Source organism: Echeneis naucrates, chromosome 4 (genome assembly GCF_900963305.1).
Source record: "Echeneis naucrates chromosome 4, fEcheNa1.1, whole genome shotgun sequence".
In the NCBI taxonomy this organism is placed as follows: Eukaryota; Metazoa; Chordata; class Actinopteri; order Carangiformes; family Echeneidae; genus Echeneis; species Echeneis naucrates.
Window position 1 is genome coordinate 13,079,189 of NC_042514.1, and position 108,503 is coordinate 13,187,691.

General features: G+C 40.9%; 2 protein-coding genes across 3 annotated transcripts; one reads left to right on the plus strand and one right to left on the minus strand.

The window, feature by feature from the left end:
- The first annotated feature begins 2,843 nt into the window (after positions 1 to 2,843).
- Positions 2,844 to 5,079, plus strand: rasl11b (RAS-like, family 11, member B). The gene is made up of 4 exons (XM_029500894.1): positions 2,844 to 3,191; positions 3,288 to 3,344; positions 3,437 to 3,513; positions 3,981 to 5,079. The coding sequence occupies exons 1-4, from the start codon at positions 3,077 to 3,079 to the stop codon at positions 4,476 to 4,478; spliced, it is 747 nt and encodes a 248-aa protein (XP_029356754.1). The 5' UTR covers positions 2,844 to 3,076; the 3' UTR covers positions 4,479 to 5,079.
- Positions 5,080 to 5,696: 617 nt separating this feature from the next.
- On the minus strand, positions 5,697 to 96,353 carry scfd2 (sec1 family domain containing 2). 2 transcript variants are annotated; one of them, XM_029500893.1, is made up of 10 exons: positions 95,462 to 96,353; positions 94,186 to 94,354; positions 84,765 to 84,892; positions 73,210 to 73,385; positions 49,354 to 49,664; positions 48,271 to 48,274; positions 17,209 to 17,334; positions 11,156 to 11,290; positions 8,419 to 8,538; positions 5,697 to 6,432 (listed from the first exon to the last, which is right to left on the minus strand). In XM_029500893.1, the coding sequence occupies exons 1-10, from the start codon at positions 96,273 to 96,275 to the stop codon at positions 6,340 to 6,342; spliced, it is 2,076 nt and encodes a 691-aa protein (XP_029356753.1). In that variant the 5' UTR covers positions 96,276 to 96,353; the 3' UTR covers positions 5,697 to 6,339. The 2 variants fall into 2 exon arrangements, with proteins under 2 accessions (XP_029356753.1, XP_029356752.1); XM_029500892.1 differs by lacking the exon at positions 48,271 to 48,274 and having other exon boundaries at positions 17,209 to 17,354; positions 49,370 to 49,664.
- Positions 96,354 to 108,503: the final 12,150 nt, after the last annotated feature.

Below are 108,503 nucleotides of genomic sequence, written 5' to 3' on the forward strand. Positions count from 1 at the left end.
AAAAAAACTTCTTGGTCAGTGAAAACAAGATAATCCCCAAGTTTAAAGTCTTACCTTAAAAACATGTCTACAGTCACATGCATGGCAGACGAAAACAAGCTATCCTCTGTGATTACTGCAACACCTTTTTTCCTGTCTGTCTGCTACGTACACACAGTTATACATGTTAGTACACAGACACAGTTTGGGGATTGACATGCACATTCAATGAGAATGGAGACCCACAACCAAATGTTTTGTTGCTCTTTCTCTTACAGTGGAATGTAAACAGCAGAATGGGAAGCATGAAAGAGGGGATGGAGAGTGAAGATTTAAATGTTTTCCACTGTGTTTGTAACGAAGTGAGCTATGGCTCCCTTCAGTGTAAGCTTAGAGCTGGCATTCCTTCAGTTGGAGGAGGAGGAGGTTCAGTTTGGACTATTGTCATTCAGAGCCATTCAGAGGTATGCAAATGGTCAAACATGTTGGAAGGTTCACATTTCAATAAGAAAAAACAAAACAAAACTACAACCTCTCTCCCTCCCTGCTTGTGCCAGCAGGTCAATACAATTTCCATTGGTCACTGGAAATGCAAATGTGTGCGTTGATATAAACAAATAAGTGAAGAGATCTGCGAAAAGGAATGTGAATAGAACTGTTTTTTTCAGCTACTTTCACATATTTTCAGTAAAATTCTGCAACAAAACAAGAAACAAGAACAAACAAGGAAACAACAACAACGTGCTGTGTTCGAGATTTTCTTCAGTACTGAACAAAGACATGAAGCTTCCAGCATTTACAGTGTTATCCCAGAGAGTTCAAATTTGGACCATTAAGCAAGGTTTTTGTTAACTTGTGTTTACACAGCTTTGTAGTAACTACAAAAGCTTAGGAGCAGAAAATATTTGGCTCCTAATAAACACCTTTACAAATCATGATTAAAGCCAATGAGGATGATAAGCATCTATCATGATACAGATAAACATATGACCACTGTTCATGAGGTTGTGCCCTCAGGGAGGCTTCTTAACTGCCCCAGTTTCTCTGATATGACTGTCTTTTGTGGGCTCAGGCCTGAGGGCGCCTAGTGGCTGTCTGATTTATCCTCTGCTCTGCTTGTAAAAGGTGCAGCCACCTCGGGAAATCGACCTTAGTTCTGTGTCAACAAGGACATCCTTCTGGGAGCGCCCTCCTCCTCCCTCTCCTGCAGATTTCACCTGCCGCCTGTTCCCTCCACCGTCCCCCAATTAGCTCCACATTCCTCTGTTTGCAGCAAATACCCCAAATTCTCCCTGACAATTGTTCACGCCCCAATTTAGAGATTACCCCCCCATTTTACGCTTTTTAACCATCTATTGTCACATCTGTGTGACTGACACCCTCATACCAGGCGGGCCTTGTTCTGAACTGTTGTAGCTGCAGTCGTCAAAGGCACTTTAATTTACCTTGCCAGGGAGGCGCATTGACCCAAAGGCACTATCAACTGCTTACTGCCAATTAAAGCCAGTATTATGCAATCTACAAAAAACTTCTGCTATGACTCACCCTCCATTCTCTGGGCGAATCCTTGGCCCTTCATCAAGAGAAAAACACCCCACATGCATCTTTCCTTTGTCTGCCATCATTAGCCTTCTCGCCTAGTTGCTAGAGGAATGAATGATTGTGGTGGCTTTTATGTGTGTGTGTCACAAATATACTGCAGCGTGGGCTTGGATTACAAAACAGTGACACCTCACTCGCATACATTGTTTGAAAAAGGCAGGAACTTGGGGTTGATTTCTAACAGAAAATTTACCTAAGAAGAGAAACCGGTGGAATCAAATGCAAGTATGTACAGTATTCAAGAAAGCAGGCTGCACCAAATTCTGAATTTCACCACAGAGACTCTCTGATGTGGTTGGAGGGGCAGCTGTGTGAGTGTGTGTGTCAGACAGAGAGCGAGGAGACACCTAGCAACCATGTCTGCTCACCGATCTCTGAGCACTAATTTCATATTTCAGCACCACTGCCTGTCATCAGCACTCTTATCAAAAATACATACCAGACCATAATCACATAAGCACTGGTTGCCAAAATACCTCCGCGCACATGAACACAAATGAAAGGTGGGGAGAGGGAGGGGGGAGTGCGGGTGATGCGTGGAGGTAAAAGAAAGTGGGACAAAGAAATGATGCAGGTTAAATCACAGCAGAGCGCAGCTGCTGAACAGATTTGACACGTGAAAGAGAAATGAATGTTTTTCCCGTCCCACAGTTCAGTCTCTGAAAGCTTTTGGTATTTCTGAATGTTTGGGGGTTATTTCTCAGTTTTGGCTGTTTGAGGCTTATTTAGGATTTAAAGATTAGGCCTCAGATTTAAGTTTAGTTAGGGTTAGGATTAGGAATTGTGCTATGCAAATATTGGGTCCTTACAAAGATAAGTCTACAAATGTGTATGTGTGTGTGTGTGTGGGGGGGGGTTATTGTGCATCACCCCCTGTGTGGAAGATTCACAACTGAGGGAGCATGTCTGAACAAGCCACCAGTTGCAGCACATGGGCACAGAATCCAGCCACAGTCCACATCGTCTCACACGCAGCCAGGCATCCAACATTCAAAGAGCAAACTATACGATGGGAAAACAAAACAAAGCAATCCAGAAACCCCCTCCTCAAAAAAACCAACAAACAAACAAACAGGTTGAATTCTCTGTGTCAGCACCATTATTAAGAAGACACAGTCGGTTTATGATTTGAAAGCTGTTTCATCAGACAGTATCATCTTTTTTTTTATCATTTTCCTCCGTCAGTCTCCAGTTCTCACCTGCCGCCGAGCTCCGCCCCCTCCGGCTCCACGTGTAGGCGGCCGAGCAGCAGAAGGGAGGGGGCGGGGCATAGAGCTACAGCAGCCAATCAGATGAGAGCGCCTCTCCACAGCGATAAAAGAGCACGAGCTCCCCGGCAGCGCTCACTGTTCGGCTCGTGCATATGTGACGCCGCAGTGGACTCTCCACCGCCACACATTTCCACACATCCAGTCTTCAAACGTTGGAAGAAAACTCATTTCTATTTAGACTTCTGTTCCTCTGGACTGAACCCACAAAGCAAAAGGAAAAAAAAATGCGTCTGATCCAGAACATGACGACCATCGCGGAGTATCCGGCCGCGGAGCACTCGGTGCCCAGCCGGGCCATGAAGATAGCGGTGATCGGAGGCAGCGGAGTGGGCAAAACTGGTGAGTCCGTGTTATTCCAGCCTGGCAGCGTGAAGCGACGAACCCGGTCTGATGTTCTGGAAAGTGACGTTTTCTCGTCCGTTTGCTTTATTTCAGCGCTCGTTGTGAGATTCCTGACCAGGCGCTTCATCGGAGACTACGAGAGAAATGCTGGTGAGTCACAGGACGAGGTGGAGGAAATCGGCCTCTGTGCTACTGTAGTGCTGCAGACGTGATGGAAAACCGTCTTTTTCTTGTGTGCACAGGGAAACTGTACTCTAGAGAGGTCCAGGTGGACGGGGAGCAGGTCACCATCCAGGTCCAGGACACTCCTGGTGCAGAGGTGAGACCTGATTCCTCCTCTCTGACAGACTCAGCCCTGCTTACAATCTCTGTGAGGTATCAAACCTGTCAGGGTGAAAAACTGGCTAATCTAATTCAAAGATAGTATAATCTAATTCACCCTGACCGGCAAAATCATCTCACCCCCCTTTTGACTTGGCACCAGTCCAGCATTGAGTGTGTGTGTGTGTGTGTGTGTGTGTTGAGTCCGTTGGTCTGGCTGTCTAATCCTGCACTTAGACTAATGGCTGTCTGAGGCCAAGGTAAATGATACTGAGCCAGATTCCTCAGTCACCCACATTTCTCTGCTCTCGAGGGGTAATCCAATAGCTCTTGTCTGCCTCAGTCAGCATTCCTGTCAAAATATCAGTTACATATAGCGAGGGGACATTTAATCAGGTCTGAATTGAGGAAAAATGGTTCAAATGTTCACTGGAGTTAATAAGTGCCTCTTTCTTTGCTCTGCAGATGACAGATAATGGCATCAGTCTACCTGACCATGTGTCCTGCTCCATCCAGTGGGCTGATGCAGTGGTGCTGGTGTACTCTGTGACGGACCGCTGTAGCTTTGACCTGATCGAGCAGCTGCACCAACTTGTTGTGCGCAGCGGTGGTGCCAATATGCGCCCTGTGATCCTGCTGGCCAATAAGGCAGATTTGCTACACCTAAGGCGAGTAGACTCCGAGCAGGGTCCTCTGATAGCGGGAAACCTGGGCTGCTCTTTTTACGAAGTATCCGCCAGTGAGGACTACAGCCAGGTGCACGGGGCCTTCCACAGGCTGTGCTGCCAGCTAGCCAAGCAAACCCCTGCTGTCTCCAACTCTTCCAACAACTCAGCGGGTGTTGCCATGGAGAAGAGGCGCTCCCCGCTCATCCCCAGACCAAAATCTCCCAATATGCAGGATCTGAAGAGGCGCTTCAAACAAGCACTGTCTGCAAAAGTCAGGACTGTTACTTCAGTGTGAGCAGTGGAAGTGAAAGTGGTCCAGAGTGTCCACAGAAAGAAAAATAGCAATGCAGGGGGATGAAAAGAGGACTCTTAAAGGCCTGTGCCAGTACGGCTGGAGAAGGCAGGTTCGATACAGTGGGAGGCGGAGGTCATGACCTAAGTGAAAGGTCTCAACAGAAACTATGTGAGGGGGGGCATAGGGGTGGTTTATTGTCCGTTCAGGAGCAGTAAAAGAGGATTGAGGGCTCACAAGCAGCTGGGTGAAGGCGACTGAAGTCCAAACTCTATGTATGAAACCAGAAACGGCAGCTCTGAAGACTCCACTGCGTATTTGCGTAGTGCTACCCACTGTGGCAGTTCTGTGTTCAGACTGCCACCACTTAGCATTGCAAATAACTGTTTTCATGATATCAGCCAGCTTGTTTCAGGGCTCTGTGGAACTTTCACTTCAGCATCTAAAAATCGGGGATTGTGTGGTTAGTGGGGAGAAGCAGAGTATGTAGCATGTGGCAGTTTTTACCACTGATGCACTTTATTAAAAAAAAGCACCAGTCCAAAGGGCTTATTTATTTGTTTCAAATTTCACTTTTTTGTTCACAATAAAACGATACATTTGATTCTGTCTTTGTCCATTTATCACTTTGCATGTTATTTGGCTGCAGAAACAGATGTGCATGGCACATGGATATATATATATTTTACTGCAGACAAAACTTGCCGCCAAGTCTTCATGCCCTTGGTGATGCACAAATTCTTACAGGAACAATGAACATTACTAGGTCATTAGTTGTACAGCTGTTCCTACGATGTTAAAATGTTTTGGTTCTCTTATATTACAATATATTATGGAAAACCTGGAGTATGGTTTATATCGGTAAGATCTCAGCTTGTTTAATTGGGGAGTCTTAGGAAAACTGCAAATTCACAGCTAAGACCAAAATCTTATGAAGCATTTTTTTTCCGTCAACCCTGAACTTCTTCACTTAACACATTTAATTGTAACGAGTTCACACATGCGGCTTCATTTTAATACAACCTGGTTGAATAAGGCCACAACTGCACCTGACTTTTATCAAAAACAATATATTCATCCAGTCACCATCCAGACATGACCGTGCATGCAAATAGGGTACGTGCACAGGGCAGGTGTAAATCACATCCATGTGTGGACCGATTGAAACCGATTATCTGCTCTGCAGTTGAGCTGTGTACAAAATAGTATGAACTATAACAATCAAAGACAATTTAACTGCACATCACCTGCTAGCAAAGACAGCAAGGTCAGGAAAATGTTTTTTTATCCATGTTGGTAGGAGAGAATGATCAGGCTCAAGCAAGGAGTGGGCATGGGTGTCTGTGTCGTTGTTTCCAAAAGCCTCAGATTTTATCTCTGCAGACTAAAATGTAAACTCAAATAGGCCCAGTAACATTTTCAGGTGTTCCAGTCCCTTGATAGCTCTGGACAAGTGTGGATGGCAGGCTCAAATGGACCAAAACAGATGTGCTTTAAAACTAAATGTATTAGCGTGGAGGCAGAAGTTCATGTACATGCAAACAAATAAACAAACAAAAGATGAAAAAGCAACAGATTTTATTGTTAAAGGTTAATTAACCATTGACATAAGCTGTAACTGAAACATACTGTAATTTTGCACCTTGTGTGTCTGTTACACACACGCAATCCAAATAATAATAATAATAATAATAAAAAAAAAATCTAAATCAAACAGACCAAATCTACTTTTATGTCATAAGTTTATCATTTACTTTCAATTTAATCAGATAGCTTTCACACAGATTATTTTCCTTTTGTATGCGCTGCACGAGTTCATTAATGTGTGTGTGTGTGTGTGTGTGCATCTCCACGTGACAATCTTTCAGACACCAATGTCAGGCGTTAGTCTCCGGGTGGTGAAGAGCAGCTCGGGGATATCTGTCGGCCTCAGCAGTCTGGTAGACAGAACAAGCACCTGGAGCGGGGCACAACACACTCACTGAGGTTAAAGTGGGTCAAGGTGTGTAACCCGATGTTCGTAGATGAAGTGGATGGGTGTAAATTGCCCAACAACAAGAAGCAGGAGGGTCACTGTCCAAATGTTTGTTTGACTTCTACCAAGGATGTTACGCAGTTTGTTTCAGTGGCCCGTTGCTGACACTAAAATCAAAGACTAAATTTTCAGGGTAAAACTCTCCTTGATGACAGCGTCATGTGACAACAATCAGAAAGACTTGAAAGTTTGTGTTGAAAGTACTGAAAAAAGCAAAATAAAGGAATTTTGTGAATCTGTGTTTGTATACAGCTTCACAAAGTTTCTTTATTTTGATTTATTTCACCAGGAAAATGTGACTTAAAAGAGCATGATTTAAAAGTGCCAATCCAATTCTGTGAGGTGCATGTCTGAAAAGGCCTTTGGAATTCATTGAAACTAAAGCGAATTCAAGCTGTGTAAAGAATCAAACAATTGGTACCCACTTTTAACATTCACGTGTGAAGTTTGTTGGGGGGAGTGACGGGTGGATGAGCGTAGAGTCCGATACACAAAGGACATACATGGATGCACTTTAGCTGGTATTACCACATTCAGTTTTTAGGCAATAGGCCAAAAAGCCAGTGAATGACTTTCAGTGAATGCTCAAATGCAACGTTAGCTGAATTATGAACTCTTTTAATGCTTCCTAGTTTGAATGAGAGCTACATCTCTCTTAGGTTATTAACAGAGGTGCTCAGTTCTCCTGGAGTTGTGTTGCTTTAACTTGGGGTCTCCATCTAAATTTGGCAGCATGCCTGTTTGTGGTGGCAGAGCGAGTGTGTTTTAGAGGGATTTCATCCAAGTGCCAGACTGAAAGTTTGCAGTTTGCTTTTAGTGGGACTTTGTGAATATGCACTTCTCACACAGACTTTGGCCGCACCATATAGTGCGTATATGGGTTCAGCTTATTGTGTGTCTGTTGAGATCTGTGTGTGTGGGCCAGAGGGTTATTATATAAGCATGTGTTTATTCAGTTTTCCTGATTATAGATGGAAGGCTTTGATCTCTGCTGGCCTTTCATTGCCTCCTTGCCAGAGCCTTTTATTAAGACAAACCCAGATTACCCAGCCTGATCCCCTCGCACTCTGGCTTCCTTGCCCTCTCCCCTTTACTCAGTGAAAACGCATTCATCTGCATGTTTTAGAGGCCGTTGTGGACAGCATGTGAAATCAGCACTTCAACAACGCAGACAAAGGCAAAGACATCTCATTAATTCATGCAAAGATCAGATGACATCCTCACCTTTACACCTGATCTAAATGATCTGCTACGTCGGTCAGCGTTTGTTCGCTCACTCTTTGCCAGGGTCAGGCTGTGCCTCACACGTACGTGTGTCTCCTTACTATGTACGATTCAGCATCAGTAAAATTCTCTACTCACTACTGAATGTGTATTTCATTAATGCTCGGTGTATTTTAGTTAAGCCTTTCCAAAGTTTACAGCTGGGAGTGCTGCCAAGTTAACAAATTTTAAGTGAACGAAATGAAGACCACCTTTTGAGCTGTGCTTCACGTTCATTGGTTCCCTTATCTTGTGCATTGTAAAAACAAAGGTTTACAAAGGTTTAATGACAGCATCTACTCTGCACACAGAAAAGAGGAGTGATGCAGTTCAAGTGCTGAGCTGATGCTAGGCAGGATGTGAATAGCTTATACAGTCCAGCCATATACAAGCTTTTCTTGTGTTTATGACTGGATGGCAAACGCAACTGAAACAGAGCTGAAGTGAACCTGCATTTCGGCTCTTCATTACACACGTAACAATGAAATGCAGTTGCAATCGCCCTTCAGATTTCATTGACAAAAAAGAATTGTTTTGAGAAATTAGCAATTTGTATTTTTGAATGATATGACGAGCATTATTGTGCAGAAGCAGACATTTGTAATTGACACGTTGGTGAAAGAAACCAGACTCCTTCCAACTCACCTGCATCCCTGGTTTGTGCGTGCTGACGATCTCTTTTATGAGCCGAAGCTCTGCGGGTGTGACGCCTCCAACCAGAAAGAGAAGCAGCAGAGGGTTGTCAGCGGGATGTGGACGACTCACCTGGAGTTAAAAATGGAACAATGTGATTGGTCAGTGCCTTTTTTCAATGCCAAGTGTTGATATGTTTCTGTAATACAACAGTTCAGGGAACACTTAATCATTTTCTCTACATATCATTATCTTTGTTCCTCTCTCTGGCTTGCTGCTGAGTCACTGCTCAGCTGGACAGCAGTGATAATGTACTGATGAAAACGGACTCTGCCAAGACCTGGGCCACTGTGGTTTACGGGATGATGTCCTCTCATCCTGGTGTTATGGAGGCTGACACGTGGACATGTAAGCAGACACACGCCCTCATAGGACACGCAGACACAAACAAGTGGCACTCATAATCAGGTAAAAAGTTCAAATAGACATTTACTGGTGCATGTATGTGAACAGCAGGGTAAACTCTGTGTTTCTGCAGATGGTGACAGGCTAGAGCAGGATAATGGCTTTTTGCTATTGGTTGGCGGGCTGTGGCTGTAAATGCTAACTGAGTGATCAGAGCTGCAGGGGGCGGACCTGAAGTGAGAGTGGCTGTACACGTGAAGCACCCATGGGCTGGCATGACAGCTGTCAGGGATGGTACAACATGTGTGTCTTGCTAAAAATGTGTGAACAAATGGTTCCTATTGGGTGTGTTTATGCTGAATTTGAATGTACAGTGAGGCCTCCGATCACAGCGACAGGGTGCCTTTCATTGTGGCGTAGATCCATCACCTGTGTGCTTACTGGTCCAACGCTACGGTACAGCTGTATATGTACTGCAAAGGTCAAGTGAGGAGGAGGGTGAAATAAAAAGTTAAGTAACTAAGTAGCTTAAAGCTAAATTACGTAGGATGCACCGCAGGAAGAGAAAGCAGATAAACTCAAAAGGTCTCATAATTTACACGCTTCCTTTTCCTTTTTAAATATTTAAGTATTCATCTCCATCCAACTCCAGATAGTGGATATCACCCTTTAAATGGGAATAAATGTGTTTGTTGACACTTTTTTTTATTAACAAAAGATCTCTCTGATACAATATGGGATGTTTAAATCTATAGTTGCAGGCGTTAATCAGATGGAGAAACTGCTGTGGAATTAACTTTTGAAAGAGCAGAGCACACACACTCATGTACGCACGCAGACACACGCAGACACACACTGTTTTGTTACAGACAGTTAAATGTGATGGTTTAAACAACAGATCAAAAGGTAATGGGTCCTGATCCAGACTGGGGTCCACTCTACGTTAGCGATATAAACTTTGGAGCATGTATAGGTCCTGTGGTTAAAAATAGAAGTTTTATTGGGGTATTTTATTCGTCTGTCTGAGTTGGTGGTTTGTAGGTCAAGTTCCTCAATTTGTGTAACCCCAGGCCATGGTTACACAACCAGTATAATTCCTTCCCATGGGAAATCATCTGCTGTAGCAGAGCCAAATGTGGGATGATGACATCCTGTATTGTGATCTGCTTTGTGGTGGATATACAATCCACAAGCCAAAAACTACATTAATGTCTATCGCAGAACACAGCTTGGGCAAAATGTAAGTCCAAATATTCTGATCTAAAGAATTCCTCTGAACCATTCACAACTTCAGAAGACTGAATGAACCACCAGATGAACAAGTTAAGAAAAAAACCAACTGATGATTGAATAGAATCAGTGTGCTCAGTTACTTCAACAGATTTCCATTCACTGCAAATCTAGATGCATCAACTTAAAAAGGTAAAGTCTGGGTTAAAGTGGATTAATAAGAAATAAATGTGAAATGTAATAATACATATACTTATAACATAACATATAATAAATAATAACACATAATAACATTTAATAAACAATAACAATATGCGGTGTTATATTGATTGTTAGGTTTTTGCTCCAGACTACACAAAGAGCTGTTGTTATCTGCAGATGTTTTACTCTCAAAATAAAGTGAAGTTTGATCAAAGAGTGAGATGATTAATGATCAGTGCTAATGGTTTGTGAGTTTAGCACACTGTACTCCACACTTTAGTCCACTTCATTGTTAATGCGATGATTGGATGACCCAGGAGCCAGCACACACTTTTGTTTTATGATTGATTACCAAAGTCCTGGGGGTATTTTAAAGATGTTAGATGTCTATCAGTGCATGTGGAAAATGCACGTGGCCATTTCTACTGTTTGCTGGTAAATCATAAAACATGAGGCATCTTGACTCTGAGCCACGCTGCACCAGCTACCGTTTCAAAATCACACGCAGTGTTTAACTTTGCTGTGCTTAAGCTTTTGTTGAGGAATTGTTGTCGTTGCGGGTAAATTGGTGGTGCAGATGGAAAAAGCCCTTGACCATGACTGCAGGGTTCAATTTCCAGCTGCCATGACTCTGGGCTGAATGTTTACAGAGGTCAAAGGTGGAAAAGCAGTGAGAGAAAAAATTTTGACTGCTGTTTATGCTTCCATGTGGTGCGAGAGGCAAAGTGGGGTGGCGGTGGACATTGTGGGACTTAAATTGTGAAGCAGAAACAAGCAGCTGGTGATGCCATGTCGATAAATGTGGCTCCTAGATCAAGATAAGATCTTTGTAGAGGTTGTATTGTGTTGTTCATTCAACAGTGCTTTATTTCTCACATAAGTGTTCTGTGTGTGGGTCTTAAATAGGTCTGACCTTCATAAACATACTGAAGCCAGTCTTGAGCAGATCTGTGAGACCTCCGGACATGTGCTCAATGTCTGGACACTCAAGTCTCTCAGGATGAAAGACTTCTTCCAGGATCTGTCGCAGAAAAGGACGATAGGTTGCCTGGAAACCAAAAAAAACAAAACAAAACCATACAACACATAATGAACATAATGATTAATTAATGCCCAAAACAGCACAGTTATAGTTACAGGAATGCAATATATGTACACACATCTGCACAGAAAACAACTGTAAAAGAAAGAAAAAACAAAAACCTGTAACTGAATAATAGGCTATTTCAGCAGTGCTCTCTTTTTAGCCTCTGCATAGTTGGGTGAATGGCAGTGGGTGTGAGAGACAGTGGAGTTATAAACAGCTCTGTCTGACCACACAGGCCGCTGACTTATGAGTCAGTTCAGGATGAGGAGCTACAACACTGAAGCATGTGGTCAAACATAGTATCAGGTATTACGAGGGACATAACTCCATAATGAACAGCCTTCTTACTTGTAAAGTCCTGTGAACAAAACGTTCTATTAATAATCCCAACAACATTATCCAAACAACTAATTCAATTTACTTTTATTCAAAGTTTTCGAAGAAAAACACATTTGGATGTTGGCGTGTTATTTTTAATAATACTTATTGTGTATACCATACATGCTGATGAATGACACATCTGCCCAGAAGTACAGACATAGTGACGCCCCCACAGGTTCATATCCTGCTACCCAAAAACAGTCAGCACCTCCTGTTTAAATTCGTCAGACTGGTCAGCTGATATTTTTTCCTTCCTTTAAGTTTTAACATCATGAGATATGAAAGATACAGTATACATATGTTTTATGGGTGATTAAGCTGCTGGGATAGCATGAGTGGAATAGCTACCGCTACCAGAATTAAGATGTGGCTGAGAACACGGAAAGTCCTGACCTGCTTTATGATATAAATAAATAAATAAATAAATCTACTGCACAGGTTGTGTAAATCCCACATTATATAAACTAAACTGAGAGTAAACACATTAATGATTAATGACTGGCTAAATAACACACCCACACATGCACGCAAACAAGTGGCAGTATTACCAGGCATAAATGACAAATCCTACCCACAGTCATGTTCACTCCATTTTCACCTGCTTCCCAGAATGCTTAAGGCAAAGCCATTAAACCTCCACCACAAACACCCACATGATAAAAATAATATTAGATTTAGTCATTGGATTTTGATTTTGTCAGTACAAACGCAAGCAAACGGTGAGGCACACAAACATGCACACACACAATGTTTTTTTTTTTTTTTTTAGGATTGGAGCTGGATAATCTCTTTAATAAACAACAGTGTCAACATCAACTATAAATATGCCTGCATCCTTTCCAGCAACAAGTCACGCAGCAGCCCAGACTAATAACATATGTAGTGAGGAATTTTATAAAAGACAGGTGTTTTGGACGCCCAGAATCTGTATGAAATATGGTAACATCCCCCCTTTATGAGTTACAGCACTGAATTATAGTAAGAATATTTTTGCAGAACTTGACAGAAGTGTCTGAGTGTTAAGCTGCTCTTTGGCAAACTTCAGGGCTGCAGCAATGTCTTTTTAGAGAGAGGAGCCTAACTTTCTAACATGGACACCATGTTTCTGTGTCTGCTAGACTTGTAAAATAGACAGTCTAATGAAAAATACCTTTATAATAACATACTGAAGATCTGCAAAGAAAAACTCTAGAAGACACAGACTAAGGCAGTAATCATTTTTAGAGAATATGTGTCTGAGGCAATTTTATGTCATTTGGACAGATAAGGGTAATATATAAAATTCCAAAACATGACTTTTGGGAGTATCTCCTAATGAGAAGTTGTACAACCTCTGCACAACCAAAACCTGATACAAGAAATATACACTGATCATCTCTTGAGAACATTTTTTCCTCAAAGTTAATGTGTTAGAAGAAGAAAAAGACCTAATTGTCCAAAACTGTAACTCTTGTGGGGAGTTCCTGGACTCCAGGGATCAGTATCTATCAAAAGCGGGCCAAAGAAGGAACATTGGTGAACTGGGTGATGCACCTGGGCAACGAAGGCAGGCCTGTCCTCGTCCAGTCCTTTAGATGAGCTACTGTTGCTCAAATTGCTGAAAGTGGTGTTGACTTGGCCTCCAATTTCCCCAGATGTCAGTCCAATCGAGCATCTGTGTGATGTGCTGGACAAACAAGCCTGATCCATGATCCATCTGCTGCTAACTTCTTGGTACCAGATACCACAGTAAACCTCCAGGGGCCTCAACGGTTCAGTCAGGGAACCAACAAAATGTTAGGCAGGTGGTCATAATGTAATGCTTCATGAGTGTTACCAACCCTGCTGGTGGACAGCTGAGGTGAGAGATGCTGTGAAGCGGAAAACGGAGTCCTATAAAGCATGGATTGCTTGCGGGACTCCTGAGGCAGCTGACAGCTACTGGTAGGCCGAGCGTTGCACAGCTTTGGCGGTTGTTGAGGTGAAAATCTTGATTGGGCACATTGCCTTGAGTCTGTGTTGGTTGCCTGGTAACCTCACCGTGACAACAAGACTCCAGACAGTCTCAGGCTCAAACTCTTCTCACTCTTCATTTTAAATGATCATATACAGTCCAGTTTTATTATAAATTTGACTAGGTGGATAAGTAACTTGGTTGAATTGCTCTGTTAAATTAGCTAGAAGTCATGTCAATATGTTATATTATGAAAATATGTTCCATTTGTTATTATATAGTTATTATACAATAATAATAATAATAATACCGCTCACACTTATAAAAGTGCCACCATAAACTGTGGTTTACACAAGAAAGAGATCAATCCCCGATTATATGGCAGGGCCAGGAGACTCCAGCTGCTCCAGTCTTCATGACTCATAATTCATTGATGCATGTTTGTTTTTTTCCAGGAAATTTTGCTTCCTCCAGTTGCACACAGCATGGCATGTGAAAACAAAATGTAAGATGTTCATGCTGCTCCGCAACAAGAATACATGTGACCGTGAAGTGTTCTGCTGTCTTCTGGTTAGTTATGGCTCCATTAAAGGCAGCACACTGGAGCCAATAGAAACCCTTTGATGCTCTGATTAACATGCTTTCCTTTTGTGATGATAATGACATGTTAAATAAACATATGTCCAGTGTGAAGAAAATATATCCATTTACTGCTGTTAGTATGTATTAACTGTCCACTCAGTGGTAGTCATATCTGAAAACTAGGGGTGTAATGATTCACTTTAACAAATATTCGATTCATGGTTGCCGATTCGATTCAAGGATGATCTTGGTTCATTTAGAGCGATTTGATTTTCGATCCACACAGTGACTTGAAGTCGATTCAGTAACTTTTTAGCCAAAAATTCAACCAGTGTGATTCTGAAACAAAGACCTGGATTCTGGACAGTGGAGGTGAAGTTTCAGAGATCCCTGTTGTACAGGGCTAAAGGTACCGTGCATTGTGCCGGATCTCCAGCGAGTGTCGTTGGACTGTGATTAAAAAAAGATCCACATAAAAAAAAAACAAAAAACAAAAAACAAACAAACCTGTTGATGCGGGATATTGTCCGGTTCGAGCAGTCAACTGAGTTCATCTATCAACAGAATGAGAGTAACCAAACTAACATCAGCCAATCAGCAGGGGTGGACAGCAAGGAAGTCAATTTATTTGAATATTGTATTTAAGCACAGTTTTTGAGTATCTGTGCTTCACTTGAGTATTATTTTTGGGGGATATTTTTATTTTCACTTCACCACATTTGAAGGGCAAATGTCATACTTTTTACTCCACTACATTTCTATTGATGCTCTCGTTACTCGTTCCTTTCGCGCTAGTCTCACCTACATTACACACCTCTGTGTGTGTTCCAGGTAAGAATATGGCCATGATGTATAATACTCATCCTACTCCTGCTACTTCTGCTGTTGTTTTCAACATAAAAATAATCTCAAAAACGTTCAACTAACTATTCAACTATTTCTTCAGAGGTGCCTGGACTGTCGGCGTTTTGTTTGATCCCATGGCCCCTTAGCAGATTCAGAAAGATTTGATGTGTTTCCGTGGTTTATTATTTGGCTTCTACAAACAGCGACCGACTTATTTAGAACACCTCTGTCTTTGCAAAAGCCAAAATGTTTCCACACACAGGACTGAGAAGGTGGCTTGCAAATTTCTTTCTTGCCGTCTCCTCCGCCATGCTGCGTTTTGTTGTCGTTCTGAGTTTCCACTGCTGTTGGCGAGTGCAGATGACATCGCAGACAAGCAGACTTAATCGAGTAACATTTAACGCGTCTAAAATGCTAAAAACAAACAAACAAACACACATCCATGCAAATTTTCTTTGCTTAAATCTTTACCATTCTTTACCATTTTGAATGATTTTAATCTATCTATATATATATATATATAGATAATCGATGAATTGATTAATCGTTACACCCCTACTGGAAACATATGAACTCTCTCACACATCAGAGTTCTAAGTCTCATTTCACCATTTAGTGAGAACAAAATGACTAATTTGCAACACAGACAGTGGGGAGAAAAAAAAAAAAAACCCACACGCAAAAAGGTGTGACCCTTGTCAAAACCTCTTAAGTCTGTCTGAACACAGGGACAGCCCTGACATGGTTTGGAAGACAGGTGATGAATTTCTAATGTTTCTTAAGAGCAGCCAGTTGTAAACAGATGTCGTGCTACTCTGAATCTATTCTAAATAATTTCCGTGCTTTAGCAGGAACAGAAACAGGCTGTTCTGTCTTAAAAAAAAGTACAATAATGCTTATAGGAATGTGCAAGCACTCAGATAGTTACAAAGATTGTGTGACATTTGACAACATTTAAAGATGATTGGTAGGACAGATCATGACAATAATGATCCATATAAAAAGCAGGATTACGACTTTTAATGATTTGTTTGGAGGCTTAAGAAGTAAGAAAGGAAATGAAAGCTTGTACTGACAGCATTCATGATCTCATAGAGTTAAAGTAATAATATGATATTTTGGAAAAAATGCTTATTCTCCTTCCTGCCAAGAGTTAGGTGAGAAGATTGATACCACCTGCATGTCAGCATAAAGCTACAGCCAGCATGTGATTATTTTCGCATAAGAACGCAACTAAAAACAGCATCTTTAAACTGACTTTCTCTTAGTGTTACCTTCCACGAAACACACTTCAGATAACATTAATGACAGGCCCAGCAGTGAGTCTGTTCATTCTGACACTAGCACAAGCTCATTGGAGGACGCTGAGAAGTTAATCCCTTGTATTTGGTGAGACGTGCTCTCCTCCAACTTTTAGCAAGAAGGTGAACACGCTTATTTCCCAAAATTCTTTTGAAAATGACAGTGTATTACTAAATGTAAAATTAGAGGGTTGTGGCTAAAATTGAACAGATATGCTCCTGAAAATAATAAATACATAATTTAAAATGTTTTATTTCTCAATCCTCCTGAACACTAAAGCCCCAAGGCTTCTGGTAAGAGCAAGGCTCTCTGCTTTATGGCTTAATGAAATGATGAATTATTTAGAGAGAAGTTGTACAGGCTGTTGTAAGGGTTAAACCTAAGTAAAAGTAGCAAGCGTGCTATCCGTGGCCTACAGTTGAGTTCTCTGATAAGAGCCAGCCATTGAAAATGGACAAAAGCAGCAGTGAAGCTGTCATTGTGCCTTTCCTTAAGAAAAGGTAGAAGGCTAAGGCTAAAGCTTTCTGATGCACCCAGAGAGCAGAGTTACATAAGCAAAAGACAATTTATGAAGAGGCCTCCACAGTGAACTCGGTGCTGTATGCCTGTGTGACGCAAACTGGAAGGAATACATGAGCAGCAAAGGCCAGAGGTCCACGACTACATCTGTACCTGGTGAATGCCATATGTGGAGGAAAATGAATAGCCGATATGTCTCACAACTGAAGACATGGAAGAACAGACATATTGTGTTTATCCAATTAAAGGGAACTATTAAACAGCACAAAAAGAAACGTGTGCCTTAACTATGACAATGTTCGTTTGTGTCTCTGACCTGGTGAACTCCATCGCTGGCAATATAGATGGAGCGCAGCTGCTTAAGGTGTTCTCTGGTGTAGCTCAAACCTCGCAGGGTCTCAAACATTTCTTCCATTGAAGAATGGGCTTGCTCTGTGGTCAGCTCCTCAGGATTTGCACAACCTAGCAACACACATACAGATGTGACATAACAGAGGAAAATCTTTAAGCAAGTGCATCATTGTAATGGTGGACTAATAAACACTGCATCCACGTAATATCAAACGCGGCGTGCATCTGCAAGAGGGCTAACTATGCAAGTAAACATTTGTGTCTGCAAAATGGAGCTTTACGACATTGCATGTTGCTTTTTGCAGGTAATTTTCTCAGCTGGGTGTACACTGAAAGCAATTATCAAGGAAAACACATGGAAGCAAGAGGACAAGAGTGCCTTTATTTGAACATAAGCCCTGCTGTCTAATCAAAAGCTAATGTTGCCTGGTTTCTAAAGACATGAGCAAAACGACAAGACTTGCTGTGAAATAAAACCAGACCAAAGGAAAGAGGGTGAAGGAAAAAAATGCACATTAAAATGTGAAAACTGGGTAAACAGAAAGAAAGCAAGGTTATAGAGAGAGCATGAAGAACTTTATTGAGCTGTGGGCAAAGTAGGTTATCTGGAACGGGCCCTTCTCCTTTGCACGGCCCCAAATGTTGCTGTTTTCTGTTAACAAGACAGTTAGCTGAGTTACAGAAGATAAAGTAGAAAACCTTATAGATTACTCAATGCTACATAAACCGAGCCCAACTGTTGCTTGTGTGTTTTAAAAAAACAATATTCTCAATCTATGACAGACTTTCTTTGACTGGAACTTTAAGCTCCTACTTCCTCTCAGTCAGGAGCTATGAACTGGCTGCCAAGATAAGAAGATTAAGCTGCAGGAACGACTTCCCGTCTTCTCCTCGGGGCTTTCCTGCCCCACTCTAATTTGTGCATAGTAAAACTCTATATTGCTGAGAGGTTTATCTATTGTAGGTCTGTTGATTGTAAGGATAGTTTATCTATTGTCTGTAAGCATTGATTCAACACAGACCTGCTGCTTGTGGACTGGTCACAATATGCTATTAATTCAATGTATAGAATCTACTTCTGTTTGAAACACTACAGAGTATAAAAACATAAAATAACAATCCACAAACGTGCAAGTGTGTGTAGCTTCTAAAGGCATTGGGAGATGGCGCCTATATTTACTGAATGAATAATTAATAGTACTTAGTACAACCCTTCTGCTGCGTGGTCCTGCTGTTAATAGTTTTTGGATGATGCATTATCCACTGTGAGTTTTGTTAAAATTAAGTTGATCCAGCTCTATGATATGCTCATGGCATAATGTTGGAACAACAATCAGCGCCTTTCCGTGTTTGTACCCTTTATGGAGCACACTCACAATGATATTTCTTAATAAACCAATTTCCTGGAGCCAGACCACAGAGTGCTTTGAAAGAAATGAATACAACCTTAAATCCAATTGTAAAACCAACAGGAAATCAATGTAAATCGATTCAACTATCCAGAAAGGTGTAGACACAGCATGTGGAACTTTCTCCAAAGCAAATAACAGTGACTTTTATCTAGTTTGTAAACTATGCAAAGTTTATGAAAAACAAAGCTGAACAAAAATCCCGAATCTGCTGACGTGTCAAAGGATCAACATTCAGTTAGCTTTATTCTACAGAAGAAATCTGGAGGATAAATGTGTGCTGATTTGGATTACCTTCCAACACACTTTCAATTCTTCCACATTCACTTTCATATTCATTAACTTGAGACTGCAGAGAAAAGAAAATCAAAAAACAAACTAGGACTGATAAACTAGGATTTTCTGGAATTCCAACTCTGATTGAACTAATTAGGTTGAACTCAAAAGATTATATATTACTTCTGCTGCCATGGGGTCATCATCCAACTGTCAACTAAAGCTCTCACTTCCAGATTACATAACAACTTGTATGAGTTCATTTGTTCAACAGCACTACTTTGAAGTGAAGGTAAGAACAAACACATGCCATTAATAGGCAAGTTTTAACGATAAGATCAAACATTCAGGAGATGTGTGGTAGGAATATCACCTATGATACAATGACTCTGCCCGTAACACGGTGCAAACTGATGGATTGTAAGGGCGTCCATGCGTCTCCTAAATCTCCTCCTCAGCCCTGTAATGAGGAGAAGGTTATGTCTTCCACCGCGCTAAAAACTGTCCCAATACAGACAAAAAAATAAAATAATAATTTCTAAAAAAATCTATATACACTGAGGAATGCATCAATGTCAGCAAAGTTAGATAACATACACTGAAACAGCTTGACTTTGTCAAGCCTAATCTCTATTATTTGTTCTCTGTTAGTTCAAATTTAGCACAGCAACTCTGTTTTGAGTCACTCTCTGGAGGAATGTAAAATGTCTGGCTGGGCAGTTTGCTCCCCTGTTCAAGCCTGGCTGAGAGGAAAAACAGCAGGGCTATTTGATGGAGGTGAGCGTGAAGATGTGGGTCTTATCTCTCCAGACACCTGGAGAGGAGAAAGGCATCCTACAAAACAAACAACAACTGATGTTTGTCTCTTGGCATTTATGTTGCCTGGGTCTGAGCTGTCTGACTTCATGGTGGAAAAATATGGCTTAATACAAGATGATGGATACATGCCACGGATTTTGAAGCCTCTGTTTGAGGATGTCTACATGTTCTGTGTGTTCATGGCGATAGTTCACTGCATCAGGAGTGGGCTGGGTGTATTATGAAGGCTGGTAAGGAGGAATCTGTTCCGGTGCTTGCATGTCTGTCATGAGAAAGGTGGCTGACAAAGCACACAATGAACGCCCCCAGGGAAAAGGCTTTTGCTGCAGTGGGCTGCTGGATGCATCCACCACCCCCCTTTACCCCACCATCCCGTTACACAGTCTGTGGTTTAGATGTTGATCATGGAAATGCAGGATCCTGAGCATGAGCAAGATCAGCAGACATCCAACTTGGCCTGGAGGCTGAACACCTGTATCTGAATTCATTTCACGCAACATTTCCTCCTCCACCCACAATATCAACATTGCACGCTGTCTGATCTCTCTCACGCACATATGTTGGTTCCGATTAGTTCAAATCCAATGCATACTAAAAGCTAATGGAACATCTACCTAAATTACTTTAATTTTAGTGTCGATTTAATGATACAACCTTTTGTAAGACTGATGTTTTTAAGTTCATATATTATTTTGCTATATTTTGCAGTTCTGCACACTGACTGCAAATTTATAGTCTTATAGTGTCATGTAAAAACTAACACAGTAACCTAAGGCTGATTCAGATTCAGATCTAGATGACTATACTGGTCCCAAAGGGAGCAATTCACAGCCACTTGCAATTTGCAGCTCACCATTTTTACATCAACAAAAGAAGCAAATAAATAAACAGGCAAATCAACATTCAAAGACTGACTCAACAGTCGGTACTCTGCTTCGATGAGCGAGATTAGAGATGTGGAGAAAAAAAGAGAAGAGAGAATGCCGTTTAGACGGGAAATGGCTGTTTGGGGGTTTTCTTAATTAGATTTACTGAAGAACTTACTAAGAGATGAGTGAGCAAAACTGTGACAACAACCGAACCAGACGATTACAAAAGAATGCAGGGTGAAAGGATGAAAAAATAATAGAGAGGATTGCGGACAGTTGGCGACAGTGATTCAATCAAGAAGATGATTAAAATGATGATAACAACCTTTACGTAAAAATAATAATGTCAACTTGATGTGATGGATGTTGGCTCTTGCAAAGTCCAATTTCGTGAAAATGAATCGAACTGTGAGCTTGCCTGAGCTCTGGCTCCTGTCTGGTGTCTGCCTGGTTTATGCCTGATAACAGCAGACTTTGTTTGCTCTGTACCCTCTTTAAGCTTGTCTCAGCAGCACATGTATCAGCTCTCCAGCTGAGCAGAACAAGAGCTGCTATTGTGACAGGGTCAAAAGGCATGTGCATGTAGCGTGGTTGTACTGTGTCATATATTTATTTCCATTTTATGCTTATTGATCCACTTTGCACGTTTGCTGTGATTTTGATCATTTTAATTTGGATTATTTGTTTCCGGTTAGTTTTAACTGTGTTAAAAGAAGATGGACTGACCCCGGGAATACCACGTCCACAGACAACCTGACCTAATTAACAGGTGAGTGAGTTGGTTGCAACAGACGCTGGAAGGAGCTGTCCAAGAAAGAGGTCCAGGTAGCCACCACACACTCGATGCTGCGGCCGAGGAGTTGAAGTGAGGAGACGAGCAGCAGAGGTGGCGTATGGTTGTCCAGGCAACCAAGGGGGTGGCAACGGGGTGACGGAAGCATGGACATCAAAGTAGCTGCGGCACCAGATCTGAACTTAACTTGGTTTTATTCGGACAGTTTTCATTATTTAACATTATTTAACAGACTGGGACTTCAGGCCTTTTTACTTAATAGCGCCTCATAAGTAAATTATATTGCTGTAATGTGAATTTGGTAGAAAGTGTCCCTATTTCTGACAAGTCAAGATTGTAGGGGAAGAGGAGTGGCAAATAACATACAAAAAATGTGTCAAAGCAGGACGTCACAACTTCTGTTCTGGACCTGTAGAGCTAAGTGATTTGTGGCTTTGTATCCAGGCAACCGTATGCATAATGAATCACATGATTGCGAGTTAAACTAAAACCTTGCAAATACTCAGATCACGAACTAGGATTCTCTCCAAACGATGTATACAATGTTTTTGATGCCCAGTCCTAGTTTTTCTGTACTGAAGAAACAACAGTCAGTCCAACAGTGCTACAATTGAGATTTTTAACAGTTTTTGGCGACAACCATTGAGCTCTGCAGTTTATCTGGATTTGGATGCACAGGCAACTTGCGTTCAGTGCTTATGGTAGTATTGTTGTGGGACAAAGAGTTTTGCCAGCCGTACCCTTTGACTCTTTCATGAATCGTAGTCGCTACAGTGAACAGCTATTCAAAAGTTAATTTCTTCTATATGCAGGGGCCTTGATGTCAAAATTGCACATCAGTCTCTGCAACCCATTGATCAGCTGTTGCAAGTGCAAAAAAAAGTCCCCGAAACCAAAATGGCTGACGGTAGGCCAGAAGTGCAGCACAGGGAAAGAATGTCTGTCCATTCCTCCTATTCTTGGAGACCCTTGCAGGTAAAAAAACAAAAAAGTATTTCATAGTGTTCACATAAACATATTTAATTAATTAATTAATTAATTAGTTTAAAAACAAAAAATCATCAGTTAAAAGTTCAAAGCACATTGTCCAGCTTAGTGGACATGTCACCTACTAAGGTGAATTTTCTTTTTTTATGCCTGGAGAGCAATAAAAACACTTGGTAAAAAATCCTGATGCATGAAAGGTTTAAAAAAAAGGGTCAAAGTGTTGGATTAGCATGAAAAAGCAAAACCAAAACTTTGAGGAAAGAGAGACTGAATGCAGAAGTATGTAATCAATGGAAGAATGCAAAGAAATATGGAAGTAGGAAGGCATTTGTGCCGTTTATAGGATTACAGGACAGTATGGGCTCTGCTAAAGAACACAGGGGACATGAAAATGGAGCAACGCACTGTTTCCTCAACAACCAATACACACTGCTACAACTCACCATGACCCAACAATCAGAAGTAATCATTCTGTACTTATCAGGGGAATGTAGACATTGAAGCTACTTATAAACATCTCAGCTTATTTTGAAACCTGGTCAAAAATTCTATTCTGGTCTGAGAAAAGACAGAGTACGTGATTTTTGGAAGGAAGGCGAAATGCTGTCAAGTCAGACAGAGAGAGACAGAGAAGGGAAGGCCTGCAGCAGAGTGATTTTTGATCAAATGTAATCCTGTGAGGAATGCCTGGGATCAGGAAAATCTCTCTGCTAATGTACCGCAAGACGAAAGAAGAGAGACGGAAGTGTTTTCTCTTTGCATGGTGCTCGAAGTCACCCTGGTAACCATATAATCACCAGGTCAGGAGGAAGTTACTTCCACAAGATGAGACTGACATGAGCAAAGCAGAGCTGCTCAAAATAGGCACAGAGGTTTCTGAGAAGCTACAGTGAAGCCTCCGCTCTTACAGCCAAAGCAAACAAGTGAATGGAAAAACATTTTGTGCTGCAATGTTGAACTTTTGAATATAAAAAATTAACGAGAGCAGGCTCCATATAATTTTGCAATAGACCAATTTTCACACAGTCATAACTCTGTTTAAGTAGTTGATGGGTTTCCAAGATGAAGAATTTTGGATTAGAGAGGATTAAGGCATCCATGTATATAGTATACACATGCAGGTAAACTACAGAGATTACAGAGATCACTCATAATAATGCATCAAATCAAGATGATTCAACTAGAGGAGAATGATCCTTTCTTTCATTTATTTAGTTAGTTTTGCATTAGCCACTATATTGTATCAGAAGCTTCCCTTCCTGAGGTCATAATAAATATATGGCAATATTTAAATGAGAACCGATACATGAAAACACATCCTGATCATTCATTCATCGGCAACCCTCACAACGTACACGAAACAATAACTCAGTGTCATTCGCATTTCTGGGCATCCTTCTTGAATGTTAACTCCAAAGGCTAATTCATTGATCGGCTAATTAGCTAGTTAGAAGTGAAGTGCAGATTTAGACACCTGTACACCCTTGTACAGTTGCCATTAGACAACAGTGTCATTCGTATATAACTGTAAACTTGTTTATATATGCTTGAAAGTTGTCAGCCTCAAGTGGCAACTTGAGGAACTGCAGTTTTTGGTACTTCTGCATTGGCCTCATTTTACAGCCCTGAATAGTTGAAATAATTTCCCTCTTCATGCAGGATATAATTAGGAAATGTTCTGTTTATATCATCTCTTCCATATGCACAGAACACCAACTGAAACTTGGGGCAAGAGGCAATCCAAATCTAAATTTGAATTTCAAGAAAATCTGCAAAAGAGATGCTAATCAATTCAAATGTATCCCTGTCTACAATTAATGTGCAAGTATCAGAAGAGCGGCCTGTGGAAAGAAAGGCCTGATGCAAATTCACAAGTCACAGCCTTGAAACAGATGCAGAATGTCACTTGATAAAAAGATGAGATGAGAAGAGCAACTGTCAAACCTCAACTGGAGATGGTAATTCTCTTTGGTTCATAATGAGGATATCATACGTTCCAACTAGTACTACACACTGGAAAATTTAAGTGCAATGGTAGGCTGACAGGCACACGGCCCTCAGTGGCCGGCTTGCTGCATCAGCACACGAGAGATTTGTCTGAATTCCGGCGGTAAAGACTTAATCCTCTCCAAAGAGGTTGGGCTGAGAGAAAACACAAGACCTGCTAATCTGGGCTTCTTCATAGACTCTTTAGGATGTGCAGAACAATGGCCCTCATACTAGTTATACAAGGAAACACAACAAACACACACAAGCATGTGCACATCTCAAGCAATCTAAAATGTGTCCCCAAAACACAGCGAACATAATATGGAGCCATTTGTAAGTTTGTGTTCCTGCAGATAATGAAGCCAAGAAATCGTGAGTGATAGGAGCATACATCACAACCACACCATACACACACACCCTGTAACCACAATAAGAAGCACTCTACTGCCTAGTGTGATTAATTACAGGCTGAGAAGGTGTGGTCGCAGCTCTGCCTTGTAGGGGGAAAACTCGCTGTGGTTAAAGTAGTCCATGGGCAGCATAACTGTGGATAACAGGGATCGGCACGTAAAACACAGCGTTGAGTGCTTTCTCAGCCCGGTGGTTGTGTCGGTGGCATGTGGGCTGCACAGTGGCGAGGCAGTAAGACCCTCAGATGCTGTGTTGTCTGTTAAGACATGTGCAGATCAAACAGCAGGTATGTAGGAGTCACCCATCGAAGGGTGGAAACACCTCGCTGCCACAAAGGGAGTTTCTGTCTGCGCGTGTGGGGATGGCAAAAGACAAGAATGAGCATATTGCCACACGTAGATCAGAGAGCTCCACAGATGGAGATGAAAAAAAGAGATGAATGAGACAGTGGTTTGAATAACAGGATAACAACCTGCTCAGGTCATTATCACACACGTACACACACACTGTGAAATAAGCAGCGCAAAATTCAAATCACAGTCAAAGCAAATCCTCACCTTAAGATGTGTCCGAAGTGGCCTTAACTCACTTTATCTTGACGTCACACTTTCTCTTACGGTTCTCAATATTAAAGTTACTGCTCACTGAGGAGTTGCTAAAAACATATTCGGTTTTTAACTTCAAACAAACTTGATTATTCCAGACACTGTGAAATAAGCAGCGCAAAATTCAAATCACAGTCAAAGCAAATCCTCACCTTAAGATGTGTCCGAAGTGGCCTTAACTCACTTTATCTTGACGTCACACTTTCTCTTACGGTTCTCAATATTAAAGTTACTGCTCACTGAGGAGTTGCTAAAAACATATTCGGTTTTTAACTTCAAACAAACTTGATTATTCCAGACAATGGCTGTTTGATGGCTGCAAAATTGAAAACTTTCATCCCTGTAAAATAAACTCATGTGTCCCAATTGGAGGCCATGGTTGCCTCTTGGATATGGTCCCTCACTGTCGTCTGCTACTAGCTGTACTATTAGACTCACTGAATTTCACTTTGATCCTTTGTAATTACAGTGCTGTGTTTTTGTGAGTGTGTATCATTGTGTGTTTTAATCACGGCAGTTATAACGTTTCAAGCATGGTTTCGAGGTAGTTCAGTGAAATCAGGTAGGGTATTGAGAAGGCAACTGACAACAGACATGGCAAAATTAGGACTCTGCACGCAGTGCAACATGACTCCCTTCCTTCATATGGAATAAAAGGTGGGAGCAGGGCAGCAGAGTGTGTGTATGATACAGTGTGCGGTGGGATAGTCAACAAACCTCTTTTCCACATCACTTCTGCTGTGGCTGTCTGGCTTGCTGGATATACAGTATTTTAGCTCTCCTGTCTCATAAATCTCCCAGTTACATAACCACATCCCAGTGGAACGCAAGGTGATTTTCTCCATGTCTCCTGCTAAATATAAAATGGATACATGTACATAAATTAGAAATCACTCATATATATACACACACACACACAGGAGCTCAGTACCACAAAAGTCACCAGTCCAAAACATCTTGGTTCAAATAGTGTGCCACAAGGTGCTTATGTAGAGATTGCAGGATTTCTGTTTCTGTGAAAGCAGTGCAGTTTACATGATGACCCGATCCCCTCCGAAGGTTGAAAAGGCTGCTGGCACCGAGCAAGAAAAGTGTCGCTCATAAAATTTGATTGTCTCCCTTCTTTGTGAGTCTCTGTGTCGGTTATGTGTGCACAAACACACATTTGCATGTGCTTATCTTGCGTGTTTGGAATTAGCAGCAAATGTGAAATAAGATAGCTTTCATTAAGAGTGAACCTTTTGGGAGATTTAATTACACTCTACAAGCCCAAGCTATTTTATTGTATTATTGGCTGACTATGAAGATGTTATGTAACGGAGAAGGAGAAGAAAGAAAACTAAGATAAAACTAACACCTGTTTATACGCAGATCTTACATAAGAATGATGTTTGATTTAAGTTATTCAGTTGGACGTGATCTTGAAAGCTCAAGTCTGATGACCTCTGTTATCTGGGAGTGTATCTGTCTCCCACGCAGGTGACCTGAATACAGTCTGGTGCACCTGAGCTCAGGGCACTGAAGGTGTTAAAAGCTGTCCTCATTCACACTCTCTGCTTCTCCCTCTCCCGACAGGCACTTCTCCTGGTTCAATTTGGGTCACTTTGGTTCGTTTCTCCTGCCTCGCTTTTGTTGCTTTTATTCCTTCCTTTTATTTCTTTTATTCCAACCCTCACACTACAATTATTTCATTTTTTTTGAGGGGGGGTTGATTGTTATGATGTGTCTCTCTGGGTGAAAACATCAACATTTGAGAAAAATTTTAATTAGGGTGAGAAACATTTTTGTATGCCAAATGCAAAATCAGGAAAAGCTGAAGTCAAACATGCAAATGGTCTCAGGTCCAGATGCCTCTCCAGTGGGTCAGGCACTGAACCCGGAGAGAGTGGTTCCTGCATGTGTTTGAAGGAATGTCATTAGCACCGTGATGACTGAGTGTGTGCGTGTTTTCCATGCCAGGACAAAAAGACTGATCTTTAATTTGGTGAAAAATGCTGCTGCTGCATACACATGATTAAATTGTGTGTGTGCACAGTCCACCGCCAAAGTATGAGTGTGTGTGGCTGCGATTGCCTGTGCCGGCAAGGAAGTTTTCATCACTCCTCAATTCAAGATCATTCCTGAAGCCCGGCATCAATGGCTGCCATCAGGCCATTCCACAGAAGAAAAATGCTCACAGCGCTCCAAGCTGGAGCTGGCATGAGTACTCTACCCGCTGACAAAGACATTGACTGTAGGACCATGCGGTGAGATACAACATCTCATTTAAACAAGTCACTGTGCACATACATACCATAGGTAATCATGCTGAGCTGACCTGCTCACTCCTTACAAAGGGAGGTGCTGGTGATTACAATGATTTTGGTTAAACTACAGTCGACGTACATAAGTAAGGTTATTCTGCCCCCTGAAGGGCCACAGTGGCTGTGCAGACAGTTTTGCTTTCCACTCAGAATACAGCTGAATCATTTGTTAGCGTATTGCAGCTTCAACACTTTACTAGCATGTATCTCTACAAGGTAATTCTTAGAATGGACGCTGTTCCTCTGAGACTAGCAAACCTGTTTTCCACCAACAGAGAGCCTTCTGTTGGCCAAAGGAAAGCCATGTCTTATCTCCCTCTGTTTCACTTCATGTGTTCAAACTCAGGTGGAAGAACCACCCTCACAATGACAGGCGATCAATTTGGCTGGAGCTGGAACAATAATGCTGTTTCAAAATATTTATTTTCTAAATAAGAATGAGGTGGCAGAGCAAAACAGAGAAAACAAACAAACAAACAAACAAAAAACCTTTCTGCCTCTTAACTTACCAGGATGCATACATTTCATGTACTTTAAATCAGTGGTTCTTCAACTGCTTTAAATCTGGTATCCAACCCAAAGCTTACCCCACACTGAGAATTGCTGTTTTAAATAAATAGGCATACTTGTGTCATTGAAGTTTGCCTGGTATTCGTCACTGTTTCACAGAGCCACAGAGGTTGGCATATTGTATGTTAATTAAAAACCACTAGTGAACTGGAAATAAAATAAAATAATAATAATAAAAAAAGCATCAAAGGAAAATAGAAAGAAAGAAATTCGCCTAGCAAGCACAGGGACACACTTGAAACAATGCCACACGATGAATTTCCACACATCACACACAAGCGCTTAAACCAGTCTGAGCGTCTTTTTACTGCCGCTCTGTTCACTTTAGAATTGAATGTCAGACCTTGTTTCTTACATCACACGTCTGGTCCTCTGTGGATCTCCCTGTTCTGACAGTTAATCCCTCCTGCCCGTCCCATGACTTCGACTAAAGCTAAAGAGTGACGCTGCTCCAAATTTATAGAGCTGGTAGCCATTAAAACCATTAAAACTAGACTTGGTCCCTTCATTTTATTCACTGAACTTTTTAGCCCACTAAGCATCCACCCTGTTCCCATCCTCACAACTGTGTATTTGCGCCATTTGTCTTAGTCATCTTTTTCTGTTTTGTTAGCTGTGTTAAAGTGACCTCTAGAAATAAAATAACCATTTATGATGAGATCTGGTTTGAGAGAAAAAAAAAGAAGCATTTATGAGTTACATTTATAAAAGCAGAAGTCAGTTCTCACTCCTGCACAAGAGTTACTAAATGATTTTCATCTGAATACACATTCTCTTTATCCTATTCAACACATTATGAAATCACAGCATTAGATGCTGTCACACCTGCACTGATGTCATCATGTTTGCTAATCAGAGAACAGAGCAAAAATGTGATTTTTGGGTTTCTGACGTCATCCGGAGGTCTGAACTAATTACCAACATGCCAGTGACTGTTTTTTCAGGGTACAAATCGGTATCAGTGTGGCTTTTAAGACAACTTTGAATTGGTGGTAACCGGTAACAGTTTCTGAACTAGCCGCACATTGATAGCACAGTATCTGGTGGTCATAAAGCCTAAAGTGAAGGGAGGTCAGAAACAAGGTTAAATATGAGTAAACAAAGACTTCCTCCCGGAGGGTGAATTCTCCTGCACCTGGACTTCTCATTACTGCTGCGCTCTGAGTCTGCTCAGCAACAAGCAACATATGTGGCCCAAAGGAAACAAGCTCATGGCAGTGTTAGTCTCCAACAATGAATCAAACACAAAACACACACACACACACACACACACACACACACTGAGAGAGAAAGAGAGTTCTGGGAAAAAGTACCGGCCAATAAGGTTTCAATGAACCACCTCACCAGTTTTCATGACTTACCATAGCAGCACTACCTTGTGCTCACACGCTAATAAAAATCCACATAGAACTACGCACAAACTTGTATATTGACACAAAGTTAAACGGGAGGCAGCCCAACAGATACTGGCTGCACAGGGAGGGAGCAGAATTTATTTATGAGTCACTTTGATCCTTTTCAGGTTTGCTTCCCCTTTGCTTCTCCTCTGTTCCCCTCTGTCACATTCATCTCCCACTATCAGTGCTGATACAAGAGACCTGCCTTTTCTGTGTCAGTATGCGCTTTCATTTCTTGTCTCACGTTCATCTTTTGTGCGTGAACGATGTACATGTCAGGTTAAGACAACTCATGTTATCATCCTTATAAGCCAAAGCACAAACCAAGGCCTACAACCAGCAAGTAGACAGACGAGCACCACTCTTCATTTACTTCATTATTGTCTCCCTGAGGTCTACACCTGGGGCCCAGCAAAGCCTCTGTGTGGTTCTGCCATACACTGCGGGAAACAAGACATTTATTAAAGCTGGACCAGGAGGAGGAGAAGGTAGCAGGTGTGTCCTGCGTTTTCACTGACCTCCCTAAATTTTCCAGATTTCAAATGTCTCACAATCAGGGGAATTGATGCCACAAAGCCCACTTCTCCCTGTGCTCTGAGAGAGCAATGTATGACTCAAACATACAATAGTACATAAACATCTAGCTAACATTATTGAGGCGCAGCAGTAAAGAACTGTGTATGGATGAGAGAGTCACTGTTAGAAGTTGGGTCCAAAGAGAGAGGGAGGGAAAGTGAGAGGGGTGTCTTATTTTGACAGTCCCTCTGTCCTGGAGGAAAATGGCCTCAGCTCTGTTTGTTTTCCAAGGAGAAACATCTGAACATCTGTGGTATTCCTCAGAGCAACATGCTGGGCTGGAGTTACAAGCTGCACTGGTGCAAAAGAACATATAAACACCTGTGCATTGTTGGACACACACACACACACACACACACACACACACACACCCATATATAAATGAGGGGAACATACATAAATGTGACAATAACGCCAGTCTGAAGATGCTGTACTGTGTTTCTGCTGCCTCCCAGCTATTAACGTTTGCCTCGTCACTAATGAAGTAATTTAAAAGTCACGATTTATAATCAGAAGGAGTGGAAACACCAAAGATCTTCAAAGCGGCGTGCACAGCTTCACTGTCCTCTGGCTGTGGAAGGAGTTTATGTTGTATTACTATGTATTACAAGAAATCCGAGGCTCAACAACAACTCTTGAGCAAATATTTTGTAAGTCCTTACATATTTCACTTGGCAAGAATATCTGGTCCTTGTCCCTTTCAACGGCACAGTGTTAAATTTTGTGGCACATTTTGCTGGTGAAATGGTGCTGCCTTAAAGAGCCTTACCTACGCCGGGGAGGTGAGTGTTCGGCAAAATAAATACTTTGTTTACAGATAGGAGCTCATCTGTAGCCTGCTCACTGTCACACCATCTATGCTGCTGCAGTTATGAATATGGTCACTAGGGCGCACTGTTAGACTGCTCACTGAGCCCAGCTACACAACACACAAACACATCAGCCCCCACTCTGCAACCGGCTGCCGCCACGACTTCACTGTTTTTCTTTCGCTCTCTTGAGGTAGATCAGCATCTTTTATTTTTTTCTCTCTCTCTTTTTTTTTTTTTTTTAACTGCATCCAGCCTCTCCATCTCAGATAATATGGAGAGGTTGTGGCCCAGATGTGAGGCACCAACCCTAAACTTAAAAACACAGTCACTTTCTCTCTTTCTCTGCTGTACTTCTCTGTCCATTTTAACTTCTACCACTTATCACAACCTGGGCTGCAGGGCGATGGCACGAGAGCAAGAGATGCACACAAGCTAATTAACAAATTCGATTTTTTTTTTTTGTTGTTGGTGAAAACAACAAATCCAAGAGTGGAGCTTAAACATACAATGTTTTGCATAGTCTGCTAAAATCAACAGCATCAAGTTGTAGAGTTCAGCCTCAGCAGTTCTGAACGCTGGTTCTCAGTGTGTACAGTCACACACAACAGGTACACAGGAGTGGACACGGTCAACACTAACCCTAACCCTCACTTTTCAGTGGTCTTCTTTGGGGTCTATTGAAGCCTATCATATGTTGCAAGAACAACAAGTGAAATTAAACTTTCTGTTATGAATGAATGAGAATGCGATCTCATCCACAGTTGGAGCAGATGAAACATAAAAAAGCACATCTGAATCAAATATATTTGATTTAAAAGAAAGTCCAGCCATACCAATCAATCATAGCTGCTGTTTGACTTTGTCCTGTTCTACGGCGGCCAGAAGAGATTTTAGGTTAAATGTAGTGTGCAGGGAGACAGTCCAACAATGTGCACAGACACAGCCTCAACATCCTGCACCGTCTCTCGCTATTCTGGACTTTTCTTTCATGGCAGATGGGTAAAATACAGCATTTTTCAAACCACAACATGGGCGTGCTTTGCCTCATGAAGAAATCATTACCTGCAAACTGGTAATGACGGTTGAAAGTACAGGCTTGGCTCGCTTTTCGGTAGCCAGCACAGTGCTAATGGGATATCATAGAGAACACAGGTTGGCATTTAAGAAGAGACACTGAGGCGCAAGACCAGACCCAGCCCTTTGAAATAACAAATGGAAGCAATAATCCACAGAGGCTAGATGCCACACCGTTGGACAGATTTAACATGTGAATCTAAATGTTTCACCAGGTTGGATATTTTACAGTTTTCTCTACAGATTTGATCAAATTCCTACAACTTGTCAACACTTGTATTGAAAATTTCTTGGATTTTTTTGTCTTAGATTTATTTCTTAAATAATAGAATGGAGTACCATTTGCAATAACAGCTTGTCAAACATATTCAACCGTCAAGACGTATTGTTCAGTGGTGTAAGTGAAACCAGATCTATGATCACTTTTAACTAAGTCTGCAACAAAATGTACAGTATTTTTTTTTCCCATTTGTGCAATTTGTGTAGTTGTGTATCTATAATGTTTATTTTAGTTTTATGTAAGGGAGGGACAATGGATGTAAATATCAACAAATAGATAAAAACAATATAAATAAATTTTTCCAGTGCTGCATGTGTGTGACTGACAGAACTGCTGATGATAAACTAAACTATTAAATGTTTTAAGGTATAGAGGCCACCATCGCACACTTCACAGGTACCTGTAGAGTCTTTGGACAATGACTTTGAAGAAACATCGGAGAAAGATATTCTCTCTCGGCCAACAAAACGAGACATAATTCTGAGACAGGCAGCTGATACAAATCCACTGACTGACATTTGGAATGAATAAACACAGCAATGTGCCAGCTACATCCAGCAAACATGGGTGTAAACAGCTCACAATTTAAACGACTACAACATATGTATTGCAGATGTTTTTATGAGGACAAGTATGTATTTATCAGATTTGGTCTGTTCTTGAGAACAAGCATTATAACATACAACATGATATATGACATGATATGATATATAATATTCAGGTAAAACAAATCACAACTGCATTTTAAAATATTAGTTTAAAATGTTAGACACCGTACTTATTTGATTCATTGCAGTGAGTTTGATGGGAAAGTCAGTATTCTTTGTTGTGTGTATGGTAAATGGTGTGCAGCTTAAATTGGATATGGATTTTAATCTTAACACTTACATATTTCAGTACTAATGAGTTCATCTTCTCCTACACAAAGCTACATCCTCCTTCATTTAATCTCATGTTTGCTATTAAGAGACATCATTAAAACATTGCTGCAAAATGCACAAATCGAACATGTGGATGAACTGAGTGTTGAGTTGTTTTGCTACACAAAACACATTAACTCTAGTGGAGAAGATGAGCAGTCATTCTCACAGGATGGAAGGACTGGTAACATCACCCACAGGTAGTAGGTGATGTTAATGATTGTCTGTATAGTGCTGTATAATGCACACTTCTTCACATAAAAATATTCATGCACCAATGAAAGGACTTTGTGATTTGTCATGTGACAACAAAGCACTCACCACTGTCAGTCATGGCTGAAGCCCAGTCCACCTTCAGGCAACATCCAGACCTACAGGAACTTCATCTGACTTTACCTGCTATCTGAAATACTTTTATTCAATCACTGTCAATCAATCAGAGTTAAGAACTGACATACTGACTGACATGTTACAAGAGCTCCATAGAAAGCCGGAGAGAGGAAATGAAAAACTATATTAGACTTCAGCGCCAAGCCACAAATATATCTTTTTTATAGATATCAACACTTCAAATTTAAATAAATCTACACAACTCAGACCAGAATATATCCAACACACCAGATGGCAAGAGACAACACACTGTTTGATTTATGAAACACCATCATATAGTTTCCAAAGACATCAAATGTTCATGACAGATCAGGGGTTGATGTAGTCATCCTGATGGAAAAGGTTCAGACCCACACACTGAGCATGATAATGTGATAATGTGCATGGCAGCCTTGGCCGCCCAGGGCATAGCCTGGCTGCTCTGTGTCCAGGGCACCATGATGCCTCAGCAGAGGCATCATGCAGAGCCTCAGCCATCTTAGCTGGCTGCTACCAAGCAAAAGGAGCCACCATGTCATTGTGTATGAAGCTACAATCTGCAAAGATTGCTTCTCATCACTCATCAGTCAAAATAAATGTACCTTACCAATCTTATTGGTCACTCACATACTACTATGACAGCATGATTATCAACCGCACAAAAGTATGTAAATAACATAGGGTCAGAGATCCCAACACAGCTCTACAGCTGATTCAAGAAAAAGGGTTTGCGTCTTCAATCAGATAAAAGGTGATTGTATATTATTTTTCCAATTATTTTTGTGATCTATCAGGAAATTCAAGAAGATCTACTGGATCTACTGGTGACCTCTGCTATTGAGCAAGGATGCTGTAATTCATGGCTAAATATCACTTCCTATACTTGATTCTTCTCTGAGAGTTGGCCTGACACACTGAGAGACCAAAAAACAGAAAATGAAATGAAAAGGTGTAAGGTCTAGCAGACAATCTGCAACACAAAAAGCATCTGTCAAGTCCAATGTTGACAGTCTCCGCACATAAGACTAATGATAATTATAAAATACTCCTAATAATTTCATCCATAGCTAGAAGGAAACTGGTTTCATATTCTCAACTAATTTCCTGATAATGCATAATTAATTTGTTGTTTGTTTTTCAAGCATGCTGCCTCAATTACTAAGCTAGAAATTCACCATGAGGATTATTTCTAAATATCAACCTGTGAAATGAGATAATTACTATACTTGAAATGCATTATCCGGAGAGAACTGCAGAACACAAAACAAACAAATCAAGACATTCACACAGCTATTTCAGGGTCACTGCTCAGATGGCAGAATCTACAACTGAAAAAAAATCTCCGCCTCTTGTATCCAAAAAACTCAGAATAAAATACAGTAGCTTTCAACTCTGCAGTATTTCCATAGTCAACCCCTGGTCTATTTCAACAAACTCAATTTGGGGGTGCAAGAGAGAGTTTTCTGTAAATGTACACCTCCTGAATGAATAAGCACTTCCTGTTTCAGCCAGGGTTGGGGTACACGCAGGGGGTTGACCCTAAAAATTTTCCATTCTCCCCCTTTTTCTTTTCCCTCTAAAAAAAAAAAAAAAAACTGTCAGAACTGGAGTTTTCAGTTTGCTTTTCGGCACCTAAAATCACAGCAATTTTCTTACATACGTACAAAATGATAGAAAAGCTCTATAGAATTTATTGCGGCCTGCATCAAATTAATCACCAAATATTCAAGTGTAACAGAAACTCTTGGTTTCCATTAAATCACCTAATGTAAACAGAGAAGTTTCATTTCGCAGGGAAAAGAAAAAAATCTTTGAAGAGGCGGAGAGAGACTGAAGAAAATAACATGGAGAGCAGGAGAGGACTCCTTGTTTACTGTGTGCAAGAAAAAAAAAATCTTTCCAAAGCATCCACCAGTGAGGACAGAAACGCTCCCACAACCGCAGACAAACGTCTGCTTCTACATATGTACGCACAACCTCACACACACACACGCATAAACAGACCCATTAGGCACGAGGAGGACAGATAGAGGAGAGGGTGGTGCAACTGATGAAAAGACATGATTAACCTTTGATCTAAACTCTGTACTCGTGCGTGTGTGTCTGTGAGTGTGCACATCAGGCACGACTCAGGGGGTCTGTGTGAAGAGAAAGAGGGAGAGTGCGTGTCTATGTGTGTGTTTGCTGAATGATACCCTGTGCTCGGCTACTCCTACGGGAGATGGACGGATAATGCTGAATCTCTTAAGATCTCTTGATAATGGCTGCATGGATGGCGCACTGAGGCAGACAGCAGTTGTCCCGTTTTGACTACGATGAGCATGTGCGTGCATGCGTGTGTTTTATGTGCAGGTGGCACATTGGTTGAGGCGTCCGTGCAGCTTGTAGCACTGTTGCGGTGAGTTACACACTGCAGAGGAGGGGATTGAGTGGTGGATTGGGCAATGTGTGCTTGACCTTTGAAACCAAACTGATATAGGAATGTAGCTTTGCATACGTGGAGTGTGTGTTAGAATGAAATCAGAACAGAAGTGAGCAGCGATGGGAAAAAGAGAGGAAAGCGTGGGCGTCTGTGGGAAAACTGAAAAGAGAGATTAGCTTCTATACGTGCTGGACAATGAATTGTGTATTTGTGCAAACAAGTTCATGCATGACAGTTTATTGACTCTGCAAAGCCATTACTGCATGGTCAGAGCAGACCCGAGAATACACATGTGATTGTGAGAGAGAGTTGTGGGTTTCATTTGATACCTGAAAGCCAAATAAACAACTCAGACCTGCCAGATCTGAAGACGGAGAAATAAACTCAACAGATATCTGAGATGTTGGGTCTGTTTACATGCGCATCAATCAACACCCCACACACATATACACACATACACACACACACACACACACACACACACAGACAGATAATTTTTACAGTTTTTATACAGCTTTTCAGAGCTGTGATGGTAAATAAAAACAAGGACAATTTTGATGTGAGAGCTATGATGACATGACTTGTTTTCAGCTATGAAGACGCCTGGTCGATGGTCACAACTCTTTGTGAAGGGTAGAAGAGGGGTGGGCCACAACAGAAAGCAAGGATTGAAGACATATGTTGAGGCGGAGCACACATCATAGATCATGCACAAACTCAAATGTGCACACATACGCACGTACACATTGATTGATTTGTCCAGAATGTTTTTACTTTTTCCTCTAAAAGCAGGAAAGAGTTCAGAAGACCCAGAGAACAAAATAATGATACAAACAACATAAGTATTTATTTCATTCATTAGATGACTGATTTCTTGTTGTTGATGGTGTTTTTTAAATTTGTTTTTATGGTGTTACTCATGTAACAAAATCTCATTTTAGACTTCATCTCTGAAGTGGTGCTCTGAAAGACATTAAAGGGAATCTGAATCTGACTCACATGAAACTGCTCCTGTACAATGAAAAGCTTCAAAATGCAAAGAAAATACAAAAGGTATTTTTCTGTATACCAACAGGGGCAGGCTAAACACAAATTTAGTCGCAATCTTGTTAAAAACACACAAACACACAAACACACTCGTACACATGTGTGTGTGTGTGTGTATTGATACATAACTGGCAGAGTTTTGCATGTTGTGACCGCACCTCATTTTAAGATCATCATGATGGTGGACACGCAAATGATTGCAATGATTTGGTATTTGAACAACATGGCTGCTGACTGGGAGGATTTAAAGCTACATCAGAAATTAACACTCGAGTCATGCTTTGTGCCTTGTGCAAGAGATGACCCAAAATATCACACAGAAAAGAAAATCCTGCAAACTCAATGCTGTTACTCAGTGTGGGACACAGCAGCAGGGGTGTGTTTTATCCATGTGTAAGTCCACAGCGAGGAGGAGGACGAGGCTACAGGGGAGTGAGGAGCTTCAAATAAGTTCTGTGAGGTTATGAGGGGCATCATGGGAAGAAAAACACGACAATGTACAAGGTCACATGAGATTCTAAAAACAATTCATAGGAACGGATTCCTTAGTAGACAGTGAATCCAAATTATTTGTTCGTAAAAGTGTGTGTGAGTTTATTTTGAGCAAGTGGGATATTGATTTTCATAGAAATCATACAGCAGCTGTAAGATCATGAGAGCTGAAAACAGAGATGTAAACGCACTTCTTAAGTTTTGATTGGGTTTACTTCCTTGGTAGAAACAAGTTCCAGTAAAATCTGTTCTGTGGCTTTTTCAGTATAATGTGTACACTTAGTGTGTTTCCAGTCAGATTTCTGCAATGAGCTGGGTTCGTATCCTTAAAACATCCTGAGGCTAAAGTTGCTCCTAAAGACAGAGTTGGTCTAAGAGTAATTTAAAGTATTTTAGTGCTAAAAGCAGCTCCTGAAACTGAGAGTAATTATACCTGCTCGCAGTCACACAGCTGCTACAGGTAATGGGCCTTATCATTTCAGTAATTTAGAAAATTACAATGGTAATAACGATTTAAATAAAAATGTAGATAATTACAGGAAAGATAATTGATAGCTAATAAGCTCATCAACCAATTGAAACAATCCAGTGGCGCAGCAGATAATGGCTTATACAACTTCATTATTTTTGTATTATTTTCAAAAACTGTGACTTTCAGCTATCGTTATGTTTGGCAATTCTGAATAATCCCAGATTGCAATAAAAAAAATAAAAACTAAAAGCAGTTTTACATTGCTGGATTATCTACTAAAATGTTTTGCTATATATGCATTGATACTTTCTATTCTTAATTGTCACATATGCTTTTAGTATGCAAATATATGAAATGTAATATGATGATACAAAATTTTCTTTCAAATGCACTGACAAAGACCAGGCCACTGTCAACCAATCGCTCAGGACAGTTGCAGTAACTTTGTGAGAAGGTCTCTCACCCTTCTTTAACACAATGTTCTCCAACCCCAGGTGGTTTATGAAATTGAAAACAAACTGTTATTCACAGGGATCAGTGCCTTCCAGCTGAGGCTCGGGAGATGAGAAATCTGATTATTGCAAATAGAGGATATGCAATATTACAGCCTGTACTTGCCATCTGCTAAAAGTCAAATGTTTCTTGGCAGGAACTTTCTGTGCATTTCCAATGTTTGGACAACTATTAGATTCTTTCTATTATCTGTCTCCAAGGGTGGAACGTTAGTGTAGTGGTCAGCATGATTGCCTCAGCGAGAAGGTTCTGGGTTAGACTCCATGGCCTTGGGCCTTGGTGTGCCCCATGCTAGCTGGAGTGCCCTCCAAATTCCTCCCACAGTCCAAAGACATGCTTGTCTTGGTGAATTACTGTTTGCCTGTAGGTGTGAATAAGAGGGTGAATGGGGGACACTATCTAGGATGCTGGGATTGTCCCTCATCCCATCATGACCATGTAAGGATAAGTGGCACAGATGATAAATTGTACTTGTCCTCAGATCTACCCCTTCCAGAAGCAGCATCATTTTCTATTCTGCCGTAATGCACTTTTTTTTGGTTTACATTTCTGCTGATGTCTTTAGATTAGCATATAAATATATTATGTTTGGCTGGTTGTCAACTTCTTGCACCCCTGTAAAATGTAACTATTTTGACAAATGATTTATCTTTTTCAGTCCTGTGACTGTGGAGATTTTTCAGGTATACACATTTAACCTGTTATCTCTTTGGACTTGGTCAGATAAAACATCTCTGGTACCCAGATCCTGCTTGCTCTGATCATAGTGAGTCAAAGACAGTAACGTGTGAGAGAAAGTCATCACTGACAGATAGAGAAACGGGGCGGATAAAGTGGAGTCCCACAGACCCAGAGGAAGCTTCCTATCACAGGAAGCTCCTTTTGCAAATGTCAGATGCTCCTAATCGCAGCTCCACTTCCTGTTTCCTGGACAATGTCACACAAGAGCTCACTGTATGATACCCATGACCAGTCTGTATCATACATATACTTAAGCCGTCCGAGCGGGCATCCTACATAAACATTCCATCCAAGTAAGGTTAAGGTCCACATCAAAGTGGATTATAGGGTGGATAAAGCCAGTGCTCTGGAGACTGCGAGCAGACAAACCACTTATTTCTGACTGTATTAAGTTGACGCCACCCATGAATTAATGGAAAAGCTATTATAGTATAGCATTTTTCTGCTTTTCTCTTGCCCGTTTGAACACTTAAAAACATAATTGGTGGCCCACTCACAACAGTCCATCGCCTTAGTCACGTGTAACATCTCCAAACAGAAGAAAGTGTGTGTATCATATTTCATGCCTGAGGGCCAGCCATGTTACCACAGTGACCACTGCTGCGGAGATGTACCACTTGTAAAAATAGCTTAGCATAACAGAAGTAACACCCTGTACTCTCAGTACACAAACTCTTAATATGCAGCAGTGCTATGGAGAAACAAAAACTTTGAACTGTCATTTCAAAAATGTGCTAATCCGATCCCACACATCGCAACAGTGCGCTGTCACGGATGGATCAGGAGCAGCGTACCACAACTGATTACATTAGAGGTTTTTTACATCCTGAAAGTGTGAAGCATGTCACAATGTATGTATGTGTGCATTTGCGTATATGTGTGTGCTCAGCTACTTGACTGGTGCTGCGTTGCGAGGAGGCCTACCAGAGGGTGGCTGCTCCAACCTGAGGAACAGATGTTTGTGTTAATGCTATAAAAATGCACACTGATGTCTGGTACTTCAGGATGAAATAAAACTTTATAAAACTATTATATATTTCCAGATGTTCCAATTGTTTGAAAAAAAAAAAAAAAAAATCATAATTCAACACGTTTTCTCATATTCAAATAGTATGAACTGCTCCCAAGATGTGAATCAGACATCACTATTGTCATCTCTCTGTCAACACGTGAATGTTTCATTAAAGGTTGTGTCCAATTGGGAAACGCCAAAGTGACGCTGCTGAAGAGTTCATGTGTGAGAAGAGAGTCTAAAAGGGGAGAGAGGGATGGAGGCGAGACCAGGAAAGGAGAAAATTAAAACCATACATCCCTTCCTGAAAATAACAACCCCTACAGTGGATTTTCTTAGGATTTGCTATCGCTACAAAACGAGGAGGGAAATTAAAGCACGGCCAAAAATAGTGAGTGTTTTCAATGTGGAGAGTTGAATTCGTGTGTTCTGAGTCAGAGATGCTTAGAAAAGGAGCAAGCGTACAGATGGGGGGATGGAGGGGTCTGCTCTGGCGTTAAGGCAAAGGTCGACAGTTATAAGGGAGGTGTATATTTGTGTGTTCTAATGTGTTTATTTTCCTGGGGGCTGAGTTTGCACAGGCCTCACTGCAGTGGCATGTTGCTGCAAATAGTCAATATCACAGTATATATGTCCACCCTGTGTAGATGGCTGCGACAACGGTCTTCTGTGCCAAGATGTTGCTCACCTTGTGAAGGAGCAGAGGAAAGGTGAATGATTTTATATCCATTCATTCAATTCTGGCTCAAAAGAGAGAGTAAGATGTACTAATACTGAAGTTCAGACAGCAAGCAGCTGTCAGCATCAAAGAAACACAGAAGTATGTGTGTGTGTGTGTGTGTGTGTGTGTGTGACCGAGAGACAGAAAGTGTGTGAGAGTAAGGCTGAAAAGAAACAGACAGAATCAAGATAAAATGAAATGATGGTGAGGCAGACATAAAATGTGATGGAGAAATCCATCGTATTGATCGTGGGATTTAAATGATAACAGCCATCTTCCCCAAGAGTCTGTGTTTCCTCAGCATGGAAGGAGCAGTCATCTGCCACTGACAGACTAATAGCTGGAACACCTCACATTTCAGGCTGGGGATTGAACTTTCTGAGTATCCACCACAATGAGCCTGAAGTAATGAGTATTAAAAAGGAGGCTCTGGAAAGATTATGGTGAAGATGTTTAAAATACTAAAATACAGCCCTCAACAGCTGTCTTGGGACGAAGAATGTTAATTAACAGTGTGGCATATGGTGACGTAGTGGTTAGCGCTGTTGCCCCACAATAAGAAGGTTGCAGGTTCGGTTCCCTTTCGAGTTCCCTTTTCTGTGTGGAGTTTGCACGTTCTCCCCATGTTTGCATGGGTTTCCTCTGGGTACTTCGGTTTCCTCCCACCGTCCAAAGACACACAACCTAAATGCATGTTTAGGTTAACTGGTCACTCTGGGTGTGGGTGGTTGTTCGTCTATGTCTCTCTCTGTATGGCGGTGTGCGATGGACTGGCGGCCTGTCCAGGGTGTACCCCGTCCTCGCCCAGAGTGAGCTGGGATTGCCTCCAGCACCCCCGCATGAGAAAAGGACATTTGCAGATGAATTGGGCCGTGGTTTGCGTTCACATAATAACTTCTGGAACATCAGCTGATTAGTATTAAAAGCTGCTGAATGGCCAGAACAAATCCAGAACCATGTTTCTCTATGTTCTGATCAGCTATTTCCAGATTTAAACTGCAATTAGTTTTCTCTTTTGGCATTGTTTCAGCATCACTGATGGTTTTGCCAAGAGCTTGAGTAGAGCTCTGTAGAAATAGCAAAAACTTAGTAATGCTGTATTAGTAATACTTTATATTTCGCACCAAAGAATGAGTGTTGGAGTGTGTTTCATACAAGGTTTGACTTCATTTTCTGTAACTGAATTCTGATTTTATGAATCATACAAAAACCAGGATACATAAGTTAGACATACATGAGTAGTCAAGAAACTCCCTAAATGCAACATAAATGACTGATGAAGAACATATTTCACCATCGAACACTGGAAATGTGGCACGTAGACCATTAGGTGATTAAGACAGACGTAACTGGAACACTAGGCAGGAGAAGTTTGGTTCAAACATTCACTCTGGCAGCCCCCTCAGTTTTCTAGGCCTGTGCCTGGTCAATGTGGAGGTCAACTGAGTAGGAGGAGCAAGAAGATAAGCTTATCTATATCAACAGACACAACAGAAAGTGACTGGACACCAGATTACATGTAAAGAAAGACTCCTTTCTCCTCATTCCTTAGTATCTCCTTCTATCTATTGGCTGGACCTGCAGTCCTCCAAAGGGACACTTTGATAACACAGACCATTACCTTCTCAAGATTTACAACCGACTTAAGACACTCAGAGCAGTGTATGACATATACGAAACACAGGCGGGTTAGGGAAAAGAAGACAAAAGAACAAAAACTGATGGAGAAGGCTGGGGGGAAATGGGGGAGGAGAGAAAAATGTGAATTTCTTAACTCCTCCACTAGATGATAGGGTGTAAAAGGAGAGGGGCTATTAAAAAAAAAAGAAAAAAAGAAAAAAAGGAGGATAGGGAGTAGGGGGCGTTCCCAACTGGCTCAGGCCTTGATTAACACCAGGCCTCTTGACAGGAAATGACCCGGCCAACTCGTAGCGCCAGGAGAGCTTCCATCTGCTGCCGAGGCCGTGGAGAAATTCTCCACCCAGGAGAACTTGGAACCAAACAGGAGAAACTTTGAACCGAATGACCACGTTTAATAAATTTCAATAGATTAGTCCCACTGCTTGTACACCCAGAAGGTGTAGGAGCCTAAAGTAAGCTTCCACTCCAGGTCTTGAAGACCACAACCACATCCCAGGATTTTACTGACAGCTGCTATTCCAAAAGAGAGAAAGAAGACTATGAGGCGAAAGTAGTAGAGCTACTTAGATTTAAAAAGAAATGAAAGTTGCTTAAGGTGGGAGGGGGTGGAAAGAGTGAGGGGACAGTTTGGAGGGGGGGGGGGGAGCGGGTACATTAGGACAGGTCATCTTTCAGCTCCGACTGGAATCCTAAATGTAAACAAGTTCTTCCGCACCAACAGATAAAACACAGATATACTGTAAAAACCAAGTGAGTGTGGTAAAAAACAGACTCGCACACACTTATTTATGAAAACTGAGTCATTTGTTTCTCCAGCCATAGACTATTTAGAAAAAGCAGCCATCATACAACCATAAACAGAAATTCCTTTTTTTAATTCTTTGTGTTTCAAATCACCAAAAGGAGCCAGGCGGAGCACGAGAGGGGTCAGCGGGTAGAGAGTGTTGGCTGGACTCGTCTCTTGACCCTCAGTCGCAGGATGACCCCTGCCTGCTCTAACGCGTGTGTGGGGGCCAGGGGCCGCTGTCTCAGTCAGAGTCCCTCTGGAGCCTGCCTGTGCGTGTCTGCACAGTTATGTGTTTGCAAATCTGTGTGGGATTGTGATAGTGTCTTCTTTCATTCCACAAGCGCAATTCCCAGATGAGATATAATTGCTTACAAGCCTTTTATGATGTGCATTTATGTCATAAATAAGAAGCAGAGGAATTCTCTGCTGAGCACTGACACGCTCCATAAAGCAAACAGAGGTGTAAACTACACTCTGGGTATCATCTCTGAAATGTACCCACAAAAAGTATAAATACGAGTGACTGCACAGCTTTGACAACAATTTGCATGCGAGGGACAACGTAAGAGATTCCTCTGTTTGGGAAATGACTTCACGGTAACACCTAGAGTACAGCGTGAGAAGTCTCTCTTGGTTCCATGTTGTTTTATATATTATTTTTACTGGAAAGTTTTCTTATCCAAGATCCAATCTAAGTCTCATTAGTCTTGTATATCCTGTGTTCAGTTACATTGTATTCAGCATGAAAAAGATCTAGATCTATATTTATTGATTTGGAGCTGAGCCAATCAAGATTTGCGTATGTTTTAGATTGCGTCATAAACATAAACGTGATGGTCTGCTGTTTCTACATGTACATAAGTCTGCCGGGCTGCGATAAGGAATCGTGGGACGAAATTTTCTCCTTTTCTTCTAATGAAGGAAGGTCCACATCCAGACACTCCATTGGTGTATGAGATGAGGTGGGAATTGCTAAACTCCTTTCTTTAGAAGAATTTGACCAGCTCTTACCATGACCACATAGATACTTCTGATACAGTTCACTCGTTTAAGAGCCTTCCCAAACATGAAAGACTTTTGACAGCAGTTCACTGTAAAACCATATGGCCTTTGCTGTCATATGCAAACTAAGCAGCAAACATGACTGTATACAAGGTGTCTCTATTTTTCTGCCACCATTAAATGAAAAATAGATACAATTTGCCCATTTCCGATTGAAAAAGATTGAATGAAAGTTAAACATTTTTATACAGACAAATACAATGAAGGGATATCTGAATCAGTTATAAAGAAAATTGTGTTGAAGGGCCGGGACACTCACAAAGCAGTTTCATAAACATACCAATATGAGAGGAAAAATCTGAGAAAGTGGCTTGAAATAAGTGGGAACCAGAGAAGCTGGGCCATACTGACATGAAAATTTACTTTGTGTTCTCTGTTATTTGTGATGAACACTCACAGTTAGATGTCTCTTCATATCAACGGGAGACAGGTTCCCTGCACTGTCTCCTGCCAGTGGACAGTTTTCCACACATATGTTGCCAGGTGTCCTATACCACCACGATCCTGTTCTGCCCATTATCTTGCCTTCCTATTACATACTAATACAGTCTCCATAATACAAATAAGTTGTTGAACCCACATAAGAAAAAAGAAAGTGGAAGGACCAAAGAAACAACGCTGTGGTAAGTATGCTCAAGCATCAAATGCACAGTAACTGCTGCCCTGGGTGCAGACTTGGAGGGGTGCCAGTCTGGAGGGTCTGATCGTGACTGTGTGTGTGGCCCTGCCTGTTAACCGAGACCGTCTGGCAAAGCAGTAAGAAGCTGATGAGCCTCTCTTAATTAAAGCCTGAGCTCCATGTCATCAGCTTATCTGATGAAGTGAACAACGGAGAGCAATGCCACTGGCTGCTTTGGTCACCCTGGGGTCTATGGCTTTCACCTCATATCTGTATGCATGTGTATGTGTCTGTGTGTTTGTGCAAGAGGGGAGGAAGTAAAGAAGGACCACCAATTAAAAATAATTGGGGACTAATTTCATAAAGAGTGCAACAAGGGAAATATATTTAATCAGGCGCGATCATTAGACCAACTTATGCTCCACTTCCCCCAAGCAACCAGCTTGGTGCTTTGGGGCCTCAGTGAGAGGAGTGGAAGAAGAAATAAAGAGAAGTGAAAAGAAGAAAGGGGCGAGAAACAGAGAGGGAAATGGAGAAGGAAAGTAAAAAACACACACAAGAAAAAGTTTGTGAAGTAGACAGACAAAGATTGGCCAGTTATGTGGGATCCCTTTCATGTCCCTCGACTGCCCTGTGCTGCCAATCCAAACAGTGGTGTTGGGGAGGTCTGACTCTCCCACTGCTCCCCTCTTCCTTGCCCTGCGCACAGTCCATTGACAGAAGGAATAACAAATCTGTTGTGTGTCTGAAGCAGAGAAAGGACGACAAAACCACTGCAATTCCTTTTAAAATTCACATCTTCTACTGGAACTGATTTTGTGACCTTTTTCTCCTCCTAAGTCACTGTTACTGGTAAATAACCATCATCAACACCAAACACTGGGCATTGCAAAGTCTCAGTGCTGGTGCTGAACACCCACACACTAACATAAGTACAGACAAACATGAGCTATCATTTTGAGCTAGCTACATGTCCTGGGGTGAAAAATCTGTTGGTTGGACTGCTTTCTGTCTTGATTTACTGTAGCCCAATACTGGGAGAGGAGATGAAAAAAGGGGGAGGAGGCTTGATTCTGCACCAAAGAAAACCAAAAGCCGCAAGGGTCAACAGGAAACAAATAGTAGGGAAACATGAAGCAGTTTGAGGAACACTAATTTTTGCTCTCTTACCAGAATCAATGTAGTTTTTGCCACAACTGAAAAAGGGATTAACATTAACTCCTCAGAGCTATTTACAACCTGCACACATCACAGACGCAGCCCATGTACAACACAGGGTGCTTGGCAGCAGCCAATCAGGCTCCATGTTTCAACAGCTCAGTGGTCCCTTATCCAATCCTGTCGCTTCTTCTGTCTCTGCTGCATTGGTTTTGACCAATCCTACTCCTTCCACATGTGGAGTTGCTGCTGTGGAGCGTTTAGATTAAGGTCTCATTTCCCAGTCTGCAATAAGCAGAACCATTTTCTTGGAGAAATACCATCCGACCCTTTAATCAAAACCATACCCTAAGACAACAATACACAGACATGCTGTGTATTATGGGTGTTTGTTTCCAATGAATAGATACACAGAGTGAAAAGAAAATGAAATTGTGCACTAAAAAAGATACAAATAAAAATTTCCATAAAAACACCAGACACCAGATAAAACTTTATATAAGGAATCTGGTTTAGTTGTAATCTCTGTGTCATAAAGCTCCACTGTGGTCCACATAATAGACGGTGCAACACCTGAAAGGTGTCGCTAAAACTACAATGAATGAATTATCTAGTTGTCTTCAAAAAATAACAGCACATACAACAATGACTAGCTATGACTAAATATTGTTTAGGTCCCACTTTTGCCACCCAAACAGCCCTGAGCCACTGTGGCATGGACTCCATCAAAACTCTGAAGATGTACTGTTGTATCTGGCACCAAAACATTAGCAGCAGCAATACATTTGTGGCAGAAGCCTGTAAGTTGTGAGGTGACTCCATGGATCAGACTTGTCCAAAACATCCCACATGCGCTGGATAGGATTGATATCTGGGGAATTTAGAGGCCAAGACAATATGTTGTACTTGTTGCTGTGTTCTTTAGACTGTTCCTGAAGCAGGATCAAAGCTAATTGAGTGCAGCTATCACAACTGCTATATAAGGTTTCACAGACAACTGATTGCTGTTGGTTTATATGTGAATCTGCGGGTCAACATTCAACATAGTTATAATCTGAGATGAAAGATGCTCTTTGCCCTCATTGGCATATCCACACAAAATGGACTGGAATGAATAGCTTTTCCCTTAAAGTTTCACCAAGTTTTTGTAAATTCTGCTTTGAGTATCCTCTAAATATTTCCATAAATAAAAAAATTTACATCCACCTCATGGATCATGCGGCAAATGACTGCTTGATACATTCATGGAAGTTTGATATTGCACTAAAGGAAATGAAACAGTTGCATCTGGAAGGAACCATGGTATAGAAAATAAACCTGTGTAAAGTAGTCTGAAATAGCCCATTCCTGAAGATACTTCTTAGGTTTCCAAAAGGACGCTGTTACGAAGGCCAGAGTGTGTCGCATATGCCTCTCCTATGCACTGCTCTAAATTCACTGTCTTATTTATTCCTTGTTTCTCTTGTTATTTTATGTGTATATTGTCCTAGTGTGTTTGCACCTTTTTTACATACACTGTGTGCATCTGCATATCTGCAATGTTAGCCAAGCTCTGGCTGCTTGCTGTAGCCAAGGGGGACAAAACAGAAGAATTTGTAAAAACATTGTTCTCATGGTGACCAGGTTTCATTCAACATCTGGTTTCCATTTGGTGTCTTTAATTGGGGAAAATGTCACAATCAATGTTTTGCTCTGGATGCTGAGAGAAACGACCTCTCGTGTCATGTTACTCCAGGCAGGCAGTCCATTGGCTACCATAAACGCCATCATTTAGGCACTTGCAAATGCACATACTCAGATTTATCAGAAAAGGTGCACACGCTGCTAAATTCCACTGAATGGGCAGGACAAGCACTTTTTTGCACACCCACACACATCTACATTGCTTTTTCTGTCTGAAGCACACCCTAACACACACCTGGCACACCATGACTAGGGTAATATCCAGTGAGGTGTTTATAACTGAGAGTCGTGTTTTTTAACATGAGTTACATATTTGGGCCCCACTTGCTAAGAGGCCCCTCACGTCCAAGCTATTTTCGCCAAGTAGAACAGGAAGAGAGGGAGATGGAGTATGAGAAGGAAGAGGGAGAGAAGTGTAAAAAAAAAGAGCAAGAGGGATCATCAATCTTTATAAGTGCTTTATATAGATTTACCAGCCCTATGTATACACACAATGTAGAATAGAATGGTTGTATTGTCATTGCACGTTGCCATATGACAAGATAGCTTATCCTTTGTAAGCACAGTATACAAAACAAACACACATTGCAAGGTGACCAAGACCTGCATGGAATCATAAATAATAAAAGACAACAAGACAAAAGTGGCAGTAGAAAAATAGTAAGGAGCTTATGTTACAGTTATGGGTGGGAATTCAGTCCGTGTATGGCTGTGGGGTAAAGGCTGGGATGAAACCCCAACAGCAATGTATTATTTCAGGGTGTGTGTTGGCACGAAGCAGACAAAAACAAAGAATAGCTGTAATTATGAACTATGTGGCAGGGGAGGAGATCTTGTGTGAGAAAGCTCAAGGTTAAAGACAATATTACTCTGGGAGGTACGGCCGGCTGTGGTATGGAGGTAGATGATCAATTTGTCTTAAGTACTGGCCTCAATCTGCTCTACCACACACTTACCACCTCAGCTACACAAAGGAACCAAAGAAACGGTTGAACACACTGACACACACACATGCAAAAGTTCAACCATTCCTATGCTCAACTATTTGAACGTCTCCCTGCCAAATGACCGCGTGTAGGTATGTGTGTGCCTGAAAAAGTGCAATACAAGGAGAAGAGGGAAAAGATGGGGTGCAAAGACTTTGATAAAAATCTTCCCATTAACAAGAGAGAGAGGAAAGAAACATTCAGCTTTTCGCACTTTGATTTCTCTCCAATTTGACCATCAGCAAGTCTGCCAACTGAGGATTGCTGCTGGAAGCAATCAAGAAGCTCTGATTACATTGAACTTCTCTTACCGGTGAGTTTCTGAAGCAAGGGGCTGAGCTCCGTCTCTTGGGTGATGACGAGGGTTAGTGCCCCAATCAGCTCCCTCTCTAGTTTCTCCAGCTCCTCCTCCATCGTCTCTGTATTTTGGGCCACAGATTGTGCCTCGTTGGCCAGGGAGTACAGGTAAATGAGCAGGAGGATCAGCTCATCAGGCCCACACTCATCCTCCAAGGAGCCAGAGACCGGGCCTCTCTCTCCTTCACGGGGCTTCATCAGGGGCAGCAGCTGCCTCAGCACAGTGGGGAAATCAGAGTCTCCAAGAGCCTACAGACAAAGCATGTGTTGAAGATAAATGGATGGTTATTCAAAAAAGTGATTTTAGTTCCCTGTAGAGCAACAACAATGCCATTAATAACACCATTGAATGACGGACAGAACTGTCATTTAATGCCACCAAAAAGTTTTGAAATAGTTTATTGCTTGTGGGCCACCAAATCATTTTAAAGTATATTTTTTTTCCAACAGAGCTCCCCAAATGATCTCTACCTTTCATTTCAATCATCCAGACTCTGTATTTAAAAGTTTGAGAAAAAATTAGTTAGCTTCTGTTTTTTTGAGGGTTCAGATGGAGACTGCCCACATTTTTGAGATGATTGAAAAAGGCTGGGAATCGCTGATTTATTGGTTATATCTGCATGATAAATCACAATGGATGTCATGCTTTTGGAGGGAAGTCTGAAGCTGTTTTTGTCACAACCGCAACTTTACAAATGTTTGTCAACTTAATAGAGAAAGAATAAAGAAACAGCAGATTGGTTAACAAATTCACTGCCACTAACAGTACAGGCATCCCAGTTAGCAAAACATCCAGCAGCCGCAGGTCCAGCACCTTACAGGCTGTAGCGCTCATCAACAGATTCCAGTTTTGTCCGTTCATCTTTTTTTTTTTTTTTTTTTTTGTGGGAGGCAGTTCACAACCATAAGCCAAAAGGGAAAAATTAGAAGATTGTGTTATGAACCAAGGAGTATTTACGTCACTTCCTGTTATTTAATCACACATATATATACTTATTGGTCTGCTTCTTCATCCACACTGCAAAAATACTTTGTTAAATTATTAAAACAGTGTGGATGAGGTCATTGTTCCATTTTCTAATTTTGTAGCTCTTCAAGTGGCTGAGGTAATTTAGTTTTAATCTTTTATTGGATTTTGCATTAGAACACATTTTGGGCAATGTTTAGGTGCATTGACCTGTTTTATTCAGCCTGTCTGAGCAGGTCTGAATCGTCTCATGATTGTTGCACTCTAGTCTAACATGTTTTAGATCACAGGGCTGTTCACAGAGCACTGGCCAGTCTTACAACAATGGTGAGATCATAGACCAATAAAACAAGGGTGTGGAGCTAATCTGTCCAAACAAATAGCATAAAAATCTTAAGAAAAATAGGGCTAAAATGGGGAAAATAAAAATAATGTGGAAGAGAATGTGTGAGACAGAGCGGGAAAAAAGAAGTAGAGATAGATGCAGAAATGTTACAAGAGGAACTGAAGTTGAGATGACAGTATAAATAGGGGATGATTGTTGACAGAGGACTGCATGTTTGTGTCAGATGGAGCTACAAATGCCCCTGTGGATATATTTCATTTTAACTAGGGATTCCTCTGGAAGGAGCTTTGTGTTTCTCTACCAAGACAAACAGACTCTGAGAATGAGGGACTTTGGAGCTTGTGGTGGGCCCACTGGAGGGATCTTGTGTCTGACCCAGAAGAACACTGAACTGAGCCAAGGATGCATTACAATCAGACGAAAAAGTCACCGAGCCAAAGCCACAGGGCTGTCTGACTGTCCCTCACAAAGAAGTGGCAGAGGAAGCGTTTTGGGAAAATCTTGTCCCTCACTGAACTGGTTCAAACTGCAAGCTCACCTTCAGTGATGTAAAGGTAAACTTTACGTTAATGGCTCACCTGGTAGAATACTTTACGCTTGTTCCTGGCCGTGGCTTTGCCCAGGTTTGTGTCGGACCAGCAGCTTTTTGCTGCATGTCAGCGCCTTTCTCTCCTTCCTCCAAATTCTCCAGTCTCTCTCACTACAACTATGATGACGTTTTAAAGCCTTTACATACAAGGTATCAGAAGAACAAGCTCTCCTGCTCATCTGTTCACTCTAACAAAGTCTCCTCCTTGCTTCAAAACCCCTCCACCCCCCAGGACTGTTCAAACACAATTTCAGCACACATTTTTCTTCGTAAAATTGTGAAATCAAATACCTCTCCAAGCTGCACTCATTCAAACTGCAAAACAATCTTAGGGCTCTTTCCCTTGCTCCTCACTGGGGGGATGGCAGTGAGTAGAGAGAGAACATTGAGTTTCTTGTTAAAGAACAAGTGGCTGAAAACTTTTTCTCTTGGATTTCTTTTCATCTACGAAAAATTCCACCTCTGACTGAGGAACAAAGAAACTCATTAGAAGGAGAAATTACGTTACAAGAAGTTAAACAGGCAATTCCCAGTCTCCAGTTAGGTAAAGCTCCTGGCAACAATGGTTTCCATCTGATTTTTATAAGAAATCTTTGGAAGATTTTGCCCCACGATTGTTAGCTGTCTACCAGGATGCATTACAGAAAGGTAAACTCCCAGCTAGCATGAGCTCAGCTGTTATCACTTTACTCCATAAAAAAGGGAAAGACCCACAATATTGTGGAAACTATCATCCGACCTTGTTAACTTGCGTTGATGAAAAAATTATTTCCAAGGTGCATGCTGCCAGGCTAGAAAAGGTGCTTCCCAATCTGGTACATGCTGATCAAGTTGGATTCATTAAAAAACGGGTGCTTCCTTTTTCAGACACTGGAAAAATTTGGGTTTGGTCCATCCTTTATGCAGCGGTTACAGCTAATATATACAGAGCCGATGGCTACACTTACTAAAGGAATGATGTCACCCTCACTCAAACTTAGTGGTGGCACTAGGCAGGGTTTGCCCTTGTTGCCGCACATATTTGCCTTGTTTCCGGAACCGCTGGCAATTGCATTGCATGAAAGTAAAGATATTAAAGGTGTTCAAATGGGCCATGAAAAAAATAAGCTTTTTTTTATATGCAGATGACATTCTCTTGATTACAAGTAACCAAAACACAGCAGTATCCAAGATATTTGACTTATTTTCAGAAATCTCTGGCTACATAATTAATTAAACTAAGTCATAGGCCATGCCCATCTCTAGGGAATGATGGCAGTACAAGTGGCCTGACCTCTCCAAGGATCAAACTGACACTAGGATTGGACAAAATAATGCAATGTATTTCTCGGGTTATTCAAGCTATTCAGCCTCTCTTACGAAAGTGGGCTAAATTGAATATATCTTTGTTAAATAGGATTAACTTGGTTAAGATGAATATCTTCCCAAAATTCCAATATATTCTGTACATGCTACCATTAAGTTTTCCTCCTAACCTGTTGAAACTATATAATATTGACCAGGATTGATGTGGATGTGGACAATGAAATGAGAAAGATGTGGACAAGCAGAGATTGTGAAGCACAATCTCAGTTTATTCAATATAAATTGTTTGATAGAAATCACTGGACACTCAGTAAAGTGGCTGAACTAAAACTTAAGGACAGTGACAAAAGCTGGAGGTGTGAGAAGGAAGTGGGTACTCTTATATTACACGTTATATTCTTCTGAAAGACAGACAGAGATTATGGATACATTTAGCTACTACGACAGGATGTAGAATAATTCTGAGACCCTGGAAGTCATCTACCACCTGCTGTTTTAAGGAAGGGATTGAACTAATGACAAGAATGGCTAGAGTAATGTGGAGAGAGGATATCTTCAGTCAAGTCTGGGACTCCAGCTTCACATCAATAGAGGGATTGTCTGTCTAAATATAAGGCACCTGATCTGATCTGACCTAATCCAGTATAGCGATTGAGTGGTAGAATAAGAATAATAAAGAATTATTATATAGAATAATAATTTTTTCTTTCGACTCTCACTTCAATACTATGACACTCCTACACTGTCTGTAAATGTCCAGGACGTTCATATGATCCTCTGAGCTGCCAAAACGTGTGACTGCTGTCAAGATATCACATTTTCATTTTAACCAAAGATGGCCTGAGGAGAATCTGCTGCCATGTAAGTTTGGCATCATCTACACTGCCCACCTGTTTGCTCATTTTTGGATTAGGTGGGAGTTCAACAGTCAGGCACTAGCAGGATAGATGAATGCAGACCTTCCCACCCTGAGCTTCAAAACTACAGGTGATTTCATGTTATTTACTGTATATGGCAAAGACTACGAGTAATTCTGTAAAACCTGCATGAAACAGTCACAGCTGAAACACTTTGTGATATAATGCAGCAAGCGTCCAAGATTTCTCAAGGAGGAAATTCAAACAGTAAAATGAAGAAGAGTCAGAAAAGCAAGTGATAAAGCAATAAATATTTTATATCCAGAATGGTATATATGTCCAGTGTTTAAATTCTTGTATATCTCTGTTGACATTTTTTAAATATTTTGTTTATACAGCTTAGTGCCCTACATATTTGTTAAAATTTCAATCTTTAGTTTGATAGCTCATTTTAAGTTTAGTTTTTATATTACTTTTATCCATGTTTATGCATGTACACTAAGAAAACAGCTCAACAGCGGCCAAATTTCTTGTATGTGCAGGCATACTTGGCCAGTAAAACTGATCCTGAATCTGATTCAGTCTGTTCACATATTTGTCAATAGAATCGTAGTTTTTTTTAACTTGTCTTCTTTATGCTTGATAGAATCAATTAATTAATTTCTTAAAATAAAGTATATATAATAAATATAAAGTAAATATACAGTAAAAAAGTATATATATATAAATATGTTTTAGAATAAAAATACTTTCCTGCTGTCACCCCTCCTTTTTTTATTAACATCTTTCTCCTTCTGTTTTCTTTAGTTAATGGTCCTTTATCTTGCATTGTTGAACAAATCCACCACAGTATAATGTGTGTATCATAAACTGTGTACTTTACTGTCTGTGTATACATTTTCACATTTGAGAGGGAGCATACACTATGACTAGGTCTCTTCAGGAGATCCATAAAAGCTGCTGTCAGCTGCATGCCATGGCGCCAGAGCCGGAAATGGAGGTCTTTGGTACAGAACTGAGGTTGAGCTGAGCGAAGCTGAGTGGGAAGACTGACTAAAACTCTTTCCAACTCTGCAGCTGAACTCAACAATGCTCGACTCATGGTGCTGGCACACAGGCTCACTGGAAAGGTGGTTGAATATGCACCTTTGGGAACAGTGTGGAGCAGGATACAGCATGCTTTCAATGTTTTTGTTAGTCGAAATAAGGTAAATAGAAAAAAACTGAAGGTTTAACTACCCAACAATAAATGTAGCAGTTACTGTAGACGCTATGCTAGCTGGAGCAACAACACCTTTTAAATACTTATTATAAGTTTACAGGATGACATAAGGATGACATAAATAGTTCACTGTTACTTGAATAGTTTACCTTTATTTTAGTAAACTTTATGAGTGTATGAGTTTTTCTTTTTTCTACATTCCAAAACCCATACTAGCACAAGTCCTATAAAAATACTCTCAATGACAGACTCTAAAAAATGCTGTTGAGGTCACATGGTGCTTCTGGGTCCACTCTAAAAACAGTGTGTTTTCAGAGGCAGTGCTTGCAGCCGTAACTACAGCATTACTGCTGTAATAACAGGAAGCTAACGTTACTATTACACCCCATTATTGGCTGCACCAGTCCTGCTGCCATGCAATCATGTCACTATTACACTCAATTATAGAAAAAACAATGGCATTACTAAAATAATGCTAAATTTAGAGCTTACAATTACTCCAATAATGCCATTACTTCAAATTACTTGAATTCTCATCATAACACAATGTTTTCTAAAATAAAACTGACTTTGGGTATAAATACAGAACATACAACTTCTGTGTTGCCCAAATAGGCTCATCTGATTGGCTGATGCTAAATTGTTTAAGACTGAGGGATTCTTGGCTTCTTGCTTAAGCATTTGCACCAATCATAAGCTCTCTCCTGTATTGCGTTCTGGTTTGAATCTGTTTGGGAGTGATTGACAGATTATTGTCTGGCAATCCCAACCATCCCTGAGTCCATAAGGGCTCAGTTTCACCCAATCAACGAGTCGGGCCAAACTCCACCCCTGCCCAACATAGCCTGAACAGGAAACCAGCTCCAGATGCAACCCCTGGAGGAAGGTGAGTGTTTCAGATGCAGCGCAGCTAACCAGAACCAGGCATTGCTTGCCTGACTCCCTGCCTGCACAATGAACCTTTTTTCAGAGCCAAGGATGGGGGTTGGGCAGGTTTTTGGGGTGAGGGTCCTTGTGGGAGCACGAACAAAGTTGGCTATAGGTCAGTTGTTCTACCTGACTCAAGACAGGCTGGCCAGCAGTCACCTTACATGGATGCACAACAATTCATCATTCCAATAAAAAACACAAAAAAAACTGTGCGCTACTCTTTGAAATGCACACATGAGCTTCATTTGTAAATTTGTAATCACTTCCAATTTGCATTTACACATCACAACACACAAAATTGGAAAGGATACAAGAATACTCCTCTGAACAAAATAAATAAATCTGTAAATCAGAAGGCAGCAACTAAACTCAGACTCTAAATTATGTACAGCAAACATTGTAGTAGAGCAGCTGGAAAACAAACAAGTATATCTTCACCCTCAAAAGAGCTGACAGGATGAGAACTATGGAGAAGTACTGTTATAAACTACTATTGTTCTGTCATGGAATGTAGTTCTAAGATTATTTAGGTGAGGATTAAAATGTTTAAACTAAAAATCTGCAGTTTATTTATCAAGATAGAGCCTAACAAAAAATTTGCCCTGACATTTTTGGAGCTGACTTGTAGTGGGACAGCTAGCATGTCTGCCAACTATTAAGATGACCAAGTGTTCAGTGGTCAATGTTCCCTGCTGAGAACTGCCTTACCTCTGCAGGTCCCTTTAAAATTTTTAAAATCCAATTTCATCTGATTTCACTCTGATTAATATGTTTACATACACTTTAAGTCTGATTAGGATCAGATTAACACAATAATTGGCGTTGCGCATGAAAACTTACTGACATGGACAGTTAGACGCCCTCCTAAGAGGCTGCCTGCAGCAACCTTGGAAAGTTACTAACTTGCAAAATGTGACTTGACCTCCATAGTTCGCATGTTCAAAATGTCTAGAGAATGACATCAGAGTTTACAGCTAGAGAAAAAAATGTCTTCCACAGGCATTGTGTAAATGACTTATCCAAGCCTGCCAGCGCACTTGTACATGTAGAGTATCTCAGAGCGGACATATGCTCATCGTAACCTGTGGTGATGACAATGATGAATCCTTTAGAGGACTCACCGGAAAATTTCTGTTTATCAAAAGACGGAAATTTGACTTAAGTTGAGCAGGAGTGGAAAAATAAAGTTTATCTTTGGCACTCTTTTTACTGCCATCATTCTGTATTGTGTGAAAGATGGCGACAGCGCATCAGTTCTTTAACAAGGAGAGCGGAAATGTGACTCTAAACACAAGACAAGAGTCTCCACACAAGGTCATAAAGAGGAAGATTAATCAAATCTACTCAACTTTGTGCAATACTACCTTGATTTCATGCCTATTTATCAATATTTTTCTGTGGTGTTTTCACCCACCCGTCCATATTTTTAAAGACAGGTAAAAGGGAGCTGGACAGTTGTGTATATGTGCGTCAGTGTGGCCATAAAGTCTGCAATCACTTCCCATTAATGGGTCTTTTTATAACCTGGGAACAAAGTGAGGCACTTTTAAATTCCTGCCTGATCGCAAGAGTAGTACCATCACTTAATGATCATAAAGCAAGTCAAGGTGCAATAAATACTGTGGAAGTATCAAAGGCTTTAGTCCACAGGAAATAAATCAATAAATCAATAAATTAAAAAAAATGAACTTTAAAAAGAGCCTTCTGGAGTTCAGTTGTTTGCCAATCGACTGCTTCAGCCAGGATCTAGGACAGCCCACCTCGACTTACCATCCATCTATGCTGGATTTGGTTTGTCTGCGTTGACCTGAAATCTCCTACATTTTTATTTGATCACTCAGAAAACTCAGAGACTTGGAGAGGAGTTCTTAAAATAGCATATATATGTTATTATGGATATCAATACTTCACATAAAACACTGGAAAAGCCATTTGGACACATAGCTGTCGATCTGAGGCTAAACTACAAGGTGAGAAATTTGGATTCACACAACAGAAAATAACTCATGACAGCAAAAGGTTTGTAACTGTCAGTTTATATTACTTGCTAAGTGTGCAGCTGCAATGTCTGTCACAGTCTTTTCCTCCAGACCCATCATCATCTGACACAGCAAACACAGCTTTCATGCATTTTCTTTACAATAAATCTATTAATATTTCATAAATATTTTTTGTATATATAAGCAGCTTAATACTGTATACTGTATATATGCTTGTGCACATAAGAAAATAATGTATATAACCCTCCCTCACCTTAATTGTTTAGATATTTATGAATATATATCTTTGCACATTCTGAGCCTTCGCTACTCATTTCACTGCCAACGTACTTCATTTACATGTGGCAAATAAATATCTTGGATCTAATGGAATATGCCGAAACTACTCTGTGGCCCCTCCATCAGATGGCTAACTTGTACAGTCTCAAAGAGCCAACTTAAAAAAAGAATGAAAAACACAGAAGAGAAAAATAAATTGCAATACACAATACTTCTTAATTTACTTACTGACTGAGTCATCAGATAGTAGGAGAGCAATAAATTAAATAACAGCCAGCACAGTGGATGGAAAAGCTCTTAAAAGTAAGATGACCCCTGGTCTGGCTCCACTAGCCTGACGCATGCTATGTTTATGGAAACACCACGAAACATCTTTCTTTTTAAATGAGGCCTGAATCACCACATAGTGTTAGGTGGGCCTGTTTTAGCTCTGCCCAGCGGAGTGGCCTGGCTGCAGATCTGCATGTCGGAGAGATAAATCAATGGACTCCTGCACCTTGGGATGCACAGCTGTAGGTTAGCTTTACTGGAGGAGAGATGGACAAGGAATTGCCTTTCTGTCAATACACGCAGCTTTCAAGGTTTCATTAGTATTTGCATCACTTCTTTTCATCTTTTCTCCTTTCCTCTGTCTCCACTTGAATCTCAGATTTTTTTCTTCTGTGCTCTGTGTCAAAGGTTGGCTTGGTGCTGAGCTTGAGGTCTATAATTTAGACGACACGTGGGACCCAATCACAGACATAAACACAGTCACCGAGCTCCACCCCATCACAACCAGTCAGCCGCTTGCTGGTCACTGTGGCTGGATTCTGTCTGGCCAGCACATGACACCCTGGTTCCTTATCACACTCGGGCCTACAGCTGCAGCTCATGTGGTTCTCCACTAGCAGGAGAACGGAGCCAGATCGGAACTGTAAAAGGTTTTAATATGAAAATTTGCACTAAGGCCTTTATTTGTGCCACATCGGCTGCAACAGATTATGGTGTTACTCACCAGATGAGAGTTGCTTTGCAGCCGCAAGCCCCTGGGCTGCCTAAAGTCTCCTGCTGTTTTCTTACATTGAGAGAAACTGAATCATATGCATTCATATGTAGACACAGACACATTAGAACGCACACATCCCTCTTATAATGCCAAGGACAGTGCATTGCATCCACTGCTAATTGACCCAGGAAGCCCTAACAGGAGGAAAATATCCTGAGGTAAACAGACTGTTGTTGTTGTTGAATGCAACAACTGCAACTTATCTAGTACGACTCAAAGCAAAACAATTTTCATCATTTGCAGTTGTTCTGCTTCTTTTTTTCATTTTTGTAGCCAATCCGAAACATGGTATAGACACAATACAAGTAATCACTTTTATACTCTTTTCACTTTTTTTGAAATAGTTGTTGTGTGAAAGATTAAAGGAGCCCATCTGATTCCAGTTTGTGGTGCACACAAGGAGGGGAGGGCCAAGAGGTGGGGTTTGGAGGTGAAGGATGGGGGTGAATAATTTTAACTAGCACAAAGGAGGATATTTCAAAATAAGAGTTTGCAAATTCAGGCTGTCCCGCAGTCAGTCAAATAAATGTGATATTAGCAATTTTGTTTGATACTTATGTGTCCAATTAATGTAAGGAGAAATTATTTTCAAGTTGAAATGAATATGTTTGTTTAAGAAGGAGAGAAAGTTTTGCATATTCAGGTCCAGGGCCGGTGGAGGACTTCCAACAATAGGAGGCACTGTTGCCCCACGCCAAACATAAGAATGCCTGATGTCTGCCTGCATTGACTGAACCGTGTCTTTTTCCCTCTAAAACTCCATCCCTCCATCCTGGAATGAGCTTCAATAGACAGGAAATGGGCTGAAACCAAAGTGTTGGATATTTTTAAACTATAAGCTGTATGTTAGGTGACTAACGGCTGTGTGATTGTTAAATTCTGCCTTGCTGACCTCAGCTGTATCCCGTGTCGTCATTTCCAAAGCCGCCATGACAGGTTGCTGTAGTGAATGCTGAGCTCTTTATATTGTGAGTTCTGAATAAAACATAGGATTAATCATGAATTGACTGTAAGCTGTGCCACTGACTTGCGTACTCTGATGCGAGTCATTACTCTGGGGTATAGCTGGTACACTTGGAGTCACTCAAAGGAGGACAGTTGTGTGTGCATGCTGAGGAGAGGCCACATACAGCATGGCGTCTTTTCTAAACCTCATATTAACACAGCTCAGACTTAACACTGTATGTGCAAATGAAAAAAGAGGTAAAATGAACACATTTGTTGAAAGGCAAATGGGTTTTCAGCCCCAGACAGGGAAGACTGCGTCATGCGTATAATTTTCTGTGTAAATAAGGACCACATCATAATGTGGACTGTCTCGACAACATGTATCTCTATCATAGACTCTGACAAACACGCCCACACACGGCTGCTCTTCCCCAAACATTTATAAAAACACTCATTACAGATGCAGGAAATGGAAAACAAATAATTTCCCCTAATTTCTCTGCACAGACACACACACACACCTGTGAGGATGTTGAGATGAGAAATGAAACTACTGGAACATGTAAAGTGGAAAAAAAAAAACAAAAAATGAAAAACATAAAGAGGACAGGGTGATGGAAAGAGAATGTAAGTCAGACCTCCACAAAGGGAGCTTATCAGTGCTGGGGCGGTGGTGTGATAGTGCCAGGTCAGACGACCCTCCCCGATGACCGATGATATGACTCAGATCAAATCTCTATTTACCAGTAATCATCACTTTATTTACGTGAAGGCTGAGGGGGGCTAAGATGACACACAACTACATCATTAACAAAACCCAAAAAGATCAAATAAAGATCTGTAATTCTCTCTCTCTCTCTCTCACTCCATCTCACACACACACACACACACACACACACACACACAATAAAATATAAAGACATTACTGGGTAAAAACCAATAAACATTTACAGGCATGTTCTCCTGTTCGTTTTTTACTGGAAACCCATGGTTCACACATAAAGGAGAAAGAAAATAGAGTTAGGAAATAAAAGCCACAGTAAGGGCTCTGGTGGCAAGGGGTGGAAACTTTCAAAATAAAAGTTTAGAGGAGATAAAAGTTTTTATCTGCAACTCTGTTTCTTCCATTATGTCAAAATTTGGATTACCCCAGATAAGACAAGAACCTCTTCAAGAGGTTTGCTCACAAATGCATTTTACCAAAGTGACTCAGCCCTCAGTGCTTTATGTCTTTAATCAGCCATCTGCAAAGAAGATGCTTTTTATTTGAATCTAATCTGAAACCTAGAGCAGGGTGGCATTCTGCACACACAGCACCACTCTGTCACACAGGTAAACTAACATGCCACCATGTCTGTTGTATTAGTCCCACCGAAACATTGCAAAACTGCTCAGAATGGAGCACATAGAGGCAACAGAAGGTATATGTGTTAATGCTTGTGTTTGTGTCATGGCTTCATGGCTGTCACAACATGCAGGCTACAATGAAAGAGTGCACAGACACGCGAATGATCCGTCTGCAGACTACATGCCTTCACACCCAGCACCCTGCTTGGATTCCATCTGTTATAACACTTTGGACATGACAGGGTTTTTACCAGGATCTGTTTTTCACAATTTATTCTAGTATTGACCCACATTTTACAAAAGGAGAAAAGACCAATAGATGCAGAAAGAGGAGACAAAATGTTGTATGTGTGTGCATGTGAAAAGAAAACAGTCCTGGTCTGCTGACACTCATTGGACACACAGGCTGAAACAGAACAATACAAACAACATCACCCAGGGTTTCTACTGCACAAACATTCCCAGAGCCTTAAGCCCGCAGCTCAGTTAAAAACACTACCAGGAGGCAGTGTGGAAAGTTCAGCCAATTAATACAGCATTTTTTTCCCTTTGCCTTTTACACAATACATGATTCTTTCTCTTATTGTCTTCCTTTGCTCAGATTTCTGAACACGTTCCCAAATACATTGCTCTCTTTTCTGCTCCTTGCTCACATAGTCGCCGTTAACTCGACAAAAATGTTCATAGCTTTGAGAAATAATAACCTATATATCTGACTATAATCAAAACTGCTACAACTCACAAGTGTGACAACCTAAATCAAATCACTTGATAGCGCTGCGGAGTTATTGGGAAAAGGGCTTGTTCAACTGTGGGCTGAGATAAAGAGAGAGCAAAGGTACGAGTGGATGGATTGCTGCACAAAAATCCTTTTCTCTACCTTATGCTGGTATATTTCCATACTGACTTGAGCTCTCATTGGGATCTAATGGATGACCCGCTGTTTCCAGAATCATTTGATCACAAACTGTCTCCTGCTTACACTTCAGTAACTGAGGACGGCAGCTTAATGATGTTTCTCACACTGTCTGACTGCAAGGATTGTTTCCCTATGAGGGCACCTAATGTGTGAAGCTAAGGAGTTGTTTAAAATGTCATAGTCTGAGTTACTGAGGGGTTTTCGAAGGTTGGCAGCTGTTTCCAACATAATTATCTCCCTGTCATCTTTGTTGTCCATAACCCAGGTGGGTTGTGTATTTAACAGAAGACAGCACTATTGGCAATTCCTGGTCTTTATTCTAAATTAAGGGTGACAATGTGGCATGCAAGCACAACAAGAGGCCTGGCTGATAAGTTATTCCCAGATTCCCCCTCTCTTTTCAGAAACTGTGAAAATGTCTCTCCTCCTCATCCTCTCCCATGTCTGTGCTTCCTGAACAGATGGCAAACACATCACTAATGCCTTGTCTGTCTGGCCTATGATGTTGCACAGAGCCTAAACACATCACACCAGCAGATCGATCCCACTCCGTCGAGCACTGTTTTCCCAGTGAGGTATACACCGTCACTGTGTGCCTGACGGTCTAAGTGCCAGCGTGTCCGAACACACCTCTTAGCTAATATTATTTATTTATTCCGATTGCTTTAAGATTTTCCCACGACCCATGATTTACTCTGGCCTCACAATGACTACAATGGCTGAAAAGTAACCATAACTTTGCACACACACTCAGGATGAGGGTTATTGTTTCTCCCTATTTTCAAACAAAGAAATAGATGGAATGATAAGTAAACAGGTTAATCAGTTAAAATCATCAATGTAAATATTGTGAAAGCTTCTTATAAATCTTTTAAATAGTTCTATTTAGTTTTATGATCTATTTTTATTTCTTGTGTGCATCAGCTTCAAATTATTAAACTGTTCACTGTCAGCTTGCCGGTCAACTGGCAGTTTTAACTTTCTTTATCTATTGGCTAACTAAAATTTAAAATCATGAAAAAACAAACAAATCACCTTGCTGCACCTCAACTGACAAGAAGACTTAAATGTTTAAATATGAATTCATACGTAATTTTTCTCATAGGATTCACCTCGTATATATAGCTTGTCATGGATTATTATTATTATTTATAGTGTTGTACCTAACACTATGCATGCATGTATTTAATGTCTCCTGAAGGTCAAAGCTCACATCAAAATATAGATTTTCTGCCTTTTCCCCTGTGCTGAGATTTCTCCAGATTCTCTAAACCTTATGATAAAAGTTATATACTGTAAATGATTATGTATTCCAAGTCTTCACAATTTTATATTAGGGAACATTACTCTGAATTTATTCTGCAATTAGTAGATGCAGCTTTCTTGCAGATTGTTGAACCTCAGCCCATCTTTACTTCTTAGAGACCGCCTCTCTGAGATGTTCATTTTATACCCATCCATGCTGGTGACTTGTTACCAATGCATCTAATTAATTGATAAATGTTTATCCAGCTTCTTCATTTTTACTCCCATTTACTTTTCCTGCCCCCTTCAGAATTTTTCTTGTTGCTAATATATTCCACGAAAAAGCAAAAAGTCTGTGTTCAAACAGTTGATAAATTGTCCATCTTCTATTGTGAAAAAATATGGTATCATGAGATTTGCAAATTAATGCATACTGTTTTTATTTACAGCATCCCAACTCTTTTGGAGTTGGAGCTATAGCAGTTAGTTGTTGTTACTTTCATGGTTTCCAGTGTTAAATTGTTAAAACGGAAAGGATTTACTGACATGCAGAAAAACATTTAAATCATTTTCCTAGAATATAGATAAAATGAGATACACCACATTAAACAAGAAACTTGTTGTAGTTTCTGCAGCCTTACTGGTATTTATGCAAATGGGCAAAATACTGCAAACAACTTTCACTATAATTTCATTCAGTGTAACATCACCACGCGCTACAGCCTCCAAAATGACCACAGAACTGACTCAGCACTTCTGACTGAGTCTTAACTCAAACTTAATATGATGAGCTTTGGAAGAATAAGATTTATTGCCGGGCAGTGGCTAAAATTAGATTTGGTTGGGTACACCTGACTGGACACTGGAGTCCAATTTTATTTTTTAAACATGTTCTGACATATTTGTGCAAAAAGTTGTGGCTATTCAAAGCCCCCCCCCAAAAAAACACAAAAAAAAAACAAAAAAACAAGTGGAGTCAATGTGCAGACTTGCAAAAATAAAAATTTGCTTCTGCAGTTTAGCTTCTATTGTTATGTTTTAGGCAGGATGTGGAGTAGTGGTTAGTGCCGTGTGAATGAGTACATCCGAACTTTTGATCCCCAATACCAGATGTGAACTGAGCTTCATGTGTCATTTGAGCCAATGCTTCAATTTATCTACAATCAGCTATTAATAACCACAATAAGCAACTGAAAATTAGTTGAAAGCTCATGACAATTTCAACACAAAGGTGACCATCCAAACTGAACAAACATTTATCAGATCATATCCAGTGGGATTTTTTAAGTTTTTAAACACATGATGCACCGCCTGGAAGAGTCCATAAGGCCTATCACCATTAATACTGTCTAGAGTTATGAGATGAGGTGACGTTACAACAGATACACAAAGAAGTGTGAAGATGAAAGAGACATCTCAAAAAAAAAAAAAAAAAACCAGAACAAAAAGCAAAGAGGGATGGGAATGACAGAGATATGAAAGGAAGGAGGGGGCACATATACAGTAGGACATATGAGTAAGTGCTCCTCCCCCCTTTTCCTTGAACCCCCCAACTCATAATTAGTGGTTCGCCGTTTGTGCTCATTTTGGGTTTCTTTCATTCCTTTTCACAATTTCTATAAAAACAGCAGTGGGAAAAACAGTCCCACATGTGTCTTCTCATGTAGTGGGTTTAGAACAATAGAAGAAGAGAAGCTGGACATGCAAGCTCACTCCAGATGAAAGCTGGAGCTGGAAAACACAGACATTTGTGAAGTTTCTTCAAACAAATGTGTGAATCAAGTTTTCCTATTGGCTAGAACATCTCAGCTCTGCCTTTAACTGGTGCACATTATGGCAGGCATTGGAAACCCTGCAGCATGATTAAAATATACTGATGTCCAATCATTTGCCGCTTCTTTGATGTATTTACCATACGTCATGTGTAGCTCAATGACAATGCATCTTTCTGTGTGCTGTATCTAGAAAACATGTGGGCAGCGGGTCTCTATTTGTCATAATTGCACTAAACATATCCAGTATTCTGGCAACTGTTCTGAGGCATTTCTAACGAATCCATTTGCAAATATTTTGCCAATGCGTACATGTTCACATCGGCTGCTCTGGTTTCATTTGGTTAGGGGATGTTTCAGCATGTGGCTACAGTCCTTCTTGTTGCTGCGCCACATCCAGCCCTTTGCCCCAAATACACATTTCACAGGCTCAGCACAGGGCCAATCATACTAATAATGAAAAATAAAAGAGTTGGGGAAGGATAAAATGTGAGATGTTTAGAAAAATAGAAGTACAAGTAAAAAGTCTTTTCAAAATAAAATATTATGGAAACAATTGAAAAATATTGCACTACACCAGACCCCAGCAGAGAGGGTCCCCTCTTTTGCTCCCTGATGCCAATCACTTTAGGTGGGACGGGGAGCAGAGTGGCCCCTTCTTTAAAAATCCCTCCACAGATGAGTTTCATTTCTAGCTCATACTAGACAATTCCAAGAACAACAAAAGGGAACGCAAAAGAGAAGAGAAGCTGCATGCAGTGTTTTGCTTTTTTTTTTTTTTTTTTAAATGCACATTACTTTCAACAAATGCAAATACCAGCTCAAGTTGAAAGCTGAGTGCAAAACCAGACACAGCTAATGTTGTCACAACCTATAAACATTGAAACATTTTAAGTCAGTGTGGACTGAAGTCTGCATGCTCTGGTCGCTCAAATCAAAAACAGCAATCGGCTGGACTGGACTGAGATGGAAGCCATCAGCTACAGTCAAGGGTCTCTGACGCCACACAGGTTGAAGGATTGATTTGGGTTATTATTGCAAACATTAAATATCCATTTGATATGCCAGTTTCCAAAGTGGCACACTCACTTAGTTGGTAATAAGCACAACACTAACCCTGTCGCAGGTACATATATATATATATATATATATATAACAAATGGTGTGCTTCACCTGATTAGACACTAGAACCTGTTTGATGCAGCCTGTTGAACTTTGTAGTTAGATATGGAGTAGTGCCACAGGGAAGCATGGGTAATTAATTACTGAACAATAGTGGCCGCAGTCTGTCTCTGATTGACCCAATGTGACCCTTGTGGCTTAGTTACCATGGTGATTGGCCATTCCTTTTCCTCGAATTCGAGTGGTCGAATCCCTGGGGCAACAAGGTGGTCTGCAGTTTGGGCATGAGTGAGCAGAGGGGCGGAACAGGAGGTGTAGACCAGAGTTTTAGATGAGTACAATTACATGCTACAGCAAAGAGGAGTCCTTGTCCCACCTTGGCTTCACGACCTAAGGGGCTTTCCTTCGCCGCCTTCCCACCATATCCCATTCATCTCTGTCAACACAATGAGTCTTCTACCTATCCTGGCAGTAGGGGGCACTACCAATCTACGATGCCCCTTAATGTGCAGGCCAGCGGGAAACTGGCCATGTAAGTTCTCAAGAGTTTACTGTCCACCGGCTCACAAGGCTGAGCATTCATCATCAGTCAACCACGTGCAGAGAAGCTGGACTGTCATGTGTCCATCTGCCGACAATCTGAATCAGTGAGAGCTTGCAGCGCGTTTTCACACCTGTTACTGCTTGTACACTCAAGCCTTAACTGATCTGAACAATCGTGATGATCGTGATGCATGATCTTCATTTGGCTTAAAAAAATCTTAAATATGGCTCTTAGAGGGGTCAATTTGTATCTAAAGAGCATGCTCAAAGGTCCTGGAATGCGTCTCTGTCTCCATTTCAGATCAGACATATAAACACAAAGACACATGTCCTGTGGGCTGTGACCTTTCCTGGCCTATGCTCAGCAGGTAGTGACAAATGACCTGATAGTTAATCTGTCCTGAGGTGGAGCTTTTCTGCAAGGAACAGAGTCTGTTTGTAACAGCTGGAAGTTGAGATATACATGCATGAATGCATGCACACATGCACACATGCACACATGGCTGCACACATATTTAGCTGCAAGCACATCTGGCTATAGTTTCAGATCAGGAGAAAAGGAACATGAACAGCGAGATCTGACATGTTGAAGGGGACATGTGCCAGTCAGAGGAATATAAAGGTTTGAGGTGATTCGTATGCCAGCTCTGTCTGGAACACTGGGCCATTGTTGGGTCTCATTACAAACCCCCACCATCTTCCCGAATGGTCACTTTTTCTACAGCTTTCCTTGTTAACAATCCAAGGGTGAATTCTGGGCATTGTGGGATTTTCCCGCAGTCTGTGGTGTCTTGTTTGAGCATGCTCAAATGAAGTCTGACGCCAGGAGACCAAGTCAGCAGACCACACTGACCTGATTCACAAGGGGTGGAGAGTATCAGTGGGAGCTCCAAGAGCCCCCTTCTGATCATGTTCCATAGGCCACCTCACCCAAACACTGCAAGATGAAAAAGCATCTAAGCACAACAGAGATCTGAAATACCACAAGTGTGCTTGACTGGAGAGAGCAGAAACGTATGGTCTCTGAGAATGATCAACCATTTCATTCTGTTTGGGCTAAGCAAGTGTGAGAAAAACCTTTGGCTGAGAGACTGTGAAAAACACTCAGTTAAAATCCTGCAGAAACCTCAGAAACACACAATTGTGAGGCAAAAAAAAAAAAAAAAAAAAAACACTCCAGGCCACATGAAAAATCTTCCCGATGTGAGCTGCACAGTTAAACTGCCGCAGTGAAATATAAAGGTCAGTACAAAAAAATATCTGTAAATACAACTTTGACAGAACAATGTCAAAAGAAAATGGCCCCTTTAAGGAACGGAGGAAATCTTTAGTATATTAAACCCTTTAAAAGCCCATGCTATTCCTTTGGCTTCAACGTAGCTGTATCTCAGTAATTGTACAGCCATTAACACCAAAGCAATTGCAATAAAGTTTCGGCTCAGTGGGCTGAGATATCGATGTAGTGTAAAGATGCTTAGTGGAACATTTAAAATGCAGCACATGCTAATTACTATTGAGCTTAGAAGTGGAGTCAGTGAGGTTTAATATGAGTTCAGTTGATTGAGCTGTTTCTTGTTTCCCTTCATTTTCTAGGGGAGACAGATCAAGCCTGTACGATGGCAGGCGATTAAGGATAAGTAATGCAGAAAGCAGAGCAAGCCAAGCACCTATCTGTCTGAGAGAAGAGAGGTAATGATAACAGGAAGAGAGTGGAGTTGGTGTTGCCCTCTGGCCTACCAACCCATCACCTCTGTTAAAAAGGTCCCTCTCTATAAACAGGCCTCTTTCTGCCTATTAAACAGATAGTACATTAGGAGCTGAGCTGTGCTGAGCAATGTAAACACAGCCGTCTCAGGGTACCAGCGATGAGAGGAGGGGGGCCAGAGGAAGAGAGAGATGAGATGGGGGCTATTCTTGGGTCTTCCTGGGAGTGACCTCCATCACTGCTCCTCACTCGCACTGTAATCCTCTCCAACTAAACACAGGAAGGAAGAGATAGGTAAATAACTCAGTTCTACTGATAAACCCCACTTTTTCCCCAACTCTGTGTTTTACTTTAGTTGGAGAGGGCTTGCTATGCTTCAAAGTACACAGGGGTGGGCTTAACAGAGCACAGCAATTCACAGGCTTATGTTTGAAGAACACAAACCAGGAATATAAGTTAAACATGCCATATTTAAAAGTGTCGTTCTGGAAAAATAATGAACAGATTATGATGAGAGAGAGGAGCTGATCCTGAACCTCTTGTGGCCGCCTCTGTGAGCAGCACTGCGTTGCTCCAGGGTTGAGGAGGCTACAGAAAGGAAATTCAGGGGCTTGATGAGGGAGAATGAGGTTCAGAGAGAGGAGGCACAGGGAGACAGTCAGTCCAGATGTGAGGCTGTTAAACAGTAGGGAAGTGCAGAAGGTCAGTGCTGGACTTCTTCGGGCAGAGCCCCCCCCGAGTCATTCACGCCTCTTTGTTACAATTTTCAGCAAAACAGTGAACAACAACCCCCCTCCTCCCTCTCTGGGCAATGGGGGTGGGGAAGGGGGGACAGTTGGAACCCAGGAGAGATGGAGAATCATTGGGAATGTCTGGGATGTGGGGACAGGCTCCATAGCCTGGGGAAAGGCCAATTACAGGCTTAAAGCTCCCTGTCTTTGGCATGCACCTCAGATAAGATGAAAGTTATTTCAGACCAATATCAACGTTTTCCCCCTCTGCTGCCATACGAACTGATATAATCCAGATGTCACACGTGCACACACATGTGTATATACATAACATGTGTGTGTATATGTTAAATTGCATGTCAGGTATCGTTGAAAGTGGCAAATTGTCATATTCTTAAGTAACAGAAGATGAAATTAATTAATTTTTTTTTTTTTGTCAGGCCCCTGAGATACTGCAGGACAGCAGGTCTGAACCCCTTCAGGTCAGTTTATGTCTGGGATGGGGGTGGGTCAAAGGACAGAAGTGAAAGGTCATGAGTTTTTTGGCCACAATATACTGACACTGTACTAGTGGTGAGATCTGGCATTGTTGGGGTCACCAGGCTCCAATCCTGATATGGAGGAATCATTTGGAAATATAAGGACAGCAAGATAAAGTGTTGAATTGCTGTGATATTAACAGAAATATTGCATTAGTGATGAAGTCCTCAAAATTTTATACAATCAATTTTCATTTTATATATTAAGACTGGGTGATTTGGAGAAAATATATATTTCAGATTTTTCTGACAGAGTGTAAAAATCCCTGTAATACTGGTTTACGCTAAAAGGCCAAATAATAAAGAATTTGCAGATATTATAACTAACAGCTTCAATGCTGGCCTTTTTCAATTACCAGAACAACCTGTGTTGTGTTGGGTGACATGAGTACATGGTACCTGTCTCACACCCCAACTGGCCATAAAAACAATTGGCCACCAGGAGGGCCACTTCTGATTGGGAAGCACAGAGTTGCACTCGACTGCTTAGTGTGACAGTTTTACAACAAGGAAAGCCATTCTTTTTGTCCTAGGTCCAACTCAATGCATTAAGTGTTTTCTACATTGCAGGCTTTTGTGATTTGCTAATTCCAAGGTCTGAGATTGAGATTTCAATTGTTCAGCCCTAAGATATATATATAATCTGTTATGAAATGCACTGCTGTAAATTAATGAAAATTTCTTATATACTGTACGTGACATCTAACACTAAAACACATTGAGCAGAGACAGGAGTAGTCAGGCAGTCTGTGTGACCCATGAGAGAAGGGAACATACAGACGAGTGCAGCTCTGTCTTTGGGCAGCACTGTGACCAGTAATAACTCTGAGCTTCAATGTTTGCAGAGGCATGCCCTGATAATCCCAGTGGAGTGAAGCATCAGGCTGGGGTGAGAGAGGTTAGTGCCTCTCTACTGCTGTGCTGTCATCACGATCATGCTCAGTGACGTGATGGACTAATCAGCAGTGGGCTGCATAGCATGCTCTCAGACAATAGTGGCCTTAAATAGTCTGTCATTCTCAAAAAGGCAGCTGAAACTTCTCCTAACTTGTCTCTTGGTGCAAGAGGTATACAGCCCAAGCGAACATGTTTTGTTTTGTGAGGTAGGGGCTCTGGCTGGGGTGCTGATGGGAGGGTAGTGTGGTGTGTCTATGATGTTCTGGGAAGTGGTGAAAGAGTGAGTCTGTTCAATTCCGCCTTGGCCACACCGGCAATAAGCATGTCTAGCATACACTTTCTGTAACTGCGGGCTGGAGTTGGACCAAATCTCCTCAATCTGTCCCATTCAGTCAAAAACCTAGTTACATGCCAGACAGCCTAGGAAAGTGGGGTTGCAGGCAGGGTGGCAGTGCCAGCCAAAAAGATATGTGGGTATATTAGATAAATATAAGTCGTATGCTGAGGAGGTAGTTAATGTAGCTACAGTATCAACAACATCTATCACACTGACCACATTTCTATCACATTCTAGCTACCATGTCAATCTCCATAACCACATCTGTGCCCCTATCTTATTAACCAGCTGAAGGCCCTCATAGGTATACTCCATCAATGGCAACAGCTGCCATACGCAATCCACAAAAGGACTATTTCCCACACACTATTATCTCATAAGTAAGAGGCTATAGTGCAGCTCATGAAATGTTTTTCAGGTCATAAAGCAGCTATAAGCAAGTATTTCATAGGCACAAAGTGTTGGAAAAAGGTATGAAAGAAGAAATAAAAAGGTCTCTGAACTCAATGGCCCTTTGCCTCAGTGCACCACAGGAGCTGGTCTGAATGAACTCACACTGTCCACCACTGATAGAGTGTCCAGCTCTGCCCAGACGTACCCACAGCAGCCCTCATACACTCAGGCAGAGCAAACATTTTCTTCACCGCCAGGCAGATCTTAAAGGCTTTTCACCCCCCACCATTTTCTAATGTAATTGACTTCTCTCTGTCCATGTTGAGCCAAAGCAGAAACCTCACATGGAAATTAAATAAACAGAAGGGCATAGAGGACACACAACTCATTTCCTTTAATTCGTCCATAAAATTCAGGCCCATTTTGATTGCAAACATCGAGTTTCACATCCAGCTCAAGGCCTGACTATGAGATTTGATTCCCTGAGAATAGCATTTTGAACCTAAGCCAGGTGCCACAAATGCTATCCTGATACAAAATACAACTGTTTTATTAATAGTCACCATTAATTTTACCAGTCCAACCAAAAAAAAAAAAAAAAAATCATCTTGTTATGAGACTGAAGCTTAAAAAAAATCCAACACAAAATAACATTGGTGAGAAAGTTGAAGTTTACATTATCCAGGTATAATAAATAACCATGGAGGAATGGATCAAAGTGGACTCATGAAGTAAATGGATACTGGGACTATAAGCCTTAAAGTCTTGTCTCTTTATTTAATAAAGCAGCAATGGCCCCAGCTGAGGACCAAAGTTTATGAGGTTGTTTTCAAATTCCAAATAGGGATGGGGCACTGCAGCAGGCTTGTTTTATTCTTCCATGATTTAGTTTAATAACTTCCTAAATACTCTGCTGTCTGACTGCTTGTTTTACTGCTTCATGAATATGAAGAGCCTAAATTAAGAGAGCAATGAAATGGACAGAGGAAATTGATTCTTTATAGAAAGTCGAACTGTCAGTATATTGCATTCATCTGATTTTTGAATACTTGCTGATCAAAGGTGAAGATGTGAAGCAAGAGACAAACACAACTGGCTTGTCTGGTTTTTTTAATCTATTTTCCACCTCCCCCTCATTCCCTTATGTCCCTGTCTCCCCATCAGACATGTCCTTTGACCTTTCCAAAGTTAAACACGCGTGCACATCTGCTTTTATACGCCCCCAAAAACTAGTAAACTAGACCCCTTCCTCCTCCAAATATCGTGATGGAAATCTCATGTTTTTTTTTTTCTTTTTTTTGTTTTGTTTACTCGATCCAAATGTTTTCACTACAAACACAACTGACCTTGTTTATGAAGCAGAGGAATCTGCATTTTTTCCTGTCTCTGTCAGTTTAACACAACATTCAGGCAACCGTTTAGTGAACCACAAGCACCCACTTACCTGCAGAGTACTGCCAATAAAATATTTACCTAAGGGCAAGTTGTGAGAGAATAATCACCAGGTTCATTACAAATCACAAGTGAATGTACCGTTTTCCTGCTTAATTCTACCGGTGTGACATTGTTCATTAAACCAGAGTGTGTATTTGTGCGTCTGAAACAGTGTTCTGGAGTCCCCCAAAAGGGCCCCAAAAAACAGTTTCTTTCAGTTGTCACATTAAAGTGGTCGTTATGCAGCTTCAGAATTAGTCCTATCAGTTGTCAGTACCTCAAGCATGTATGGCTCATAGGTTTGTGTAAGATGAGGACAGACCTGCAGCAGCAGCCGCTCAAAGGCCAGGCAGGAATCCCAGCGGGGCAGGCTGGGGTGGCGGAGCATCTGTGCTGTAGCCAGGCCCAGCTGGAGCACCCCACTGTAACTCTCGAGCGCCCCCCAACTGCTCTGGAACAGCTGCACGTAGGAGCACAGCTGTTCAGGGGTCACACGGCCTGAGAGGAGTGATGAAGATGCCGTTATAATCGTGCAAAAGATTTCTCGATAAGACGAGCACATCATACAGTGTAAGTGTAATCCTCACTGTAGGCTGATTCTTGGGCTAATGGTCTTTTGTGCGCCATCTGTTATAAACTAATAATGTCTAAACCTGCAAGACAAACACATACACACACGCTCATTGTTATTCCTCTTGCAGAAAAGAATGAGGCATAGATACAGGATAAATAGACAACCTCCTCCTAAAGCATAACAACCTTTTTAATAACTATCATACATTCAGCTCTGGGCAGAGGGGAATGACTGATATCAAAGTAGCACCATAACATTATCTTAATGAGAAAAGTCTCCAAAGGGTTTGGGTCGTGCTGTCAAGTGAGCATTTTTATCTATATGTGCAAAATCAGGTGGAGAATAACTATCACAGAATTGTTGATATGAAAGGAGTAGCAACACTGTTCAGAGCTCTTGAGTGCCGATTTTGAGTGTGAGTAAAAAGTGTAAATCACATATTTTCATCAATTATTTATAGAGGCAGCAGAGAGCGGCTGGACCTCTCTCACTGTTTGGGTTGCTTTAACTCCCCCCTCTCCTTCCACAAAGAGACACAGGAAGAGCAATGTGAAGGACATGAGGACTAAAGGGGGATGGGGGGGTTACGAGAGGCTATGTCAGGGGCTGGGATAGAGAGGGGGCACACATTAACTCCCCATAAAGCTTACTTCTTCATGTTGATGTTCTGAACCAGCACCAGATGTGGGAGTATTTCCTGTTGGACTACATGGCCAATGTTTTCTTTAACAAGGCCAAACACATGACTAGAGGAGAAACAGACAGGCCACATAAAAAAATGGAGCATAAAACTTCATCATACTAAATTCAATAAAAGGTAAAGTCAGTTAACTGACAAAGTCTACTGATGGGAGATATTTTCAGAGAGAAAATGAGAAGAAAGCATCCTGCAAATTCCATAACAAAAACAATCCTTTGTCACGGCATCTAATAAGTAAACTTGACAGGCAGAAAAGATTTCTGTCAGGCATTTTTTCAGTGAACTGAGTCAGTGTACTGCTGCAATTATGGATAAAAACTGAACGAAATGTCTGAAAAAGAGAATTAAGTTTTGTGTTGATATCACAGTATTTCAAAGAACGCATTTCAGTCTAGATATGTTCAAAATTCTGAAAAGCTCAATTGTGAGCATATCCAGCTCTAAAAATCCAAGTGGTATTACCAAGGTTCACTAGGCTTGATGTGCCAAACATAATTCAGCACAGAACCAGGAAATGTGTCCAAAGCAAGGGCCAAGCACAATGTCACTTGAGAATGGGCATTGAGAATGGTACAGTGAAAGCCAAATGTAATCAGACTGCAAAGTTCAGGAGGACCAGATGACACTGGATGAGAAAATCTAAGACACTAGAAAAGAAGCAGAAAAAAGAATTTAAGACAAGAAAGCTATACAAAAACCTGTTCAACATTACACAAACAAACAGCCTTGGTTGAGTTTTCACGTTTATCTGTCTCAACTTCCCTCTAAACAGTTCGGCGATTCCTCAGGCAGCTTGTTGCCAGATGCAAAATGAATCTGAGGCAGAAGATTTGTCTGAGCTGAGCTCTGGTTTCAAATGATAGAATTTCTAGACTGGAAGGGATCTAATAAGACATATAAGATGACTCTGAGCTTGTATGTGAAATTTACTTTTCCATGTCAACGTTTGCTTCCATTGGGCAAATAATACATTGTACAATATGCCTAAAACTATGAAAAAGTTGAATACATTTTTTTATACATACAAATTAGGGCAAAACAATGAATTAAATTTCAATCAAAATAATAAAGAATAATAATATAAAGAATGTCCAGATTCTTGATTTAATAACTGCAGGCATTTTATGTAGGTGCTTTCATTCATTACATGCACTCTGACCCTTGACATTGATCACTGACACACCCATCTCCAGAGCTTCACCATGTTAATATCAATGTCTATAGACTATCTCCATTTCTTGACATGAAATCTCTGTCTGTCTTGGTCTGCTTAATTTGCCTCAATGTCGTTCTTCTCTTTGCACCATTCTCTCATTCTTCATGGTCAGCTCATGTTTCAGGAAGTCCGATTGGGAGTTCATCTGAAGGATGAGGGGAGTTTTTCTCAGATGGCGCCTGTAGCGTCTACAGTGCTATCCAGAAGATGTCACTATGTCATAGCAGCGTGGTTCATCTCTGTGCAGTGATCACAGCTGAACGCCAACTCTGTGCTGTCTCCATGTGAACTGTGTTGCCAGGGCACAGTTCTGGAGGCTGCTTTGCTCCTCTGTCATAGTATTGCTGCTGCCTTTTTTTGTAACTTTAATGAGTTGAGTGAGAATTCTTGCTTGGTAGAGTACTTCTGAAGACTCTGCCTACGAGAACCTGTGCAGGGAAATATTCCATACCTGTCACAAGTGTTGTATCTCAGGGTGAAAAGTGCAAGATGACAGTCAGTGTTTGTTGTGCTTTCTTCAGCACAGTTTTCACTCAGTTGGACTGTGTATAGCTTGGACTGGAGCAAATGAGCTTTATTCCGCAGGATGTTGCAAAGCATCTCATTTCCTGACTTGCAAATGGAACGTGGTCACACGCTATTTCTTCCACGATATTCCTATTCTGGAGAATACTGATTTCATTTTGTGTTATTGACCTTAACGTTCGGTATTTTGAAAAGTAGTCAACTATCAACAGGAATGACTGAACCATTTCAAACATGTCTGCTTCTGTAACACTTCAACCAAGGGATCTCTAGGATGTCAAATGACATCAGCGGTTCTTTCTAGTTTCTGGGCTGAAACTGTTAGCAAATTTCGTAGATCTCAGCCTTTTGTTCCATGTTTTTTCTTGTCATTCCTGGTCAGTAAAAGTGCTTTTTGGCAAGCCCATAATGAGCTACGTGCAACTTTTGTAGCTTTTCTTTTCTTACAATTCTTGGTAGTATTATTTTGTCTCCTGCAAACACCACTGTGTGTCTGATAGACATAATCCTGACGTGATATTAGCCTATCTGTTTCCTGTGTTGTGGCCAGCCATGTCTGTGTCCTGCAACAGCTGTAGAGTTTCATCTTTCTGTGACTCACTCTTGAGCTGCTTTAAAGTTTGTGCTTAGGGCATCTGTCAGCTCCAAAACATATACAACTTTCTCATAAATGATGTCATCTACTGCTGTGTTTTATGTTACAGCTTGTGAGACTGTGTCTGCAATCTGCTCTTTACTTAATATGTAGGTGACATTTAAATCATATTGCTGAAGCTGAAGCAGCGTCCTCTGCAGTCTGGAGGGAGCTGTTTTGAGTGAGAAAACTATGGCCAGCAATTCCTTTTCTATTTGTGCATAGTCCGTCCAGTCTCCATTAGAGCTCTTGATGCTTATGCTATTGGGTGGCCGTCCTGTAAAACTCAAGCGCCAAAGGCATCTTTGGCTGTGTCACCCTGTATGATTAGCCCTTTCTTTGACTCACAGAACCTGAGCACAGGTTTGTTGTGCTTAACAGAATCATTATGTACATGCTGCAATTGTCACACATCGTCCTTTCATCGCAGCTGTCTTAGCAGTGCTGTCATGGGGGCCTTGCCAAGGATGTACTGTGTTAAGTATTTTGTGCTGCTCAGCATTCACTGTAGTCTAGCTGTGGTTTATTAAGTTTGTCTGTTTTGTTCACCAGCCGTTGAACCAAAGGTTTCAGGTGTGTACCATGAAGATGGAGAAACCTGAGCCCTATGGCCATTTTAAAGTTCTTTTGGGAGCATTTACGACAGGATTAGCAATAAAACAAGTCATATTTTCAGTGCCATGCTGTAAGCAGTTTGAAGCTGCAGCCCTGATGTGCAGGAGTGTCAATGCAAGCATGGTCATGATCAAAGTCCTGAACCACGGAAAAAGAGCAAGGGCCAACAATGATTTAGTCCTGTTACTGTTACTATAAAATGACTTGCATTCTAGGTGCACAGGGTCACCCTGAGGATAAGTGATGTCTGTTATCCGCTGAGCTGAGCTTGTCTCAGCAGCTGCACAGGCTCATAAGTAATTGTACATGGATGGGGGACACAGGAAGGCTGAGAGACTTTTATTTATGAACTTCAACCAGAGGAAAGCCCCAGAACTTTTATTTTTTTTGGTTAATGTTGGGGCCCCTTTCGAGATCATACTGCTGTACCAAAGACTGAAGAGCTGGGATCTGTGTGGTAGAAATGTTTATATCTGTGGTTCCCCTTCAGTTTAAAATGTATGTGGTTGACTTGAGGACTGAATATATGAGGCCTGTGGTGATGACACAATTAAAATTATACTTGAAAACAAAATCTTATTACTGACGTGTTCAAGCACAACTTTGATTTGCAGATATTTAGTAATTAAACCAGAGTGTTGGAGAAAATGAAACTTTAACCTGATGATGAAAATAGTTCTACTCAGTTCACTCAAAATGGGACATATTGCCATATTTCATGGAAATCTAACCAATGCTTGTGAGAAATTTCAAGCACAGCCAAAAATGTTGGAGGCAGCGTCAGGGGACACACCCAAAGCTACATTCTCTGAATGTTTCTAACAAATTTATTATAATCCATCAATAGCTGTGTTAGTTCACTCTGGACCAAAGTGGGAGAACAACCAGCCAACAGAACAGCAATGCCATAATGCTAGAGTGGCTAGCATCTTAATATTCGAAAAATAATGACATCTTCAGGGACTCCACACATCCCGGCCATCATCTTTTTGAACTGATGCCCTCAGGCAGATGATATAGAGCTGACAAGAGAGGACCACTGAAAGACAGAATTTTTTCCCTACAGCCATTAGCACTTTAAAAAAAAAAAAAAATCACACAATGGACACAGAAAAAAATTCTCTTATTTTTGTTGCATGTTTGATACAATAACAATAAAGGTATCTATCTGACGGACACTTATTTGGAGGGAAGAATTCACATGAGAGGAGATTCTTCCTCTAAAACTGAGTAAATCTGGCACATATCACTCCATTCCATCTGAGATAAAGAAGCCATTTCAAGGTTGTCGTGCAGATGCAAAAGTGAAGGCCATGGAATAGAAATACAAGCCATTCCTTCTATCAGTAATCTTGGGATATGTCAACTCATCACCAAACAAAAGGGATGAGTTTGAGATTTCAGTGAAGACCTGCAAAGCATATTGTGAGTCCAGCCTTACATGCTTTAAGGGAATCCAACTGAATGAAAACATCACAGACTCCTGTGTGGAACTACCTGGCTACACTGTGCTTGGTTCAGACAGAGATGCTAAAGATAGTGGCAAGAAATAAGGTGGAGGGTTGGTTTTATATGTGAACCTAAGATGGTGTCACCTTAGTCACATCTTAAAGTGACGATATGCTGTTCAGACATTTAGCTATTGGCACATCGTCTGAGACCAGACTACCTTCCATGGGAATTCAGTCATATCAATCCTGGTTTGCATCCCACCAAATGCAACTGCTGATGTTCCACGCGATGTCATCCATGAAGCTGTTGCCAGGATACAAACTAAACATCCTGCAGCACTCATGGTAATATCTGGAGACTTCCATCATGCTTCCCTCTCCTCCCACCTGACTGGATTTACAGTGTTTATGAACTGTCCTGCCAGAGAAAAGGAAACACTTGACCTCCTTTATGACAATGTCAAAGCAGACAACAGAGCTACTGCTTTACCTCCACTAGGCAGGTCAGATCACAACCTGGTTCTTCCAACCTGAGGTTCTAACGGGACAGTTTTGAACGCACAGATTAGAATGGCAACGGCAGTAATCTGTTATGGCAAGTATACTTGCTGCAGTCTGCTGGGAAGGAAGCATAAAACAAAAGGATGCAAGATGGCTGGACAGATTGGTGAAAGAACGGGCCATAATAGACTCACTGGAGGCTGTAGTGAAGCAATGCACACAGGGGGAGGGCAGAAAACATTTAAAAAAAACTCAGACCATCCACTTCACAACACCCTAGAGGACCAGAGAAACCACAGCAGTGGAGAGTTAAACCCTCTATGATGCAGGATGGAAAGATACAGAAAATCATTCATTTCCATCGCCATCAGACTTTACAACTCCTTAACTATTAGCAGATAAACTACCAAACAGCAGAACTGGGATTAATAAAGTATTTCTGATTTTGATCTCTTTATCCATCTATCCAAACATTTATAATTCACACGAGTACTGACAAAGCAATGGCCAATTTACATTCACGGACCAAGTTTAAACAATCACAAATTTGCATATCATGCTTAAGATTTCCAGCTAAGAAATACTTGATAATGATGTCATTATTGGTTTTCTGATTGCCATTACTATGAATATTTGCCTGATCATTTTATTCTAGACAAATAAATGCAAAAGTTGTATGCTCCAAAAGATGCTTTTGTGTTCCTGATTCCTTGACATTACATAAGGAAAAGGTCATGTATCGAAGTGCACTTTATACATTCGGAGAACTATTGAACGTTCACTTGCACGCTCAGTAACATCTGTGATATTACACTTCTTCACAGCTCCAAAATTCAGAAATTTAAATAATGACTGCAATCAATCATCTACTTTGAGTGTCATTCCTCTTTGAATCCCAGAACGCAGCACAAAAAGGAAGACCCAGCCAACACAAATGGCACTTATATGGTGGTGTCAGTGCACATCATACTGTATAATCTTGCAACGCAAATATGTGCACGCATGTATGCAGGCCCAGATGGACAGATAAACGCACATTTACGGATGAAGAAACCAAAGCTGTCTAACTAATTCCCTGCTAAGAGCAAAAACAACCAAGATAAACACTAGGCTCTGTGCAGCCACATCTACTCACATACACACACACACACACACACACGCAACACAAGGAGCAGGGGAATTTCATCATCTTATTGTGCTATGAGAAACCTTACAGGTCATACCCAGGTTCTGAGAAATGGATTATTTTCTCTGTCTCTCCCTGGATTATATTATCCTGTTGAGATGAAAAGGAGCCAAAATGGGCCAGTGTGTATGTAAGAAGGCAGGCCCTTTAGTACACTGACAGCATTTTCTCTCAACATGTGCACATTTTAATTTCTGACATTTTAATTCCTGGTTTATTTACTTCAGGGAGAGCAACAAAGTCAATAAGGTCTTTTCGATAAATCAGCCACAGAGTTTTAAGTGACTTTAACTTAAAATTGCCCAATGTGGTTCATCCAGTCTTCAGTCAGGCTTTTTCAGGGGGATGTCTCACTGAATATTTTAACAATGCACTTCAGGGTGTGTTGGATTCAGTGGAACCAGCAAGGATTCAGAAGTGTCACAAGAAAAACAGTATCCCCTGGATAAATGAGGACTTAATAACCTTGAGAAAGAGCTGCAGAAAACTTGAACACCAGTGGGATCATTCCCGGCTTATTGTGTTTTATGAAGCATGGAAAGATAAAGTCACTACCTATTAGTCCATGATGTCAGCTACAAAAGCTTCTTACTACTCTAACTTGATTGCAAACAATAGGCACAGCTCTAGACCGTTCTTTGACACAGTTTCTAGACTCAGACAGCAATATCAGGTGGTCAGCAGCATGATTTGTCTGCACATGATTTTTTTATTTTTTTTTTTTGTATATTTTAGCAATAGAGTAGAAGACATGAGGATTAAATAACTCAGTATTTCAGTGGTGAGACAGGGGGCCTGTTGCTATGCTCATCTGTAAAGGGCAAGGATTTATTGAATTTGAGCCTATAACTTTGCCCAATTGCTCTCTTGACCCTCTGCCCTCATGGGTGGTTAAAGAATTCTGACTTACGCCAGGACCTGTCTGATACATCCCAAACTCATTGTTTTCCACTGGAGTTTTTCCCAGATTGTTTCAAAACTGCTGTTGTTAAAACCTTGTTAAAGAAGCTTGGCTTGGACACTAACAAGTTTTGACTTCTTTCAAATCTTGCTTTTCTGTGAAAGGTTTTTCATCTAATGAATTGACAGCAAACAAGCTCTTTGAGCCATTTCAGTCTGTATTTCGGGCAAACCACTCCACTGAAACAGCATAACGCAAGGTGTTGAATGATTTGTTGCTGGCGGTTTACTCAGAATCCGCGTCTGTCTTATGGTTGAGTTCTCACCTGACAGGAATCTCAATCTGTTTTATTGTGCTAAAACCTTAAACACTGTTCAGGTACTTAGACTCAATTTGCGAAACTTATCTGCTCCTTTTTGCTAAACCTTAAACACACTCTGAGTCACTAAACACATTTCACACCGTGATAAACGTGTGTTGCAAAATTGTAAACACAACTCCAACACAGCTGTCACCTTTTACACACAACAACTCAAAATTCAACAGACATGTTTCTAATGCTGTGATCAAACGAATGGGGCAGGATAAAAGTCTGACTGTGAGGCCTCATAAAGAGTGTGCAGGTGGCACATGTGCATCCATCTACAATGTACAGAAACACACAGAGAGGCAGAGGAGTTTGTGCGAGAGGTGGTGGATGACGGGAAGGGGACGAGGAAGAGGCCAAGGAAGACCAAGAACAATCATTACTGATGAAATCTGGGCAACTATTGTATACCATGTCCTTGGTCATGGGATGGCAATGAGAGAAGCAATAGGAACATAATTGGTCAACATACCATTGTGGAAGTCCCTGACTGGTGTGGTGGCAATGCCAACCTTTGTGTAGCCATAAGTAACTGGGGGGTTCTCCACCATCATGCAAACCTGGGGCCATATAACACTGATAATCTCCTTCCATTTCTGGGTGGTCTACAATGTATTATAGCTGTGTGTGAGCAGCTGGATCAGCAAGCAGTGCATCCTGTATATGTCATAGTTTGGGACAATGCAAGCTTTTTAACTGTGCTGTCCTAATATGTGACTGGTAGGTGAGAACTATACTAACTAACTATACTGTACTGGTTGTTGGTGAATCAAGGTTTTCCTTCCACCTTACAGCCTCTTCCTGAATCCAATAGAGAAGTTTTTCTCTGTTTGGCAGAGGAAGGTCTATGACCGACAGCCCTAACCAGGGAAACTTTACTGGAGACAACGAAACAGGCCTGTGATGATATAACTGGAGTCTTGTCAAGGCTGGGTTCAGCACACCAGAGGGTTTTTCCCCCGTTGTCTGGCAAGGGAAAATATTGCCTGTGAAAGGGATGAAGTACTCTGGCCAGGCCCCGCACAAAGACATAATGTTGGATAATGAATCTCAGTGACTTTGATTGTGCAGTAATGTGCTTTTCACTTATTTATTTATTATTATGAAAGTGCTGAATGTAGATATGACTTTGACAAGGATAAATTATTGAAAAATTATTTTCTATAGAGTCTAACTATATTATGATGCTCTGTGATGAATACATTTTATATTGGTTTTGAAAACAGGATAGCTGGTTTTGAGGGGTGGAGTGGGGTTTTGTGAATGTAGTTTGAATTTTTGGCTTTGTGTTTAAGATTCTGAGAAAATGGGTGGAGGTTTCAAGAAATCTGAGCCCACTATTGTTTTCGTTGTATCTGGTGCCTTTCAGTCAGATTTTGCACTCATTTTGGATCCTTTTCATCCTTACACATAGTACGTCTGATGTAACAGAGCTTGAGGCCTGTGAGACTGTTGTAAGGAGTTGGCTCTTAGTCTCCCATTAAGGAAATGACTAGAGTAGGTTTTTTTTCACCTCAGAAATGTCACAAAGATAACACCAATCCTGTCATTTAAGGATGCTGAAATCCTCATTCATGTATTTGTCTAATCAAGATTAGATTTTTTTCAATGCCCTCTTCTCAGGGTTGCCAAAATATTACACTGGTGCTGGATTCTCTTCATTGGCCCTCAGTGAGACCAGAGCAGATTTAAAGTGCGACTCCTGACATACAAAATAATGACTGGCATTTCACCACTGTACCTGTCTGACCTAGTGAAGCTTTACCAAATGGTTTGTGTTCCCAGAGTATCCATACTCTGGATGTCCCCAGGGTCTGCAAAAAAGATGACAGGTGAGCAGGCCTTTTTGTCCCATGCCAACCCTGTGGAGTAGTCTACCCCTGGACATTAGGCAGGCATGCTCAATTTATGCTCAATTGTCACTGGTTTTTCTTATTTGATTGAAAGTGATTACAAAGTGATCACTTTGATTGAAAGTGATTAAATAAATGAACAAATAAATTGTATAATAATAATTATTATTATTGTTATTATAAACCAGAGTGAGAATATTCTGTGGAATTTCTCCTTTCCTACAGAGAGAGTAGGCACTGAGAGAGCAGATGGGTACAGATACTAAAGGTTTGTTTTGTGCTACTGGGTTTAGCCTGTTCTCAGTTGAGCTGAGCATGATGGATTGAGAACTCGGCTGGTGGTGCTGGTGGGTAGGATGGGAACTGTGTGGGGGGTGTGCTGGAAACTCAGGGGGCTTCATGGAGTCTGGTCCTCTGCCAGTGGGGTATAACGGTTCAGTGTGTGAGGCGTTTGAGAGAGCTCCCTCTCTCTCTCTCCCTGTACTTTTCTCATTTTCTTTCTCTCAGCAAAGAAATTAAGTCAACAGACCATCAGTCAGCAGGCGGGTGCAGCTTTAAGGCCACACCGCCTTCATACTCTCCAATACTCTCACTTTTTCTATCGTTCAACGCTGTTTTTTCTCTTTCTGCAGCTGAGCCTCTTGTTTTTGTGTATTTGTCTGAAGAAGCCCAAATAACAGCAGCCATTCAGAATTAGAGGGACTGCTGTTTAGCACAAATCTGTGAAAGGCAACCATCATGTGCATCCAGTTACTTGGCAGTAGAGTGTGTGTGTTTGTGTATGCACGTGTGTGACCTCCAACATATTACAACCCGCTTGTTATGAGAAACACGACCATCTTTACCTCTTAGATTATAGGAGCTAAGGGACCACACTGCTCCTCCCTTTTAAACTCCACATTCTGCCAGATGCTAACCTTCCTATTAGCCCTGTGTGTTTGTCTGTGCGCGCAAGTGTAGCACCTATGTGAGCCAAGGGGTGGCATTAAGGTGAACGTGCATAAGGTCCCTGTTTCCTGCATGTACTGACTTGATTTTTGCGTGTCTATACATATTTTTATCCTTCGCTGCAGAGCCCTTTGCTTCATTAACAGACAACAAAAGTTTTTGAAAGTAGTTCGCACGAGGGAGCATGTGTGTGTATGTCTGTGCGTGTAAGTGTGTCTCAGAGCCAACATGTGGTTCAGATTTCCTCTTTGGCCACATGGGCAAACACACAAGAGTGATTTCAGATTTCAGTAGGGGGCGCTAGAGCTCTGCACTAAAACATTCACACATCTCTCTTTGTTTTCTGTTTCTGTATTTTGTATGAACTTGTGTTTTCTTTCATACTGTGCACTTTGCCAGATCATACCCATGCTCATCTTGATTGGCAGCTTCTCCTTACTGGCAGCTTCTACCAGTTGTCGCCGGACTTCCATCAGCCCCTCTTTAGACTTGCTGGTCAGCATGGCCTCCCATAGCGACTGTGCCACAGGTGACCTGATAGGTAGAGGAAAGAAAAAGGTCAGTACAAAAACATTGCAGCAGAAATTGTGTGGTGCATTTTCAGCACTACCAAAGCAAATTGTTATTCTATCCGTTTGCTCAGAGCCTGCAGGCCTTTAAACATGACCAAAAAAAGACAACATGGACATGATCAAATGCTCATCTCTGTGATTGAGAACCTGCTGGTCAGGGAGGAGGCAACTCCCTGTGACATCCCAAAGGAAAAAGCTGAAATTAGCAGCGGGAGTATTAGGAATGTTCTTAATCCACCTTAAACATGTGTGTCCCAACATTCCTGAGGACTGCTCTGTGCTGTCTTTACATCACAGCAGAGTCTGGAGACCGAGGCTCTACTTGATACCATCTCAGTCCCTTGTCTCATTATCCACTAGGTTATGAAACACTCTGATCCACATCTCTAATGGGAGGCTGGAGACAAGGCATGTGTGTAAGACTGTTACCATCTGCCATGAGCAGCAGAAGCAGCTTTTAGTCTTTTTATGAAAGAAACAAAGAGTGTCACTGATGAAGACCTTCACCGTCATTAACCACAGAGAGAGACATTTTTTCATATTAAGAGTCTCCTGTATCTGAATTCATGCTGTGATTTTAATTCAGTGTCTCTGAAATATCTTTCTTGAATAAAGGTACTGACACTTTGTTGGTTAGATAAAAGGACTTCAGCAGCCAATGTCTGTCACTGCTTTCACAATAAGGCTTACAAACTTTGTATCTCAGGAGTGACCAGAAATGTAAGGGGAAAATTATACAAAGAGAGAAAATGGGCTAAGGACGGAGAGAGGGAGGGTAGGAGGGAGCTCGTTGACAAATCCACTCCGTTTTTGTTTTTTTGGGGGTTTTTTTTTGTTGTTTTTTTAAAAACTTTTTTCTTCTCTCTCCTTTTCTCCTTTCTAACTGCTGCCATGTGTTTAATATCAGATGTAATCTGTTCCAGACCTTGGGCTGGGACTAGATGGGAAAGGAGAGGGGCTCACACTGGGACGCCCGCCATCTTCACACTAGAACCAGACACAAAGACCAGCCCATGACAAAAGTCTAAAGTAAAGACTGCTGCAGTAAAAAAATTATAAATAAATAAATAAATAAATAATAAATAAATAGGAAGAGTAACAAACAGAAATATGGTATTTCGCAACAACCTGTTTGTTTCCTTAATTTGTGATTAAGATCAAGATGTAGTGAACAAAAGCACTGTGTCAAGATTTTTGAAAAACATCTTCTGTACACTTAATGTTCTTCCTACAATTGTGCAAATCATGGAAGTGCCACATACTTGTCATGGTCAAAATACCAATAACGTGAGCAGCCTATGTATGTGAGCAGCCGTATGCATGTTTGTGTTTGAGAATGTGGGCGCATCTGTTTGCACACAACCCTGGGCATTCGTGTGTGTTCTCTGAAGACCATGGCCCTCCGTAGAGTGTCGATGAAATATGGTTCTCATTTGGCTCTTTGCCTACACATCCCCTCTCCCGGCCCACTCCCCTGACACTTTCTCTAGACCATTTGGTCCAGTGGGGGTGGGGGGCATAAGGGGGAGATTTACATTGGCAGGTTGTGAGTAAGGGTCCATAACCAGCCAGAAACCCTGTTGAGTAACTACCATGCTATGGAAGAGGGATGTGGGGGCTGGGCTTGTTGGGGGGACAGGGGTAGGTTTTGCGTGTGCATGGCCATCTGCAACTGTTAAGTGCAGTGTAGATATTTCTTTTGCACAAGCTACTTGGTTCCAGACTTCAGGGGGCACTCTTGCACTTGACTGTTCTTCTTGCACAGGCTGAGTGGGTTGTTTGGAGCATGTGGGCATTAGCAGACACACTAAATTCCAGCCCATGTGCAATGAGAGTTGTCCCATTGAAAGGAAGTTAAGCATCAAATACTATAACTTCACGAAAGATGAGTGTCCTCACATATGTGCCCGTTTAAGTGATGAAATACCTCTAACAGTGTCCAAGTCATTAATGGCTGTGGGGGTGAATAGGGGGGTCCGTGTTCCAGGAAGAGTATGATGCAGCAGAGAAGAATGGCTCCAACAGTTCTGACTCAGGGCTTCTTATATTAACTATTTTTTCTGCGCCCCACACTCATCATGCATGCATACTTCAGTGTTTATTTCTTTACTCCGACTCCCACTGCTGAGTTTATTCTCATCATGCGTCATAACTGGTTCGTAACACATACATATGTGGGCCCCAAGATAAGTGGCAAAAATGTCTCTGAAGCCTAAACTCACTCAGGTTACACAAAATCATTTGTTTCTATCTGTTCTATCTATGCACATAGTTTTCGTATCAACAGATTTTTCAGATGTTTTTAAAAATAAATTTTAAACTCAGGCATCTGAAGAAAAGCACAGCAAAGTAAATCTGATACATTTTCAGTACATTAATTAATTGTTTGCATTGGCATAAGCACTGTGTCAGCGACTGCCAGCTTTAATAGGGAATATTTCAACGGAAGAGGAAAAAAACTTTTGGGTAATAAGGATGTTGTTTCTGAGATGTGACGAATAAAAATCATTTATTGAAGGCTATGAGTATCTCAGATTAAATTACAGTCACATCGAAATCTACTTTATTTAGTGCTGGCAGAGATCTTGTGCCCCCCCACCCAGAAAAAAAAAAGAGAGTAAAATTATCTACATGACTAGATACAAGGGTGTGATGTCCAGGCCTTTTTCAATTATTGTATTGACTTTTTACAGCTTCAGATTGAATTTGGTATATAATTCTCATTTTATGGTCAAGCTCCAATCTGAGTCACCTTTGATCATTACCATGTGATCAGGCCAGTGCTTAGCTTGACTGATTCAAAGACAGATGACAAATATTGCTGTTTTTTTTGTTTGGTTGGTTTTTTTCATTCTTGACTTACAGGAGGCCATTGTAATGGACAAATGCAACCTAAATGGACCTACAAAACTATTCAAGGGTGAATGAAGCATTTCAATGTCTCCACATTTTCTTGGGTAAAACTGCAAAAAAACCCTGTATCTTCACAGATAATGTAACCGTCTCATGAGCAGCGTTGGGAACATTAAAAAAGTAGTAACTTAAAGTGACTAGTTACTTCTCTCAAAAATTAACTGAGTTAGTTAGTTAGTATGTAACTGAGTCACACCTCCAGCATTATAAAATAACTATCAGGCAGACTAACTATTGTGTTACAATTTTTTATGACCAGTATTAAAAAGGTAAATATAATAACAACGATAACAGTGTTGCCATGGTGGAAACAGTAGTAAATTAGATTACTCGTTACTGAAAAAGTAAATGCCAATACTCCACTGGTTATGTTTTACAACTATGTGGAATAGCAACGGAATGGTATGAAATGATGCTGATGCTATTTTTCATTGGGGCGACGAAATAAGCATGTTCCTTGCAGACTATGATTTGTAGCCTGGGACATCTCTTCAGCACCACAATGCTTCATTTATGGTTGTTGTAACATATTTTCCCATTCATCAGAAAATTGCAAAACTTCTACCATTTGGCTATTGCACTACCAATTTAGAAAACATTTACATAAATCATTACACCGAAAATGATTGACTTTCCCAGGCCTATTCCAACATCTGGTTGTGAATGTTTGAGCAGTGTCAAAATGTTGTACAGCTTGCAAGCGTCTACAGATCAGGGGTTGAAATGATTTGACACCACTTGACTCCGTGTTAGTTAGGATCAATACAAGTCAGCTCCATAAACTACAGTCCTTTCCAATGCAAGTTAATGCAACATTAATCCAATCAAGAGCGTCCAAACTTCACACTCAGCAGAGTGCAAACGCAGACTGTAATTTATTCCCAACTGCACATGATCTGTGTACTTTCTAACTGGCCTAAAACAGGCCTACGTTTACCAGATACAGGCCAACAGAACTGTGCAAGGTCAGCCCCATCGATGACTTAATTTATGGAGTGTGTTTAATGGGGTAAAAATACTGTTGGTTTCCTGTAAACATTCAAATGTAGTGCAGGACATGACTGGAGAGGGCAGGAGAGGAGTGGACCAAAACCAGACCTGGCCTTGAGTGTCTGTGTGTCCTGGCAAAGAGGGACAAACGACCCAGAAGATTTATGCAGAAACAAAAATAGAGAGGAGTTTTGCAGGAAGTGAGGAGTGGAGGGGAGATATGCAGTAAAAATCAACCACAATAGCACAGATGTAGGAAATCACACAGACCTTCTACGATTCAAAGTGTAAAATGCATCATTAACATTTTGTAATAAGAATTGAAGTGTTTATATGAAAAAAAAGAAGTACTTTACAGTAAGTAACTTCTGTCGCTAATTGCCAAACAAAAGCTGGCATTGGGTGATGTTGTGAAGATGTGTGGGGAAATGGGAAAAATCCAAGTTGTTGCTTTCAACAGAGCTGCAGTCAGTCAGTTCCTCCCCCCACCACACACACACACACACACACACACACACACACACACACACACACACACACACACACACACACACACACACATACACACACACACACTTATGACACTTAATAAAGCAGTTTCATGTTTAGACAACCAGTACAATCTAATGAACACAGATGCACACATCAGCGTGGGATTGGGAGCTGAGACTGTGAGCTTCAATATCTTCTCTGATGAAGATGCTCACAAGGTTTTTGGCAGCAGCTGAATTATCTACAGAGGTCTCCTCTCCACAACACCTGCATCAAAATATTAAAAACAGTAAAAAAAAAAATTGAATAAAGCAATTTCCCTTTTAAAAATCTCACTGACACAGGACGCCTTGTAGCTAAGTTGGAGATTCAATGACTCCCAGATGTTCACTGACTGAAGTCCCTCATCTGATTAGAATATAAGGGTGAAAATGTGACATTAATTAAAAAAAATTACATTAAAGTCAATTATGCGTTTCTAGCTGCCCCTACAACACTGCCATATCAGTAATATGACATCAGTGACAGGCAACCAGCTGAAATGGACTGTTACAATAATTAATATACTTCTCTGGTTTGAGAATGTATGGAAACACTGCAGATAATGTGAGTGCACAATTAAACTGAAATTATAACAAAGGCTAAAGTGTTGTTAGACAGGTAACATATTACCACCTTAAATGACACTAAAATTGTGTCAATTAAAGTTCTACTGTTTAAATTATTTAAAAAATAAATTTCTTCAGAATATTTGGGTTTGGCCACAGTCATCGAAATGCAAAATGCAAAATATTGTGAGTTGTTCCAGAAGAGTCTCTTTCTCCCTCGTGTTTTAGCTACCTTACCATTTCAAACAAAAGCCAGCAGTAGGGACTCATGAGACAGGTAGGCGGGTGTTAAGTTCTACCCTGTGTTAAATGTCGTGAAAAAATAATTAAAGCGCAAGAGAGTCCATGAGACAGCAGAGTTTATATTATAATATTATTATAATATTATATAAATTAGTGAATCAATTACACCTAACTTGTGAAACTGATTGATATCAACTCTCTCCTGCAGACAACTGAAGCTTGATCTGTGGGGTACACTGATGAAATCACTGACAAATGATCCGATCAAAGTCTTACCCTTGCTATAACAGACAGCATTGGCTCAAAGGGACATTGTTCAATGATTACAATGAATGAGTTTCCCACATTAAACTGTGACTGTTTCCATTTGATCTACACTTTGAATTTCAATAATAAAAAGTACAAGGAGAATTGATTCTCATTTAGCAATGGCAAAGTTTTGTATTTGAAATGAAACGTCCATTTTCTGTGACCATGAACATGGAACCCAGTTACTGGCAGAAATGAGTATTCATCCAAATGCAATGTCAAGTACCCCGTATGGCCAGACTCCATATCCAGTGTACCACCGTTCAACAGAGCTTTTGCTCCTGTTCAAACAAACTTTGCCAATTCTGGAAACATACTGGATAGGCTTGTGTGTGCCATCAAACTATATTGCAAGTAATGTGGAGTTGTTCTTTAGCCTATAAATCACTTTAAAGCCTTTATATTTTTTGTGCCACCTATCACTGACTAAGTTTAGCATCTCTACCCTTTGAGGGATCACCATAGATTGAATGTAACCAGTTCTCAAACACTCTGCTGTATTGTTGGTAGGATAAATACAGGGTTAGCTGTTTTCGGCCGTCTTTCATTTGCTCTCTTCTTTCCACCCTCTGCTATCCCTGCCTCGTTTTGTTCCTTTTCCCATATAGCCTGGACTCAAATAAGTGTCCATGGCTTTTTATTCATGCTCATATTTCCCAGCTGGGACAGAAATAGGTGTTTTCCCTTCTTCCTGGTGGTGTGCATGCAGAATCTGCTGGGCAGATTTGAGGAGATGGCAGCCTTGCAGTGTTTTCTCATGGCAGGGTGCGGTCGGTTACACTGCCTCGCTCAAGCTCAGCAGCTCCTGAAGCAGACCCAGAGCACCTTGGCCACCCATACTCGGTTCTGCCCATATGCACACACACTCCCCACCACAGGATCAAGGTTCAGGGAAGCCAGATGACGGGGGTGCAGGGTTCAGTCTGACTCTGAGGGGAAACTTCATGCCCCTGGCCAATGAGGTTCAGACGTCCTACTCAGGATCAAAAGGGCTGCACAGCCAAGCACAGCAAATTACACAGGCTGGTCTGGAAGGTACCTGACCACGAACACACATACACAGGGGCACAAGACAACACTTCCACTGCCACTTTCACTCAGCATCCTTCTATACACAAATCTGTGCATCCTGGAACTATTTAATGGTTACAGAAATTATGCATAGTATAGGAACGGAGTAACCAAAAACCTACATGTATGTGTGTGTGTGTTTGCACGTACACCCACACTAAGTACACTCACTTTCTGGCAAGACTACTGAAACCACAAGTTAAGTTGCAGGATAAGGGAAATTTACACTGGGATATGAACACAATACAGCAGAATTTCCCTCCTGGGATTAATAAAGTATTTCTGATTCTAATTCTGATAATTGCAAACTAAGTGTGGACTCCTGCCAAGAGAGCTAAAAATCAACAACCACCCACAGAATGTTTAAGACAGAAAATCTTTAAAAATATCCTGGAATTACTGAAGGAAATATCACACTGAAGGTCCAAATTATAACTATAATTAATAGTTAAAGGCTTGAGCTGGTGTACACAACAAAACCTTTCAAAACAGACTGTGGGCTTATGATAAAAATAGCTTGGCAAATCATAGGTGTATAAACATACAGTTGGAGGGAACTTATTATATAGACAATCAAACCACATAGAGTTAATGGGGTCCAGTGTTTTTGCAGTTCACATACTGCAAAAAAAGTCTGCTTTTGGAATGTGTGCCTATGCATATTTTGTAGAATTATTGGAGATACCCTTGAAAAGTACACCTCAAACAATATGCTATTGCAATATGCTATAGTCCTGTTTTAAAGATATTAGAAGGACTGACAAAAATCATATCCGTAAATAATCTGTGCACTCAAAGGCAGTTAAGTAAGGTGGGAGCGCTTTGCCTTTCTTGTCCCAGCCTCTCAGTCGGACTTCTATCTCCTAAACATCTGTGATAAGGCTAAACTGGGCCATCTGCTCCAAGATAGCACAGGCAATAACCCTCTTTCTGATCCTGCTGCCACCGATTAGACATGTAGTCCACACAAACACTGTGCCTACTGCATTACTTATTACATTTCTTGTGCTGTCCCAGGCACTGTGAGAACCCAATTGAGCCAGTCATCTAAATGTTTCAAGTTAAGGTGGTTAAGGGGGCTTTTTGATGAAAAGATTATTGCAATCACTGCAATAAGAGTTCCTTCATGTACAGACACTACTCAGCTGAATGACTATAACCAAGATCTTCAGAACATCACTGACCAGATGTGTGCATTGTGAGTCTATTATAGGTATCTGGTTGATAAACCCCATACTTGAGTCTTGCTTTTGAAGGTCAGTGCAACCTGGCCCTGCTGTGCTAGAATTATCTGCTACAGTGCACACTGTCTAAACAACACTGACTAGAAAGAGCTAAACCTGATTCCATTACAACAGAACCTCCCACCTAGCTTAGACTGGTCACTGCTGCCTTCACATGTGTGTAAGCGTGCTCATGAATTTAGAACAGTTAGACATACAGCTTGACAACTCTAGCCACAAAAGTCTTCTTCTCAGTCAGAGCCTTTTCCTCCTACAACCACATGAAGCGGCCAAGCGGGAGTGGAATACATGATGTAGGAATAATCCCTGCCACGTCCAACAGCCCCACCACAGGCGCCGTACATGTGCATCTGCACAGCCAGGACTAGAAAACAGGCTTCACTGGCATACTGGTACCCAATGCTGGTAGCCAATGCTGGTACCCAATGTGCCACTCAACCCACTCAGCCAACTCAGTGGTGGGTGGTTCAAGGTGGTGAGTGTGTGCATTCGTGCACTAGTGTGTTTGATATAGTGGAAAAAGTGTGTAAAATGTATATTGTGGATCTGTCAGTTTAGGGATCAAATAGTCGTTTGCATCTTAGACGCTGCTCCAAGTTGATATAATACTTTGTCTGTTCTTTGTTCTTAATCCAGAGGAAGAACAAACAAGGACAGCCAGAACATGCAGAGAGAGTGTTGTATATTTGGACGCAGGAACTTTTTGATTTTTTTTTTCTTTTTTTACATAATTTATGTACTTACAAATTATTTGGACACTTGGACAAGAACTTGAATTATGACCTTAGTGAGCTTGCAGAGTTCTCCCTTGTGAACAGCTGTTGTTCAAGCAGAAAACTAATATGCATGTTTCATCCCTGGCAGGCAGTTCCATGTGAAATGATCAATAAATGCTCAGAAAAATTATATGCAACAAAGAGTCTAATTTTCAGTGGAGGAAAAAAAATGGTGCATGCAAATGAACTTCAGCTGCACTTAAAATAAGCGTGTACAATTTTAAAATTATTATATCTTCTCAAGATTGACAAATTCTATCTAAAGAGACTTACATCTGGTGACTAAAGACTGAACCTTAATTTTAAACTCTGATCACATCTAAAATGTCATGCTGGGTGTAATGCGAATGAGCTGACGTTCATTATTAGCATTGTGAAATTCTGAAACTGTAATTGATATGGAGTAGATACAGGCTGAAACCTAAAAAAATAGTCACAATGGACAGCTGAAAGTGATGAGGACTTATACTCACTATAATTTAATCACATCTCACTTCATTCTGTTAGTATTGTTGGTTAGTAAGCTGTGGTGGTGTGTGCTAACAATGGTTAAAATATTGTTTCTTGGGATGAACTCTCTCAAACGAAAGTAAGAGGAGCTGCACTCACTGGTTGTGTGCGAGGCAGCCTGGAGCCAGCGTGCTCTGGGAGTTTGGGGTACGCTGTAGACTGGTGAGCTCCAGCATGTCCACCTGTACGTCCGTCACATGACCAGGTAGGCGCTTCAGCATGGTTAGGATCTTCTCTGCCAGGTTGTCACCATGATGACCAACAGCACCTTAAAATCAAGAGACAAGGGATTTAAAACTGTCTATGAAAAATTAACCACAATATCAATATGTTCGTATGTACTACATTGCATGGTAGTTGTCATGTCCTTACATGTTGCAATTATATAAACTGATTTGATGACTAAGGGCAGTACAACGACATAGTAGTTAGCGCTGTTGCCCCACTATAAGAAGGTCGTGGGTTTGGTTCCCAACCTGGAGCCTTTCTGTGCAGAGTTTTCATGTTCTCCTTGTGTCTGCATGGGTTTCCTCCCACCATCCAAAGACATCATGTTTGGGTTAACTGGTGACTCTAAATTGTCTGTAGGTCTGAGTAAGAGTGTGTCTCCTGTCCTGTGATGGACTGGCAACCTGTCCAGGGTGCTGGAAATGGTTGGAGATTCAACTCCGCCCAGAGTGAGCTGGGATTAGCGGTGAATGAATGATTTGATGAATACTTCAGAGCCATCTGCTTACTGTTATTCCTTCATGTATCATGTTGTATTTGTAAATATGGAAAGTTGGATGTCGTGTGTACAAAATTGGCTTCAGGAGTAAGATTAAAAACATTAAAGTGAGACAATGAGAGGTGCACAGTTCAGCAAGTCCATTAATTTGTCAACAAAGGGAAAATGTATGTGCTGTCACACAGAGATGATCAGTCAATCATCTGTGTGACATCACACAAATGAACTGCCTCATTTTTCTATTGTTTTTCCAGCCCTGCACAATTCACATGAATGGCCTATTTCAAGATGAAAACAGCAATTTTCACAGAAAGGTGACACGTTTGTACCCTTGCTGAGAAACACACAAAATATAAAGAATGAAATAAAAACAAGCAAATTATTGCTCGTGATAGAACGTTTTGAAAACAGCACTGAGTGGACAGACTGACATACTGATTATTGACATGGTAAATGGATGGGTCAAGGGTCAAAACTAATCATTTTTAAAAGTGGGTGACCCACATCATAGCTATACTTATGCTACATGTTGATTTTTGCTGTGGTTATAATAAATATGAGACAGGGTTTTGATTGTCATGTGCTTACAAGGGTTCTGTGGCATACATAATTTGATACAATACAGTGCAGAGAACAGGAAGTTTTCACCTGTAAGGTCCATCGTCCTGTCCACAAAGATGATTGATGCTTTATTGGGAGCTGTTTTCCTTCGGTTTTTCGCTTGAGGGTGACTGGCCAGTTCCCCTGCTATGATGCGGCTCATGGGACCTACAGCAAAACTCTCTTCCCTGGTAGATGCAGCTTCAAACATTGCATTTAATGCTGAAGTCAAGGATTTTATCTCGATCTGCAGTTCAGCAGGAAGAGAGTGCATGTCTATGTCTACCAGGCTTCCAAATCTCTTCTTCTCTGATCGCTTTGCATTCAGGCTCTCTAGGTCAGGTTGAAGCAGAGGAAACAGATGGGAAAAAGTGGGTGTGAGAAGTAACTGTTGTGATACAGGGGCGAAGACTACTGGAACATGCATAACCTCAGCTGTGTAGTTCATGTTTCCCATCCACTCGCATAGCTTCTCCTCAAACTGCTCAAAAACAGGAGTTCCTTCCATCTCTGCCGTGACATTATTGGCGAGCAGGTGCACAGAGTGAGACACAGTGGTGAAGACAACACAGTACTGGAAGTGACTGAGCGATATGATGTCTTTAATGATGTCGACTGTTCTCCCCTTCAGCAAAGTGCTCACCACAAAAACGGCTTTAGGCTCATTCTCACCGCAGGCCTCGAAGCTGGAAAACTGCTTTAGATTTCTGGCTCCTGCCTCCATCAAGGCGGCTGCACCACCGCTCCAGTGGAGAGCCTCTGCACACTTGTCATCCATAAAAACAACTGCTTTCTTCGCCTTCGACAGCACCTTCTCCCACATCTGCAGTGGAAAGTGCATAAAATCCTCCGTCGTCAGCATTCTGGCAGCTGTCAATGTTAGCTAGGTGCAGCGGAATCAAATAAAAGCACATCCAAAGTGTCAAGGTTTTTCCAACTAAACACACGTCCTCTAAAGGTGACGTGGCTATGTAAAGTCGCATCATAAATACGTCACCCAAGCAGAAACATGTTGCTACGGCAACAAGCAGAAACCTCCGTAGAGAAAGTTGCTGCTCAGAAGCGCTAATGTAAAAAAATTATCGCTTCATTTGTTGATTTGATTTCAATATCCAGTCTCTTGACTTCACTCCCGTTTGTGTTTGAGGCGAAATTCAATATAGTTTCACTTCTTAAAATATGTAAGTATGCAAACGAGATGTCAAACATGTTTAATGTCAATCGTTAAGATCAACGCGTTTGGTTAATTTAGCTCACTGAAATGCCTCCAACGCTTTTACGACCATCTGTTTGAGGTTTACGTTTGTTTGCAATTAATAATTATAATTGTAAATATCTTTGTGGTTTGGCTTCAAAGTTGTCAATGAAACATTGACAGATGTGTATATGTATGTGTATATATATATATATATATACACACACATATACATATATATATATATATAGTCAGACAGCAGTCTCTGAGGATAGCAGTAATGAAAGGCAGAAATAAAATCCTACCTTCATGACAGCTTGAGTTTCAGAGTGGAATCGACTTTTTTAACTTCATAATTATTTTTGATGCTTCAATTTGTTTGTAAAACCCAGTGTTTGTCAGGTCATTAATTCATTGACAGTGAGTGTTGAACAAAATCAGCCTGAAATATGGATGCCATGCTCATCTCCACTCATAACTTTCTGCATTGCAGTAGTGAAGCATTCAGATACAACACACATTTCACAGTACAATAATAATGGCGATGGTTAAAGCTGCACAATGTGACAGCCCCGTTAGTTCTGCTTGAAATGTGTAGCCAGTCATTTGGAACATCAAGAAGTTTTCTGATCCTCATCAAATCTGCTGCCAGGCAAGCAGTGTGTGTGATCAGGAAAATCCAAACAGTAAGTCACAGTAAGCAATTGTAGTATACATCAAAGCTTTGGCAATGGTCATGTGTTTTTTTCTGATTTAAAGTGAATTTGCAAGTTGAGGATTACGGAGGATTACAGTTAACGGTTTACTTAAAGCCCTGATGTCTAATTAACCATAAGAGTAGAAACAAACATTTGCCCATAATTGTATTAGATGAGCTAAGTTTATTTTCTTCGTGATCAGACACTTACAACAAAAATAGGACATCACTATAGTATAAAGGTATGACTTTTCAAATGGCTATTGTTGTGTTTGCCTTTGTGTTCCACAGCAAAGGGCTATGGAACTTGCTTTATAAAGTACAATGCCATTCATCAAAGTATCTGTAAAAGATGCAACGTGGCCGTCGTCAATAAGTGTATGCTGACTGAAACACTCAAATAAAAAACTTCCCTCAGTGTATAAATTTATCTATCTATTTATAAGTTCTCATTATGTCTTGGGCATATTATTCTGTTCCCATGGTTGTCACAGCAGCTACTGGATAAAAGTTTGTTTCAACATGGAAATGGATATAATTATTTGAAGTGTTTCTTTTGTTTTGCGGGGTAATTTGGAAACTGTCCACATTAATCAAAACAGTGGAAATGACTGTGTTGATAAATACATTGATATTTGTGTAACCAGAGTGTAACAGTTTACTATCTATCTTATAACAAAACAATATAGTATATTTCATCTTTCTATTGTGTTTGTTTGCCAGTTGGCCTAGTCTGTCAAAATTGAACTTTGAGATATTTTCATTGCTTCCGTTGGTATATATATATATATATATATATATATATCTCACTCTTTCATGCGTTGGTACCATTTCAAATTAGGATATCAGCACCCAAGACACACAGTGTTTGTCTGTGTCCCCGTTATTGTAGGGATGATGGAGATACCTTTGTTGATTATGTATGTGCCTCTTGTTTTCTTGCAGCTCTGAGGATGCCTCAAGGCGTCTGAAAAATTTATGCCAAAAGGAGTACATATGCAGTTGGTAAGTGTGTGCTCTGGCAAACTTTCTAAAAATGACCCAGAAGACAAGATGGCACTTATGCAACATAAGAGCATACATAAAAACTCGAACAGCATTCAAACTCCAAAACTGCACAGTTATTGCTTGTTTTTATTGTTCAAGAAACATGCATTCAGCCTCATATAATTGTTGAATGCAGAGATTTGGATATTCTTGCTACTACTATAGATGATCTGAGTTTAAGAGCACATTCCTATAACCATCAGCGCCTCAGTAAATAAATCTGTTAATACTGTCTGTTTCAGACTTCTGTCAATTGATTTGATTTTAATTGATTCAATAAAGAAAACAGACATGGAAGCATTAGACAATGATCAAAGAATCCCATTACTGGACATAAATGTTGAGTCTTTGGAGGAAAAGTCATGGAGAAAAGCTGGTAAGTAGCAGCCTATAAATGTTGATTATTCTTTGTTTAGGGTTCTCTAAACTTGTTCATTGTGTCCGTATAGCCACTGATTCTACACATTTTTTTTACTGCACTGTGTTTTGGTTTTAGGTGCTGACATCTCAGATTACTTTAATTATGGCTTTGATGAGCATAGCTGGAATGCCTACTGTAAAAAACAGACACAGCTCTGTGCAGCTAGCAGACTATACAATAAAACCAGGGTAAGCCAAATATTATTCCTGCAATTTAGTCACCTTTTTAAAGCATGAGTCACAAATGATAGAATTCCTCAATTTTGATTTTAAATAGAGATGAATTATGAAGGGGCAGCACAACAGCACAGTGGTTAGCCCCTGTGACCCAGAAACAAATGTGATAGAAGATGAATGAATGAATGAATTATGAAGAGTTCTAATAACTTCTTGTTATTCATCTTAGCTCCAGAGGGGGCAATCTAAACATGGAAAAACAGAGTCCTGTTGTTCTTTTTCCTCATCAGGTACAGTTTACAGGTTGGTAACACAGTGGTTCCAATGTATTGTCATTGTCTGTATTCTCACAAGTCTACCCCACACCCCATGCCCTGAGATAGCTCTGAGCTCAAATGGCTGGAAAAGCTGGTTGTTTTAGTTTGTTTGTACACAATAATCAAGCTGATGATGCATTTTATCTTTGATACTAAGATGAGCTTAGCATATTAGGGATGTTCTGGCAAGGGATCTGAGAGTGTTGAGGAAAACACAGATTTGTCCATCTCTTATCAGTTGAAATTACATTCCATAGAACTATGAAAAACATACGGGTCACTGTGAAAGGATCTGCCCAAATGATTAATTGGACCACAACAACCCACTCCATAGTGAGCCTCACATTCATTTCAAGTTTTGTAATATTATTATCACCTCTTTGTACTTAAATATAATCAGAATTGCAATATAACTAAGTATATATACTCACGTGGTGTAGAGTACAATTTTGACTCTACATACACAACAGTATTTATATACACAATTTTCATTTGATGTAGCTGCTTGGTATGTATTAGTTAATAGACTATGGCTCATTGTTATAGATAATAGAATAAATAAATGTCTGGACCAGCCTCAAATTGTAACACCACTTACCTTAGATACACCAGTAATACTTCCATACTTTTAAGACCATTGAGAGTATTCACAAATAATGCAGTATTTCTATGTCGCTGCATTGTTACATGCTATTGAATACATATCAGTGATTCTTCAAAACAACCAAAATAACTGCATTGGATTAATGTATGTACATAGCAACAGAATTTATTGTATGTTTTCTATGCATATGTAAAGTCAGTGTATGAAGGATCCATGAATAGAATTTGTTCAATGCTATGGAGATTGTAAAGCACCTAGAGGCAAATTTGTTGGGATATATGAAATGACTATAAAACATATGAAATGACAGTAACATAGACAAATAGAAATCTGATTCATCCAAATGGGCAAGTGCTGTGATGTGCCTCTGTTTCTAGTCTGTTTAAATTGAAAGCTTTATAGAGGAAGCATTGAGAAACAGAATAGGCTGAAGCCTGTGGGAGATATTTAAAGCCCATTTAAAGTCTCCCATATATTCTGTTTACGTTCATGAGCAGATGCTTCTCATGTTAGTTAATATACAGGACCATCCAGTCCCAGAATGCATTTTACTTCTATTTATAAACCAGGTGCTTTAGCCTTTGAGTGTTTTGCCCATGTAGGCAAAAACACTATATCTTTGCCCTAACTTCCTTCCCATTAGTTGAACTGTTGATGAGAATGCCCCTTGAAGGTCCTGACTGTCAGCGAAGGCTGCTTGATTAAAGATCCTACCCTTGATGAGGCTTCCCTCCATCGGCAAGGTTGTCCTTCAGAATCAGAAGAATCAGAAGCCTTTATTGTCATTGTATGGTGCCACACAAGGAAATTAATGGAAAAACTCAGTTGATGCATTTAAACCTAAAAACAATAATAATTTAAAATACAGTTAGAAAAAACTGAGTGCAAATTTGCAGTCAGTATTGCACAAGCGTTCTTAAAGTAGTGCAGAGTAAGTGCAGATATAAACATCATTCGATATGAGGGGAGGTCACGCGGATCTCAGTACTGTGTGGCATCTCTGCTTCATAACAGAACTAGGGTGCCAAAGCATGCCAGAAACATACAACCACTCTATCCTCCAATTTAGGGTTTCAAATACTTGTTTAAAGAAGGAGTGTGATATTTGCCACTGTTGCTGTCTGCCATCTACTGTATCTGACTTTTGAATTTCAATTGAAATTTAATCCAAATTATTTTGCATTCTTATTGACTCAAAATATAATCTCTGTTCCTGTTCTACAAAGAGTTTAGGTGAGTAAAGGAGATGTTAAGAAGCTTAAATTACCTCCTGACTGAGATACCATTAGATGCAGTTGTGATTCCTTTTTTCTGTATGTTTTTCTCTCCTGTTGATTAAATCCTAGTGACAGAAAGGGGTTAGTGTCCCATCTGAGTGTGTGTGTGTGTTGGTGTGCATGTGTGTGTACATGCTGCCGGGGTGGGGGGTCTAAATGCTGTGTAGCGCTGTCTTGTGAAGAAAGCAAGATGACCCAGATAAGGACATTTAATGCGTTAATGGACCATGGGGGCTTGTACCATGGACATGGGTGTGACATCAGGACAAACTCGTGTTGTTTTTAAAATTTTCTATATCTATAACCAACAACAGCAATTCATTTACAAGCATTATTTAAGGTGAATATAGGCCAGCATAAGCATTTAGTTTAGCTTGTGTGTCGTGTTGTGACTATCGTATTACCTGTTCAACAGAAAATCAAGTTCAATCATTGATCCTACTGGAAGACGGCCTGGATCCGACAGCACAGGGGTAGGGACCCTTTGCCTTTGCAATGAAGGAAACAATATGCAGGCTGCGTGCATATGTGTGGGTGAGTGAGTGAGATACAAAGAGAGCCATTGAAGTCATTAATACTTACGTTTACTTTGCAGGTGGGAACTATGATGTCACCTGAGGAGGGTACAATTACCTCTTATAATCTGAGTCCTGAGCCTGATTTCAGTTCTTTCTTCAAATCTTCAATGTCATGCAAGTCCTCACAGCACAGGAAACAACCAACACACTTAGTGTACTGATATACATAGGCATTCACAAAAACCCTCGACTTAATTAGCAAATATCTATCCTCCATTTTGCCTGTCACTATATTTATGATTATGAACAGAAGGGCTGTCTTTTAAGAGTGAGGGGGAGTAGATTTAAGTGCAATACAGAGATTTCAGGTGGAAAGGGTCCCAGGAGGACCCCCCGTGGGTCACATCACACATCATGCAGCTGCACAAATGACTAACGGCAAGCTGGCCATGTGTGTTTGGAAAAGCTGCAACACATGTCATAATAAATAATCATGCAGAGTTGAAGAAAAAAGGTTAAAACTGGTGTGTATGTGTGTGTGTGTGTGTGTGTTTGTGTGCATGTGTTAGGGCTCTATTCAACTCATAATTTGCCAGCCGGATCAGATTTGGCTGTTTAATATAAAGTTGCATTAAGACTATCTGGCAATCAGAAAATCTGTTGTCATAGTCAAATGCAACAGAGTCATGGGAACATATTTTTGAACATTTAAAAATCAATAAAAAGACAATTGCATATGGTCCAAGATTTGAATTGTGGCCTATTTGAATTGCAGCTATATGATGTCACCCTACCACCTTTCCATGCCTATCTTTATTAAAGCCTTTCTTTACTGGCAACAGAGAAGTATGGACACATTTCCTATTCATTTGAATGGGAAAGTGTGTCCAAACCTTTGAGTGGTACTGTATGCCTTCTTGCAGCCAGTTGCCGGCAGAACATCCAGGTGTGAGTCTTATCAATGCATCCTGATGGTCTTTGTAGTGATTCAGACAGAAATCCAGGAAGGCTCCCTGGTTTGAGCACACAGCTGAGCATATGTCATATCTTCATCTTCAAAGGTTCAAAAATAGAACCACAGGCTTAGGCCCATTCTTGCCCCTCACACACCCCCTGCAAGCCCTTATACTGCCAAACAAACCCGTGCCAGAGCGGGTAATACAACCAAAACATCAAACATCCTGTGGACTGCAGCTTTGAAGTGTATTTGTCTAGATTTTATACCAGCCATTCCTCCTTCTGTAAGTCATAGGCCCTGCCTCTTTTGGTGATGCAAATAATTAACTTGAAAAAAATAGTTGCTTGTAAGAAAAGAGTGCTGGGCCAGCAGATTCTGGCAAAGGAAGTGCTACGCAGGCTGACCTAAAGGAATGGAGCAGGGGGAAAGTAACTGCTTTTACTTATTTATCTGGGAGGTCATATTAGATATTAAGTATGTATAGTCGAAGCAGAATTTGTAGTGGGATTATATCATAGCATTACTGCAAGGTTGTACCTGTCATCTGTCAGTGCAGCACAGCGCACAGTGAAGATGAGTCTGCTGCTGCTGTGCACTGCAGCAAATGCCCTCCACAGCTGGTTAGTAGGTCACTACGGTAAATGTAGAAGCACAGTTTGTATGTGAGTGTCCTTTCCTGTGGCATTGTTCCATTTACATCATATCATCCGTCATAGCTGACCTGTCTGACCATGACCACACTGTTAGTGTTAGTTCTCCAACTTCAACAGCCTTTATTATTGCAGGGACTATCTGAATTGAATAGGGTTATATCAGTGCTCACACATCTTAGAAGTAAATTTAAAAAGTTAATGTACATTCCAAGCTTTTTTAATTTGAGTTGAGTTTTTTGGGGGGGGCTGCATGACAGCATAGTGGTTCGCACTGTTGCCTCACAATAAGAAGGTTGTGAGTTCAGTTCCTGGCCTGGGGCCTTTCTATGTTGAGTTTGCATGTTCTCCTCGTGCTTGCATGGGTTTCCTCCCACCATCCAAAGGACATATTTGGGTTAATTGGTGACTCTAAATTGTCTGCAAGTGTGAGTGGTTGTTGGCCAGGTGATGGACTGGTTACCTGTCCAGGGTGGACCCCGCCCTTTCCCAGAGATAGCTGGGATTGGCTCCAGCGCCCCCCACAACCTGGAAAGGGATAAATTGTTAAAGAGGAATGAATTCTCTTTTTTGTTTTTAACTGATAACTTCAAAAGTCTGCAGTTGCAAAATCCAGTTTTTAGTTTCAGGAAGCACATAACCAGCAAAATATGACACATTTTTTTTGTTGTGGTAGTGGCAAGAATAGTTGTGCACATCTGTTTGTGCGTATTTCTGTATTTGAGAGTCCAGAAAGCAGTAGCTCTTACCTAAGGAAAGAAACCTCAGGTCTCTACTGTTGCTTGGAATGGCAGCATGTGGTCAGATGTGAAATATCAGCTGCATCTAAATCCCTCCAGCCTGTTGCTTTGTGAAATATTAGCACAACAGAGAAAGCCACGCAAGCATAATTGCCGACCATTAGCTCTCAGCCATTAGCTCTCTCATATGCTGCCAAGCATGGAATGCCAGCCCTCAAACACTCACTTGAGAACGCCACAGGTAGAAACATTTACTTACTCACGCTAACATCAATGTCATGAGTCTGGACAAACTGACACTCGTTGTACGTACATATGCATGTTTGTTCCTGCAGTTTGCACTTCGGGGGTATTCATTATCACTGTCTGAATCACTTTTAAAACATAACTACTATTACCAGTTTGGTCAGTATCGTTTGATCCCATGAAGCTGCGTTGTGTACTGCAATGACTTCACCTGCTGTAATGAGTCCTCAAATTAGGTAACTGCAACACATTTCAGATGAATCATACTTTTTCTTTTTGTCAGTTTATTTCAACAGGAATCACCTGGAGGGCTTGAGCACAGCACTGCACTCTATCAAACTGTTAGAAGTCAATGTGTGTATTTGTTTGTCTTCCCTTGGGTGTCAAGGTGTCTAAGGTATCAAAGGCCTTGCTGGGGCAGTCCTCCATGGTGAGCAGTTCAAGCCCTTTACAATCTGTGGGACTTCTATTTGAAAAGGAAGGAACATGTTCCACGTTTCACTTTAAAAACAGAGAAGCCTGGTGTTTTCGTATCGAAGTTTCAACTTCCAACAGATCTTGTGATTATTCTTTCTGTTTTAACTGCTTTTTGGATTCCTTACGTTGTTGAAAATTGCTCTGAGCTATTCTCTTGTTGCTGTTCTTTCTAGAAGTTAGGGATGGTATCCAGATGTGGATGTGTGTTTGTAACTTGGCTCCTCAGAGGAAAATGTGTATGTGTGTGTGTGTGCATGTACTTGGCGCAGCTTGTGTGATTTCGAACTGATTGTGTTGCACAGTCACGTAAAATGCAACCATTATGAGAATCGTGACCATTAAGTCTGCAGCTAAGCATTTGATCTGTTCTGTTTTACTGTTGGATGAAAATCCAGTCAGACATTCTACATTTTCTCCCTCTGACATTTTGAGGCTTATCTAATTTCTCTACCTTAAAAGGGGCCGTACATATGCAATTATTGCATTATGTTATTGCATATACCAGTGCTGTTTTTCAGTTTATGGCTTATATTGCTCTCACTTGGTCCATTCATATTAATACTCCATCTGACTTTTGCTTTATCCCTGTATGAGCTTTTACCCTTTATGTATCACAGTTTTTTAGTCGAATAGCTACCATTCCAAAAGGCTTCTGAATTGTGACCTTTTAATTCTTCACAGAGTTAAGACAAAAGCAAAAGCAAAAGATCGAAGCCTTTGTGTAACCTTCACATTAACAATGTTGCACCAACAGCTCAGTTGGATTTTTGCTCAGTCTGTCCTACATTCGAGGTGGCATGGTTGTGTGAGGGTTAGTACTGTCACCTCATAACAAGAAGGATCTGAGTCCAAGCCAAAGTTTGTGGTCTATTTCTATGTACTTGCATAGGTTCCCTCCAGTCGCTCTGGTCTCCTCCCATAGCAAGACATACACGTTATATTAGTCGGTCACTTTAAATTTCCCATTGGCACAACTTTGAGCATAGATGGTTGTGTATTTATATACAGCACCGGCCCAATGGTTGGCCACATTTTCCTATTCATTTAAATGAGAAAGTGTCCCAATGTTTGACTGGTACTGTATGTGATTCCTGCATAGACTGACAACCTGTCGAGTGTGTACCCTGTCCCTGCTTGGAATGGCTCCATTTTATGGACATGTTGCACAAAGACAGAATTTGCAGTTTGTTGGTTTGACTAAACAAGGAGTACTCTGTTATCACTGTACTAAAAAGAAAAAAAATGTCTGATAGAACCAAATAGATTTTTTATGTGGCTGATTTGTACTTACTCCCTCCCGAAGGTAACAGCAGAGTTGAGTGTCAAATGACTTAATTATCTATGTACTGCTGTACACAGAGCATTAAGAAATTCCAAACTGGGAACAAGACAAGGGGAGGAAGGAAAGATCCCATGAAGTGATTTCCCCACAATCCAAACATTGCAACATCCCATGCTGCTATGAAGCATTTGTTGCTTGATTGTATTTTCATTCCTTTGCAAGCAAATTTGTGAAAGGATTCTGCAAAGATCATGTGCATCAACGCAAAAGCTTTACCTCGCTAAGATGAAGGGGGATATCTAGCCATTCTAATACAACATCCAGTTTTTGTCCATACAAGAAAAGTCATCACAGATGATGTGACAACACAAGATCTTTTTTTTTTTTTTTTTTAAATAGGTTTACAATTCCAGCTTGGGTGTTGCAACATTATTTGGGAAACTAAGTTGATTGTGAAGGCCTTTTCTTTCTGTCCATGCAGCTTCCCTTTACCAAACAGGATCTCCTCTTCACTCTTTGGACAGGTGAGCCCATGATTTGAGAGTGGTAACACAGAGCTGTATATGTATTGGCAGAGGAGCAGGAGCAGGAAAAACTGCAGGTGGAATGGAGTGTGTCAGGAAAACAGAACACTTCTTTTTAGTGAGGCTTTACTCAGGTGCAAGCATATGCACACAAACTCAGCAAAAATGTGGGATGAAAAGGTGAAAGCTTTTGTAGAGAATGAACTATGAGATCATCAATAAAAGCCTGAGTCAGTGCTGAACATTTAAAACTAAATAATTGCTTTTGGAAACAGTTGCTTAATTTCTGAGGCTGTCAGACTTAGTGGCTCTCAGTTAACATCAAAGCAGAAATTGTATAAGTTTTTAGATGTTATTGTGTTTCATTCTGTGCTGGAACTGTTACCAGTGCGCACTGTCCTCTCTTGCTTATTTTGCAACTGAACCTATTGCCAAATAAGGCAGAAAACAAGCAGCAAACTAGCTTTTGCCTCCTGTGTCTTGTTTATAACTATTCACGGCATCCCTCACTCCCTTCTTCTAATCTATGTCACAACCTATCTGCAGACTCCCACATTTTTGCTCCAATTTAAACTATTTAGATCTCATGTGGGCCACTTTGAACCTCACTTTTTACCGCTGACATTGTTTCAATTGGATGTTGCCTGTGCCCAGCATGTCTCAATCCATCTCTGTTTGTCTGTCTCTTCAGCTTCCTTCCCTTCATCTATTTTTTTCTCTCCTAATATTCAATGTCTACGTTTGCCTGAATTCACTCTGTACTCTCTCCTAAAAGATGGCTTTTCTCACATCACAGTCCATCAGCCAATTCCTCACAGCCTTCAGGGACTTAGTGTTCCTATGAACTCTGCCAGCCATGTTCCGCACACTTTATGATTCATTTCCTTTTCAACTTCTCCAAGACACACATGTGCAGTGTCCACACAGACAGTCCCTGCCTCACTTTGTAGCTCAGCCACTTCCTTGGGTGTGTAAAACGTAATTACTCCGGATTCTCCATCAGACAGATACCAAACCATTCACAACACATTTACAGAAACGTTCACTGTCCTCAAAATAGTTATCGGCACTGCTGCCTTACTGGCAGCATGATGTCCGGGGTCATCAGGGATGATGATGGCCCTGGCAGTGTGGACGGCCAAAGGCCCTTAGGCCTCCTGACTTCCATATTTCTTATTAAGAAAAGAGCATTTCATGGGTAGTTATCGTGCTACTCGACATTCATGTTTTTCAGTCTTTTGAACTCTCACATCAGCTCACGTAGATGTGTTTTACAGAATTTTTCAGTGAAGAGATACGTGAAGTTTTAACAGTTGGAAATAACTGTCATTGCAGACAACATGAATTTAGTTGACGCAATTATGTTCTTTGCCTCAATGGAAAGTCTAGTCAACAACAGAAATTCCCTTAACAGTCTAATATTGAGGCTCAAAGTTGCAAAGAATGGCAAACTATGAGCATATTGAAACACAGCAAGAGTTAATTTTAACTACTTCCCTCCAATTATAATGTATGATTTGATTTATTTGGCTTTTCATTTGATTGTTTTATTTGTGGTATAATATTTATAATATTTCCTTATGGCCTACACTTTTAATCTGTTCTATCACTAAAAATGCCCTAGAAGACCCTTTTAGGTAGAAGATCAATAGAGCAATATGGATCATGATCATGCCTAGAAAAATTGTTAGATTTACATCAACTATGCATCACAAATAAGACACATTCTCAAAAGGAGCAGCAAAGGACCACAAGGTCTGAGAACTGAGCAGTGCAGAGTACCTTGATGAGCCATTATTATTCCACTGTCAGGCTTTCACTAGCCGTCACATACTCACGCTTCCATTCACTCAATCAGTCTCCATTCACAAAGCAGCCTCTCTACAGCTCAGTGTCTGTATAACACCAAAAAACATTCAAGAGAGAACTGGCCAGGCCAGTGCTGATGTAACATACTGAGT

Bases quoted from the DNA above. Each gene is read 5' to 3' on its own strand.
- rasl11b (XM_029500894.1), top strand. From the start codon at position 3,077: ATGCGTCTGATCCAGAACATGACGACCATCGCGGAGTATCCGGCCGCG. The intron at 3,345-3,436 runs GTGAGTCACAGG...TTGTGTGCACAG, and splicing joins AGACTACGAGAGAAATGCTG to GGAAACTGTACTCTAGAGAG. The intron at 3,514-3,980 runs GTGAGACCTGAT...TTTGCTCTGCAG, and splicing joins AGGACACTCCTGGTGCAGAG to ATGACAGATAATGGCATCAG.
- scfd2 (XM_029500892.1), bottom strand. From the start codon at position 96,275: ATGCTGACGACGGAGGATTTTATGCACTTTCCACTGCAGATGTGGGAG. The intron at 73,386-84,764 runs GTATGATCTGGC...CACTCCTCTCAG, and splicing joins GCCAATCAAGATGAGCATGG to GCCGTGTGACCCCTGAACAG. The intron at 6,433-8,418 runs GTGAGTTGGAAG...GCCCCGCTCCAG, and splicing joins CGCACAAACCAGGGATGCAG to GTGCTTGTTCTGTCTACCAG.